Genomic DNA, 144,179 nt, shown 5'->3' on the forward strand with positions numbered 1-144,179 from the left:
ATTCCCGAGTCGCTCAGGGACAACTCCTCTCTCATTTCATAGAAGCGTCGCACACCCTCAGTGAGCTTCTTTTTGTCCGGCCACCCCAACGTGAGGTGTCTCCTCACTTCCATCTTTTCCTCATCCAGCTCGTAGGCAGCCTGCCACTCCTGTGCACTGATCGACATTTCGTGATCCTCCATGCTGGCCACCATCTCCTCTTTGTCCGGGGTCTCTCCCGGCGCTTCCTCCATCGCTGCTGCCCTGCTGAGGTAATCAGCTACCTTATTTTGCGTACCTGGAAGATATTCTACGTCGTAGGTGTAATCCAGCAACTTCAAGGTCATTTTAGCGATCCTCGGGGTCGCCGTTTCATGGCCCGATGACATCAACACTTTGATGAGTGGCTTGTGATCCGTTTGGAGCCTGAATCTCGTGCCCCATATGAACTGTCGAAACTTGTTCAAGGCCCACGTGACCGCCAGCATCTCTTTTTCAATTACGCTGTACCTTTGCTACGTCGGGGACAGCGCCCGGGACGCGAAACTGATCGTTTCTTTGGATCCATCCTCCCGTTCCTGCGCCAAGACAGCCCCCAAGCCCTTGTCGCTTGCATCCGTTGTCACAATGGTCTTGCCGGTGGGGACGTACCCTTGCAGTGGAATAGCATGGCTGATGCAGTCCTTTATTGTCTCGAATTCCGATTGAGCCTCCGTGTCCCATTCAAATTTAACATTGTTTCTGATTAGCTGTCTCATTCTGTATGTCCTCGTGGCAAAATGTCTGACAAACTTGCTGTAATACTCGGCCATTCCGAGGAATGACCGCACTTCCTCCTTGGTTGCTGGGGCTTTGGCGTCCTTTATTGCCTTCACATTTTGTTCCTTCGGCGAAATGCCATGTGTTCCTATTTCGTGCCCTAGGTAGGTCACTGAGCGAGACCCAATCCTACACTTGCTCCATTCCGCCGTCAAGCCTTTCCTTTGCAACACTCCCAGAACTCGATGCAGTTTTTTTATCGTGCTCTCCTTTGTCGGAGCCCATCACTAGGATGTCATCTTGAAAATACTGCACTCCCGAGATGTCCTTAAACAACCTGTGCATCAATTTCTGGAAGACGGCCGCAGCAGATGCTAGGCCAAAGGGCATCCTCCGGAACTGGTAGCACCCAAAGGGCGTTATGAAGGCCGTGTACTTCCTGCTCGACGGATGCAGTTCAATTTGGTAGTATGCTGATGTGAGGTCTATGGTGGAGAAGTGGGTGATGCCTTTTGTTCTCGCCAGCATCTCCTCGATCCTGGGGAGCGGGAATCTTTCCACAATGAGGTTTTTGTTGAGCTCTCTCAGGTCCACGCAGAGCCTGACCATGCCATTCGGTTTCTTAACTACCACCAAGGGTGATAGCCATTCCGCGCTGTCCACTGGCTCAATGATGCCTTGCTCCTCCAACTTCAGCAGCTCCTGGCGCACTGCCTCACTCGTGGATATGGGTATGTTCCGGACTTTATGCACGACCGGTACTGCCCCCTCCTTAAGGACCATTTTATGTACGAATTTGTCCAGTTTGCCTACCGTGCCCTCAAAGACCTTGGGGTATGCCGCCTTCCAGTCTTCCTCCTTCGAGAGGGGCCATTCATCTGTTAGCAGTATCTGCTCTTTCCCTCCAGGATTGAGTATAATGCCGAGATCGCCTGCATCTCTCCATCCCAGCACCGATGGGCCCTTCTCCGCCACGTACAGGGTGCACGTGGCCGACCGTCCTCTAAATTCAAACACGAAGTCCCGGCACCCCACCAGGGGGATGGAATTCTCCGTATACGAGATGGGTCTGATGTCCGGCGGCATTAGGTCGGGCCCCACCACTGGTGCGAAGTCCTCTTCCCATATCGATCTTTGCACGATGGTCCAGGGGGACCCCGAATCAACGGCCACATGTACCTTCACGCCCCCGATGAGCATGTCAGTGCGGGGCTTATCTCTTCGCTTCCCGGAAACATCCAGCACCTGATCCTCTATGCACAGAACCAGATCATCATCTTCCGGGCCTTCTTCCTCACTTGCGTTTGCAGTGGCCGCGTCGATACACTTTACGGTGGACTTCGTCCCTTTCTTCCGACACACCTTTTCGAAATGGCCCGTCAAACCACAGAACGAGCACCTGGCGCGGAACGCGGGGCAACGCCTGTCCTGGGCCGCGTGCGCTGCACTGCCGCATCTGTAGCACGCGAATTTGTTCCCCGGGCTGGAGCGAGCCATCTGTTTCCCAGACCCTCTTGTGTCCTTCCTCGGGTCGCCATGCGTGCTTTTGGGCTTGCTGGACTGTGGTGCCTCATCGATCTTGTTAATCATCTGTCTCGGCCCACTTTCCCTTTTTGCCGCGTCTGCACCTCGCTTCGACATTTCTGCCTTCTTGACCATCGCCACCACTTCTTTAAGGGATGTCTCATTCATCGCCCATAACTTGTCTTGAACTGCTCTGCTGGTGGTGTGCATCACGATTTGGTCTTTAATGTATTCATCCTGCAGATTCCCATACCGACACGTGATTGCTAGGCGTCGGAGTGCCGCCACATAGTCATCGATGGATTCTCCTGCCTCTTGTTTTCTCTGTTGGAAATTATAGCGGTCTATGGAGACACACACTGCTGGGCGGTAATGGCTGTCCAAGTCGTCCAATGCATTCACAAAGACATCCGTCTCTGTCGCACCCCTCTCCTTGGGCACCAGATTCTTAAACACCCTCACCCCTTCTGGGCCTAAGTTGTGGAGTAACAGTCTCTTTTTCCTTTCTGGCGTGTATTCCCCTTCACTTTCATCTCCGAGGGCCTCAATGTAGTTGAGAAAGTATTCTTTCCAGTCTTCCCATTTTAACTGGGGTTCTCCCGGTCTGGGTAGGAACGGGATGGGTGCCATCAGGGCTGACGCTTGGTTTGCCATTCTGATTTCGCCTCTATGTTCTCCCTCCTGGGCCCTTCGTTGGGTAGGCTCACCGGATGCTCCTGCGCTCTCTGCCGTGTCGCCTTGGCCCCTTGGACTACCTGGGGTATTGTCCCTCGCACCTTGCGCGGTCTGCTCACTCTTCCCCCCGTCCTCTAGCTTGGGGGTGTCTCCCTTGGTTGCCAGGATGCTGGCTGGGGGCTCCTGGAGTCTTGGGCCACACTAACCTGACTATTAAGGTTGGTGTTTGGGTCCGTACCGTGCTGCTGCGCTGCTGCCACGCCCTTTGCTCTTCCTTGTGATGTCCTGCCTTGCTGGCTCGTGCGTGTGGCTTGCGGGGGATGTTTGCTGTCGTCCACTGCGCCTGGTGGTGTTCGGATGCCAGCCTCGTCGCCACTGTAATGTTCCTTACTTCTCCCACAAGCACACGCTGAGGCAGAGTGGAGTAAGCAGTACTGGGTTTATTCAGTTATACAAAGTGTTACAGAGCTAAGGGCGCCGAGCGTCTAACTCTGTCCAGCTCCGGTCGCCAACTGCCGTTTTCCTCTGTTCGCGCCTTTCTCCTTAGGTCTCTGCGCATGCGCGCCTATCCGCTCCAGTCTATGGCGTGACGCGTCATCGCGTATACGCGCATAGACTAGAGCGCATACCACAGTCTCAAGTGTTTTTGCTTGTTCTCCACCTGCAACCTAGGTTCTTGCAGTAACGCTCAATCAACCTAAGTTCATCTGTCTACCAGCTGGCTTGTGTTCTTGTTGTTTTGCTGGGTTTGATCGGGGGTAGGCTGTCAGTGCAAGCAGTAATCCAGTTGTTGAAGTTCTTTATGCCTTCTGTTAGGTTGCTGGCTTGGATCGGCATGCCAAGAGCCTTCTCTGATTTGGTTGTCCAGCAGCAGCTGGCTAGTACTGATGTGGAAGGCCTTTTATCATCCAAGAATGTAATGCTGAAGGTGCAAGGTGGTGGTCAGTCCAGACATTGTTTTTTGACCGTGATGTTACAGAGGTTGGGCAAGAAAGGGTCTAGGATGTTTCAGGTGGTGTGTGTGGGTCCTGTGACATGCTGGGAGAGGAAGAGGTTCCCCAGAATATTGAGTAGGGCAGTCGAGTTGGGGTTGGTGTGTTCTTCTAAGTTAAAAGTTCTGGTTTCAGTGTGCAATAAAAGTACTGGAGTTTATGATGTTGGGTGAGATGAAGTCTGTGAGTTTGCAGGCAGCTTTTGTGGGGTTCTTGTGGTCTGTATGTTAGGGTTCCACACAGGGTGAAGCTGGCTGTGAGTTGTTGTTTGAAGGTGCGGTGCTCCATGTAGTTGGTTGCGGTGTCTGCAGAGGTGCTGAAGGTGTCTTTGAAAATAATGGCAACTGCTCCTCCAGGCTTGTGTTGCGGGTCTTGCCTGTCAATCTTGTAGCTTTTGGGAATAGTTGAGGTGATGTTTGGTGTGGAGGCTGAGTTCAGCCATGTTTCTGTGAAGAAGAGCAGGTCTGTAATTCAGTTGTGCAGCAGGTTCTAGATGTCCATGATGTGTTTGCTGAGTAATGGGGTGTTGAGGATCATGCATATGAGTGTAGAGCAGTGGGTGGGTAATGGTTGTTTGTTTGTTTGTTTGTTTTTTGCGTGAATGGGAATAGTGCTGGGGGTTTGGGAGTGGTGAGAGCTTGATGTGGCTGAGTGCAAGAGAATCAGCCGAAAGTGCAGGGGACGGCTCCTTCCGTGTTGTGTGTTATGGTGCAGCTGCTGGATGGAGGGTAGCCGTTTGGGACCATAGATCAAGGTACTAGCCGGGGTCCTGGAGTGGCTGGCCTGAATGGGCTTGTCTTTGGTGCGTCAGCAGCGTGTCTGCTGCGCATCTGTACTTCGGCCACCATTAAGTAGGAAGATGAGCGGGGGCATGGCTTGGGGGTTGGGGAGGTGATGAACAGGAGAACGGGAAACAGATGTTTTCTTTCTTTACACTTCCACGGTACTTGCAAAGCTCAAAGTTACCTACAAAGCAACGTATCATTCTATAGAACAAGACAAGAGGGATTTGATACATGATATACAAGTATTTCAGAAAGAACATTTTAGCCAGAGGTGTGTAGACAAAGTACCAGGGAAGTAGGAAGCACATAATCTGTCCTTGGAGGAATTCCGCATGCAGATCGGAAATGGTTCCACCTCACGAGATTCCTCACTACAGTTTCCATGATGTATGAGCACGAGACACAAGTTTTCGTTGTTCATAAACAACAACAAATAGGGTAGCCATTCACCCAATGTCGTTTTTGTGTGGCTTAATGGCATGGCTGGTTATGCCCCCAGGTGCTGCTTGAAGAAATGGTTCTAAAATACCTTTAAAAAATAAAGCAGGGGGGTAAATTACTACTCATGGGCGGGAACACAGGAAAGATATTTCACTGAATATCCGGAATGAAACTAAACAAGGACCTGAATCTATACGCTCCACACGAGGATATAATTGTTAATCATCTTTACATTGAGCATATGGCTAACTTTGCATATCTAAAACATCGCCAGTGCCACATATTTGATCGCATAATTTTGTGCAAAGCATTTTTATTTGGTATCTTGTCACTTAACCCTTCAAGGCAGTGACCTGGGACTGGGGAAGGTCAGGAAAGGTCTGCTCTTTCGTTCTCTGCAGTTTTCCCGAACCATGTTCAGGGCTGAAGGCGCGCGACTACAGCACCATCTGGCCTAACCTTCCTCTGATAATATAAGCCACTCATACCTCTGCCACTTATGTATTCATTGTTTTCTATGCAAATTTTGTTAATGAGAATTAGCAACATAATGGAGCCCATTCAGAGTTCTTGTTGGTGGAAAATGGGTTTGACTACCAATTTTCCATTACAGCTGTTTGATAATTACTGTGGTGCACTCCGCATGCTAATGCACCTCGCCTGTATGGTTTGCACTGATTTACAAAACAAAGATAGGCTCGGCAGACCTTGGTATTGGAGATGTATGAGTTTGCTTCATGGCAGCCTCATTTAGCTGCCGCTTTTTATTTTTATTTTATACACTCGTCATTAACTCCTTTAATGCGGGTATGTTTTTGACTGTTTACGTCGCTACAGCAGCTCAGTACTGTCTGTTGACAAATAATGTTAGAGCTGAGTGGAAAAACGCAAATGACCAATGTTTTTGATTGGATACTCAAGCATTTTTCAATCAGAAAGAGTGGCCTAGTATAAATTCAGGAATGCGTGCACCCAAATCAGGAGGACACACCTGCTCACTGAAAAGTGTTTTCTGACTTTGATTACGAATGCCCTGGGTAGTGCTTAATTTGAGTCGGTGATTTCCGGTGTTCAGCACCAGCATTTAATTGTCAACACGACACTTATGGCAGCCCACCACAAGGTTGCGATGCCTGTCTAAATCTGTGAGGAGCAAAACAGTTTGTTGTTTTAAATAATGCAATGTTCATTAAAAATGAGTAATACCTGCCACTCAAAGCTATAAGAATAACTTGGGTGGCAGGTATTAGTCATGTTTAATATATATTAAAAGTTTCAATTGTCGCAAATTGTAGGCGTGTGACGGTTAGTAGTTGTGTTGGTACTGTCATTGGCAGCACTGGTGGGGGCAAGGTGCAAGCTACAAAAACCTGATGAAAAGTGCCTGGCACTTATTTTTTTACAAATTAAGCACTGCCTGGATGGCATAATTACTGCACGTTAAAGTTTGATACCTCGGGGTTCCTAACTTATCGGCTATGAGAAATATCACCTAGTCCACGATGAGCACTTCAAAATGGGGCATTGCATGCAGATTTTAGCACTTTGTGGGCAACTGCCACGTTTAGGACCCTGACTTTGGACACAGGGCGTCCTAGCCCTAGAGAGGCCAGTTGGCCTAGGGACTGCCACAGGTGGTGGCTAATGTGATTTTTGCTCTATTGTGTTGTCCTGCACCGCTGAATGTGTTGTTGATGCATCATGTGCCTTGCTCCTTACACCGCTGAATGTGTTGTTGATACATCATGTGTTTTGTCCCCAGGTCTATACCCCTAAATGTATGTTGATATTTAGTTGGTTGTTCTTGCTAGTGCAGGTGGTGCTAGTAAGGTCCTGGTTCCCTGCGTGACCTGTTCCTAGGGTGGTTAGGATTGCGTAGGGGGTACTTACCTGATTACCAGTAGTTACTTGTTTTGCTACAGTGATTTTCTGTTATGTGCTAAGTGATATTCCAAGGGCTTGATACTGAGCTCGCCCCCTGACCAGAATCCCAGGACCAGTGGACTCTATTGTGCCTACCCTGACAAATTGCTGGGACTTGTCTGATCTCCCTTGGGCCCCTGGGGCCTCGCTGAAATGTGCCTCGCTCATTCCCCTCGGCAGCTCGTGCACGGAAGCCCGTCCAAGCCTCGAGCAGCACCGCTCTCCCCTGAGCCGCGCCGCTTCGCTGGGTCGCCTGCATCCTGCCTTCCCCTCCTCTTCTGAGCCGCACACATTGGTCGCCCCAGAGAAACGCTTGTACCTTGCCGGTGGCCCGCTCAAGCCTCGAGCCGCACCACTCTCCCCTGAGTCGTGCCGCTTCGCTGGGCCGCCCGCTCAAGTTTACTAAGGAGGTCACTCGCATTATCCCTGCAACCAGGTCGGGAGGTACTGTCCGTTAGGCTCTATGTTTAAGTTCTAGGCCTACAAGTATTGTATTCTAAGTTCTCAAAGTGCTGATTCCTGACAGTGGTCCAGGTGGCCCTGTCTTGTACATATCCCTTGTAAATTCTGCCCGTGCCCCTGGCACATTGTAAAGTGTGTGTTTTTATCTAATGTGTTTTGGTAATACAAATGCTATTTTTATATATAACCTTGTGTGGAGTTTCCTTTGTGGTGGGCCTTGGGTGTTGTTGCTGGGGTGCGTGCGCAAATACTTAACTCATATCGCCTCCAAGTTTAGCCTTGCTGCTCGCACCACGTTACCTAGAGGGCGAGTAGGGGTTATCTTGGCGTGTAACTCCCTTGCCCTGACTTAGGAGTGGTGGTCTCTGACCGACTTTGGCGAAAGCCCTGGCCAGCCAGGGATCCCATTTCTAACAGGAGGTACTTCAAGTACATACACACAGGATAATATGATGATGAGGTGTCTTACCTTGAAAGTGGCCAAAAAATACAAGAGCATGCAAGCAGTGTGAAAATGAAGGGCAAAGCAAATGGATGGAGTGTGCAGTAAACAAGGTGTGCTCTTTGTAGTTTCACAGATGATAGGTCTCCCAAGGGCCATGCACACATGATGTCTGGAGGACTTAAACATTAAAGTCCTGATTCTCCAATTTATGAAGGAAATGCTTAATACACAGGAGATTACACTTGTGGAATTTCCTCCACAGCAGCAATAGCATAGCAGAGGAAAGATCATTGATGCATTCTCCTCTTTATTAGCAATGTTGGAGACAGAAATCTACTAAGGAGGACAGGACAGGATTCTACTAAGGAGGTACTCTGTGCACGGAGATTCTGGGGATTCTCTGTCTCTGCAGTCCAGTATATTTCTGATCTTCCTGATTTTGATCCCCCACATGTTTACGACTCCTGACTGAGAACCTTTTTGGTGTGAGTATTCTAAAAAAAACGACCGTTAGGTCATTCAGAACTTGGCAGTAAGAATTTGGACACCTAGGGGCTGATTCCGATTTGGGAAAAAGCGCTCCGATTAGCTGTACGGAGCGTTTTCCCATACGAATCATACACCCACGGCGTCCCCGTATGAACGAGCAAGTACGATCCGAACCCAATGCGCTACTCCATACGACTCGTATCAAACATTGTACAACTCCAAAGTACATATGGATTGTATCCGGGTGACGCTGTACGCTACGTCCATACGTAATAGGCAGCCATTCTGAACCAGGAAGTACGATCCGTGTTGACGAAACTCCGTACGGCCCTTTTGCTACGAGTCCACGATGAGCACTTCAAAATGGGGCATTCCATGCAGATTTTAGCACTTTGTGGGCAACTGCCACGTTTAGGACCCTGACTTTGGACACAGGGCGTCCTAGCCCTAGAGAGGCCAGTTGGCCTAGGGACTGCCACAGGTGGTGGCTAATGTGATTTTTGCTCTATTGTGTTGTCCTGCACCGCTGAATGTGTTGTTGATGCATCATGTGCCTTGCTCCTTACACCGCTGAATGTGTTGTTGATACATCATGTGTTTTGTCCCCAGGTCTATACCCCTAAATGTATGTTGATATTTAGTTGGTTGTTCTTGCTAGTGCAGGTGGTGCTAGTAAGGTCCTGGTTCCCTGCGTGACCTGTTCCTAGGGTGGTTAGGATTGCGTAGGGGGTACTTACCTGATTACCAGTAGTTACTTGTTTTGCTACAGTGATTTTCTGTTATGTGCTAAGTGATATTCCAAGGGCTTGATACTGAGCTCGCCCCCTGACCAGAATCCCAGGACCAGTGGACTCTATTGTGCCTACCCTGACAAATTGCTGGGACTTGTCTGATCTCCCTTGGGCCCCTGGGGCCTCGCTGAAATGTGCCTCGCTCATTCCCCTCGGCAGCTCGTGCACGGCAGCCCGTCCAAGCCTCGAGCAGCACCGCTCTCCCCTGAGCCGCGCCGCTTCGCTGGGTCGCCTGCATCCTGCCTTCCCCTCCTCTTCTGAGCCGCACACATTGGTCGCCCCAGAGAAACGCTTGTACCTTGCCGGTGGCCCGCTCAAGCCTCGAGCCGCACCACTCTCCCCTGAGTCGTGCCGCTTCGCTGGGCCGCCCGCTCAAGTTTACTAAGGAGGTCACTCGCATTATCCCTGCAACCAGGTCGGGATGTACTGTCCGTTAGGCTCTATGTTTAAGTTCTAGGCCTACAAGTATTGTATTCTAAGTTCTCAAAGTGCTGATTCCTGACAGTGGTCCAGGTGGCCCTGTCTTGTACATATCCCTTGTAAATTCTGCCCGTGCCCCTGGCACATTGTAAAGTGTGTGTTTTTATCTAATGTGTTTTGGTAATACAAATGCTATTTTTATATATAACCTTGTGTGGAGTTTCCTTTGTGGTGGGCCTTGGGTGTTGTTGCTGGGGTGCGTGCGCAAATACTTAACTCATATCGCCTCCAAGTTTAGCCTTGCTGCTCGCACCACGTTACCTAGAGGGCGAGTAGGGGTTATCTTGGCGTGTAACTCCCTTGCCCTGACTTAGGAGTGGTGGTCTCTGACCGACTTTGGCGAAAGCCCTGGCCAGCCAGGGATCCCATTTCTAACAGGAGGTACTTCAAGTACATACACACAGGATAATATGATGATGAGGTGTCTTACCTTGAAAGTGGCCAAAAAATACAAGAGCATGCAAGCAGTGTGAAAATGAAGGGCAAAGCAAATGGATGGAGTGTGCAGTAAACAAGGTGTGCTCTTTGTAGTTTCACAGATGATAGGTCTCCCAAGGGCCATGCACACATGATGTCTGGAGGACTTAAACATTAAAGTCCTGATTCTCCAATTTATGAAGGAAATGCTTAATACACAGGAGATTACACTTGTGGAATTTCCTCCACAGCAGCAATAGCATAGCAGAGGAAAGATCATTGATGCATTCTCCTCTTTATTAGCAATGTTGGAGACAGAAATCTACTAAGGAGGACAGGACAGGATTCTACTAAGGAGGTACTCTGTGCACGGAGATTCTGGGGATTCTCTGTCTCTGCAGTCCAGTATATTTCTGATCTTCCTGATTTTGATCCCCCACATGTTTACGACTCCTGACTGAGAACCTTTTTGGTGTGAGTATTCTAAAAAAAACGACTGTTAGGTCATTCAGAACTTGGCAGTAAGAATTTGGACACCTAGGGGCTGATTCCGATTTGGGAAAAAGCGCTCCGATTAGCTGTACGGAGCGTTTTCCCATACGAATCATACACCCACCGCGTCCCCGTATGAACGAGCAAGTACGATCCGAACCCAATGCGCTACTCCATACGACTCGTATCAAACATTGTACAACTCCAAAGTACATATGGATTGTATCCGGGTGACGCTGTACGCTACGTCCGTACGTAATAGGCAGCCATTTCTGAACCAGGAAGTACGATCCGTGTTGACGAAACTCCGTACGGCCCTTTTGCTACGAGAGCTGTAAACAGCCGTAAAAACAGAGTCCAGTCCGAACTGCACCCCGGTACGCGACATACACGACATGAACCACCTCGAGCGTGTCATCCCAGCCCTGTACGCCTACGACCTCGTATATAGAAACCGACGACGGCGCAGACGGTGAGTACATCATATCACAACAATGGAAGTATACCTGTATGGTCTGCCACACGCTAGCGCATATCACCATTGCTACAGTGATACGTGCCGCACATACGCCATTAACGCCGGGGTATGGTGCACCACACGCTAGCGCATATCACCATTGAAATAGTGATACGTGATGCACCTACGCCATCAACGTGTGGGGGGGGCATGGTGCGCCACACGCTAGCGCATATCACTATTGCAATAGTGATACGTGCCGCACACACGTCTAAAATGTGGGGGTTCGGTGCGCCACACTCTAGCGCGCATCACTATTGCAATAGTGTTACGTGCCGCACACAAGTCTGAAATGTCGGGTACGGTGCGTCACATCTGAGTGGTGGGTGGCAAAAACCCCCAGCAGTGCCCAGACATGACAGGGGTGGGTGGATATGACTCCCAGCAGTGCCCAGAAATAGGAGATAGGTGTGCACAGGACTCCCAGCAGTGCCCAGACATAGGAGAGGGGTGTGTACAGGACTCCCAGCAGTGCCCAGATATAGGAGAGGGGTGTGCACAGGACCCCCAGCAGTGCCCTGACATGACAGGGGTGGGTGGATATGACTCCCAGCAGTGCCCAGACATAGGAGAGGGCTGTGTACAGGACTCCCAGCAGTGCCCAGACATAGGAGAGGGGTGTGCACAAGACTCCCAGCAGTGCCCAGACTTCGGAGCGGGGTGTGTACAGCACTCCCAGCAGTGGCCAGACATAGGAGGGGGGGTGCACAGGACCCCCAGCAGTGCCCAGACATGACAGGGGTGGGTGGATATGACTCCCAGCAGTGCCCAGACATAGGGGAGGGGTGTGTACAGGACTCCCAGCAGTGCCCAGACATAGGAGAGGGGTGTGCACAGGACTCCCAGCAGTGCCCAGACATAGGAAAAGGGTGTGTACAGGACTTCCAGCAGTGGCCCGACATAGGAAGGGTTATGCAGAGGACCCCCAGCAGAGCCCAGACATGACAGGGTGGTGGACATGACTCCCAGCAATGCCTGGACATAGGAGGGGCATGTGTACAGGACTCCCAGCAGTTCCCAGACATAGGAGGGGGTGTGCACAGGACCCCCAGCAGTGCCCAGACATGACTGGGGTGGGTGGATATGACTCCCAGCAGTGCCCAGACATAGGTGAGGGGTGTGCACAGGACTCCCAGCAGTGCCCAGACATAGGAGAGGGTTGTGTACAGGACTCCTCAGCAGTGCCCAGACATAGGAGAGGGGTGTGCACAGGACTCTCAGCAGTGCCCAGACATAGGAGGGGCATGTGTACAGGACTCCCAGCAGTTCCCAGACATAGGAGGGGGTGTGCACAGGACCCCCAGCAGTGCCCAGACATGACTGGGGTGGGTGGATATGACTCCCAGCAGTGCCCAGACATAGGTGAGGGGTGTGCACAGGACTCCCAGCAGTGCCCAGACATAGGAGAGGGGTGTGTACAGGACTCCTCAGCAGTGCCCAGACATAGGAGAGGGGTGTGCACAGGACTTCCAGCAGTGCCCAGACATAGGAGAGGGGTGTGTACAGGACTCCAGCAGTGGTCAGACATAGGAGAGGGGTGTGCACAGGACTCCCAGTAGTGCCAATACATGGGAGAGGGGTGTGGACAGGACTCCCAGCAGTGCCCTGACATAGGAGGGGGGTGTGCACAGGACCCTCAGCATTGACCAGACATGACAGGGGTGGGTGGATATGACTCCCAGCAGTGCCCGGACATAGAATAGGTGTGTGCACAGGACCCCCAGCAGTGTCCAGACATAGTAGAGGGGTGTGTACAGGACTCCCAGCAGTGCCCAGACATAGGAGAGGGGTGTGCACAGGACTCCCAGCAGTGCCCCGACATAAGAGAGGGGTGTGTACAGGATTCCCAGCAGTGCCCAGACATAGGAGAGGGGTGTGCACAGGACTCCCAGCAGTGCCCAGACATAGGAGAGGGGTGTGTACAGGACTCCCAGCAGTGCCCAGACATAGGAGAGGGGTGTGTACAGGACTCCCAACAGTGCCCAGAAATAGGAGAGGGGTGTGCACAGGACTCCCAGCAGTGCCCAGACATAGGAGAGGGGTGTGCACAGGACTCCCAGCAGTGGCCAGACATAGGAGAGGGGTGTGCACAGGACTCCCAGCAGTGCCCAGACATAGGAGAGGGGTGTGTACAGGACTCCCAGCAGTGCCCAGACATAGGAGAGGTGTGTGTACAGGACTCCCAGCAGTGGCCAGACATAGGAGAGGGGTGTGCACAGGACCCCTAGCAGTGCCAAGACATGACAGGGGTGGGTGGATATGACTCCCAGCAGTGCCCAGACATAGGAGGGGGTGTGTACAGGACTCCTAGCAGTGCCCAGACATAGGAGGGGTGTGTACAGGACTCCCAGCAGTGCCCAGGTATAGGAGAGGGGTGTGCACAGGACCCCCAGCAGTGCCCTGACATGACAGAGGTGGGTGGATATGACTCCCAGCAGTGCCCAGACATAGGAGAGGGGTGTGTACAGGACTCCCAGCAGTGCCCAGACATAGGAGAGGGGTGTGCACAAGACTCCCAGCAGTGCCCAGACTTCGGAGCGGGGTGTGTACAGGACTCCCAGCAGTGGCCAGACATAGGAAGGGGGGTGCACAGGACCCCCAGCAGTGCCCAGACATGACAGGGGTGGGTGGATATGACTCCCAGCAGTGCCCAGACATAGGGGAGGGGTGTGTACAGGACTCCCAGCAGTGCCCAGACATAGGAGAGGGGTGTGCACAGGACTCCAAGCAGTGCCCAGACATAGGAGAGGGGTGTGTACAGGACTTCCAGCAGTGGCCCGACATAGGAAGGGTTATGCACAGGACCCCCAGCAGTGCCCAGACATGACAGGGGGGTGGATATGACTCCCAGCAATGCCCAGACGTAGGAGGGGCATGTGTACAGGACTCCCAGCAGTTCCCAGACATAGTAGGGGGTGTGCACAGGACCCCCAGCAGTGCCCAGACATGACAGGGGTGGGTGGATATGACTCCCAGCAGTGCCCAGACATAGGTGAGGGGTGTGCACAGGACTCCCAGCAGTGCCCAGACATAGGAGAGGGGTGTGCACAGTACTCCCAGTAGTGCCAATACATGGGAGAGGGATGTGTACAGGACTCCTAGCAGTGCCCTGACATAGGAGGGGGGTGTGCACAGGACCCCCAGCAGTGACCAGACATGACAGGGGGTGGGTGGATATGACTCCCAGCAGTGCCCAGACATAGAATAGGGGTGTGCACAGGACTCCCAGCAGTGTCCAGACATAGTAGAGGGGTGTGTACAGGACTCCCAGCAGTGCCCAGACATAAGGAGAGGGGTGTGCACAAGACTCCCAGCAGTGCACCGACATAGGAGAGGGGTGTGTACAGGATTCCCAGCAGTGCCCAGACATAGGAGAGGGGTGTGCACAGGACTCCCAGCAGTGCCCAGACATAAGAGAGGGGTGTGTACAGGACACCCAGCAGTGCCCAGACATAGGAGAGGGGTGTGTACAGGACTCCCAACAGTGCCCAGAAATAGGAGAGGGGTGTGCACAGGACTCCCAGCAGTGCCCAGACATAGGAGAGGGGTGTGCACAGGACTCCCAGCAGTGGCCAGACATAGGAGAGGGGTGTGCACAGGACTCCCAGCAGTGCCCAGACATAGGAGAGGGGTGTGTACAGGACTCCCAGCAGTGCCCAGACATAGGAGAGGTGTGTGTACAGGACTCCCAGCAGTGGCCAGACATAGGAGAGGGGTGTGCACAGGACCCCCAGCAGTGCCCAGACATGACAGGGGTAGGTGGATATGACTCCCAACAGTGCCCAGACATAGGAGGGGGTGTGTACAGGACTCCCAGCAGTGCCCAGACATAGGAGAGGGGTGTGCACAAGACTCCCAGCAGTGCCCAGACTTCGGAGCGGGGTGTGTACAGGACTCCCAGCAGTGGCCAGACATAGGAAGGGGGGTGCACAGGACCCCCAGCAGTGCCCAGACATGACAGGGGTGGGTGGATATGACTCCCAGCAGTGCCCAGACATAGGGGAGGGGTGTGTACAGGACTCCCAGCAGTGCCCATACATAGGAGAGGGGTGTGCACAGGACTCCCAGCAGTGCCCAGACATAGGAGAGGGGTGTGTACAGGACTTCCAGCAGTGGCCCGACATAGGAAGGAATATGCACAGGACCCCCAGCAGTGCCCAGACATGACAGGGGGGTGGATATGACTCCCAGCAATGCCCAGACATAGGAGGGGCATGTGTACAGGACTCCCAGCAGTTCCCAGACATAGTAGGGGGTGTGCACAGGACCCCCAGCAGTGCCCAGACATGACAGGGGTGGGTGGATATGACTCCCAGCAGTGCCCAGACATAGGTGAGGGGTGTGCACAGGACTCCCAGCAGTGCCCAGACATAGGAGAGGGGTGTGTACAGGACTCCAGCAGTGGCCAGACATAGGAGAGGGGTGTGCACAAGACTCCCAGCAGTGCACCGACATAGGAGAGGGGTGTGTACAGGATTCCCAGCAGTGCCCAGACATAGGAGAGGGGTGTGCACAGGACTCCCAGCAGTGCCCTGACATAGGAGGGGGGTGTGCACAGGACCCCCAGCAGTGACCAGACATGACAGGGGTGGGTGGATATGACTCCCAGCAGTGCCCAGACATAGAATAGGGGTGTGCACAGGACTCCCAGCAGTGTCCAGACATAGTAGAGGGGTGTTTACAGGACTCCCAGCAGTGCCCAGACATAGGAGAGGGGTGTGCACAAGACTCCCAGCAGTGCACCGACATAGGAGAGGGGTGTGTACAGGATTCCCAGCAGTGCCCAGACATAGGAGAGGGGTGTGCACAGGACTCCCAGCAGTGCCCAGACATAAGAGAGGGGTGTGTACAGGACTCCCAGCAGTGCCCAGACATAGGTGAGGGGTGTGTACAGGACTCCCAACAGTGCCCAGAAATAGGAGAGGGGTGTGCACAGGACTCCCAGCAGTGCCCAGACATAGGAGAGGGGTGTGCACAGGACTCCCAGCAGTGGCCAGACATAGGAGAGGGGTGTGCACAGGACTCCCAGCAGTGCCCAGACATAGGAGAGGGGTGTGTAGAGGACTCCCAGCAGTGCCCAGACATAGGAGAGGTGTGTGTACAGGACTCCCAGCAGTGGCCAGACATAGGAGAGGGGTGTGCACAGGACCCCCAGCAGTGCCCAGACATGACAGGGGTGGGTGGATATGACTCCCAGCAGTGCCCAGACATAGGAGGGGTGTGTACAGGACTCCTAGCAGTGCCCAGACATAGAAGGGGGTGTGCACCGGACCCCAGCTATGGCCAGACATAGGAGGGGGGTGTGCAGGACCCCCAACAGTGCCAAGACATGACAGGGGTGGGTGAGTTTGACTCCCAGCAGTGCCCAGACATAGGAGGCGGGTGTGTACCGGGCTCCCAGCAGTGCCCAGACATAGGAGGGGGTGTGCACAGGACCCCCAGCAGTGCCCAGACATGACAGGGGTGGGTGTATATGACTCCCAGCAGTGCCCAGACATGACAGGGGTGGATGTATATGACTCCCAGCAGTGCCTAGGCATAGTAGGGGGGTGTGCACAGGACCCCAGCAGTGCCCAGTCATAGGGGTGTGCATGTCCAACATGCCTGTATGTGTATATCCCTAACTGGGAACACTCATAATAGTTGCATAGCAACACATCACACACAGCAGTGACCTACACCACATGTGGGTGTATTGTCAGATCCAACATGTATATCCACCCATCTAGTTCGCTGGCACACACCCCTCCATCATGACTCAATAGTGTGTAGTCATGTAACAGACCACCAAACAAATGAAGCACAAATGTAATAATAAAGTGTCATGTACATCCCGGACATGATGTGAATGTCCAGGTGGTGCAACATGTACTCCCTCATGGATGTAACAGGGTAGAAATCCCCTAGATACAAAGAAACAAAATCTATTTTGTGTGTCCAAAGATTAGAAATGTACAATCTGGATCATAAGGTCAAGGCTGATAACATTGTCAGGCATAGTCTGATAAAATATGATGGTCCGCCTGAAGGCATTACTACATACTACAAACCCAAGCACAGTGAGTAGCATGGATAGCACTGACCAATTATCTGAATTCATTTGTGAGCAGGCATGGCCATTGCTGAAGGGAAGGTACAAATCTATAGGGAATCAAGAGAAACGTCATCACTACAATTGTGTAACTGTCCGCAGTGAACATCACATGTGTCACTGAGGAAGGGACACTTTTTGGGACAATGTCTGCATGCAAACTGCAGACACACCAATCTAGATAGTTGTGGGATAGCACAAACATACCAAGGGTCCAGCTCATTACCATCAGGAAATAGACATATGTTACAATAACCAAATATGAACATCACAATAACGCGTAGGCACACAGCAGTCAAACCAATTTCCTGAAATACAAAAGTTTAGAATGAAAAATGAAAAGCTTTATTCAGCGCCACAATTAAAAAAACAAAAATAATGAGTCCAGGCTCACAGAAAGCCAATGGCCAGTCGAAATGAATGTCCCCAACAGTGGTGGCGTAGTGGATGTTGTCACACCCAAACTTGCCTGCACATGGAGATCAGATGTCTGTGGACAAATGGGGGCATCATCGGGGTAATTGTCCGGCACCGCAGGGACAGGAGAGGGAAGGGCAGGTGTAGTGGGTGCAGGTGGGGTGGATTCCTCCACAGTGTCCGGTGCAGCGCCAAAGGATGACAAATATTCAGCGCTGCACACTGCTGCCAGTTCTGACAAACTACCACCTGAACCCGGGGACACAATGGGGGTGGAGGTAGAGGGCTGTGAGTCAGGTGTCGTGTGCCTGTGGATGCATATGTGGTGTCTGTCCCCTCTCCCTGTGGGTGTGCCTACATCCCCTTGAGATTGGGTGCGTAGAGATTTGCGTTTCGACTGCTGTGTGGGTGTGCTTAGTGTGTCTGTTGTGGTGTCTGACCTGTGGCATCTGCTTGTAAGTTGGACAGGTATGGGAGAGGGATGGGTCTGAAGGAGTGGGGGGGCTGAAGCTGCAGGATGGACAGTGCTGCCATCAGTGAAGACTTTATGGCTGCCAAACTCCGACTTTGGCCAGACATGGCTGATGACATGCCCTCCATTTATGACAACAACTGTGTCATGATGTGTGTTCGTCCATGGAGGACAGTCAGCATTTATGTCTGACCAACTTGGATCTGCCGGAGCAGGTCCACAGACTCAGCACTGAGGGCAGCAGGGGAGACAGGGGCAGGGGCTGCGGTGCCGGGGACAAAGGAGACATGAGGGGTAGCACGGACCCTAGGGACCCTAACAACTGGGAGGGTGGAGATGTTTCCGGAGGAGGAGGGGACAGGCAAAGTTGTTGTAGATGGCATAGCTGCATATTCCCCCTCCTCCTGGGAGTCAGAATACAAGCCGTCCGCATGGTAAGAGGTGTCGTGCTCATGAAGTCCGGCCGCCTTTCTCCCCTCACCCTCTGTGCCACTGCCTCTCTCCGACTCCTCAAAGCTGGTGGCACTGTTGCTGGGTCCCTATGTCTGGTCCGTGCCTGTGTCTCCTCCAGATTGTGGTGATGATGCTGTTGGCAAGGAGAAAAAGACAAATATATCAGCCGCCTGTACACATCAGACATATCAGCAACAACTCTTTTGTGGACATTACTAATCATGGCATGCATCATGAGTCACATGCCACATAACTCTGCACATATATACGTCTAGTAATGTGCAATTGTAATAGACACAACGGTCATTGTATACAAAGGTACAAGTAACAGACAAGGCCACCACTTGTATGAGAGTCACAATGATGAGCCACTGCCTATCAACAGGATAGGTGTTGATCAATCACCGTTCAGTTGCCCACTCTGCCACCCAAGTCCAGACATGGTCATGTTCAAATCTGTTTGACCCTGTGCCACGTGGGAACAGTCTTGCCCGAACTGCCATGTGATGCCATCCCTGGACCTGAAACAAGTTCTCCATCACCTCTCACTGGCATCACAGCCGTCTACAGCCAGGCCTGTGTGAAACACAGATGTGTATATAAACAAGCATGGCTGATGATGGCTGTAATGCCAGAAAGTGGTTCCAGGAACCTTGTTCCCAGTCCAGGGAAGGCATGGCTTGACAATTATGGCTGGACTGTTACCATGAGGCACATGGACAGACAGATTTGCACATGACCATGTTTGAACTTGGGAGGCAGAGTGGGCAACAGAGAGGTGATGGATAAAACCCTCACCTGTTGACTGGGTGTGAGTATATGATTGTTACGGAGATTCCCTCCAACACCACACACTGTAGTGACACTCCTCACAGGGGCAACTATCACCATACCATACAGTTGCTAGCACAGAACACACACTGGCGGTCAATTGAAGTGTGACACATGTCCAAAATCCAGAAAAAGACAAAGCTAATGTGCCTACAATTGTGAATGTGAAAAACATTGATGCATTCTTGACACACCCGCAACCACATGGGAAATGTGAATACTGTAGTGTGCACACCAAGAAAAAACTGTGTTGCACCACCAATCCATACATGTACCAATAAACGATGTGGCACAATCATCTCTGGAAGCCAATAACATCGCCTGTAAATCCAACAATGACTTCAATGCCCAGCAGCACAGGCTAAGTGCATAGTTACAAGTTCACATCCGAAATAACATACACAGCACACCACTGACAAGCCCAAACAGGCTGGCCCATCACACCTCCCATGCACAACACCCCAATCACTCCGTAAATGTGAGTGATACAGCTCAAGTACTGAAAACTCATAATCTGGGTATCAATAACTGGGCAGCTATATCAAGTAAGCCAAGGTCACATTGTGTGGCTGCCCATCAATATTAGTTCCAAACAACCTGCAACATTTCTTGTGAATATGCACACACGCACTGCCCAGTATGAGTATGCACAAGCCACATTTTGTATACATGGACAGTGTGCACATGTAGCTAACACATGATAAGTACAAAGTATACCAGGGACAAAGGCCACTGAGGCAGACCTGTGCAGAACTCCATGTTGAGGCTCATGATCAGTGCCAAAATATCATGAAGGGCAAACACAGTGCACAGGTCGTGCAACAGGTAAGGTACCAACACGTGTCACCGACCTACCTCCAACATGATGATGTGATAAGCAATATGCATACTAATACATTGCACCCTAGCAGGACATGCGTAAAAAATTAAAGACCCAAAGCTGGGGTCATATGTGGAGGAGGGGAAGGGATGTAAAAGAGCATCTGTTGAATATGGGGCATTGAAATGACAATGCATAAAGTGCCTGTCTGACACCCTACCCCAACTGTGGGAGTGTTACCAGGCTTCGGAACACTGCAGGTAGCATGTGACACACATGACAACAAACAGACATGTACCTACCCCCTCCTTGCTGCTGTCCCTCCTGCAACTGCCTATGGAGGTCTGCGAAAACCACTTCCAGGACCCAGAACATGTGGGGAGTGAGGTGACGGGTGCCGCCATGCCGGCGTGTAGCTTCAAGCTTCAGCTGGACCCGGGCGATACCGCGGGTGCAGCACCGGATGTCCTGCCACCTCTTGCGGATGTTACGTATCCTCCGGCGAGGGCCCTCCTCACTCCTGACAGCCCTGGCTATGTCCAGCCAGATCTCCCCCTTCTCATAGGCAGAGACCTGTCAGGAAGATAAAGTGAAACAAAATCAGTACACCTGGTCCATGTCCCAAAGACACACACTTGCACCACATTGACGATGACAACAGGGAATAGGATGCTGACCGGACTTGCATCATTGTCCATGTGAATGTGGCCTGTGAACAACCACCAATGCACTACATGCCTTTGAAAGGCCACAGATGCCATAAGGGCTGCAAACCACTCACTGAGCATGGCACACACTGAAAAAGATATGCTACTTCAGGGTGTTGGACAGCACGTGACATGCTGTCACATATCCCACTACACCTAAGAACCCTCAGCACATGCACACCCTGGCACAGATCATTTGCTTGTCATTGTCAACAGTGTATACAACATCCCTTTGCACATGTCACACTTTAGGGAGATGTGACACAGGCCTCATGCTAACTGTCCAAGTCATGCACACGGCACTGCTTACTTTTCACATCAGATGGGTACAGCTGTGGCATACGTCATGCATCAGTGTTGCTAAACATCACATACACAATTAGCCAGCTGACAAGAACATTCACGCTCTTCAATGTCCATTCAGAAAGTGTGATTCACATTGCATTGAATGTCACAGTTAGCACTATGCAGGTGAACAGTAAACACCATTTCACCACATCATTCACTGCATAGGAGATACCACAATGTACACACCCGGCACTCACTCCAAACAACATTGCACCTCAGTTCCATAAATGCACAATGGCTGTAGTCTCACACACACAACAGGTGCACAGTCCAAGGTAGTGCAGCCATCATTCACCTGTTCCCCTTGTCTCCCATACAGCTTGCTGTAGTTTGGCAGGAGGGCATCCAGCAGGGCCTTGTTCTCACTGAATGCAGGAGCCCTCTCCATGCTCAGCAAAATCAGGGTCCAGGAAATGCAGAGACAGCAGCAGTGTTGTCAAATCCAATGTTGTGCAGGCAAGTGCCCTCTCACAGCCACATGCAGCCTTAAATCAGTGCTGCTGAGGGGCTGTCAGTCCAAGGAGTACAGTGTGACAGGCCTGATTACTTGGCATCCTATGTTTCATCCAATCCCATTACACATAAGGCCATGACATAAATTTGCATGGTCTAAAACCTGAGCTTGAGCACCACAACAAGTTTTGCAACATTTTATAGTTTAGCCCAACTGAATTTTCATGAACACCTGATGAACCCACTCAAATCTCTGTTTCCTTGACAACTAGCCTACATTCTGGGCATTCTACTCGTCTCCTAGATGTTCCCTATGTATTTTCTGGAATCCCCACACAAGTACGGTGCCTTTTCCGTCGCGAATGCTACTAATTCAATAGTGAAACATCCCCACAAACACACGCAATGGCTGGGTACGCTCCGCTCGCGTATGGCTACAATGCAATAGTGAAATGACCCGTACAAACGCACGTCCTATTGGGGTACGCTGTGGTCGGGTATGGCTACAAAGCAATAGTGAAACGACCCATACACACGCACGTACTATTGGGGTACGCTGTGCTCGCGTAAGGCTACAATGCTATAGTGAAACGACCCGTACACACGCACGTACTATTGGGGTACGCTTTGCTAGCGTATGGCTACAATGCTATAGTGAAACTACCCGTACACACGCACGTACTATTGGGGTACTGGGCGTTTCACACGCTCTAGTGAATGCATGTGTACAGTGCGTTCAACAAGCTCACGCATGGCACCATTACTATAGTGATAACAGGAAAACACTTGGCAGGGATGTGAGTGTGGGGTCATTATGAGGATGTCCATGTATGTGTTGGCATGGCATACTCACATGAGCAGGCCCTAGGTGTGGCGTACACTTATATAGCAGAGGGCATGTGATCTAGTGGCACAGCTGATGTGTGATGGGCTGTGGGGACATGACATTTGTGATGGTCCACTATGTGGTTCACATTACCTTGACACTTGTCACATGAGTAACATCATGAACATGTTGTCATTCACATGAACACTGGGATGTCACAATCTTCAGTACGGGCATCTGTCACATGATGCCAGGGACAGGGGCACTGTCTCAGTTGACCAATTGACACTGTGTGACAATGTTATGTGTGTGCCATGTAACAGATTGGACATGCTGTTTGTATCCGGTAAACGTAATCCTCTTTAGGTGCATCAATGATGGGTCTGTGTCGTGATTGCAAGTGACTCACATGTACGCACACCATGCCACAGGGGCATTTCTACAGCTCATGTGTGTGATGGCATCATAGAGCATTTGTCCTCAGACATACAGATCTGCATTCTGAGGATGGCTGTGGTGTAGTTTTGTAAGATGCATAACTTCACAGGAATGTTAAATATATAGCACATGTGACGTGGGTGTGTTCCTTGCAGTCAGCTGTCTGGATGTGTTGACTACCTTCTTATGCATGTCACGTGACGTGTGTCACTGACGTGATACATTGTTCTGCTAACTCAGACCTGCCCAGATGAACATTTGTGTGCATGTCATGTCCATTTCACAGACAACATGTGAATCAGTTTTGTTGTAGGATTGCCAACTAGCAGGCATAGTTGTCCATGATGTATAGCCCACAGCAGAATCATTTGTCATTTGATGTGTTGAAGCAGTGTTGAATGTGCTATGTACATTGTAATTGTTGTTTGCTGATAATTGTACACCTTTGTATCCAAACATTTCGTGCAGGGCACTCCCTTAGCCAAGGCCGTTGCCTGACTTGGATGCCATGAGGGAACGTGATTGCATTCGCTGCTGCAGATTCACTCGAGAGTTGATTCAGAAGTTGACGGACAGGCTGGAACCACATCTCCAACCGTGACACAGGTATCCAACTGCGCTGACACCCAAGGTAAAGGTGATGGCAGCCCTACATTTCTTTGCCATAGGTATGTTCCAATTCACCATAGCTGATGTGGGGGGGGATGTCCCAGTCCATTTTCACTAATAAAAGAGAGAGGGACCCCAGAACCAAAGGGATAGGGTTCCACAATTGACACAAGTCAAAATATAATTCCCTTTGGGCGAATTACCGTAGAAAAACAGATTCTTACAGACATACACATATAAACTCACCAATATCAAATTATAACAAGGAAGAAATATAAAAATTATTAAAAACGTAGTGAAAACACTTAAATTAAAAGTAGATCTGCACAGTTTATTAACATACACTATATTTTGTTAAAAATGGGAAACATATACAAGACGGAACACTATAAAAGAAATAAATCCAACATTCCTATAAAAAAGGAGGTACAGGTAGAGGACTAAATTCCAACAGAAATTCGGAATTTTCCTTAATTTATTTTTCCAGTATTACTCCTTGTGCATCGACGCGTTTCGGCGGTGTGTTGAATGATTGACCACCTTCATCAGGATAATTACAATAAATGTTTCCCAATGGTTCTAAAATTCAAACACACCCAATCTTAATTACATATAATAATATCTTTACTTTTTAAAAAAAAACATAATGTATACAGATTTCTGCATCCCTAAGACATACAATAGCATTGCTTCCATGTTACACTAGACAAACAATACATTCTATTACAACATAACAATAATTGCTATCTCCTATATATATATACAAACCAAATCATAGACAATACATTCACTGATTTTGGTCACATGAGTATATTCCTGCGTACTCACAATATCTCATAAGGTCTATACGGGTTGATCATCTGTTTTTAAGTACCCTACACAGTACTTCAGTCACTGAACATACAGCATTGAGTCCACATTGATACACTTCTTAAAGACTAAATAGCCAGATAGCACCATTTAAGTTTATTTTGGACAAGAGAGGCGGCTACTGAAATGAACATGATATATCACCTACCTCAATTATTATATATCATTTAATATAAGATCAGGGGTACTCTGCCTCCTTCTCAGTCTCACAAGATATTTGTCCAGCGAACTATCTCTTCAAAGTTAAAATAGTATTATCCTATATAGAGTAGATAAACAACTTATTTTAGTATCAACAAACACCGTTGTCTATGAAGGGTGGTATTTTTTATCACACTCAAATATTTTCTAAAGGCTTACGGGTTCTATTAAATAATAGCCCCATTAGATATCTATACTAGACTCATGACAAGCAGTTATAATGACAGTCCACGTATAAGCCTAGGAGTAGCAGGTATCCAAATATGTCTATATTGCACCTGCAACTTTTAAAATTAACAAACGTAGTACCCTGGTTTGTGTTTTGTGTTCTGTTTTGCACCTTTTTTACACATAGCACAGTTTTTAACTTTCACGTCCTCTGGTAGGGTGGGCCTTAGCGCGCCCATACCGCCGAGGTACACGCTACACGGTCCTGACGAATGCCCACGTAATTCTTACACTTAGTAAGGGCAGAAACATGTTGACCCCACTTTAAGTGGAAACTTCTATCATAATCTGTGGTAGTTTTTCCACACATATTCTCTTTTAACTATGTCTAAACTGACCAGTAAATAAATCATTTTGAGTGGTACAGCATTAGACATTTTTAACATCACTTTTCACATCACTGTCACAATATCCAGCTTCGCAGTAATGTGGCGTTGTAGCACACCAGGGAGGCACTCTGCTTCTCCTGGTGGGCCCGATGATGAAGCATGTCACCAACCAGGTTGGTGAGTGAGGGCTTCCCACAAAACCCTTGAAGGTTTCCAATGTGTCAACAAGAGGGTATCTTTCTACAATCCTTTTTCACAGTCTTTTAGTGGAGAAGTGTGGCTCAGGGGTTAGAGGCGGCAGACCCGGAAGCTGAGATCGGCCCTGGACCAGGGTTCAATTCCCCGCCTCGGCGGGTCTTGGGCTCAAAAATTCCACGGACTCGATAATTCTCGCTCCGGTGCCTTCTCGACTCACGGGTTCACACTCTGCGACTCTGGGCAATAGCTTGCTTAATCTCCACAACGGCCCCTCGCGGCGGGATGCCTGGCTTTCACCTTGTGGGTACCCTGCCGGGGTTATCTCACAGGGGAATACCAGGACGGGTTCCCTAAGCAAGCGCCGGGAAACCCTTTGTGGGTAGCTGTGCGCTATATAAGCTCATTTACATTACATTTACATTTGCCTCCGTGCCTTGACGTAGACACCTGTGCATATGGCATGATGATCTTAAGCTGTCATAAGGTGGGCAGTGAGTCACATATGGCATGATGATCTTAAGCTGTCATAAGGTGGGCAGTGAGTCACATAGGTCTTGTGATGGTGCTATGCCATTGGTGTTGTAGGTGGGAGTTGTGAGTTCAATCATGATGTTAATATGCTGTTTGCTGTTGTGTGCGTTGCTCTCTAGGCTGTCCTGTTGGAGGTCCAGATGAGTTGGTGGTGTCTGCATGTGGCGCTCTTGTGTGCGGTGTAGCTGTATGGTGTTTGGTTACGGAGCCAGCTCCTCTACAGCTTCCAACAGGTGCACTTGGAGGTCCTGAGGTCTTTAGTGAACCATGCGGCTATCTTGTTGTTGTGATAGGTGGAAGAGGCCTTGAGTGTGGCGAGGGTGTCAGCGCAGTTGTTGATCCACGGTTTGAGGTTGATGGTAGCAGAGTCGGGGTGGGTGTGGTTGGCGGGTGGACCCAGGGTGAGTGTGGTGGTCAGTTAGTCCACGGTGGCCTTGCACCATCAGCGGCGTGGCATGTACTGTGTGCGGGGTGGTGTGGTGGGTTTACTGAAGATGAAGTGGAGGCATCTGTGGTCTGTCCAGTGGTGTTTGGTGGTGTGGTTGAAGGAGACGAGTTGAGTTGCCAAGAAGATGGGGTCCTGTTTGTGTCCAGCGGTGTGGGCGTGTGTTGTCATGAGTAGTTTTAATCAGAGGTTGACAAGGTTGTCGATCATGGCAGTGGAGTTTGCGTTGTTGTTGTTCTCAAGCGGGAAGTTCATGTCCGCAAGGAGTATGTAATCCGTGTAACCTAGGGCGTGCGTGCTGATGAGGTCAGGGATGGAGTTGATGGATCGTTGTCTTGGTCCAGGTGGTCTGTCGATGAGTGTTCCTCTGAGGGTGTTGTTGGCGTCAGTGTGGATCTGTGCATGTGCTAGGCAGTGTGGAGTTTGTAGTTGGTGTTGGTAGTGACTCTGGGAGTGTTCATGTGGATGATGGTGATTCCTCCTCACACTCTGTTGGTGCGTTGTCTGCGGGAGATCTTATGGCCTTCTGGGAAGGCTATGGCGATGTCTGTTGACGAGGTGGTGTTCAGCCTGGTCGCCGTCAACGACACCAGCCAGACCAACTACAGCAAGAACCTCTACACAGGTACAAGTACCAGACTCCAGGAGAACTTGTGCAACTCCAGGTTGCATGCACACACCTCATTCTCAACATCCCCTGCTACTGCCATATGACCGTCCGCCTGAGATACCTACAATAGTCCCACAGTCAACTGAAGGTTCACCTTTATAATCCTCAGCCACACTCAGTAGGCACTCCACAGGCCCAGGCCAATACACTAATATGGACGTCTTCCATCGAACACCCCGTTGCCCGCAGTCCGTCCTGCCACCCTTGGCCTGGACACCATTCATGACATCGACAGTACAACTGCATGCGGCTGAGAGTTCTCATACCTCTGAAAACAGATCCTGGTACTCCCTCCGTGGACACCTACATATTACCCATGATCTGTACACCTCTAAGTGACTCTTCTGTACCTGTCTGTAATTGCAGTATCGCAAGCCAAACCCCCTTCTGCATTTTGTAACCATCACAGGTGAATATTGTGACCTATGTGTGTCCTCAACCGGACTCAGATACCAGTGTGTGGATGGCTGCAGTTTGTTCAATACTCTGGCATTTTTTCCTTGTCCGCACACATATGTTTTTGCATCTGGGTACAAAACGTCTCCACCACTGCGTATTATGTTATTTATATTTATTTTCTGATCTTGTGCGTGTAAAGTGAGTAGGTGCTGTACAAAAAGGAGGGAATCCAAAGTTCACAGCTGGAGATTTGATGCCTTACAGGTTGAGTCAACAGAGTCCAGGCCACAGTGCTTGGCATCATTGGGCACACTGCAACCAGCAAGTCCATGTGGGAGAGTCAGTAAGTCAATAAGGTGATGCTGTTGCACACGAAGGCAAGATGCCAGACCAGGTGACCTGGGAGTTGTGCATGGCCCGATGCCTCTCAATGTCTTGTCGTCAAGGCCTGCACGTGAGGGTCCCCCAAAGAAGGTGGGGCCATGAACCACCTTCCTTGGGGGACCCTCACGTGCAGGCCTTGACGATGTGTGGGATGCTCTGTCTGACAATTCTTCCTCCTCCTCCCTCCCTGTGCCTGTTGTTGGTCTTTGCCTAGATGTTTCTGGCCTTGTGACACAGGGAGGGTGCTGCATGTTGGCAGCAATCAGACGGAGTGATTGGTTAATTTCCCTATGCACCGTCAGGAGCTCATCCAGTCTTGCCTCCATCCATCCCTGGTGTTGTTCTTGACTGGCATGTAGCTGGGCCTGCTGATCTGTTATTTTGTTGAGGGCCTCCACTACCAGGCTGAACTCCCTGGTGTCCCGCCGGTATACATCCATGATGTCTCCGAGTTCTGACATACCGGGCCATGCAGCTGACTGGTCAGGTTCTAGCCTCCGCCTTGCACCGCTCCCACTACCCCTGGCCACACGAGCACGGCCTGCGTTTGTGGGCACATCAGGTCGACGGGACCCATGAGTGCTGGTAGTGGTGGTGTCATCTGCCACCTCGTGGGTGCCCGGCGAACCTTGTCCCTCGTTGTCAGACTGGCTCTGTTGTGGATTATTGTCAGGGCTCCGAGCTGTCTGCTGGGATGTGGCGGGAATGGGTGTGGTGGTTGGCACAGATGTCTCTGATCCAGCTGCTGCCTGGGTTTGGGATCCAGAGGGGCCAGGTTGGTTGGGGTCAACCACGGTGTGTTGAATGGCATCGCTGTCGGTGGGGTCAGGGTCCTGCTGAGCCTTGGACTGGGATCCAACTCCCCCCTGGTTGAGGGTAGTTTCCACATGTTCCCCTGTGGGTGTGAGAGACAAATACTGTAATGCACTATCATGCAACTTCCAATTTTGATATCCATTGTCGTTAGCACTGTTCCACCTGCTTTGGATTGTTGTAATTGTTCACTTGTGTTTGGGTATGTTGTGGGAGGAAATTGACATGTGCTAAGTGCTTCTTGACATGTTGGGTACTGTTTGCGATGACAGGCAGTGCCATTGCTGTGGCTTGTGTCGCCAGCACCACACAGATCCAGCTGTGATCTATGTGGCCCAATCTGCACAATGCTGCCTCAATCCTAATGCCTGGTTCAAGCATGCACAGGGTTGTAAAGTAGCATGTTTATGATGGAGACTGTGTGTTATTTTTCAGATTTAATTCAGCAACTTTAGAGAGGTGTTGCTGTGCCGTGACGACCACCCACTGCCAACCTCCCAGGACCAGTACACCTACTTCTGTCAGAGGGCACTTCTCAAAGATGCATTACCTTGTCGATACCCAGGTCCATGGTGCTACTTGAGTGCATCCACAGCGTTCCAAAGCTGTAGAATTAGCATTGTGTGAGTGACACAATGGACTTGTGATTCAGCACTGTGCTTTTTTTGCTTGGGAGCGTCATCATATCAGTATATTTTATGTTGTGTTACATGACGATTGTGACAGTGGTGCACTCCATTTCCTGTCCCCAGGGCCAGGGGCTCAGTTCCTATAAGGGGTGTGTGTCACACGCCATGCTAGTAGTTTGAGTGTGATTTGCAAGTGGGCGCCCCTCGTGGTGTGTCTGTCCCCCCATGAAGCATGCTGCCATGATAGTGGTTATGAGTTCCTGTGCAGGATATCTGACTTTGTCCTGGTGTTAGTGTTTTCACTGGTCACAGGAGGTCCTTGTGCTGCCTACACCAGGGCCCAGTGTCAGCTATCTTGTCAGTACTTTCACACTCCCTGCGCATTGAGCATGGTGCATGGGTGTGTACCTGGGCCATATGGGTTGAGTGCAGCCTCTTACCCTACACCTTGCACCCTCTCACCCTCCCCATTGCAGCCTTCTGGCACTCCCCTTGCACTCACCACCATACTGTTAGGCACTGCTGGGAGTCATGGCCACATCCCCCAAACCCCCCATACTGTTAGGCACTGCTGGGAGTCATGGCCACACCCCGCCACCCCCCATGCTGTTAGGCACTGCTGGGAGTCAAGGCAACACCACCGCCATGCTGTTAGGCACTGCTGGGAGTCATAGCCACACCCCCCATACTGTTGGGCACTGCTGGGAGTCAAGACCACACCACCTCCACACCACCCCCATGCTGTTAGGCACTGCTCGGAGTCACAGCCACACACCCCCACACCACCCCCATGATGCTAGGCACTGCTGGGAGTCATGGCCACACACCCCCACACGACCCCCATGCGGTTAGGTACTGCTGGGAGTCAAAGCCACACCACCCGAGGCTGTTAGGCACTGCTGGGAGTCATAGCCACACCCCCCCATACTGTTGGGCACTGCTGTGAGTCAAGGCCACACCACCTCCACACCACCCCTATGCTGTTAGGCACTGCTGGGAGTCATAGCCACACCCCCATACTGTTGGACACTGCTGGGAGTCAAGGCCACACCACCCCCACACCCCCCATACTTAAGGCACTGCTGGGAGTTAAGGCCACACCACCCCCACACCACCCCCATGATGTTAGGCACTGCTGGGAGTCATGGCCACACACCCCCTTACCACCCCCATGCTGTTAGACACTGCTGGGAGTCAAGGCCACACCATCCCCACACCACCCCCATGCTGTTAGGCACTGCTGGGAGTCAAAGCCACACCACCCCATGCTGTTAGGCACTGCTGGGAGTCAAGGCCACACCACCCCCATGCTGTTAGGCACTGCTGGGAGTCATAGCCACACCTCCCATACTGTTGGGCACTGCTGGGAGTCAAGGCCACACCACGCTCACACCACCCCCATGCTGTTAGGCACTGCTGGGAGTCATGGCCACACACCTCCACACCACTCCCATGCAGTTAGGCACTGCTGGGAGTCAAGGGCACACACCCCACACCACCCCCATAATGTTAGGCACTGCTGGGAGTCATGTCCACACACCCCCCACACCACCCCATGCTGTTAGGCACTGCTGGGAGTCAAGGCCACACACCCCCACACCACCCCCATACTGATAGGCACTGCTGGGAGTCATGGCCACCCCCCACACCACCCCCATGCTGTTAGGCACTGCTGGGAGTCATAGCCACACCCCCCCATACTGTTGGTCACTGCAGGGAGTCAAGGCCACACCACCCCCATGCTGTTGGGCACTGCTGGGAGTCCCCCCATGTTACATGTGTTGTTTGTGTACTCACCAAGCTCCACGGCTCCTTCGATTCCACGAACTCCCACCGGTGGTAGAAGGGCCATGAATTTCTCCTCCCAAGGAGGGTAGTGTGGAGGTCTGCGGGGACCACCACCTCCAGTGTAGTGTGCATTAGGCGTAGTCTTGGTCCATCGTCCGCAGATCGTACCGCCTGATGGGTGCACCAGCATTGACCTTATCGACGATCCTCTCCCACAGGTGTGTTTTTTCTGCAATGCTGGTCTGTCTGACCAATGCACCAAAAAGCTGTCGCTCAACTCTGATGACTTCATCTGTAAGGATCTCCATCTCCGGGTTAGTGAACTTTGGATTCTTTGGTGTGGCCATGGTGTGGGGTGTATATGATTGAGGAGGTGATGGTGTGTATGGATGAGGATGTGTGGGTCTGATTGTGAAGGGGTGGTGTGGGTGTGGATGAGATAGGGTGTATGTGTGAAGGTGTATGGGTGCAGTAGTTGGTGTGCTGTCATTGTCTTTGCGCAAATAGGTATATTGCAAAGGATGATGGGTTGTATGTGTGGGCCCTTTTATTGATCCATTTGTGGGTGTGGTTTATTTTGAATTTGTAGTGGATATGTTATATGGGGTGGGTGTGACTTGGGCCCTCTGTTTGCCTGTTTGTATGGGGCCAGGACATTGTTTTCCAATGGTGTGTACACAAGAGACATGTTTTGTGGTGATGTGCGACTCGTTTGCACCCTTCTTGTGCTGGTTTTGGGGTTCACGTGCGCTTTATAATTGTTAGGTGTGCGGTTCGTATTTGTTGGTACGGCTGGCTGTTACGGCCCGTTTTCGGGGTGGGGGTTCGTGTACGCTCGATTGAGGGGTGTGAGGTTCGTATTTGTTTCAGCGGCTGCCTAATACGGTCCATTTTCGGGGTAGGGGTTCGTGTACGCTTGATTGAGGTGTGTGCGGTTCGTATTTGTTGGTGCCGCTGACTGTTACGGTCCGTTTTCGGGGTGGAGGTTCGTGGACGCTTGATTGAGGGGTGTGCGGTTCGTATTTGTTGGTGCGGCTGGCTGTTATGGTCTGTTTTCGGGGTGGGGGTTCGTGTACGCTTGATTGAGGGGTGTGCGGTTCGTATTTGTTGGTGCGGCTCGCTCATACGCGATCTTTTCCGTACGAATCATTCTTCATGCGCGACTACGTTTGCCCGTACAAATCGCATGCTCGGTTCCCGGTCTGGATCGTACTTGTTTGGTCATACGGCATGTTTACAAATCGTACGGTTTGGCTTATGATGACATTTCGTACGGGTCTTCGATTGTGGTTCGTACGGGTCGCTGTTATTCGGATGTATTTTCGGGATTTGGATCGAACTACGCAATTGGAGAGGTCTTTTTAAATTCGTACGGAGACGGCTACGAATACGATTTGTACGACGTTTTTTTCTCCAGATTCAGAATCGACCCCCAAGTGATCGGTAAGAGTTGTTTTGATGCAACACTTACTGTTGGTTTTTGATGCCTGGAATTGGTAAGGTAATTTAGTAATGCTTACTGTGGCTTTGGATTTGTATGATTGGCCAATATTTGTATTTGGAAGTTGTAATATATAAATTGCAATTTATGTAGGCAGGTAATGAGGAGACTTTCCTCTGTTTTGAATTGATTTGAACGGCACACAGTACAAGAGTACCTTAAGTGCTACTTTGGTTATAATACTGCATATTCTGCACTATTTTTGGCATGCCTGTTTCAAGCACACATCGAAGAATGTGTTGCTTTTTGGGGGTACCATAGTGAGATGTGAATTAAATTAGCCGGCTCCCCTGAGGGAATACCTAAATAGGTTTGGGTATAAAAATCATATTTCTTCCTTGGTGACTCGGTACCCCAATGGAATTAAAATATGACAATAATACAAACAAGGATCCTTTTCTGCGCACTTTTATAAATAGAGTTATGCAGAGCGATTCTTTGGTGTTCTGACAGCCAAATATAGTGAATTGAGTGCATTTTGACTTCTTGGAAATAAAACAGTCTGTTTGGCTGTTTTTTGCAGTCTTTTCAAATACTATTGAGAAGCTCTTCTTGTAAATATGACTTACAACTAGTATTTACAAATGGTTTGGTTTAAGTATAGTCTGTGGGCTGTCCTTTGTTTCTGTCCCAAGTGTTGATCTGTGGGTTAAATGTGTGTTTAAATGTCTATGTGGTTTGTGGTTTCACATTCGTGGTACTTCTGTGAGTAAATAGCGATTGTGCTCTTTGTGAAATAATGGCTAGCCTTAAGTGTGCTGTATTATGTGTTCTGAGTGTATGCCCCCTTCTTTATATGTCTGGAATGAGCTCAATGTGTTTGTTTGTGTTTTCTTGCTGTCATCAGTCTGTTATGCAAAATGTCATTTAATTAATATTAAATAAAAATAATAAAAATCCAGAAATGAACCATATGATATGCTAAATAACTACATGTTACTATTAAATTGATAAGAGTAAGCAACTATGCACATGTACAAACTGGTAATGCTTAAAAGATAAAATTAGAATTCACATTGAATAGGAATAAAATAGGCCTAAAAAAACGAAATCGTGTGTTTTGCAATAAATAAACAATTATAAAATGTTACAACATTTTTCATAGATACATTGTGCTAGATATAAACAGGCAAACACATCACCTGAGTAAATTGGATGTTGCTGAACTAAACATATATTATAGAACATGCATTGAAATGCCTCAGTTTTAAATAGACTGTCCCCATGCTTACATTTTAACACTAAAAATAGCTTTCCAAAAGGCTGCGTTTTTACTGCCGCTGAGCAACAGCTGTTGTTTTCATTGGAGGCCACGGAGAGACAGGAATGTTGACTCAGCTAGGATTTTTTCAGTGCAAACATGGTGTAAAACCCTGCATTTCAGACTGCTGTTTTAAAAAGTTTAAAAAATCAGGTTCATTATTTTGGATAACAGGAAAACATTTAACCTCATAGCTGCTATGGAACGTCCAGCTCCAGTGCTGGACGTTCCATTGCGCAGGTGCAATCGAACGTTCAACGTCCGACGGCAGCACTCCCGAGGTGGTGGTGCCGTCGGCCGGTGAACGTGCGCAGCACCTAAAGGGTTAAAGTAGGGATTTCCTTTCTTAATGCCTTTTTACATAAGCACATTCTTGGTTCTGATGTTTAATAATGATTGTTCTTTTAAAAAGTGGCGCAAAAGTTTTCATGTTTCAAGTTAGGCTTCTGTGCTTAGGTTTATGAATGAATGTGTCTAAATATGATAGGCAAGAAATTAAGCTTGCTTTTTCCTATGTGGAATTATCAAAATGATTGGTTTTATAAAAATAAAAAAAGTATTATTATGGAAAAAAAAACATTATTAAAAAATAAGTGCTTCTAAATTGTTTTTTTTATATTTATAAAGCTTAATAATCATACTGTGACCTCCTAGCCTCAAAATAAAATTTAAGTTGTGTTGTACCGCATAATGAGGTAATTTGCATATGAAATATCACTCTGCGCAGGCGTAAAAATTCATTCTTTTAAGGGTATATATGATGTATTTTGATTTCTCATTCCTGGGATATCTAGAGAACACTCTGGGGATTCCTATTAAGCAAACAAATGATAGGATATTCATTTTTAAGTACCACAAATATCAAAGTCGAAATTGGGTAACATTCACTAATTTAAAAACAAATTCTGCCATTCTGAGCAGCTTTTAAACTGCCTTAGGCTTCAGTATATGCATACATTTAGGTATAATGCAAACAGCTGACTTCTATATTGTTAGAAAAGTATACTGCATACTGCTTACAGTTGAAAATAAATATAAAAAACCAACAGAAGTTATTCTTTTAACTCTAAACTGACAAACAGGGGGCTAAGTGATTTCCAGCTTTCTGTATCTAGGATGACTTTGAATTGGAACAGCTGCATGGGAGCCCTTTCACACAGAATAGGACAGCTGGGAAGGGTTAAATATCAGTTCTATATTTAGAAGCCTGGCAGGGCTCCCAGAGCAAGGTTTGCATTGCCATTTTGACCTCTGAAACGTTTTGAAAGACGACAGGGGAGAAACGGAGAAGTTTAACTTTTTTGGCAAAAGCAAGCACTTTATGCACTCATGTGATAGAAAACTATATCATGGTATATGTGCACGTTGATTAACAGAAAGCTTTTTCCATTTTTATACAGCACTAATGCTTTTAGTCTGAGGATTACTGTAAAAAAAGCTGAGGCAATGAAATTTAGTTTGACTTCATGTGCCCTCATGTTTCACTTGTGCATTTGCTAAAAGGATTGGGGTTTGGGGATTCATGTTTTTTTAGCCCTCTCAAAAGTGCTATGTACCTCCTATAACTTTGTTCATGCCCAGTTGCTACAAATAGGGGTTGATAGTGTTGACAGAAGTGAAACCTGTTTCACTTCTGTCAAAATGGGGGAAGGAGGCTATCTCCTCTCCAAATTAAGGCTAGGTAAAATGTATGTTGCTCTCTCTTTTTCCCAATTTCTTTTTAGCCTGTCTAAGCTGTCTGTGAAATAGCTATGAGACATTTAATTGGCTATTCAGTAATACTGTTTTAAACATTGTTAGCATTTATAAAATGAATACATATATATATTACGTTACTGCCCATCCTGGTTGATGAAATTATGACACGATGAGTAGTCTAGATTGTTGTTCCCTTATTTTGATCTTTAAGGGGAACTAGATGTGGGTAGTTTTTGTTCTAAACGTGTTAGGTGATAACACCATTATTGTATGGTATTCTCATGCTACATAGTTTTGCAAGGGCATTGCTAGTTTTTTATTAGCTAGTCTGTGTAAATAAACAGACAGTCCTTATTAGAGCTGCTGTTGCATAGTTTGGATCATGAAAAGTTGAAAGCAGGAAAGATGCCCATGTGATCCTTAGCAAAAATGTTTGATGGAAATATTGTTTTATAGATAAGAACTCCTGTTAAATTAGCAGTTTTAGATTTTTTCTGCTGCTCCTATAACATGAGCGCATGGTCCTAAACATACAATGTAGGTGCTTTTATTAAGAAGAATCATTTTAGAAGTGTGTGCAGTCCTGTACAAACAGTTTAAAATCTATACGTAAAAGTGTAGAACATTTCCTTTCTTCTTCAGTGTTTTCAGATTAGTACACAGGAATACACCAATATAAGGATTTAGGGTATGTCTGTGTTGCTTTTCTCTGTTCCTCACTCACAGTTTAGTAAATGAATACAGACTTCCTTGGCTGCTTGGGATTGGGAGATGTATTATTCTTGTCAGTTCACCAAAGTGTTCCTTTTATACTTGCCAATAGGTCCAGGCTGTTTTTTTTTTTACTCTCACATAGATAGATGGAAGTGGTTCTTGGGTGCCTTGCTAATATATGAGGTGTCCCAAAACTAGGAAGTATTCTGAGACTATCCTCTCTGTTGATAGACTGTTTCTGTGCCTTGTCTAAAGACCTTTTGTTCTGTCCACCAATAGATATTTGCTGCTTTACAACCATTACCAGAGGGGCCCGGATATCAGATTCAGCCTGGGGAGTCAGCGTCAGCACCAGTCCAGCTTGAAGCCAAAGTGAAGGTAACCAGCACAGGCATTGCTGGCAACTAGGACCTCAGTGAAGGCGGAAGCCCTGGGATAAAGTGTGTACCCCTGCCACTGTCTTGGGCGGAAGACGGGGTCACAAACCAGAAAGGAGAAATTGTGGAGGCTATGCTTGAGGTGACCCCTTGCGAAACAACGGTTGCTTCAGAGATCCTAGCATCAGGCCTCTGAATCCTGGTCCCAAAGTAAATGCAAGTCAAGAATGTTGGTGAAGAAGTGCCTGAGCACACTAGATGCAATGTGTGGCCCCAATGAATGAGCACTGCGCCAGCAGAGCAATAGAGGAGTTAGGGAAGGACTTGAGTTTAGGGTACAGGTGCTGTGTCTCTGGTGCCTGTTAGATTGAAGTGAAGGAAACTGGTGCACTGCCTAAGACACTCGACAGGATCGCTAAGAGCATTTGCCCTGGTGGGTGACTGCCCTATCCTGAAAGAAGAGACTTTTTCCTTGAAACTGGTCTGTGATTCTTGAGTTGCGAGTTGTGCAGCTCCACCGTGGAAACCACGAGAGCCTGCCTGTGAGGCTCAAATGGACACAGGGAGAAGACTCCCCTCTGGTTGGTTGTACAGCGGCTTCAATTTCCCCAAGGACGACTTCTTTTTGTCAATAATGTACCCCTTTGGATGTCCCGTTTTTGAGAAGGAGCAGCCCTTTGCAGCTCTTCGTCATAATTCTTATGACCCTGTGTGGTCCTCCTGGTCCCAAATATAATTGATGATCTAGCCCTCATAAAGGGAGCAATGGAAAAGTTTACTAAAAATGTTTTATTAGATATGTGCTGTTGGCAATTCTGAAAAGAAAATGGATGGTCACTGAAATGCATAGTAGCCCTGAAAATGTTTTTACTAGACGGTTTTAGGATTTGCTTAGGACTAGGAAAAATTATAATTCTGTTTGTGATAGTGGTCATTACTCTCTTCTGCAATCTGTATGTTGATGATGACCCAATGCTCCGTTCCCTTTGTATTCCTGCTTATACCTCATATATACCCGCCTAATGAAATGTCAAGAATGGAAAACCTAGCGATGAATTAGGATATTGATAAAATTATGAAAATTAATGTGCACATATTTTCTGTGTTCCTACTGGATCATAGGAATGTCTTTAGCTCATGCTAAAAGGACCATATGTGAAAGATTGCAGGGATTTGTTAGCATGAGCTGAAAGCCATTTTGTATTTTGGCAGCCATTTTAGGTAGCCAAGTGCTCGCCATGTGCTGTTTCCCTCTTCAGTGCCTTGCACATGCTCAGAGAGGCCTTTCTAGTAGAATGCACCTGCTCCTAGTATGGAACTGTCAGGCTATTTTTGCTGCTGTATGGAGAAGTAACTCTCCTCCCACTTTGTTGAGCAAGCAGATCTTGTATGCCCATATTAGTCATTTTACATGCTTACATGTGCCAGGACCTCCCCTTGGTCTTATGTTGACTATGTAACCCTAAGCATATATAAGGCCTCTGTTTTCTGTACTCCTTAGACTGCCTCATTCAGTTGCTAAGGCTTCTGTGTGACGTAGTCTCCCTCATTTGAGGTTATTAAAGATGTTACTTTTATATTACAGCTTCTGTGTTACTGACTCTGATTGTGCCCTGAGCTCTGCTAACCTGCCCAGGGCCAGTGCTCCGTTTAAAAGGTGTATGGAAATTAGCAGTAATTACAATTGGTATGACAACCTACTTGTAAGCCCCTTGTATATGGTAGGGCATGTAGTTTAGAGGCTCAGTCGAAAGGTGTGCTGGTGTGGTACCTGGGGTCATTCTAAAGCTAGCCTTGCATTTTAGGCTGTTTTTAAAATAAAACAATGTCCAAATTCAACTTTGGGATTAAAGGTACTTCCAAATTCTTAAACAACCACCTTATGTTTGCAGATACATCACCCCTAATGTCTGCCTAGGTGCCCCAAGGGTAGGGTCACATGTTAAAATAAGCAGGGACATTATAAAATATGTTTTATAAGCTCTGGTGACGAAAAGCTGCCAGTTTTCTATCTCCCTATTGGAGTACATTAACTTTGTAGGATAGCATGGAAAGTTGTCATTACAGAGGGTGGCACCCTCCACTACATTAGTCAGGGTACCCCCCTTTTCCCAGCCCAAAAACCTGGACAAATATGAGAGAGACGCCCAGTAACTCAGATCCCTGCTAGTAAATATTGAGAGAAGAGGGACTGCCCCGCTGAAACCTTGGTTTGCACCAACAGAGGACTCCACTCATGAGGACTGCTGCACACTCTAGTCTTCACAAAAGAGGACCAAGCCTTGCTTCAAAAGATTAAGGAGTGGCCTCCCTGAAAGCAACAGGTAGAAAAAAGCTTCAAGAAGTCACCTGCACCAACCCCAACAAGACAAGCCCAGCTGATCAGCTTCACCTGGAATGTAAAGGATTTGACCAGGTGCATTGTGGGAATTGTAGTCCCAAACCTCCAACAGGCAAATCAGAGTTTCTGGACCATATTTTTGAGTTTTGGACCCTCAAAGACCCAAAAGAAGCATCTGTAGAAGAAGGACTGACCTGCTGAACTCTTGGACTGAACAAGAGAGAACTGCACTCATAAGGACTGCACCTGCAGCACTCACAAGGCTTCACTACAAAATGACTTTGCCTATCTTAAAGGATAAGGAGTGGATTCCTCCCTGATCAGCAACAGGTAGACAAATGCTGTAAAGGCTACCTACAAAATCAACAACGAGGATAACTCCAGCTGACAAGCTTCACCTGGATTTTACTTGGATTGGCCAGGTGTAAGCATGAGTGGAAAATCCGTTCCGCTCGTGGATTTCGCTGATTTTCGGTAAATTCGCAATCCGCGAGATTCGCAAATTTCCCGCAAAATCCGCGAATGAAAATCCCCAAATGGAACGGATTGGGTCAAAAGTTCAAGCTGACTTCTGTAACTCTTTTAGAATGGCACCAGCAAGCTGCCAGAGCCATTCTAAATTAGTTACAAAAGTCAGCTTCAACAGGAAGCTCTAATAGATAATGTAAAGCAGGTGCTGCTCAAATTCAGTTACACAATAATTAATCACCCCAAACTTGGGGTGATTAATGATTGTGAAACTTAATTTGACCTTCAACTGGAGCACCTGCTTTACTTTATCTATCAGTGCTTCCTGTTGAAGCTATTTCTAGCTATTTTAGAATGGCGCTGGCAGCTTGCCGGTGCCATTCTAAGTGGGGCTGAGAGCAGAAGGGCACAAAAGTGGGACAGAGGGCCGAAGGGGACAGAAAATGAGTGGGGCAGAGGGCAGAAGGGCACAGAAACAAGTGGTACAGAGGGCAGATGGCATAAAAACAAGAGGGTGGCAGTGATTAGGCAGGCAAAACCCCCCCCCCCCGCGAAATTGCAAAGCGCCTCGTGAACACCCGCGAACATGCAAAGCGCCTCGCGAACACCCGCGAACACGCAAAAATTAAAAAATCCGCAAATTTGTGCGAATTCGCGAATTTTGCGGATTGCCAATTCGCAAATCCGCAAATTGCCAATTCGCAAAATTCGCCCATGCTTAGCCAGGTGCATTGTGGTAATTGGAGTCCTATTCCCCAAGAGGCAAATCAGAGCTTTTGAACCATTGGCTGATGCTATGGACCTCTTCCCTGCATCAAGAAACACTTTTGGAAGTACGTGTAAAAGTGTTACATCGTGGATGACCTGAACTCTTGACTTTGTCCCTGTCCAGCACAACCGTTTTGAACCCTACAAGTGCTTTTGCCTTTTAAGTGTTAGTTTTACTTTTAGTCTTTAAAAATTCATACATCTAGTTCCCTAGAGTGCACATTTGCCATTGGTATGTCATTTTTATCATAAGCATATTTACTATTGTCATACATTGGTGTTGGACTTCTATTGTGTGCTTTGTATTACTTATTTACTGTATTGGTGTTTTCAAATGCTTTACACACCTGTCTCCTAAGTTAAGCTGGCTGCCTGTGAGCCAAGCTACCAAGGGTTGAGCAAAGATCCATTTATTGAGACTTGACTGGGTTTATTTGGGATTATGGTGTCATTACTAGCTGTAGGTACCTACTTACACCAATTCAACACCATCACCTTCCCACACCGGTAAATTAGACACAGCAAGAACACAGTCCTAGTGGACAGTATTCAAGGAAGCTTCAACAGCTGCAAGGGGATCTTCTCAATTATCAAGGATTTCACATTGCCCTCATCCACTGTCAACAACATTGCTGCCTCCCAAGAACTCTGTGACAACCTATCCAATGTCTTTCACAGCAAAATCACAAACATGTACAGCAACTTTGCACATCAACCCAACCTCAGAGAACTCATAGCTAATTTACCCACCACCAAACAAGACGACCACCTGATCAAATGGACAACCCTGATCAGAAACAAGACAGCACAAATCATGAGGATCATCCACTCCGAGGCCCCAACAGACCCATGCCCTGACCACATTTACAACCTCAGAACATCACCAATACACACCACACTGGCACTCATCATCAACATTTCCATCACATCTGTCACTTTCCTGGATGAATGACAACTTGTGAATGAAAACTTGTACAAATCCACATCCTCCTTAAGAAGCCACAGCTGATCCAAAACAACTAACTTCCGACCCATCTCCCTGCTCCCCTATCCAGCCAAAGTTATTGAGAAGTCCATTATCAGCAATTCACAACCCACCATCTTGTAGACAACACACAATCGGTATTCAGAAAGAATTCTAAGGGTGAAGGTCTCCTCTCCAAAAGGGAGAGAAGGTGCGTGAAGTGCAGGTCAACCATCAGCAGCTGTCACCTGGTACCATTATAAAAATGGGGTAACCCAAAACGGTTGTTGGACCTGGGTGATCAATATTATTAGCAAAAACAATGGCCCAACCCGAGATAGATTGTTAGCTCAATGAATCATGTGCTCACAGTTGATCATTTCTCATGACTAGATGAGTGTTAGAATTAATCTCCTCTTGTCGATTTAATCAAAAATATTCGTTCAACTAAAAAGCAACCACCTGGAAAAAACTGATTTATTCAAAAAAGGAGTTTTTATAAATTACTCCAGCACAGCGAGAAAATCCATATATACATTTGTACATTATTCAAAAACAAACGGTAAAAGGAAGAGCAACGTGCTTCTAAAGGGGTGCCGGAAAAAAGAAAGAAAAAAGTGGTTTGGAGAGAAAGGGTGTAAGCCTCAACAGAAAAGTGACATAGGGTTTTGGTAAATTGAAAAAACAATGCTGCAAAAATTCAGCAAAATATGCAATAAGGCCACTGATTGCTTATTTCATTTTAAGCATTTATACAGTCTCAACTGGCATGTATAATGTTTGAAAAGACAGTGGTCCTATTTTTTGGAAAAGAGCGTCGACGTTTCGACCCGTCTTGGGGTACAGGGGTGACTGGGAACCTCGACCTGCGGGTCTTCCTCAGGATGTGTATGACACAACCTTCGTACCGTGGTTAAAAAGCTGTGAACCTATAATGAATTAAGGCAATGTTCAGGGGGTTGCATGGAGATGTGATTATAAAGAGAGGCACACTAACCTCAATTATTTTCTTACCCAAATATCTTTTTAATGGGATGATCACGGTCCTCCTACATCTGGATGGACGTAAAAAGTATTTGGCCACAGTCCCACTCACAGTAGGAAAATAGGACCACTGTCTTTTCAAACATTATACATGCCAGTTGAGACTGTATAAATGCTTAAAATGAAATAAGCAATCAGTGGCCTTATTGCATATTTTGCTGAATTTTTGCAGCATTGTTTTTTCAATTTACCAAAACCCTATGTCACTTTTCTGTTGAGGCTTACACCCTTTCTCTCCAAACCACTTTTTTCTTTCTTTTTTCCGGCACCCCTTTAGAAGCACGTTGCTCTTCCTTTTACCGTTTGTTTTTGAATAATGTACAAATGTATATATGGATTTTCTCGCTGTGCTGGAGTAATTTATAAAAACTCCTTTTTTGAATAAATCAGTTTTTTCCAGGTGGTTGCTTTTTAGTTGAACGAATATTTTTGATTAAATCGACAAGAGGAGATTAATTCTAACACTCATCTAGTCATGAGAAATGATCAACTGTGAGCACATGATTCATTGAGCTAACAATCTATCTCGGGTTGGGCCATTGTTTTTGCTAATAATAGTCACCTGGTACCAGGCATCAAGCTGCTCTGGAGAGAAGTGATACAAAAGGGGATTATGGACGGCTGAGGAGGATTATGAATCCGAAACCGGTCCCAGGATGCTTGTTTCCGGTCCAGGAAAGACATTGCTTGGCAGTTCGGGCTGGACTGTTCCCATGAGGCACAGGGTCAGACTGATTTGCATATGGCTATGTCTGAACTGGGGTGGCAGAGTGAGCTAAAGAATGGTGATGTATTAAACCCAGATTAGTTCACTGGGGGTGAGTGTTTGATTTGCTCAAACGCTCCGTCCATCATCCCCTTTTGTATCGCTCTGGAGAGAAGGCAGCAAGGGGGGAAGAGGGCTTTTCATAGACCATATGGCATGAAACCCCTGGATGACGCATTTTTGAACTATGCCAGGGGCCTGGGCAGGAAGGAGGGAGCAGGGGCAGAGAGGTGAGGTCTCGCTGTAGGATAGGTCCACCGAGCCCCCTGACAGCCCAGTCCAAATTCTTTTAAAAGTTCTTGCATGGAAAGAGGAGCCCTCTCTGGGGTGGGGTCTACTGAGAAAGACTGCTGCTGGAGCCTGGCGCCATGGGCAGTTGGAAGGAAAAAAACCCTGACTGTCCCAGGACCCTGGATTGCGCCAAAAGGGGAGTCCAGGACCAGTGAGCGGAAGCCTGGGTCTCTGTGCAAGGAGAAGAGAGGCCCAGAGGGAGAGCTAGGAGAAAGGCTGGCGCAGGGAGCAAGTAAAGACAGCTCCCTGCTGAGTTCACTCTCCTTGAGATCAGGAGGGTAAAGGAAAGTGCTCCCAGGGGCAGGGGCGCACCACCAGGAGCAAGACATGGCCAAAATGGTGCAGATTGGTCCCCTGGGGGCTGAGATATGCCCCCCAGAAGGTAGGCGACCTTTGGCCTCAGGCCTGACCAACAACGAAGCGCAGGGGCTCCGCAGCTGGTCCTAAATGTGCTCCTAGGGTGGCCAGGTCGTGGGGGCTACCACCACAAGAAGCAAAGTAATTTCTCTCCCCGCGAAGAGGCCCAAAAAGGGGTGCCAGGAACCCACCCTGGCCCCCTTGAATATGGGGACTGGTGAGCACCACCACGCTGCCCTGGGAAGAAGCAAAGTTGGGGAGTCCTGTCGCGCTCCCCAGGAAACTCGCCAAGCGGGGTACCAGGAGCCCACACTATCCCCCGACGAGAATGAAGGCAGAGGATCGCAGTTGCGCCCCCTACTCCGAACCCTGAAGAGAGCGGAAGTCGGGGAGGGCCATCGTGTTCCCCGTGAAGTATTGCTCGGGGGCCTGAGACCCCATCTCCGGGTCCCAAAGCGAAGGAGGAGCAGCACTGCCCCATGGCTGCTGGAAGGTGGGGGAAGTGCTCTTGCACTCCCCCGAGTTCCAGCCAGACTGGCAGGAGTCTCCGTGTCTGCCCGTAGGAGTGGGCAGACCAGAAGAGAGGTTCCAGCTCCCTTGGCAGCACTGGATGGTGCTGGCCAGTCAGAGAGCCGGCGAGGGCAGCTGGGATCGGGTTCCTCGAGCTGCCCTCCAACGACCTATGCATCTTCCTGCATCATTTGTTTGTATTTAATTTTAAGAAAGGAAGAAAAGCGTCACATAATGTTACAGTGAAGGTGTCATTATTGGATATTGTTTCATTTCTTGTTACATTGTTTATATACACCTTAGTACCCTCTTTAAGATACAAATATAAAGAAAAATATTTTTATATACATCGGTTTCTGTACTCTTTTCGTTTGTAAAATATTTGTCAAATATTTTTCTGTTGTAATGCTTAGTGCTTCATTTAAATCAAAAAGTCTCTGCAAATTTCAATAGTGATTGTCTATTGTTTAGCCTGGGCCAAAAACGCTGGGGCCTAAGATTTGTTCTTTATAAATATTCTATTTTTGGTCAAAAAATCCCTTGAAGGCAAACCCTTCCTTACCACATGTATGCTCGCTATGCAAACACCCTGACAATATCTTTGGCCTTCTATCTGATTAGTTTCTCGACCTGCTGTTCATAACAGAGACTTGGCTCAATGAGTTCTCCAATCCAGGTATTGAGCTGGCAATTCCTGAGGGATATAATATTTCTCGCGTCAACTGCATAACCGGTAGGGGTGGAGGTATAGCGGTGGTGTTCAGTGACAAGTGGATTTTCCACTGGGATGAGGCTTTGGTGATGGGAGTGGAGAAGCTCTGGAATTCTGCATCACCATCTCATCACATTTCTCGCTGGGCGGAACACTGGTCTATATACCCCCGGACCGGCTGGTACTTTTCTTAAGGCCTTGGAGGATGTTATCATCTCATACGCACTACACTTTAACCACTTTCTACTCCTTGGGGTTTTAACTGAGCCTCGTCCAGCTCACTCAATGGGTCAGCTCCCCCACGCTTTATGAAGGTCACATTCTTGACCCGATTTGTAACAATTTTCCCATTAATGTTAAAGAACCTCTCCTGGTACCCTGGACCGATTACTTTGTGATCCATTTTTTCTGGGCTATCAATAGCAACTATCTACCAGGCCTGCCATGTCAGGGTAGATCCTCCACCAACATTGATCCATTGGCCTTCAGTTTTGCCATGTCTGGGACACAGCCAGCCCTCTCTAAGGACCTGGAGGGAGCTCTTGATAACATCAACAGCTGAATCACGCAGGCGGTTGAGCCCCTGTCTTTAAAATCATTCAACCAGCATGCCAGGACCGTAGCCGGCCAATGCTTTGGAATAATAGAATCGCTAAAAAAGTTCTTCGATTTCCTTCCACTTGACGCCAGAAAAACAGTTACAGTAGCTCTCATAATTTCACGCTTGGATTACTGTAACGGTCTCCTTGCGGGGGCAAAAAAGGCTACTTTGAACAAGCTTCAAAGTGTTCTTCATACAGCCGCCCGACTGGTCCTAAAACTACCCCGAAAATCATCTATCTCTGCAGCCCTAAAATCCCTGCATTAGCTGCCCCTCCATAAAAGAATACTTTTTAAGATACTGATTGTCGCCTTTCGAGCTTTTAACAAATCAGGTCCAAAATACCTCACCAGACGCTTTCCCCACTATAACCCCAGTCGATCCCTCCGTTCTTCCCAGGACAACCTCATCTTCACTGCCAGGTACAACTTGAAGACCAAGGGTGGAAAAACCTTAAGCTGCCTTGCCACTAAAGCCTGGAACAACCTGCCCAAAAATCTAAGACAACAAACCCACGAAAAACCTTTCAGAAAACTCCTAAAGACCTGGATTTTTAACCTTTCCGACGACTACACTAAAGCAGCCATCTAATCTCATACCGTCACCATGACTGACCTACCAGGAATTTCAGCGCCAAGATGCTCCCTCCGGAGTGAACGCCGCGCTTTAGAAATACCCCCACAAATACCACAAATATCACAAAATCACTGCATAGGCGAACCAGGGACTCCCCTTCGAATCCATGGTTCTCCAGTGAGCTTAAAGTCCAGAAACAATAGTGCAAAACATTTGGAACGCTGTTGGAAAAGTGGTGCAAGGGGCTTGTAAATCTTCCCCTATGTGTCTATATCTCATGCTAAAAGCCTCTATTAATGCTCACCGCACTGCTCTTTCCAGGAACAACTCCAAGGAAATCTTTTCCATTGTGTCAAGCTTTTTAGCTCCCAGAGCAGAAACCATCACACTTCCCACTTTGGCTGCTTGGTGCAAAAACTTTCCAGTTTCTTTATTTATGAGATCTCCAGGTGAATTTCAACAGTGATATTCACTCTATGGTAGGGAACTGCTGCCATAAAGGGCAGACGGTTACCTCACAACCATCACCCTCTCGGAGGCTTTTTTACCTATTGCTCCACTAGACTCACTGATGGTCCTCAAGTCTCTGAAATCAGGTTATCTGACCGACCCCTGCACGGCAAGGTTGTTGTTCTCAGTCACAGAGACGGTCAACCCGGAGGTTAACAATCTTATCAATCTGTCTCTCCCGGAAGCAAAAGTTCCTTTAGCTTGGATACAGGCCAAACTCCTGCTCCTTCTGAAAAAACCCTCTTTGGATCCTTCAATTCCTGCTAGTCAAGTCAAATATCTTTATTCGATTGTTTGCATTTAACAATCATAAAAGTACAATCCAAAAATAAACATTTGACACAGATAAAATTTATAAAAAAAGGCATTTCCAGAAAGGGAAGGACACAAGCGGAATATCTAGTTAGTTAAAAAAAATATATATATATATAAATATACAATTAAGTAAAAAGATATAACTGTCAGTAGCATATATATTTAACCTTCCATACTTTTCCTAAACTTGATTGCTAATTTTAAAAAGCTACATACAAACATAGTGCAGTCACAATTAAGCATTTGAAGGTAATAAAGTGCAGGTCTAATTTGTGCAAAATTCAGCTGTTTAAGAAGAGGTTTTAAAAACAATTTACGGGGTACTATGTAATAAGAGCAAATGAATAAAAAGTGTGCCAGATCTTGCGGAGACTTACTGTTGCAGCCGCAAGCTGGCAACACTTGACCTCTATGGGCCCCACTTGGTACAGCTAGCAGTAGGTGAAACAAATCAAAGCGAAACCTTGTCAGCAAGAAGCGTTCATAATCAGACATGGGCCAAAATAAATAGGGTTCCATTTGTAAACAGGATTTTGTCAAGACATGCATCCTCACACTGTCTTTCTTAAGCTCTCTCTCCTCCCTAGCTAAGTACCTAGTTGACATAAAGGTGTTCTTCACATAGGTTACATCCTGTTTAGTTATTGACTCTGGAGCTAGGAAGAGGTCCAGCCGTCCCATTTCAAGAAGACAATTTCTAACATATTTTATCCAGGGGATCTTATACCTCCCATCCTACAATAATGCTTCATGTAAGATATTTTTGGTGAGGGGTATATCTGTGTTCAGCCAGCTATTTAGCCAGCACAGCAAGGGATTAGCATCTATTCTGTCGCTTAAATAGGGCATGCTTAATTCTTCATGAACGGAGAAATTTGCCGTTCCCCCTGGCACCCTTAGTACTTGTTTTAGAAAGTTATTTTCGGTAATCTCAAGGTCGCCTATGGGAGCAAAACCCCAGATTTCGCTCCCATAACATGCGACAGCAGTGCTTTTGGCTTGGTATAATTTCAGCAAAGCAGCCACTGGGCTATTTCCCATTTTCCTTGCGAAGTCTATTATTGCTGCATTTGCCCGCGCTACCTCTCCCTTCTTCTTTCGTACCGCAGGTGCCCATGTTAGTTTGTGGTCAAAGAGAACACCAAGGTACGAAAAGGTCTTAGTTGTCGGTATTTTTTCTCCGTTTACTGAAAAGGAATATGACTTTCTGGAGCCTAATCCTGTCTTCATAACAAAGGTTTGCAGGCCAATTGCGGTTCTTGAGATTAGGACGGCATCGTCCGCGTATAGCAGGACGGGCACGCCCTTCCTTCCTATATGTGGGTAGTCTGTACCTGTTTTTAATAGATGCTCCTCTAATTCATTAATGTAAAGGTTAAAAAGAAACGGAGCTAAAATACACCCCTGTCTGACCCCCCGATTTATCCTAAAATCCCTAGTTACTTTCATGTCTTGGGTGTAGCGGACATTTGCTCTTGTGTCTGAATGAAGGTCGGCCAGAAAATTAATCAAGTTTTGCTCGACCCCCATTTTTAACAGTACCTCCTAAAGCCTGCCTCTGTTAACGCAGTCAAAAGCGGACGATAAGTCCATAAATGCCATGTGGATGGTCCCTTTTCTGGCCATAGTATATTTGCCATTAATTAGGTACAGGTTCAGACACTGAGTTACCGTTGAGTGGCCTGGTCTGAACCCGTATTGAGTTGGCAACATTACATTATTGTTGTTTGCCCATTCTACCAACCTGTGTAAAATTATACTCCCCACCACCTTAGCAACTGAGTTAATCAAGGAAATAGGCCTATAACATACTGCACTGTTTCGATCGCCCTTCTTAAATAGGGGTACTATGGTAGAAGGCCCCCAAGACTTTGGGCAGCCAATTAATACTACTGCATTAATTACTGCAGTAAGGACAGGAGCCCATTGGTGGATGTTGGATTTGAATAAGTCCGGGGGGAGGCCGTCAGGGCCAGGTGCCTTATTGCAAGTTAAACCCCGAATCCCCTTCTCTACCTCCCCGGCTGTAAAGCACAAAGAAGCTTCCTCAGAAGTTTTAATGTCAAAATCCGCTTGTGGCTCATCACTTTTAAAAATTAAACTAAAATGGGAGACCCACTCTTCCTCGGGTATATTAGTGCCAAGCACTGAGTTACTTGGATCATCAAACAATAGTTTATTAATAATGTTCAAAAACTTTGAGCTGTTGCCCAGGGTTGTGGGGTCGAGCAGAGACTCCCAGGTGCGTGCTTTTACTTCTCTTTTCCGAGATGCCAGGGTTGCCTTATAATTAGCTCGCAAGATTTTGATGCAGGCAGAGTCTCTTGGTTTAGTCTTCAAAGCCTTTTTTAGGTTACGCCCGGACTTGGAACAAGCTTGATCAAACCATCTTGGGTGGCATTCAGACTGACCCTTCACTGGTATAGTTAACATTTGTCCAACTTTTTGAACCACAACAGAGAAGGCGGTTAAGGTCATTTCGGGCGATGTAGTTGGAGCAACACAGAGTCCAAGTTCTTGTCCGCAACTGATGTTAATTGAACTATACAGAGTGTCACTGTTCACCATTGACCATTTCAATTGGTGGTTTCCATTTATCAACTTTAGAGATCCACAGCCTTTACGCGTCTTCCGCTGTTCAAAAATACCTGCTCCTACTACAATGGAGATAGGATTGTGATCGCTGTGGATACTTGTTTGAATTTTAAAGTCAGAAGCTAGATTTGCAAGGTCAATGGAAAGCAAAATGTGGTCTATGTAGGAACCATGACCTGACCCTTTATAAGTAGGCACATAAAAAATGTGAGAATCCACCGTCATGGACATAGCAACAGTTAAGTTCATCTCGTCAATTAAGTTATTAACATGCGTGCCTCGCATTGAGTGATCAAAGTGAAAACCTGACCTGTTATTACATCCTAGGGAGCCAATGGGTGTAATTTCTGGGTTGCCACATGGATGCGCATTAAAGTCACCAGCAATTAGTATATTTCGGGGCAGACTCGCCGCTTTGGCTTTTAGAAAGTTGTGTAACTGAAGGATGTTGCACTCCCCTTGTGTAGATACTGCGTTATAAAAGTTGATCAGGGTAAGTGCCCTTTTTCCCCTTCTAAGCTCCAAAGCTTGAATATTTCTATTTTCAGGTTGTCTATTGGTGACCTGGCAGATAAGTGCAAGACTGATGTATGTTTCCAGACCCCCCTTTGATCTTCCACTGTTCGACGGGGCTGCTGGTAAAAAAAAGCTGTGAAAGCCCTCAATGTGGAATTTTTTTTCTTCTAGCCATGTTTCTTGAAAACACAGTACAGTGTAGTTCTTTATATATGCCACCCAGGTTGGATCCTTTACCTTAGCGGCCAGTCCAGCTATATTCCAAGAGAGAAATATTATAGCGGTAGGTGGTGCATAGCCTGGTCCTACTTCCTGTGCCATGTTTAAGGGCAAAGATGGAACTTGGTTACCTCGGTCTGATACTGTGTCTGCATGCGCTTCACCAATAGGGGGCGGGTGATTTACCTCGCTGAGGGCAGAATTATAGACTTGGATGGTAGGAAGTAATAAAATAAGCCCATTTTGTGACAGCGTGCTCTCAAGACGGTGTGCTAGAGGCTCTACTATGCAGGTTGTTTCTGTCTCTTGAGTGGGAACTGGTGCACTCTCTGGATGGATGCTTTTTATTATATTGGGTAGTGCTACCCTATGTAAAGAATCAGAATGGACAGGAAGGGATGAGAGTGCTGTTTGTCAGTCAATCTCATCCAGGTAGTCTTGAGTGTAGAAGGCATCAAATCTATTTGAGATGGGAACCCCGTATTGCATATTTATAATGGATATGAGTGATCTCATTGATGTGTATGGGGTAAAAACTCCCTTCTCTCATGAGATGTTGAGAGATAGTTTTTGGGCCTACTCTCCCATAGTGGTTCCTGCCTGTGGTGTGTGGGATCCGTTGTGATGACCTGGCTATGGTGCCATGGAGTTACCCTTGGTTGATAGTGAACTGCTGGCTCAAGCATCCCACCCTGACTGTGGATCATCTGTGGTGGTGCTATGTTTTGGCCAGGGAAATTTGAGGGGTAAAAATAGCTTAGATCCATCGTACGAATCAGACTATTTGTCAAGCCACCCTTCCAGCTACTAATGAAACTAGCCGCCCGACTATCCCCGAAGTTGACCACAATACAGTCACCCTCTGTCGATTTAAATCTGGTGCCCACCCAATCTACCCTTCTCACATAGGAAATGCGACCGTTTATATAATGGGGGGCACTCTGTTGCCCTCCGGATTCTTTTAACTAACACAGCCCCTCCTATTGTTTGTGCTGTTGCAAAATTTTTAAAATGGGCTTGGTTGATAAGACTTAGAAGACTGTCCATAACAATTTAATTCCTTTTTATCTAATTTATGCTGACATACCGTGTTTTTATTTTTTTATTCCATTTGTACAGTCTGACTTATTTCGACATGCTGTTTTTATCTTTTTGTACTGCTTTTATGATATGTGCATATCGAAATAAAGCATCAATCAATCAATCATAATGGGGAATCGGTCTGTGTGTGGTCAGCCAATGGCTCACCTTATTTTTCAATTCCACTTGGGTCTCTGACCTCTCCCCAACTAGTTTAGGTACACCAATCAAAACAATGGTGTATGGGCTACATTCTGGAGGGAGATTAATGTGAAGGGGTCTTTTAGTTGCCACAGGTTTTAACATTGTGTCCCCTACTGTGGGGGTTTTAGTGTGACGCAGGGGCTCTGTGTCAACATTGACTGGTTTGGCAGGGGAACCCACAGCGTCCCATTCGCTTTCATCATTTTCATCCACGGGCAAGATTGGAACACTGCTCGGGGTTGTGGCCACTGTATGTGAAGAATTAGCATCTACGTGTGGATTTATTACTGGTTTAGTAGGGACTGTGTCACCCTGGTGATTGAGCAAAGGTTGTTTGGTGGCAACATTTTGTATAACTTTCTTGGCCCTCGCGTTTTTGGTACTAATTGAGTTAAGGGTGCTGCTTGCTGGTACGAAAGTGGAAGTAGATTTTGGTGCTTTCAATATTTTTAGCAAAGTGGAAGATGCATCGTTTTGGGCCCTTTCAAATTTCCCTAATGCCTTCTCAATGTTAATAACTCTCTCGGTGATGGGCAACAAGAGAGTCCTAACTAGAGTTTCTATTTCACTCAGGAGGGATTTATTCGTTGTTGATAACTGGTCTGTCTGGCTTTTCTGGAGTATTACCGGGTTTGTGTACATAGCCTGCTTTTCGCTTAGAGGTGGATCTAGACCTTGACTGGATGTTGGTAAGGCCGGGATGGCTGTTTTTGTGGCAATTTTAGCCAGTCTAAAGTTTGACCAGATATCCTTAACTGAGTGTTTCTGTTTAGCTATTTGACGATGAATTTTCCTCATTAAGGGTTTTGTTTTGCATTTTTTCCCACTGCGCTGATTCACATTTGATGTAACATAACTTTTCCCAGGGGCAGATTGTGTTATAGGCGATAAAACCCCCGTGGGTACATCCCCTGGGACTAGAGAGGCTGTGGGCGGGAGACATATATTATCGCCATGATTGCTAGTCTGCATGGAACTGCTATCCCTGCTGTTACCTATAGAGGGTGTGAACAGATCTGATAGTGTGTTGTCTCTAGTGTGGGAGCTTGGGAGCTCCGTAAATGATAGCATTAATATGGACTCTTGGGAATTCAGTGTATTGTCCATGGTGTTAATATTATTTGTAGTGTGCAATGAGAGATCGGGAAAGCACAAATCTGGGGTTACCGAAAGGCGTCTCTCAGTGTCTTGTATGGCATCCGCCACTACGCCAATCGTTTTCTGGATCATGAGATCGATAGCAGTTAAAGATGGTAGTGGCGTGTTTGAGACATTTTAATTCTCATTTTAATTCATGCCAAAATCATCATCTTGTGCGACTTTAATTATTGGCCTACCGACCCTCAAGAAAGCCGACTGTCTGAGCAGTTTTCAGAAACTCTAACTAGTATGAACTGTCAGCAATTGATTTCAACTGCTACCCACTGCAAGGGCCATATACTTGATCAGGTCTGGACGGCTAACCTAGACATCTCGCCTCCACTGATCACCCCCTGTACTTGGTCCGACCACTATTTCATCTCCTTTTCTGTTGACCTTCCTAGCTTTCACCGCCCTCCGCTCCCTGCCAACATCACAGCTCGCAATTGGAAGAATGTCAATCTGACTGAACTTCATTCCCTCCTGGCAGCCTCAGTCCCACCAACTTCTGGATCAGTTTCCCACCAAGCCTCCACTCTCGTGCACTGGTTGATGGCAGCCCCCGACTCTGTAGCTCCCCTAAAAACCATAAAAGCGTTTGCCATACCCACGACGCCCAGCGATGGTTTACCGACCAGCTAAAACTCGACAAACTGGCCCTCCGCCAAGCTGAACGCCGCTGGCGCCATAAGTATGACCCCTTACTTAAGACAGAATTCACAACTCTACTCAATAAATCTAAATCTTCCATACTAGAGGCAAAAACATCGTACTTCTCCCACAAAATCTTGGAGTCGGCCTCAAAAGCCAAAGACATCTTCTCGATCGTCAATGAGCTTTCCCTCCCCGACCGCATCACCCTCCCCCCCATGCCCACCCAGGCCTTGTGCGACGAGATCAATGCTTTCTTCCAGGACAAAATCGCCACAATTAAAAACAATATCTCTCCACCCTCCCCTTCCCAATCATTCTCCCTCCCCTCTGAAAATTCCCAGCAATTCTATACTTTTCCCCCCATTTCCATCACTGAATTCCACAGTCTTCTTCACAAAGTCAGTTCCGGGTCTCCCAAGGACTGCTGCCCCCCACACATTCTTAAAGAAATCTTCCTGACCTGCCCTGATCCTGCCTTGGCTCTTCTCAATACCTCCTTAGCCACAGGAGTTGTCCCAGACTCCTTCAAGCAGGCCATGGTGTTACCCATTCTGAAAAAGCCCAACGCAGACCCACTTGTGCTGAGCAATTACAGACCCATCTCCCTTCTCCCTTTCTTGGGAAAGATCTTAGAAACCTATGTAACTAGGTGTCTGAGCACTTTCATGGAGATTTCTTCTTTCTTGGACCCCCAACAGGCTGGTTTCCGCCCCCTCCATTCCAAAGAGATGGTGATCGCGGCAGTCATGGACACTCTTAGAACAGGAGCTGATAACAACACTCCTCAAGCCCTTGTACTATTGACCTATCGGCGGCTTTTGACACGGTCGATCATACCATACTGATCGACCGTGTCACCAACGCCGGCATCCAGGGCGTTGCCCTCGACTGGGTTCGATCTTTTCTGCAAGGCCGTTCCCAGGCAGTCCACATCGCCACTTTTTCTGCTCCTTTTTCCCCCCTCTCTTGCGGTGTCCCCCAGGGTTCGGCTCTATCCCCTCTTCTTTTTAATTTATACATGCAACCACTCATGGTCTCTCTTCGTCACTCCCCTGCCACTATATATAATTATGCTGACGATCTGCAATTGATTTTTCCTTTGGACACCACACCTCACCTTCTTCTCGCACTAATTTCCAAACCACAATGTTATTCATCTCCGATTGGATGGCTCACAGCCAGCTCAAGTTGAACCCGTCTAAGACGGAACTTGTTCTGGTGGGTGGTCCTACCAACCCATGGGATGATAATTACTGGCCCCCTTCTCTTGGCATCCCCCCTCGCCCGGTCAGCTCTGTGAAAAGCCTGGGAGTGGTCATCTCTGAGGATCTATCCATGAAATCGCAGATCTCGGCTGTAACATCATCCTGCTTCTTTCAGCTGCGCAGGATCCGTAAGATCTGCCGATTTCTAACCAGAGAGGCACTCATACTAGTCATACTGGCTTTGGTCATCTCCAGGGTTGACTTCGCAAACATCCTATATGTGGGGATTCCTGCCTATCAGCTCCAAAGACTCCAGTTAATCCAGAACCAGGCCGCTCGCTTGGTGTTCCATCAACCCAAACACCAGCATGTCTCCCCCCTTTTGAGGAGCCTCCACTGGCTCCCAGTGGCCAAACGGTGTTCCTTCAAACTCGGATGCACCATATTCAAATCCCTTCATAACCGTGCACCTGTGTTCATCTCCTCCAAGTTAAAGCGATATCTCCCAGCTCGCAATCTCCGTTCCTCTGCTGACAATCTTCTATGCATTCCATCTAATCGCCGCAAAAAACACGGCGGACTGCGCTTTTCCTTTCTAGGCCCTGCTTTTTGGAACTCTCTCCCTTCCCCCTTCCATCACTGCCCCTCTTATGAGTTGTTCCGAAAAACTTTAAAAACTTATCTTTTCAAAGCGGCCTTTGAGTAATACCTTCTGCCCTGGTCCGATATGTCTGTTATGAGCGCCAAGAAACCGTTTCGGTGTACGTGCGCGGTATAAGCTTTTTTAACATAACATTCTAGTTGTAGATCTCTTGGTCACAGGGGTTTTCCTGGCTTTGGACATCCTTTTACTTGAAGTGATGTGTTGTTAGTACTAAATTACACTTTGATTTACAACTGTACTGTTTACTAGACAGAGTTCACCTTGGATGTTATATGCGGCAGAAAATGACAGGGGGGTGACCCGTCCCGTCCTCTTCGGTCCCCTGAGGGCCACAGAGGGCCAGCCCTTTGCCCGGGCTTGGCCCGGCGCGGCCCCGCGCGCTCCCACGACGCGGGAGATGAAGGTTGTTTTTAAGCGCTTCCTGGCGCGCTCCGCCTCAACGCGACTTCCGGTCGCGGAGGCCGCTGGGAGTTGTAGTTGCACACTCCCCCACACTGCGGCAGCACTGGTGGAGATAGGCTGCGGCGGGGGGAGGTGGCAGGCAGCGATGGAGCAGCGGCGAAGGCAGCAGTGCCGGCGGCTCAGCAAGGGCTCCCAGGCAGGTATGGCAACAGATTGTGTGGATATAGGAAGAAGAGTTTGATCAGGCACCCGCTCCTCAGCAGGTAAAGGCTGTTTTTAAGCGCCTCCTGGCGCGCTCCGCCTCAACGCGACTTCTGGTCGCGGCGGCCGCTGGGAGTTGTAGTCGCACACTCCCCCACACTGCAGCAGCACTGTTGGAGAGAGGCTGCGGCGGGGGGAGGTGGCAGGCAGCGATGGAGCAGCGGTGAAGGCAGCAGTGCCGGCGGCTCAGCAAGGGCTCCCAGGCAGGTATGGCAACAGATTGCGTGGACGCAGGAAGAAGAGTTTGATCAGGCACCCGCTCCTCAGCAGGTAAAGGCTGTTTTTGATCAGGCACCCAATTCCTGCTAGTTATCGCCCCATTTCTCTCCTTCCTGGCGTGGCGAAAGATTGTGAAAAAGTAGTCAATAAACAGCTTACCAGCTATGTCAAAAGGTTTGACCTTCTCCACCTGGCCCGATTGGGTTTCAGAGCCTCGTGAAGCACTGAGACGGCTCTCGTCGAAATCTCTGAAGCCATTCAGGAATGCCTGGATTCAGGCAGTAGGGTGGATCTGATTTTGTTGCACCTCTGCAGCATTCAATACTGTGCCCATTCCTTGCTGCTGGCCTGCCTCTCGGGCATTGGTATATTGAGGTTGGCTTGGAATTTGGCTCCCCGTTATGTTCTTCTCTGAGTGTGACCACCGGAGTGCATCAGGGATCTACGTTGAGCTCCCTTCACTTTAATATATATGTCACCCCCCTGATTCAGTTGGCTGAGGAGCTAGAATCAAAGACCATCACATATGCTGATGATACCCAGTTCCTTTTTACATGGAAAAAACAGTTTAGGGAATCGCTTTGGCTGGAAGGATTATCCAATAGCTGACTCCATGGGCAAACCCACTAAAAACTTATGGATTTGGTTAGACGAGAATCTTCTTTTCACTACTCAGATTAAGAAGCTAGCCGTGTAGTGCTTTGGCCCACTTAAATTCCTCAGAAAATGTCTTCCTGTCCTCCCTAGGGCAGCCAAGGAAATGGTTACCAGCACCTTAATCCTCTCACACATTGTCTGTGCCAATGCCCTGTACATTGGCCTGCCAGGTTACCTTTTGAAGAGTCTGCAGGTAGCCAGAACGCATCGACAAGGACTCTCCTTAATATTCCCATAAGAACTAGCGTAAGGCAACACTTGTGTGATCTCCACTGGTTACCTGTGGCAGAAAGAGTAAAGATCACACCCCTTGTATTGGCTCCTTCGGCCCTGTACAGACTTGGTCCAGTCTACCAAAGGAAACGTTTCAGGTTCTTGGTGCCTGCTAGACAGTTGCAATCAGTGGCGCAGCTTCTTGCTCTCGTACCACGCTTTCACCTCAAGAGAATTGGTGGACGTTCTCTTTTTTTCAAGGCAGCCTCGGGTTGAAACTCGCTTCCTTTGGACCTTTGTAGTAGCCAGGACTCTTAGCTCTTCATAAAAAGACTGACAACTTGTGTCTTCATCTAAGCGGTCCTCCTAGCTCCTCCCCACTAGGCTTGCGCCGGAACACTGCTTGAGAATCTGTGCGAGCTAAAAATGGCAATAACATAACATAACAAGAGGTCATTTACAAATAGAATTTTACATCTACAGTCGGACCGGAATCTCCGGTTTGGGCCAAACTCTCCGGCACGGGCCGGATGAAGTGTAATCAATAGGCCAGAATGCAATTTTTAGGAACGTGTGATAAATGGTGGAGAAAGTCATGAAAATCAGCTTGGGCGGGGAAAAGGGTGTGGCCCAAAAAAGATTTCTCCTTTGAATCATGATACATGCAGTCCACAATTTGCACTCCCCTCAGTGTTGACTGTAGTGTCTGAAATAAAATGTAGTATCCGGCCACACCTTTTTCACACACCCTTTTTCCCTGCCCAGACTTATTTTCAAGACCTCCTCTAACATTTATAACGCATTCCAAATGTTCCTTTCATCCTCTGGCGAATTGCTAGCAAATTGTTAACAAATTACAGTTGTGGCAATGCAGAACTTTTTTTTTCCAGCATGAGATTAAACTTTAATCCTTTTGCTGTGCTCTCCTTACATACCCTTTATGTACTGGATGTTATATCCTTTTTTTTCTATTTCTATTTGTTTTGGTGTCTCCCAGCAAAATGATCAATTCAACATCAAAATACATCTTCATCATAATTCAATTTCTGTGGCAAAAGTGCAAACAGTATTCTTCTAAAGTGGAAGAGTTCCAAGCATAGATTAACTCACATAAGAAAATGCATCATAGAAGAATCGTGTAAACTCAAAAATTAATCAATTAGTAAATAGTGCTAGATGTACAAACCCGTAATAGTACTTACCATATTAAAAAATAACTTTATAGGTGCAGGCTCGTAAAAGTGCATTCTAAAGTGCTGATGTCATTCCTTGATTAGGTTTAGGTGCACAACCATTAACGTGCACAATAAAGGAAAAAAAAGCATATTGTAAAGTGCCAAACAAAGATTATACTATATAAAAAAAATCTCCTATCACCTAAGAATTAGAACAAACATTGGTACATACGAGAAAAACATTATATTTATTGTAATTCATAGTATAATAAATAATAAAAATTAGCAACTCATTTATTAATAGTGACAAATTAGCTTTGCAATCAAAGATAGTGTTGTACAACAGATTAAAGTGCAATGCCTCAATTAGGAAACTCAGGGGCATATTTTCAATGCCCCTGCAGCACTTCTACACTGCTGGGGCATCACTTTTGTAATACTCCATAGGCGTAGTGCGCCGACCCATATTTTACAAGGCCTTGTAAAGTCATCCTGCTTGGCTTTTCATGTCCTTGTAAATATAGCCCCCTTTCATGCATTACTCTGCGTGAAAGGAGTGTTCCAAGGGTGTTGTTGTGTGTGTTCCCACACAACAAAAAGAAAAATACAAAACAGGGGATAGGAGGGTCCGTGGGAAAATTTAAAGACCTGCACAGATGCTTTCCTTGGAAAACCACAAAACAGACTGAATTATTTGTGGGTCTAGATAGTTACTTGGTGCCCTGAGGCTTCCTAAACACAAGTAAAAATGTACTAAATCTCACACAAGGAAGCCCTAATTATAGGACGGAGTCCCATCACTCACCAAGGTGACATGCTTCATCATCTGGGATCTCCTCCCAGCTGTAACTCCTAGTACAGTCGAGGGCTACAACCCCTCTGATTACAGCTGAGTGAAGCCCGGGGTACCGACGGAGAGAGCGGTGCCTCACGTCCTGAGCAGTAGCCAGGTGAGGTGAGATTTCTTACCCACACACAATAGGTTTGACATCTACACGCACTTAGAATAAAGAGGTTTGCTGTGTATGATTGTATCTGTTCGTTTCTGCAGTTACACCTGTGTTTTGTATTTTTATTTTTTCACATTATATGCAGGTAGCTTACCCTTTTAGGTCCAGAGGAATGCTAGACACTCTGTAGGTCATAATAGCAGAAACATGTAGACCGAACCTCTAACTTGATAGCTGCAGTTGTTTGTTTAAAACTGCGCTAGCACTGTTTTTAACCCTGACACCACGAGATACATATTACACTTCTTCACGTTTTTTCTTTGAGCACTGCACCCATCACCCAGTAATGAATTCCAGCTCTCCATCTGGTTGATTTTAGTATATCCCTATAACATTGAAAACATTCCTGAGCTCCTCCCTCACAGTGAGGGGGTTGTAGCCCTTGCTTGTACTAGGAGTCACAGCCGAGAGGAGATCTCAGATGATGAAATATGTCACCTTGGTGAGTGATGGGACTCCGACCTATCATTAGGGATCCTTGTGTTAGATTTAGTCAATTTTAACTTGTGTTTAGGACGCCTCGGGGCGCCAGTGTTCCCATGTAACACCCATGGAATCTGACTCATTCCCATTTACTATGATGCAAGGGTAGGGTGCCTGCGTTGGTTCTAGGCAGCCAATTGTGCACCAGAGCACTGGAAAGCACAGGGATGCATTGTATTGTTGTAAATATGATGCATCCCTGCACTTTCATAATGACACAACTCAGTGCTGCAAGATGGCTAGCAGCTCTGTGTCATTTTCTATTAAATATGCCCCACACTTCTCTCCAACTATGAATAACAAACTGCGCTCCCCCACATCCAACCAGTTTTCACTGCCCTTAAGCAATCTACACTAACTTCTAACATGTTTGATTCAATAAAAGAAGTAAAACAAAATTTCAGTCTTTAATAAACACCTCAGCGTGCTTCCAAACCTTCCTAAACCTTCTTCCCTTTTGCCCTAAGAGAAATCCACATATACCTCAAGACCCCATACCAAAATGCCTTTACGCTCTCACATTCCCAAATAATGTGAATCCAACTACCGGATTCCACATATCTGGGGCATTGCTCTCAGATATTTGAGTTCCATTTTCATAGCAATGGCGGGGGTATATTATACCATACCCTGATAGCAAAATTGCATCTTACGGAAAATAGGAACGAGTGGTGCTTTAGAACTGATACATGAGACCTCCATCCACAGCTCCCTGATAGGTCAACCTTATTCTCTTTTACTTATTTACTCTGAATTGCATGGAACTGTCATATAGCTAATTCTTTTCTATATACTGTGTTAAGTTAGCATAAGCTTATAATATGTTTAAACGCCATTTTACCTTTCTGCTTCATTTTGCACACAACACATAATTGTTGTTTTAGCTTTCAACCCAGAAGAGCTTCGTGATTTACTTGAGAAATAATATGTTATTGCTCTGATATCAGTTTTCCTCAGTACACTGTCTGCACAGTGAGTGCTGAAGGCTACAAGGATAACTCGACACGATGTTGTTGTGAGGTCTGATCTTCGCACCTCCATAGACATAACACACATGCTGCTCCCAAAATCTGGCTCTAGGCGGGTTTTATATTGTTGTGCTGAACACACACGTAACACACTTGATGGTGCTTCTCATGCAGAGAGCTGGTGGAAGATGATGTGATCCTCTGCCACTGAGATTTTGAGGTATGGGCCCGCCCTGCTAAAAACCAAATGAGACCTTCATAGATATAAAATACTATGCTAAATAGGGAGGGTGAGAATTAGGTGTTGTTAATTCCTATTCATTTCAGCATCTTAGTATGCTGTCACCATTTGCCTTTTATGGACTAATAACTATGCTGATAACTTTGTTGCTTATAATATGTTTGCTAGTATTGTACAAGATACTGCGTTTGAGAACCCTGCATTAGTAAATAAATATTTCAAATATGCATGTGTCCTCATTTTCTCCACGTTCTGGTTTGCAATGATTATATAACGAAAGAGTGTTCATGTGTTCCACGATACCTGAGGTAATCTAAGTTCATGTTCTGGTCTGTCTAAGCATTGGGAGTTTATTATGACCAATGAGACACTGTAGCTAGCTCGGTAAGGGGATTTTGGGTACTGAGGTGAGTTTTGGGCCATCCTAATTCACAGAGGTTCCAGGTTTCTATGCACAGTTCTGTAGGAGAACGGAATTCCCGCTACAGAACAAATCTTTGAAGTCACTGCTTGCAGAGCACAGCCAGCTGCTCCGGTAGCTTTGTTTTCTGGATTCCTAGCAGATTAAAATAGCGCTTGGACTAAATCCCTAGTTGGTTCAATTTGCAGAGGTTTATTTTCCTGCAGTACCGAAGAGATTTGAATATATGCCAACTTTTTTTGGACCCAAGCTGTAGGGAGGCTAGACTGTATCACCTCCCAAGATATCAATGCTCCACTTCTCAGCACATCACCAACTTTACCTAGTTGACACTTTTCCCATCTGGCCGCAACATTGACCAGTTCATATGGACATAAGCTTTTAATAGAGGTTTCGGCATGTATATTAGGAATTCGTAACCACCTAAAAATATGTTTATGTTTGACTTTAAAGGACAAAATGGAGCTATGTCTTATCTTTTTTGGATTCTTTTCCAGGGGGTGGATCGGGTCTAATTTGGTGTGGACTTCATCACAAATACCCCTAAAAAAAGAATTGTCAAAAATCCTGCATTAATCAAAATAGAGGCATGTATCACAAATTATTAAATGAGCAGTAAAATAATATATCTCTGGTTGTGAAGCAAAAACCTCATTCCTTGACTGGCAACCTCCATTTATTAACATTAATCCTTGGAATGCACTCATTACAATCATCTTATCATAAAATATAAGCTAAGAAAAACTTATTAAAAAGCACACAAGGAGTTGACTTAGAAAAGAAATTAACTATGGGCAGAATAAACATTTTCACTAGAGTAACTTTCCTGATTATAAAGATAGGTATCCTTCCCCACCTTTCCATCATACTCTAACAGGTACATGCATCATTGTTGCCGTTTGCAATTCCTTAATTGCGAAAATTAAGGAATCGCAATTAAGGAATCCCAAACGGCAATGCATCAAAAAATCGCAATTTCTTTAGCGATTCCTTATTTTTCCTTAATTGCGATTCACAATTTGCGAATCGCAATTAAGGAATACCTTCCCATTCATTCCTATGGGCCAAAAGGCCCATAGGAATGAATGGGAAGGCAATCTCAATTTGCGATTCGCAATTAGCTAATCGCAAATTGAGATTGCGATTTTAAGGGTGCAGGGGTGTCCAAAGGACACCCTGTTGCACCCCTGAAATCAATCTATGCACATATGTTGTGCACACACATATCCTAAGGGCATGTGTGTGCACAACATGACAGTTTAAAAAATGCACAAAATTGCATTTTTCAGATTTTTCGCAAATTACCATGAGGTCCAACCTCATGGTAATTTTTTACTCCTAATTGCGAATTCGCAATTTTTTTAAGTGTCATGCATTGCATTTAAGGAATCGGAAATTGCGATTCCTTAATTGCAATCACATTTTCCGAAATCGCAAAAAATTGCAATTTCTTGTAATTTTTTGTTGATGCATCCCAAATAGTGATTTAGGAATCGCAAACGGCCGAATTTTGCGATTCGCACCGTTTGCGATTCCTAAATCCTTTGATGCATGTACCTGTTAATCTTAGCCATTGGGGATGTGGGAGTAAACATTTCATATAAATCCACATATTTCTCAGAGACTTAAATGCCCAAATACCTAGCTGGCTTCCACCAATAAGGGATCTGCAGGGCTTGAGGTAGAATGATGTGATTCATACTAAAAAGAAGAATCTCTGCTCTCTAAGTATTTACCTGATAACAAGATATTCATCAAAAGTATCCAGCAGTCCTTGAAACTCCAGTTTCTAGGAAGCCAAGCATAACGTCAATACATCCACATATATCTTAAATTTAGAGCTTTTAGGATTTGCTGCAGATTGAATAGGTTCATTCCCCCCAGGGCAGTAAACTTTCTTAAGATCCCTTCTCAAACCCAGGAACAGTGAGCGGTTAACTTAGCTGTTTCCCATAATAATAAAAAATTGTATCTGTTCAATTTTGAGATCTGTGTCTTTCAAAATTACATCAGGTCCTGGATTCTCACATGCCTTGCTGCAGCCCTCCCAAAAAGCCATGTGCACACTTTCTTTAGTTGTGCATCTCTAGGCTCAGTCCTTGTGAGTATCTCCACCCTAGTAATAATTGTTTTGCACTTGTTCTAACCACAATCTTAGGCAATAAGGGCCAGATTCTGATGCGGTTAGGAAATCTTCCCGATCTAATCAGTTTGTAAATGGTTTCCGACCAACTTAGATCGCGAGATTCCGACCGACTGAGTATGATGAATCTGGATGCTTCCAGATACGATTTGGTAGGACTCCAATTAACTTCTATGTTCCTAACCGCATTGTAATCTGGCCCTCGGTCGGGAAGACACTTTGCCGATCCGATTCGGAATGAGCAAATGGCATTAGGAGGCCTTCCTAAGCGCATCGTAATCCTAACCTAGGTGGGAATTTCCTAACTGCATCAGAATCAGGCCCTTAGTGCTTTAAATTTACCAACATTTTCCAATGGTGTTTGTTAATGTTCATAACATGTGTACCATCCTGAACCATTCATTATGTGCAGGTTGGGAACAGGGGTGCCAGTACTTTAACCCTTTTGTCCAGTTGTTCTCTCTACCCAGTTACACACACAAAAACTACCTTATTCATGCACAACCATATTGACAAACATATACAGATATAATTTTTAAAGGGTGAAATGCAAAGTCATAAGAAAACCCCTCCAAATCCTGTTTGGTTTGAACTTTGCCCTCAGTGAATTCTAAAAACCTTACGCACTCTCAAAATAGTGAAGTTTTCCAACATTGTCCAGCCTTACAGGCATAATTTATCACTTTACCCACCCCAAAAGTAAATATAACAAATATACTGTGGTGCTCAGATGAGAAGAGCACTAAGACTCTCCAACATGCTGATAGTGCAATATCACTTACCTTGGAACTACATAGGAGCAGCCCTTTATGGGGCTGAGTGATGGGGGCTGGAAAACCTAAAAGACTTAACCCTAGCCAAAAATAAATTCATTAGGCCGATCCTGAACCTACCTGTAAGCACCGCCCTACTGTCCCTAAGACTTGATCTTGGCTTAAAACCCATAGACCATTTTGCTATTCTTAGGGCACTCTTGTTCTGGATTAGAATCTGGACCAGTAACACACAGGACTAACTGAAGTAGGTTCTGGAAGAACTGATTGTTTTGCACAAACAATCAGGCAGCATTAAATGGTTTAATACAATTAAGGAATGGTTCTGGTACTAGGGTTGGAGTGTATCTGGGAGGATCCAGGGTTCATAACAAAATCGATGGTTCCTCTCCTCAAAAAAAGGTTCTGGGAGTATATGGATTACCAAAGTGTAGAAGGTATTGCACATGGCACTTTAACCACTAGTTTTTTAAATTTTAAAGGAGGGTTTGGCTTTGAAACATTTATGGATGACATCGGACCACCAAAGGCAAAAGCATTGTATATTCAATTTAGATTGGGGGCCCTACCTCTAAATTCAAGAAGAAGCACATGGGGAGAATGCAGCTGTAACACCACTCTGCCCCACATGTCACACCCGATCAGAGACCCTCGATCATTTTCGCTTTTGATGTCCAACCTACGCCGACTACAGGAAAACCTGGATAACTCCAGTCTGTCGTCTACTATCGTTCACATGTCCCAGTGATGCACTACGTATTTGCAGATCTAACACCACAAGGTGGCTCGTGTTTGAAATATCAAGATTTTTGCTGTATGCCTGGTGGAGAAGGTCAGAACGTTTTAAAAGTATCCCTGAAAATACAACTGGATAATACATATCAATATAGTGCCTGGGAACGGAATTATGTATTTGATATATTATCTTTTGGTGCTGCTATAGTCTGTCTTTAATATGATTTTATGAAAAGCTGTTTTTTAAGTTTTTATCATTTTTATACCTATGAATTGTTTTAAGACTGCAAATGATCATATTTCTGATCGAATAAAGAATTTATACAGTGGTGTTCAGATGTAACAGTAGAATGTTATGTCTGAACATAGAATGAAGAGTTGATTGAATGTTGAGTGATTCTGCAATGCAGTGGCACAGTTGGTGAGTGCAGTTAGGCAGTCTAAGGTGTCTGGTGGATCCAAAGAAATAAAGTCACTTACTTCATCAGATATGGTGGTTGTAGGCTCCTCATTCACCACAGCTTTCATTGACATCGAGCGGAAGCAGAAGCTGCCAGGAATCCTGCACACTGTCAAGATACAGGAGTATCCACACATATAAAAAGCAAGTGTTTGCCCCGTTTCTGTGTGCCTAGCTCTCCGTGACTGTGAATATAAATGGGGGGGTGGGCTGTGGTTTATTGGTGTTGCAGTCGGAAGCAAATTCTACAACGTATTATTCCACAGTACCAATGTGACTCATTCAGTGCACATGCATGGTATTTGCTTAGCCGCAGCAATTCACAGTCTGGTGCGCATTGCTCTGTTGATCATGTGCCTTCCACTGACTTAATTTCTTGCTGACATTTTAGTTGCTGAGAAGCCGCACTGCATTCAATTTGAAGACTGGTCTGCATTGTTATTGGTGGCCATTTTACAAGAGACATCTTCACCTGGACAGTCTAGGACATCAGCCACATTAACCTGGACAATGGCTTACTCAGTAAAGCTGGATTATAATCGAGACATATTCAATATTATTACATGGCCTGTGTGTCTCTTATTGTCTGTTCCATCCAACTAGTTTTACCAGTGGAACATTGGGAAAATAAGAGACAAAAAAAATACTATGCACTTGCTTTGATTTTCAATGATCCACACACTTTACTTTGTGAGCCAAATGTTTCTACAGTAGTGCGAGTCACTCATACCCATACGTCACCAGTGATACACTCACTTTGGGGATATTCTGTGTCACCCATTACTCATACAGCACCAGCGATACACTCACTCTATGTCTTTGTCTATGTACTGTTTCTTCTAGCGCGCGTATATCACCCAGAGGTCTCATAGCGCTTTGCCGCGACTCAGGAATAGACAGAGAAGATGGATAAAGATGAGAGAAATGTAAAATAGCCAGGTCTTAAGGGACTTACGAAACTTTGTATGCTCAATCTCAGTTCGTAGGTGTATAGGCAGAGAGTTCCAAAGGGTAGGGGCCAATTTCGAAAACGATGTATTACCCTGCTTAACTGTTAGGACCTTAGGAACTATTAGTAAATGTTTGTTTGCAGAGCCGAGTGTCCTAGAAGGCTGAAACTTCTTTAATGGAGTTGCCAGATACTGAGGGCCCTGTCCATTTAGGGTTTTATGGACAAGACAGCAGATTTTGAAGTCTATTCGCTTCTTAATAGGCAGCCAATGGAGTGACCTCAAATTAAGAGCAGAGGGAGATCGCGCTGGAAGATTTAAAACCAGTCTGGCTGCAGTATTTTGCAGAACTCGGAGCTTATGAAGGAGTTCAGTGTTTATGGAAGCCAACAAGGCTTTGTCCACAACATATGTGCATTTCCAAAAAGAACAACTCCTGTTTTGTTGGCATTAAGCTGGAGGTTATTGGTTGAAATCCGGTTCTTTATGTCCAGCATGCATTGTCCAAATCTGCATTTGGTACTAGCAACATCCGAGCCAAGAGTAATTAATAGCTGTGCATCATCGGCATATGACAATGTGGCGAAACCTTGATCCTTGATAATTATAGCCAAGGGAGCTACATATAAATTAAAGAGCGTAGGGCTCAAGTTAGATCCCTGGGGGACACCTTTATTAATTGGTTTGGCTCCACTCTGTGGAACATAAACAGTAATTTTCGTTGTGATTTCAAAAATCGCTTAATCTACAATAGTGATACATTCAATTTGTGTTGTGTTATGGTGTAATGCTGATTCAGTATATCTTCAACACTGTGACACTTAAAGTGTAATTATTTAATTGGGTTTAAGAAGTATTTACATCAAGCATGCAGTCTGTTAATCCACTTCCACCTTTTCTTGATAGCCCAAGTGAACCATTGATGATTTGTAGTAACTGTGTTGATGCTTTCCAGACCTATTTGGGGGCAATTGGAGTTTCACGGTTCTGTGCAGAAAGAAAAAAACATTTACTCCATCGCTTCCTTGGGTTTGAGGGAGGTGCAATATTTAAACATCTCCCAGAAATTGAAGTCACAGAGATGGACCAAGGAGATGATTTCACTGAGCCTGTTAAGAAATTTAAAAAAGGTTTTATGTTCAACCTAGCATTGTCGTGTTGCATCAAAAATTTCTATGAGGAAACAATCCAGAGGCAAAAGTATGTATCTGTACGTATGTATGTGTCAGCACTTAGGAGGTTGATAGCAGATTGCAATATTGAGAACCTTACTCATTGACTTGTCCGTGATCAACCTATTTTCCCCAGCATGAACAAGGCTATCCAACAGAAACTACTATTTCTCAGCAATCCAACCCTGGATAAAATATTATTAATTGCATAAAACATTGAGACATCCCAGTTATCTGCCAAAGAGCGTGAAGGGAAGAAAAATGAGGTTGTGGGAAATATTTGCATGAGAAGTAAAGTGCCAATGAAGGAGACTATAACACATAAGGATAATCCACATTCTGGATCTGCTAAGGGCTTCTTTAAACAGTCAAAAGTCAATTTTAGGTGTGGAAATGTTTCATATTTCAAGTCTGGTAAAAATTGTCCTGCTATAAATGTTTTTTTAAAGAAATGTAGCAAGGTAGGGCACTTTCGAACGTATTCCAAAGTCAAAACAACTTGTCTTCCAGGGGAAACAATGTGGAAGCTAACTTAGGTAACGACAAGTGTGATGAACGGTTTGAAAACATACATGACTATCTACAGGAAATGGTGTTGGTTTGAGATAATGTATATACTGGTGATACAGCTTATTGGGTGGATCTTTTGCTGGTTTGATGTGGGTGACAGGACAGTTAGTTTGTTAGTTGACTCAGGGCTCAGAATAGCAATGATAACCCAGGAAATGGTCAATGAATTGAAACGGGACCGGGGGAAACATGGCGGCCGTCGGCTAGAGTGGTCCACATGCTCTGAGCAGCCTTCCGAGACCCTGCACGGCTGGTAACGGGGCTATGCTGTCGGATGTAGGGCGCAATCTTGCAGAGTACTTTGCAGAACACTTTGACTTTGGAGACATACGCGCTGTGATTTTCCATCCGTCTGAACCTCGACGGATTCTGCGGATGTGTTTGCCTGCTGTACCTCCCCTCCTCACCTACGCCTTTCTCCCATGCTGGAGGCGGGCAGCCGTGGAGCTTAGGCGCGGCCGCGCTGCCGCTGCTCGTGGGCTCCTCGGCAAAATTACTGGCGGTAGAAGAGGAGGAGGGACGAGAACGAAGGACACTGTACTGCCAGGATCTTTTCCTTCTCTGGCCGGTGAGACGTCGGTGCTGGCTGCGGGTGGGGAGGCGGCTGACTTTGATGACTCGGAGGACTCCTTCCCTCCCAGAAGTAAGGTGACTGGGATGGCCAGGGTCGGAACCAATGGGGGCGGCAAAAGTAAAGAACTGTTTGCAAGGGACACAAGGAGTAAAACTAGGAAGCGAGGCAAGGGGCGCAGATCAGAGGAAAAAAAACTACAGGTCCCAGGGTGCACCAGAGGGTTGGCTCAAATTGCAGGTCAGGAGTGCGAACTAAAGTTAAGTGAAGCCAAGGGTGCAGCTATAAAGGAAGAAAATAAAGGTAAAGGCACTAAGCAAAGAAAGACCAAAAATAAAAACCCGAAGATCTCTGGTGGTATAACACCATCTCTGCGTTCCTTTTTTAAAGTCTTGCCCCAAGTACTAGATATTTCACAAGGCATGGCAGTCTCCAGGGTAGATGTTTTGCAGCCAGACTTGTCTATCCCAACTCCTGTTTTGGTCTCCCCTTCTACCCTGTCTTCTGAACCGCTAGCGCCCTTAGTTCCTTTAGATGCCTCCATTCCCACAGCTAACTTTTCATCTGCTGCTTTACCTGATGTATCGTTTGGTCCACTAGCATTCTTAGAGACTTCCACTGTGGGGGATGCAACTACCTTACAAGATGAGCAGGCAGGCGGAAGGGGACAGGTGGCAACATCACTAGGAAATGAGACAATGGGGGATGGTGCAGAACGGAGTCAAGGTGGCCTGGGAGTAGGCAATACACTCGAGGCTCTGGCTAGATCTATAACTGCGATGAGGGAGGAGATCAACTGTGATTTCGCAGTCTCTAAGGCCAATCAGAATTATATAAGAGCTTCCTGTGAGGTGCTTGAACAAAAGGTGGACGGCCTGTGTGAACGGACTGAGGTATTGGAAAGTTCTGTGGGTCTTCTGACATCAAACTTAGAAACTGCCAGATCTAAAATACAAACATTGCAAAGAGACGGGGAGAGTATGAGGGAGCGGATCGAAGTATTGGAAAATTATTCCAGACGGAATAACATTCGACTCCTGAAGATCCCGGAAGGAAAGGAAGGCGCACATCTTAAAAACTTCATAACCAAACTATTAAAGGATTCCCTTAACTTCGAGGAAACGGTCGAAGACTTAGATAGGGATATCCAGCGAATACACCGGGATCCTTTTCGCCTGAATCCAGCAAGAAATAAACCTAGAAAGGTTTAAATAAACTTCCTGACATACTCACTCAAAGATAAGATCTTGAATCTCGCGCTGAAAGCCAGAACACTAAAGGGCCGAGACTTTTCTTCTGAGGTTCGTTCAGTTTTATCCAAAACTACTCTGGATAGACAGTGTGAGTTGGGGCTGCGCATGGACAAGTTTAGGTCATTAGGCGCCACAGTCCAGATAAGATTTCCGGCATTCTTGCGTATTATGTACAACAATAAAATGCACAACATCCGTTCCCCACTGGATGCTGATGAATTATTAGAGACCATCAGAGATCATGCCCAGGCCCAGAGTGCAAGATAACTCAGGTCCAGTTGGAATATCACAGCTAACATTAAGTGTAAGACCACCCAGTTTTTGTAATAATCGATTGAAAACTATGAAGCCTAATAGGGTACAAGGGATAAGTAAGGATTAGGATAAAAATAATAATCTAAAAAGAAAAAAAGGGTTGAAAAAAAAGAAGAGACGGTATAAAGGAATAAAATTATAAAAGAACAATGGAATAAATGAACAAATAGAAGGGGTATAAAAAAAGGGAAGAAAGGAAAAAAATAGAAAAACCCTATAAAATATAATCACAATGTGGTGTAGCAAACAATGAAACCCCCCCACCCCCCAAAAAAACAAAAAATATATATATAACATATAATAAATCAATTGAGGAAGAGAAAAAAGGAAAAGGAAAGAGGGGAAAAAAGAATTTCCTGCACTACATTACACTACATTACACTATAAGGGTATCCCTGGGATATAACCTAAGTTCTTTTCTTTTCTTTGCTTCCATTTCGGTAGGTAATGGTAGCTTTTCCTTCGGAAAATAGCAGCAGTGTGGGGTTGAGGTGAAAGGCTGTTGGCGGGCGTAAATCTGGCTAGACATCAGGCCAGAGTAAGTAGGGGTGGGTTTCCCAGAGGAGGGGGGTAGGGGTGGGAGATTAAAAATAGCAAAAATTCCTCATGAGTCTGCCTCTTTTTGTTTCTTAGCCTGTGCTTTCTTGATACTTGTTCAACACCAGTTTCCTAAAATGTTAAGACTAGGGGCCTCATTTATGAAAAGTGACGCATCGCTGCGTGAAAACAGCGATGCGTCACTTTTCACTGCGCACTCCTTGCGACACCAATGATGCGTCATATTTAATGTATGACGCATCATGTCGCAAGGACTTACAGATACGTCAGTATTTCTGACGCATCTGTAAGCGCAAAAGTGACGCATTGCTGGAGTGTGTCACAAAAGTGACGCAACTCCAGCAATGCGTCCTTTCACATGGGGAAAGCCCCATGTGAAAGGGCTTGCGTCAGTCTTACGCCTGCTCATAGATTTCACTGCGTCACTATTACGAGGCTTTTTGCCGGGGAACGCCCCCTTTGCATACATTATACCTGACGCAGGTATAATGTGGCGCAGGGGTTTAAAAAGTTACGCATCTACCTAGATGCGTCACTTTTTAAATATGGCGCAACAAGGCGCATTTTGTACACCGCTGGTGCGTCACAAAAAGTGACGCACCGCCAGCGCAAAAACTGACGCATGGCCTCATAAATAAGGGTCTAGGATTTTGCCAGTGGGGGATAACAAGTGTGAAGGAGCAATGGCTAGGCACGACACCATGACATCCGTTTATTATATGTCCTGGAACGTCAATGGTCTGCGCGTGAGAAGTAGACGGGATCGTATTTTACAGTACTAGAGAAACTCCCCCACGCAGATCATAGTCCTCCAGGAGTCACATCTTCTTAAAGCAGAGGCCACTGCTATACTTAAAAAACAGAGATGGATTGACAAATTCTGCTGCACAGACCATAATGCGAATATCAGTGGGGTAATATTTATCTTCAAAAAATCCGTAAAAGCCCAAATTCTGGATTACAAAGAAGACCACACAGGGAGATGGCTGATACCTAGAGTCTCGCTAGACGGTCAAATTCGTATCTTGGTGGGCTACCACGGCCCCAACTCAGATGACCCATCACATTTGGATGCCATTAGGAATCATCTGGTAACATTCCAGGATCCGGCGATCTGGATGGGGGATTTTATTATCGTGCTCAATCTCAGGCTAGACAAATCAGTAAATTCTAGAGCCTATAGCTTTGCTAACTCTAGGCAAACACTTATTGCAATTATGACCCAGCTTGGCTTGGCAGATTTGTGAAGAGAAAGAGCAGGTAACAAAATGGGGATGTCCTTCCGGAATAGCCGCTTCAAGCATAAATCTAGAATCGATTATGTCCTTTTTAGCTACTGCTTGAAGGACACTCTAACAGCGATAGATTATCTCCCCTCCCATCTGTCGGACCATTCTGCGCTAGTATTCACTTTGAGATCCGATAGCAAGATTAATTTTCCATCTTGGTCGTTTGACCGGACACTTTTGCTTGAGGACGAAGAAGTTAATTTTTTGGTAACAGAGTCCTCTTTATTTTTTTAATCAAATCTTGATTCCTCAGCCTTAGGTGTAGTCTGGGGTGCATATAAGGCTTTTTAAAGAGGTCTGATTACTAGTAGAGCCTCCTATCGGCGGAAAAAATACAGGGAAACGATAGCTAGCCTTGAGCAGGAAATGAAACTAATAGAGTTAAAAATTGGCTCGTCCTTAGGATCATTAGAGGAGCAGACAAAACTGACTGAGTTAAAATTACAATTGGAAAATATCCTACAAGAGAGGGTAAATAAAAGGTGGGAAGTGAGCAAGATCTCCCAATTCGAATTTGGAGAAGCCGCAGGGAGGGTACTGGAATGGTAAATAAAATCTGGCCAAGCCCTCAAATACATCAGAAAAAATTAGGGTAGACAGGGAGGCTACATCAAGATCCTCTAATTTAGAGATCGGCAATGCCTTTTTTGAATTTTTTGAGGCGACTTACAGGGAAGATCTTCCCAACGACCAGGTGGCAAGGGATAGATGGTTGGAAGGAATTATGCTCCCGACCCTCTCAATAGTACGGAGCATTAGCCTAGAGATGGAGATAACGGAGAACGAGGTGAGGAAAGCAATTGGCCAAATAAAAAAAGGAAAAGCGTCATGCCCAGATGGTCTTCCGGGAGAGATTTATAGATCATTGGAGGAAGCCATCGTCCCAGTGTTGACGGCTCTTTTCAATGGCATTCTAAGAGAAGGAGATTCACCACCAAAATCATGGAGTGAGGCCACAATTGTCCTTATCCCGAAACCAGGGAAACCTCTCTCAGAATGTGGGTCCTATCGACCAAAATCGTTGCTGAACAGTGACTATAAGATCTTCACAACCATCATTAATTGGCACCATAGTCCACCAAGACCAGAAAGGTTTTATTAAAGGGCGACAATTATCAGACCTTACACATGACTTGGTAGGGGCTCTAGACATCGCCTCGGCCTTTTCCCTTCCACTGGCCACCCTCACCTTAGACGCAACAAAGGCCTTTGATAGCGTTAATTGGCCCAATCTGAACAATGTATTAAAAAAGTTTAACTTTGGGAAGGGCTTCTGTAGAACTATTGTTCAGTTGTATGGAGCTCCTTCGGCTAGGCTGCTAATTAACGGGATCTTGACAGAAGCCTTTGACATCACTAGAGGTACGAGGCAGGGCTGCCTGCTTTCCCCCTCCTTTTTAACTTATACATCGAACCGTTTGCCCAGGTCTTGCGGGCGGAGGCTAATATTCCATCTTTCAAGTTTGGGGAATGGGAAAGACGGGTAGCATTATATGCTGATGACATCTTGGTTTTTACATCTGATCCAGTACTGTCATTTCCCATTGTCATCTAGCGGGCAGAGGAGTTTGGACGTATCTCGGGGTACAACATCAATTCAAGTAAAACTGAAATTACGGCATGGAACATACCTAATATACGGGTGGTTGTAAATATTCCAACCTCTGTGCGTTACCTCAGGATACCAGTCACTCAAGAAGTGGGTAAGATTAGTCAAACCAACTTGGATAGAATATTTAACGAGAGTAAAAGGCTTCTGAAATCCTGGACTCACCTGCCACTTTCTATAATGGGTAGGGTGAATCTGATAAAAATGTGTATCCTTCCTAAGTTCATGTTTATTTTTAATGCCATTCCCCTGGCGTTCGACGCCAAAATGATTCATAAGTGCCAGCGAGAAATCAACTCTTTTATCTGGAATTATAAATCTACCAGACTCGCTTGGAAAAAGTTGAGGAGGAGGAGAGAAAAGGGAGGTCTTGCCCTGCCTGACTTATTATACTATGCATGGGCTTTTCAGATGTCTCATTCTAGGATGCTTTTAAAAATACCATCTATCCTTCCCAGTGGGTTGATTTATAGAGCCATGTTAACTGGGGCAAATCTACCAGCGGATGGGTTTTTGTTTAAGTTTGGGAGCCAGAAATTCTTTAAAAAAATCAAACTTAAAATTTTACAGTCCTGGGCTAATGCCTGGTTAACCATCAGAAAAAGATTGGGGCTGTCTTACTATTCTAATTTCGCCCCAATATGGGACTCGCCGAGTTTACCATTATGCTTAAGAGACAGCCTGTCTTCCCCATTAGAGGACGCCGGGATTATAAGATAGGGTGAGCTATTGATGGAAGGATAGGTAATAGCCTGGGATGAGTTACATGACCACATTGGCCCGAGGCTCTCCAGATTTAAGTTCATCCAACTGGACAGTTGGGTGAGAACCCAGTGTCTTAAAGGTGTATAACTTGGGAAGGCCAGCAAATTGGAGCAGCAGCTAGTGGAAAGATCTAGGGGAGTAAAGGAGGAAGCCCTATGGTACTGGCAGCTGTTAGAGGAAATTGATGGGGAGTTTGCCCTCCCAGATGAGCTGTGGGGGGAGGTGACTGGCTTTCAGTGTGAGGAGGTATGGTTAAACTCTTTTGCTCTCCTCTACAAAATTGTGAAACCGTCATGGTTAAGACGAAACCATCTCTTCACAGTTCATCGTGCATATATCACACCGTTGAGACTATCTGAATTTCTCCCTGACAAAAAATGTAATAAATGCAACCTTACGGCAGCATCGGACATCCACATGCTCATGGAATGTCCTGACATCGGCCGGTTTTGGGAGGAAGTGAAGTCTACCTTAAACTCCATTCTAAATACATCACTGTCAATTACTTTGCCACTCATCATCTTCGAATTGGAAGACAGTATTCCTGGCAAGGCTAGGTCCCTCCTTTTCTACGCTATTTTGTTGGCCAGAAGGCAAATTTGTTTATATTGGGTAGAGAAAACTGCCCCATCACATTCTGGCTGGCTCACGTCCCTTTACGAAACATCGAAGGTTGACCTGACTAGATCATGCAGTAAACGTAATTTGGCTTTTTGGGACATGCTGACCAAGTGGAGATAGTATCCTGGGGTATTTTTTATTTATTTTCTTTTTTTTCTTTTTTCTTTTTCCCCGGGTCCTATGATTATGCCATCAACACTCCTTGGACCGGGTCAAGCCTCATTACGATATTGGTCCTGCAGGTTAAAATATACCTAGATGCAGTCAGCGCAATCCCCTCTCCCCCCTGGGATTTCTCTGCCCAAATTTTATAAATAAATAACATGTGTTTTTGTAAAGCGCACACAGGGCTTCTTGGCGCTGAATAACAGATGTTTATTTGTGGCCAGGTAGAAGTCTTTAACCTCCAAACTGTGCACCAGTCTCCTAAGAAGGGAGGTGTATTGAGTTAGCTGATTATTTTGAAGATTTTTAAGAACAGGAAAATTCTATGTGGCAGTCAAAAGGTTGAGTATCTTAGGATTGATCCGCCAAGGCCTTTTCAAATTTTTTTAGACCCAGTACCAAAGAACATGTGTCCAATATTGGAGAATTTTTTGCTTCAAATATTATGTCCAGATACCGTGACATATTTTTGGATAAACTGGGCACTATAAAAGGCTTCAAACACAAGATTAAGGTTAAAGAGGGGTCAATTTCAATAAAACACAAATTGCAGAGTGTTCTAATTTTCATAAGAGAATACCTAGAAAAAGAGCTTTTTAAGTTGTGTGATTGTGGAATAATTGAGCCTGTTGAGTCATTGTTGTGGTTATCAAACCTTGTTGTTGCCTTGAAGAAAAGTGGGGAATTGAAAGTTTCTGTGGACTTGCAAAGTCTCAACAAGTCCATTTGGGCCAATTTGCATCCCCTCCCGAAGATTAATTATCTTCTGGCTTTGTTGATACCCGCCGGACGTACGACGCCGCCACCCTCAACGCACTCAACACCGGCCGAATCCCGGGATGCTACCGAGCCACCCTGAGACGCACCCACAGACCCTTCAGCTGCCACTCCTGCAAGTTCATCTGCATCCGGACCTGCACTGCACCCGCACCAACCAAGCAGAACACCAGCAGCAACCACCTCAAGTGCATCCTGCTCAACACCCGCTCCGTCCACAGACACGCCATCGAACTCTGGAACCTCCTCGACACCACATCTCCAGACGTTGCCTTCCTCACGGAAACCTGGATGAACGCCTCCTTAGCGCCCGACATCGCCATCGCCATCCCGGACGGATACAAGATCACCCGGAGGGACCACGCCAACCAGACGGGAGGAGGCATCGCCATCATCCACAGGAACACCATCCGCATCACGACCAACACCGACGACACCCTGACAACCGCCGAACACCTGCACTTCCAGATCCACACCGACCCCAAGACCACCCTCAGAGGCACCCTCATCTACAGACCCCCGGGACCACGCACACAATTCAGCGAAGACATCGCCGACTTCATCAGCTAGCACGCCCTCCCCTCCGCTGACTACATCCTCCTAGGGGACCTCAACTTCCACCTGGAGAACAACAACGACCGCAACACAACCACCCTGCGGGACAACCTCGCCAACCTCGGTCTCAAGCAGCTGGTGACCACCCCCACCCACTACGCCGGGCACACACTCGACCCCGTCTTCTCATCCAGCAAGGACATCGGCTTCAGCCACGCCACCGGACTCACCTGGATGGACCACAGCTGCGTCCACTTCAGCTTCAGAAGAACCACGATCCACCACCACCAGCAACAGGTTGCACGAAGAAGCTGGAACAAGATCACAGCTGACCAACTCGCCACATCCCTGAGCCAGCACCCTCCCGCCATCTCAGCGAACCCCAGCCAGGCCGCCGACAACCTCACGAAGTGGATCAGCAACTGCGCTGACGACCTCGCCCCACTGAGGACCCCGCCCAACAGACCCGGCAGCAAGAAGGCCCCATGGTTCACCGACGAACTCAAGAGCTCCAAGAAGAACTGCCGAGCCCTCGAGAGAGCCTGGCGAAGAGACCCAACACCAGACAACATGACCACCCTCAAGCTCGCCACCCGCAATCACCATCAACTGATCCACGCCACCAAGAAAACAGAATTCAAGGAACGGCTGGACAACAATGCACACAACAGCAAGGAACTCTTCAACATCGTGAAAGAGCTCTCCAACCCCAATGCTGGAAACAATGACATCACCCCATCGCAAGACCTCTGCAACTCCCTCGCCTCCTACTTCCACAACAAGATCGCTGACATACACAACAGCTTCAGCACACAACCAACGCTCCCCACGTCCGCACCAACGCCCCCCACCACCACCCTAAGCACCTGGACCCCAATCAGCACCGAAGACACCATCCGCACGATGAACTCCATCCACTCCGGATCTCCTACTGACCCCTGCCCTCACCACATCTTCAACAAGGCCGACGCTATCATCGCACCCCACCTGCGGGACATCATCAACACCTCCTTTGACACCGCCACCTTCCCAGAGAGCTGGAAGCACGCCGAACTCAGCGCTCTATTGAAGAAACCAACAGCGGACCCCACCGAACTCAAAAACTACCGCCCAATCTCGCTCCTCCCGTTTCCAACCAAAGTCACCGAGAAGACCGTCAACAAGCAACGGGCCGCCCTTCTCGAGACGAATGGATCCCTCGACCTCTCACAGTCTGGCTTCCGGGCCAACCACAGCACCGAGACCGCCCTCATGGCAGCCACCGATGACATCCGAGCCCTGCTTGACAACGGAGAAACAGCGGCCCTCATCCTGCTAGACCTCTCCACGGCATTCGACACTGTCTGCCACCACACCCTAGTGAAGCGCCTCAGCAACGTCGGAATCCAGGAGAAGGCTCTGGAGTGGATCATCTCCTTCCTCGCTGGAGTACACAGAGAGTCCGCCTACCCCCGTTCAGATCAGAAGCCACCGAAGTCATCTGCGGCGTTCCTCAAGGCTCCTCACTCAGCCCCACCCTCTTCAATGTCTACATGAGCCCCCTTGCGGCCATCGCACGCCAACACAACCTCAACATCATCTTATACGCTGACGACACCCAGCTGATCCTCTCCCTTACCAACGACCCCGCCACCGCCAGAGCCAACCTACACGAAGGGATGAAAGACGTAGCCGAGTGGATGATGACCAGCCGCCTGAAACTGAACTCAGACAAGACAGAAGTCCTCATCCTGGGCTCCTCGCCCTCTGTCTGGGACGACTCCTGGTGGGCCCCCGCCCTGGGCACCGCACCCAAACCGACAGACCACGCACGCAACCTGGGCTTCATCCTGAACTCCTCCCTCTCCATGACCAGACAAGTCAACGCTGTCTCCTCGTCTTGTTTCAACATCCTGCACATGCTACGTAAGATCTTCCGGTGGATCCCCACCGAGACCAGGAAGACGGTCACCCAGGTCCTCGTCACCAGCCGCCTGGACTACAGCAATGCCCTCTACGCTGGAACAACCACCAAGCTCCCGAAGAGACTCCAGTGAATCCAGAACGCCTCAGCGAGACTCATCCTCGACATCCCCAGACACAGCCACATCTACTGACACCTGAGAGACCTGCACTGGCTCCCGGTCAACAAGAGAATCACCTTCCGGCTCCTCACCCACGCACACAAAGCCCTACACAACCAAGGCCCGAGTTAACTCAACAGCCGCCTCAACTTCTATGCTCCCAAACGCCAGCTCCGATCGAGCAGCCATGCGCTCGCCGCCGTCCCCCGCATCCGAAGAGCCACAACAAGAGGAAGGTCCTTCTCTTACCTGGCCGCCAAGATCTGGAACTCCCTCCCGACCCACCTCCGCCTGACCCAAGACCACTTCGCCTTCAGGAAGCAGCTCAAGACCTGGCTGTTCGAGCAGTAGCGGATCCCCCCTCCCAAAGTGCCTTGAGACCCTCCGGGTGAGTAGTGCGCTATACAAATGCGATGATTGATTGATTGATTGTTGAAGGGTGCAACATGGTTTTCCAAGCTTTACTTAGCATCCGCCTATCATTAGGTGGTTTTAGAACCAGAGTTTAGACACTTCACAGCTTTCGTGTCACCTATTGGAACATTTCAGTACCGTAGGATGCCGTTCTCATTAGCTTCCTTGGCATCCGTGTTACAGTTACTCAATGATGTTAAGGGGGTGGTCACCTTCCAGGAAGTTGTGTTGATGTTTGCAGCAACTAGGGAAGAACATGAGACTAATCTAAATCAGGTATTTTCTATCCTTCAAGAGAAAGGTGTTGTACTGAAAAAAGAGAAATGGGAAATAGGGAAAGCAAGGGTTGAGTATCTTAGGCACATTGTCTCAGGGGATAGTATTGAACCAAGAACATGCTTGGTTAATGCCATCATGGATGCACAACCACTGGCCAATACAACTGAGCTGGAGTCATTTTTGGGTATGTGTGAATTTTACTCTTATTTCATCCCTGATTATGCAGCTCATATAAAACCCTTGGCTGTTCTCGTGAAGAAGAATGCATCTTTCAAATGGAATTCCATGTGCCAGGATTTATTTGAATTGGTTAAAATAACAGTTCACAAGTTCAAGTATTTTGAGGCTATTCTGCCCTGAGCTTAAGTGTTATGTTATGGTTGATACATGCTATTGAGGACTGGGCGCAGCACTTACCCAAATTGATGGGAAGGTACAGAATACTGTTTGTTATGCGTCAAGAGTTCTGAGAGAGTTCAAAAGGAACTCTTTGCATTTTGGAAGGCAATACAAACATTCAAACCTTATATTTGGGGAATAAAGGCTTTGGTTTGTAAAAGACATAAACCTCTTGTTTCCATCTTGTCTGGCGATAACATCAAAGAGCAAACCCCTAGATTAAGCACCAAAAGTATACAGTATCAGTTTGAAATATCACATATACAAGGTGCCAAAAATGTTTGAGCTGTTTTCCTGTCTAGATTTGCTTCCACCGAAGATGGTCTGTGTGAAGGGGATTAAGGGGTGGATGAAAATTGTTTGATTGCAACAATATATTTAGAAGAGCTGTGCGGTGCCCAAGGAGGAATAGAAAACAGAAATGGATTTAAATGAAGTGACAAAACTGGTTATATCTTATGTGAGCAGGATTTGCCCTGCAGAGAATTCACTACAGATTTCATGTTAGGCATATTAGAAGATTAGTGATGAACTTACTGTTGAAGACAGTCATCTAATGAGGGGTGACAAGTTAGTAGCTCCAGAGGGGGTCAGGCATAAGTTGATACTGATGGCCAATGAGGGACTGAGGTTGATTGTGTTGTGTGGGAATGTGCCTTGTGTGCTCATGCTGAGAAGAACATTGTTGTGTGGAAGCCACCCATGCAGCCAATAGAGTGCCCTTCTAGAGCTTCGAAGAAGGTTGCCATAGATTAGGTTGGTCCATTTTATTGCCTGCCCTTTCAGCTATGGTATGCCTTGGTGGTAACTGACCTTTTTTTCTCAGTGACCAGAAGCCAAGTTTATGACAGAACCCAATGTGAAGATGGTCATAAAATTCCTAAAGGAAGCTTCTTAGAGAAGGTTTCCCCAAATTCTGGACTTCAGACAACAGAGTGCAATTCGTGAATGGAGAGGTGGATGCCTTTCTCAAAATGGTTGACATTAAGCACCTTAGAACTTCACTTTACTTCCCCAAACTAATGGTCAGGAGGAGCGAATGAATAAGGGGTTGTCCCAATGTACTCAACGAGTGATTGCTAACAAGTGTGTTGTTATGAATGTGGTTGGTTCCTTGCTGTGGTTTTATCACACAAGCCCTTATTCTACTACACAGGATTGGCCTTTTGAGCTATTGATAGGGAGGAAGCAAGAGACCAAAGTTTTTCCCAACTGGATGAGCAAGTGGGTGAAGTTTTGTGCTCAACTGGATGAACAGGATGCTAGGGTCAAGAAAAATGCTGGCAATGCAATGCTTAGATCAAACAAAAGAAAAATGTTGATGAACACAACCATGTACGTAAAGTGAAAGTAGATGTGGGAGACTTAGTTTGCATCACAAAATGTGTGCATGTCAGAAAAGTTTGGAAGAAGAATAGTGATCCGGTCATTGTGGATATCATGTGTGGAAACTTGATCAGGGTCAAGGGTTCTAATTGGTGGAATTTGGGAAGGGTTGTCAATTGTAGTTTTACTTCTCACCAAGAGGAAAGCTTTGATATTGATGAGAGATGTGAAAAATTGGGAGTGTCAGATGAAGCATCAATATCCATTAGAAGATCTGTTCCAGAAACCCGTCCTAGTCCTACAGTCCGCAGAAGCAGCCGCACCAAATGTCTTCCACTTAGGTTCACAAACTAGGAACAAATGCTAATCCCTTGGCCCATGGTCTCATCCCACATTTACTTGTGAAAGGGCAGGCCCTTTACAGGTTAATGAAGTTTCTGCATCCATCCAATCTGGTCTTGCTGCAAGGGGAAGACAAACACCTTCCCATACCCTGGCCATTATTTCTGATCTGAAAGTATTTTCAACACCACATTAAGGTCAAGTACTAGAAGCCTGCTGTCCTTAGAATAATGCTAATCTGAATACTGGAATTTCAGACTGGAAAAAGGTAGCTTTTTAAACATTACTTTTCTAATCATTTATTAATTATCTGACCTCACTATTAAATTGGATGCAAATAAATATTAAAAATAGTATTTGAATGTGTATTGTACCCATTTCCTGTCAAAGTTTACGGCATAAGGTTTATAGGGCCAGATGTACGTGGACTTCCGTTTGTGATTTCTGAACAGAACATTTTGGCAATTTGCTATTAGGAAATCACAAACAGCTATATACAACAGTGTGTGTGACACTGTTGGTGATTCCCAATTAGTCGCAAGGGACCTGCCTCTTTAATATTCATGAAGCAGTTCGCAATTTGCAACCCATTGGGAATGGTAAGTACTCACAGGGATTGTGACCTACTGGGGTCAGCAGATCACCAAGTCGATGACTGCTTTTTAAATGAGGTACAAAAGGGGGTGGTAATGGACGGAGCATCTGAACCAATCAAACACTCACACCCAGTCAAAAGATCTGGGTTTAATCCATCACCATGCTTTAGCCCACTCTGCCACCCCAGTTCAGACATAACTATATGCAAATCAGTCTGGCCCTGAAGTAGTGTGGCTCACTGGTTAGAGGAGGCAGACCCGAGGGCAGAGGACGGCCTGGGACCAGGGTTCGATTCCCGGCGCTGCAGGTTTCTGGACCAGGGTCAGCGGACTCGATAATTCTCTCGCCTCGGTGCCCACTCTGATCAGCGATCACACTCGGCAACTCTGGGCATTAGCTTGCTTCATCTTTACTAACGGCCCCACCAGACCGCCGGGGATGCCTGGTCTCACCCTGGAGATACCCATTAAGGGACCATCTCTCAGGGAAGCCAGGAAGGGTTTCGCAGCGGTCGAAGCGCCTTGGGACCCTACGGGTAAGTAGTGCGCTATATAAATGCCTATACATTTACATGGGAACAGTCCAGCCCGAACTGCCAAGCCATACCTTTCCTGGACCGGAAACAAGCTTCCGAGGACCGGTTTCTGGCATTCCAGCCGTCTTCAGCCCGGCTTGCGTGAATCCAGTGGCAAAGTGAGCAAGGGCCTCACGTCTGAGCATACCCTGCCACACTTATGGCGGCCAAAAGCGGTACAAAAGGGGGTGGTAATGGACGGAGCATCTGAACCAATCATACACTCACACCCAGTCAACAGATCTGGGTTTAATTCTTTTTTATTTTGAAATGCAGCCCATTTTCTCTAAAGGAAAACAGGATGCATTTTAAAAAGTAAATGAAAAGTTTCCTTTTCATTTTTAAGAGTAGGAAGTGGTCCATGGGACCAAAGCCTACTCCTAAAAAATATTGGCACCCACATTCGCAAAGGGGCATGGGCCCCTTTCTTTGTTTGTGAATGGGTTACCACCTCCTTCACGGAGTCTGCAAATTATGACTGGGCACACCCCTTCCTAATAGCGACTCGCAAACCCAATTCTCAATTCGGTAATCAGGCCGTTTGTGAGCAGAAGAAAGCTTTGTACATCTGGCCCATAATCTGTACGTTGACATTTTCTAGGATTCAGGTACAGCTCTGCCAGTGAAAATAGCTTTTAGGAGCTAGTCACTGGAGGAACATGCCTGCTTACATTTCACACATTCTAATTTTAAATGCCAGGCACCCTAGCCTGTGGGCAAAAAGGTGTACTTAGGGGTGATTTAACAATATTTTAAAAGTAGCGTTTCCACTCGTCAAAATGAATATTATAACAGATTTGACAGCAGTTGGGCAGCCTAAACATAGCTTCAGGCCTACCATGAGTATGGCTATACATGGTAGGCCTGATGCTATATTTTACAGGCCCAAACTGTGTCTGGCCCAATAGGTGCTGCAGTCCACAGGTAGCATTTGACTTGCATGCCCTGGGTGCATTATCTAAACCTTTTGCTAGGGATTTATAGGTTCAATTTGGCAGTCCGGGATAAGCCATTTTTAAAGGGATAACACAGACACGTTTCTCATATTTGGCAGGGGGGAAAAGTACCCACTGTTAAAAAATTGCTAAGGCAGACTTTCAACAAAGACCTAAAAATTAAAAAGAAAACACAGTATGGCTCCTTCAAAGCAAGCATTGTTGCAGTGGAAGGATACGTGTCAACCAGTCAGAACGCTGTGAGACAAAAATGCACTTGGGTGTGCCAAACACAAGAATAGGGAGGATATTCAAACAATTAGGAGGAGACAATTGAAACTGACAATGAAACCATGAGCAAGAACTGACCCAAAACCCACTGCGTGTATATATGAAACTAACGGCCGACCAACAGACTGTAGCAGCGACCCAAAAAAAAGTGCTTTTGCTCATTCCACTGCCCTTCCCAAAATTGTATGATGTATGAAAGTGAACACATACATCCAGGTGAATAGAAGGTCTCAGTAACTACTATTACACTACTTTAGTGGCGGCTCCTCCGCTATGGCAGTGGAGTGTCGCCCCCTAAGTAGCAGCAAACGAAAGGAAAAATAAAATCATAATAACTAATGTTATTAATATTTTATTTTACACTCCTGCTGTGGCAGCTTTGCATGAGGGGGCGGGGCTGTAGAGAAAGGGGAGGAGTGGTAGAACACGTCTAAGTGTGCAATGACTGTTTGGCCGGCCCTCTCAAGTCGCTATAAATAGTCATGCATATAGGCTACATTACAGCCTGTGTGGAGAATATGTCGACCCCTCCAGCCCCTGGCTGAGTGCCATGTCACAGTCCTCAGACCCTCACAATGCTGCATTGCAGCATTGTGAGTGGTCAGGGGAGCCTAGCTGCGCTTCCTGTTCGTGGATTTGGTCGCAGGAGAGCAGGAGCAGAGGTGTGGGACACAGTGGCAAGATACGTTTTAATTATTTTTTTCATTGTGATCCACGCCCATCCCATACTCCCGCCGCATGCACCCGCCCGCCATGCCGGCCGCCACTGCACTACTGTACATGATTAGGCCGCTAGTATTTGAGTAACTTGAGGCAACTAATTTCAACATCACGAATATTCAGTTCTAAATGATGGGGAGTATTTTCTGAGCCTCTAGTGTCGACTAAATGCAACAGAAAATATATTCCAATTAGTCAAATACAACATTTACCTGCTTGAAACAACTCCTTCTGGAATTCTTCCCCTCCATCCCTTATTCTAACACATTATGCCTTTGTCTAATTTGATCAAGAAGCATGCAGGACTCACGACAGTGCAGCAGTTAAACGCTGGAAAAAAGCTTGATGCAGCACTAAAAAGAATTGATACAAGTACACAGGGCTGTGAAGAGCTGCAGCGTCTGAGGTTGACAGATACGAGGAACATAAAGAATTTCGCCCGTGCTCCTTCTTCTATATATTTTAAAGCCACAATGTAATTTGATGTTCAAGGCAAGGCCAAGCACATGAATTATGTGTATTACTTGCTATATTGGAATTCTGCAGGTATATGGCAGGCTTGAGCTAGCACAGCAGAGTAGGGGACCACATAAGGGCATAGAAAATAAAAAGCAATACAGTGTACTGAGATGTGATTCATCGTGTATGATGCTGTATTTAGTGCATTTCCTGTTTAAAAGTTACAACTTTTTGAGTTCACAGCTTTTTGTCTTAGACCGTCGTAGCGATATATCATTTTTGTAGCTATGATTAAATTGTATTCTTCGTAAAAGAAGACCGGCTTGATGAAGCAAAGTAGACAGTTCAGAAAACAGTTATTTCTGAACAAGCATACACTTGCCATGATACAGTGTAAGGCTGAGTGGTAACAAACAGATTTCAGACAAATTGACAAATTGAAAGAGATTATGTTTTATCTGTGCTCTGTCCACTTTCATATCAAGAACACTATTTCACTATTTTTGGGGTTTGAACAAACCACAGGAACATGGAACACAAAGAACAACTCATTTCATCATCCTCGGTAGGAGAAAGGAGCTGTACCACAATGTCACAAATGAAGGTATAGCAGCAGCTGCAACATACATGAAGAGAACGGAATATGTTACTTTCACTCTTCCAGTGCAGTCTCCAAATGAAGATATGCTCTTTTTTTCAGAGAAAGTTTAGTGTCTCAACTATTTTTTACCCACTGCTCAGTCATTTTCTATGGGTCCTACAGGAGGAGAAAGGAGCATGTGTCGCTACATACATGATGCAGTCATAGAACTTCGCAAAGATTATGTCTTGAGATAGGGGTTTTAGTGCTTTCACAATACTATCATTACAGAAATACAGAAATAGCAATCAAAGAGGACATTTGAGTTAGAGCTACCAGTTTTCTGATACATATATATTTGTTAATTCCCTGAAAATAAAAGGTTAAAGAAAAGTTATGGGGGCATATCAGCAAGGGCTTTAAAAGCCAGAAAAGCAGAGATAGAACCATCGCCCTATCAGCAAGAGGGTGCTAACATGCATATTTGTGTGTTAGCACCCTTTTGCACTAAGGCTACCTTTGCATCTCTATTGAGATGCGAAGTGGGCATTCCTGACATACATTACATGTCAGGACATCAGTATTGCGGTTTCGTGCTATCAGCAAGGATGCCCTAGCATTTTAGCAGACATTAGTTTTTGGAGAAAACTGCTGTTTTCTCCAAAAGTCCAGTAAGCTATGATCCCAGGGAAAGTGATATCTCAGTTACAGGAGGATCCCTTCACACAGTGGACCCTCTCAGAGGGGTCTCTGAGACTCCAAGGCCTACATACTGAATCCTACCCCAAAAAGGGGAGAGCGAGTGCTTTGGCAAGGGGTGCCATACATACCTCAGCTGTGAGTGGCTCCCTTGGCGCTGTGGACTCTCTCAGCGGGTTCGCTGAGACTCTAGAGTATAAATATTAGCTCTTTCCCCAACAAGGGGAGAAGGAGTGCTTAGTCAAAGAGGACAAAGGACAGGGGGCAGACTAGCAAGCAAGATGAGAGATTCAGGGGAGAGGGGATATGAGCTAGGAGCTAGGGAGTTAGGGAGGTAGACAAAGAGAGAAAGAGTACTAAATGGGAACAAATTTAATTATCGAGTTATTATATAGCACTGGTTAGACCCGAAGGAATTAGAGCGCCTTACATGAGGAACAATAATGTTGCAATTTGCATCAGTTAAAAGTTACATAAGTATCAAGAAAAGCATTTAAAGAACATAGGGGACAATGTGAATGGAGCAAGTAAGGGTATTGGGGTAGGGGAAAGGGGTAGGAGGCAGATAGGACGTAGAGACGAGGTGAAAATCTGCCCAAGGTCCGGCGGTGTAGGTGACGGCAGGGGGGGAGTCCACAACCCATCCCCTCTTAGCTATATGGTAGCTCCACCGGGCATCAGCCAAATCGGTAGGTCTCCACAGTCTGGGGTAAGTTCCGCAGGTTCCAAGTCCTGATGTGTAGGCAGGTTAGGGGATAGGTTCAAGGTCTGGTCAATGTTCGATTGTTGTCCCAGGGAAGTAAAACAACGTGTAGGGGGCCAATATGGAAACCATCTTGGGGTCAGGCTGGGGACTGTACTGTACACTGGTACACTGGTGGCCATCCTAAGGTCAGGCATCTGGCAGTTAAAGTCAATATCCATGACAGCGGCCGCCAGAGAATAACAAATCCACGTGCACACACCACCACACGCACAGACATGCACAAGCACACATAAATGTGAGCAAACACTCTCATCTGCGCACTGACGCACACACACAAGCACATAGATAGAAAACATCCAAGACCACAAGCACACATAACATCCCATGCTCTAATACAAAAACACCCAAATACATGCACACGCAAACAACGTCACGGGCACAGGCATTTACTGGCACACACAAATGCGCTCACACTCTCATACAAGCAGACACGCACACACTAGCGCACATACAGAAACACAGGCACACATACAAAGCACCATGGTCAATTTTGGGAGGCACTTTACTACAGTGGGGGAACAGAAATGTGCAATTTCTCTATCCTTAGGTCATATCAAAAATCTTTTATAAGGACCCTGCATATAATTACATGAGTCCCCACCCCTGGGACACCTAGAGGAGACCCAGGGGGTAACTAATATGTGGGAATAATGTAGTTTATCACTTTTCAAATGCCCCTACCACCAAAGTCGAGTTTGTAGTCAATTTACTTTTAAAAACAGTGTTGCAACGCAGTGCACACATGCAAGTACATAAAGGGCTGCTGACCTCTAAACTGCCATGCCCTCTCATATACAGTAGACTAATAGGTAGTTTTGATCCCCCTGCCCTATTTTCTACTAGGCACCTACAGGGTAGGTCATGCCAATTGTAAGTGTACCCTAATACATAGCGTACCCTAATACATGCGCAAGAAAGTGCCTCTTTTGCATGATTAGTGCCCATTTTTTGCATGGTTATTATGTGGTTTTGATTGTAGTGAACAGTATTCCTGCCAGGGCCCCTCTGCCAGTGTTTCTTCCCTAAAAATAAATTCCCAATTGATACTTCTACCCCTTGTATGTCCCTGATCAATGGTACCCTGAGTACCTGGGGCTTGGGAGCTAAAGAGGGTCCCCTGGCACCCCCCTCACTGGGACCATGCCACAGCCTTTGCAGCTTGCATGCCCCTGGGAGGGAGAAAATGATGTTGTCGACATGGCAACCTGCCTGGGTGCCATGACAGCCAACACTGCCTGAAGGCATAGGTAAATCCCTCTTCTACCAGGCCTCAGGCAGGGTGAACGATACCTCAGGTGAGGGCATATCTGCGTGAGCAAATATGTCCCTACAATATTGGGGTCCATTCCTTAATACTGTAAGTGCCAGTGAAGCCCTAGAGAGCACATGGGCTGGAAACTTGACAACTCGAGTTCCAAGGCACCATGATGGCTTCACTGAACACAGGAGTGTTTGGTAACAAACTACTCCTCTCAATAAATCCACACTGATGCCAGTGTGGAATTTACTTGACCATGTACCCAGAGGTGTGGTGTGGTCTCTGACCGGCTGTAGTCAGTCACCCACCACCAGACATGTTTTTGAACCCCTGGGTAGAGAGCACCTGCTCCCTGGTACCAGAAACGATGCACATCCCCCTGATGGGCCAGTGCTTGAAGAGGGAAGCTTCAAAGGGCTGCCACCTTTGTAAAGTGACCCCCAGCATCTGTTGATAGCTGCAGATGGCAGCCCCTGTTTTACATCCCACTTTGGGTGGATAAACTGACAGGAAATCTTAAGAGGAGTAGGAGGTGTGTCCATCTTTGCCAACTCTACCCCTAAGGAGGGGGAGGTGAGTTAAAGCACATCTTTCAGTCCCCGCCAACTTGCCGATGGGGGGACCCCTTCAATCCGGGTTAGGTCTATGCCCCCCTCCCACAGGAGGGTGGCATAACAGAGGGTGTAGCCACCCCAGGTAAGGTGCCCATTGGCCCTACCTGCTACACCACTAAAACGCTTCTTAAATTTAGTTTGAAGGTGGCTCCCCCAGACCGAGAAAGCAGATTCAATGGACCAAAGAAGAAGATAAAAGACGGCCACTGAAGGACCAGGAGCTGATCTGTTGCAGATAAAACGGGGCACAAACCCTGCCACCTGCACCCGATCTGACCACTGGATCTGCTGTTCTTCCAGTAACCCTGCAAGGTCTCTAAGAAACTCCAGTGACCTTTCCACTTTCACCAAAGTGCCAAGAACCTTCATTTGGACAAGAGGCTCTAGTCCCTGGAGTCCGCAGGTATCAGAACTGCCGCAGTGAGGACCGATACTTATGTTGACGCAAATCACTGTTACAAAAGAACCCAACGACCGCAGGGGTAGAGGTCCGGCACGCAACTCTACCCTGCCAGAAGAACGTATCCCAGCCAGATGCCCTCCACGACCTCGAGGGATCCTCTCTGCCCAACAAACCCAGTTCCCAGCTCTGTGCCAGTGGCCCTTTTGGCCTCCTCCAGTGCCTTCTGCACTGCCTGCCAGACTGCAAGCGCTCTGTGATGGTCTGGCAATGTTAGGGCTAATCCATCTGTTCCACAGCAGCAGTGTGACCTCAAAGGTAGCAGTGGTGGCAGTCCACTGAATACCATCCCACTTTCTTGCTTTCCGCAGACAACAATGGTAAATATTATTGCCGGTATTGACTGCCTTGGTGTAGATACTGAATCCCTTAACATCTGGGTGCTCCTAGTCCCCCCCAACAGGCCATGCACCCAGCGTTGGTCTGAGACACGCTAAGACCAAACTGGAATTATGAGAAATTTCTTTCAAGGTAATATCGCCCTCAAGCGAATCAAAATTAATATGGGAAGAAGTAGGAGAAGTAAGTTCATGAAAGTAAGAGGAAATATCAGATATGAGAGGTTGTGATTCAGGAGTGTAAAGCTGTTTGTAGAAAGCGACAAATTCTTGTAGGATATCATCATCTTTAAAGAGAGAATCACCATTGGAGTTAGTTATAGATGTGATCCGAGTTCCATCCGGGCGAGTCTTTAAATAGGAAGCTAGCAGTTTCCCCATTTTGTTCTGACCTCCGTAGTATCGTGCGCTACTTTTCAAGAGGTAAGAAGCTGCAGCATCAGTGGATAATTTGTTAAAAGCGATTTTGGCAGAGAGGAGGTCTTTTACGGACAATTCAGTAAATGAACAGAAATAAGCAGATTCTTGTTGTTTAATTTTCGTAAGGAGCTGAGCAGATTGCTTTTCGAATTACCTCTTTCTTTTGAGAAACATAGTTGAGTGTGAAACCTCTCGCAGTTGCTTTGAAAGAATCCCATATCATAGTAGGAGAAGAGTCAGAAATTGTATTAGTGCTAAAAAAGTCTGTAGCAAAAGAACTGAATTGGCTGGAGAATTGAGGATCTGCAAGAAGGGAATTATTAAAACGCCACCTACCCGAGGGTGGTGTAAAGGGGAGTATATCAAAGTCAACATACACCGGGGTGTGATCGGAGATTAAAATGGAACCAATTTCTGAGTGAATAATATGTTGTGTAAGGGATCTACTGAAAAAGAGATAGTCAAAACGGGATTGCGTTTTGTGTGGAGGGGAAAAATAACTATATTCTTGAAGATCTGGATGACAAAGTCTCCAAACATCAATTAGGGATTTACGACGAACGGTGGAGGTAAATTGAGAATGCATTTTAGAAAATAAATATTTAACTGAGGAGTGTCTATCTAGAATAGGATCAAGAACTTGGTTGCAATCACCCCCAAAAATAATATAATCATCATCATCAAATGTACGTAATTTGTCTGAAACAAGTAACCAAAAATTGTTATCAACAGAAACTGGAGCATAAACATTAAACACAACCAGAGGGACATTATCTATTGACAATTTAACAATGACCCAACGACCATTTGAATCAATTTCTTGGTAAACAGTGGAAACATTAAACTTTTTGTGACACAAAATCACACCTACATTCTTTTTGCCTAGCTGGAGAAGAAAATACATTGCCTACCCAGGATCTTTTCAGTTTAGAAGCTTCGGAGTCAGATAAATGGGTTTCCTGTAACATGGCAATGTCAGTATTCAGCCTAGCTAAGTGAGATAACTCTAATTGTCTTTTAATAGGGTTATTTAAACCTTTAACATTCCATGTAGTTACCCTGAAATTTTCTGTAGTGAAATAATATTAACAAGCGATAAGCATACATTGCATGAACAATTTGAAGAGATAAAGTACACATCTTATAGAGGAAAATACAATGAAGTATAAAAATACAATAGAGAGGGTATAGGTAAATAATAAGATAGAAAAAAGAAAATAAGATAGAAAAGAAGGAATTAGAGGAAGAAAAGGATGGCAAAGAAAAGGGAGGAAAGGAAAAGCAAGTGCGACAGATAAAGAGAACATGATAGATCAATAATGGAAAAAAAGAGAGAGGAATGAAAATTTACATAAATTGTAGATCATATAAAGGGTGGGAGGCCATACGGATGAATGACGTTACCCAAACTCACGAAGGAAGAACGGGAAGGGGAACAGGACCAACGAACCGCTGATAAACATATGGAGAAGGAGCAGGACTGGACAAACAACATGTTGAGAAGAAAAAACGAAGTTAAGTGCATAATATAAAAACAAGGAACTAAGAAATAGAACCTGTAAATAGAAGGATGAATGAGATTAAAAAGAGAAAGATTTAAGAAACGTAAAGACAAGAGATAAAGAACCATAACCTTATTAATATCAGACTATGAGAGACATAATGAAGAATGTCATAAACAAGGTGAAACACATGCAGATAGCAAAAAGGTAACAAAAAAACAAAACAGGTTATTTAGAAATAGATACGGATGAAGAATCCATGGAATCAGACCGGAAGGAATAGAGAAAACTCTTGAGTTTCAGCGGATCTTCATAAGTGGTAGTCCTATTGTTAATAGTGACTTTAAATAGACATGGGCGGAGGAGATCATATCTTGCACCAATTGAACGTAACTGAGGTCTCATTGTCAAGAATTCTATTTGTCGGTCTGCTGTTGATTTAGCGTAATCCTGAACAAAAAACAGTGTATTCCCTAACCAAGTAATTTTGTTCAATGCTCTGGCTGAAGCTAAAACTTTTAAAAGGTCAGTATATTCAAGAAAATATAGTATCATTCCTCTGGGTTTACTCATTGAGGTGGAAGAGGCATGGTGCAACAAGGAACCCAATTGATGTGCTCTCTGGATGTTTAAAGAGGTGCTCTCTGGAAGTTTGAGAAGCTTAGGTAAGAAAAACTTGAAGAAGAAGATTGAATCCGATCTCTCTGTCCCCTTCCCCAAGCCATAGATACGAAGATTGTTACGTCGATTCCTGTTTTCTAAATTCTCAACCTGTTTATGTAGGCTAGATACTTGGGAACATAGGGCCCGATTCACAAAACTAACTTAAGACAAAATCCTAAACTTACTACCATTTTCGTATTCACAAAAGGCACTTACTCATTTTGGTATTCACAGAAGTTAGGAGTCCTAACTTTAGGACTCCTAAATACCTTCTGTGAATACCGAAAGTCTTACAATTAGGATTTTTCTCAGTTTAGTAGTAGTAAAGTTAGGACTCCTAACTTTAGGACTCCTAAATGCCTTCAGTGAATACCGAAAGTCTTAAAATTAGGATTTTTCTCAGTTTAGTAGTGGTAAAGTTGAGAAAAATCCTAACTTTAAGACTTTCGGTATTCACAGAAGGCATTTAGGTGTCCTAAAGTTAGTACTCCTAACTTCTGTGAATACCGAAATGAGTAAGTGCCTTCTGTGAATACCAAAATGAGTAAGTGCCTTTTGGGAATACCAAAATGGTAGTAAGTTCAGTATTTTGTCTTAAGTTAGTTCTGTGAATCGGGCCCATAAGGAATCAACCTTAGAAGCAGAGGAATTTAAGGATTGAACACTTTGTTCCAGCGTAGTGACACAACTTTTCACATTTAACCATTTGTTAGAGAGTTCTTGGAGATCAAAGTAGTTTCCTGGAGAGTGGTAGTAGTTTCTTCAACAAATGGGGGCAAGGCATTGGAGGAGAAGGCGGGTCTTTCTTTAGTCATTTGGTTGAAGCTTTATTGCCAAGAGTAGTCGGAGTAATCGCTTTTGAAGAAGCATTTTTTGGTGAGGAGGTGTTTGAATCATCCATATCTAAACACTGATATCGCGAACTAGTGTGAAGCAAGAATTTGCGTGAAGTAGATTTGGAATGAAGCTCCTCTTTAAGTTATTTGCCCATATGTAAGGTACAAGAAAGAGTAATGAGCTAACACTGTACCTTGAACTACAAAGAAAGGGCATAAAATAAAAATATAACACAAAAGAATAATATATAGAAATGCGTTAAATCCACATAAAGCGTATATCAATGCATGTAAAGAAGAGCATAAATATGAACATAAGTTATCATTAGATAATGAGCATCAGGTAAAATATCATTCAGCTTGTAACTGACATAAGTAGTTAGGTTAGGCATACATGGACGATCATCCTTGAAGAAGAAGGTACTGCAAATAGTATCAGGTCTGCCTCCCCAACAAGTAGTATCCTGAAAAGCGAGTAAAAATTAATATGACAATAGTGCTGACAGCATTAAGGTGTACAGGATGAAAACATTAAGAGCCTCACCAGGAGCATTGTGCTTGTTTGAATCAACTCATGGAATCTCACTCAGCCAGTAAAGTTGTAGACGACGGTTGACATCTAGGCATGATAAGCATCAAATGATAAGGAAGTGTTCCTGTCAGCGTGATGGTAGGCTCATGAGGGAAATCATATAAAGCACACAGTTCTGTGGAGAAGCGCTAATACAACACCATCCAACATCAGTTGACACTGCCCATAAAGCGCATCTGTGCAGGAAACTATAACTATATTCCCAGGCACCAAAGACAGTGGGAACGCGGCACACAGAAGAAGAAATTCTGTTAGAGAGACTAACTGAAAGCGTTCCGAAACTCGCAATTCAAAATGGCGGCCGGGAGTCGGGTGCACTGAAAAATCCCTTAAAAACCGAGCAGTAAAGTCCTGAAATTATAATAAAGGAGAGTCCAGTGTCATATCATGATGAGTAGACGAAGCAAGGGGGCACAGTGAGCGTTATTAAGTAGAATTGCACAAAGAGAGCCGTTCCGTGACTGACTGCACTAAATGGCTTCTGGGCGAATCACGGAGCCGCAGCAGGAGAAACCAGAGAAAAGGCAGTCTACCTTTGGCGCACAAAGTCAGCAGGTCGTCTCAAAATGATTCCTGCATGTTCGTAGGCGCAGTCCTCCGATTTGGGCTCAAGTCATGAGGTATGACGGCACCGTTGATCCGTCTCCGCTCCCGCTGTCCCTGGAGAGCTACAGATATGCCGCCATCCTCGTCGGGCCACGCCTCTCAACAACCAGGCCTCTTAGGACATTCGGAAGACCAGTTCTAAAACAGATCAAGTGCCTACTGTCCTGATACGTGACTAACACCGTCAATGCTGAGTTATTGTTTGGCGGTTTTGCAACTACAAGCATCGGGAAAAATGATGTCACGGTTTAGGACTTGAAAAAAAAGGAAGGAAAGTAATAGGGATATTTTTCGCACTTTCTGAATCAACAAATATAAATGAATTATTGCCTGTGAATACTAATAATGTAGGTAATAATAACATCTTGATTTACAATGCCTATAAATGACATCAGAGTCAAATAAAACAAGATGTAAATGGTATTGGTATTCTATATTGTATTTGTTTAGTATGTAAAACCCCACATATTCCCTATATTTTCTCTCTCTATTGGGTACAAGGCAGTATGCTTTATCACTGTTATTTCTAGAAGTCGCATGTGTTTTTTGCTTTTGCTGGAGAAGAGCAGTATGTTTTATTGACATCTTGCCTACAAGCTCTGCCTGTTTTAGACGTAATATTTTTTGCAGATAATGTTATGTTAGTTACAGAAAAGGAAAAAAATAAACATAATTAGTAGAGCAGGCTCCTATTGTTTTACTTTGTTGCGTGTTTATCTAGGTTCCTGATCGATACTGTGACCTTATGCCCCTATTCGGCTATAAATCCATTTATTCCCTATATTGGCATAACCGTTCAAGTGCGATTTTCTGAAAAGTCATCTCTGGCCTCACACGAACAGAGCCACATTCCAGCATAGTTCCCTCTGCCACTTCCTTTGTGACCAATTAGTGCAATGACAGAGCAGCAGTCACTATCTGATATTCCTAGATAACACTCCGAGTTCTTCAACAAGATAAAAACTTAGCAAACCTGGAAATCCCCGCTTGCTATGTTTTGATTAGTAATGGAACTCTAATGAGCAACTGATAACTATCACTTCCGAGTGACATCTTTAATTGACGTCTTATGTCCAGCAAACTTGCGTCAAACCCAGCACCTGTCAGGTATAAATATTACCAACGTTGCCTTAAGCAATGTGAGCTGTGAGCTGCAAGCTACTGTTGCTGATGCTGGCTGCTTGCATGACCCTGTGTTGGTAAATCTAGCACTCTGTCGCTGCAGCCTGCTATCCTGTGGTGGTGAAGCTGCTGATACCATTATCGCCGCTAAAGCGCGAGCTATGGTGCAGTACGCTTAAGGAGCTGAACAGACGTCCCTCTGCAAAGACATCCAGCAGATTCCAGCTGCCCGCGGACGCTGTCACCCCTCCTTCCTCGACGCGCTGAAGAGCAGCCGCTGCCTTTCTCGTGCAGAGAAATCCAGTCCCGGCGCTTCCGGTTTACCCTCGCGGGTGACTGGGATATCGAGAGAGACCCCTGAAGGAGATACCAATCCTCCATCATTCTATTCAGAGGTATGGTGTTGACTAAACCCTTAGACGAGAATTCTTGAAACAAACCTTGGCAAAACCAACTTAACTTAAAGCTACTTACTTACTCCCCCTTTCACGTGTTAGGCTTAGGTCAGGCACACTGGGGTAGGCTTAGTTAGAAGCACCAGTTGAGTATGTTAGCCTAATGTATATATGACTGTATATATGTTTTATTACTTTTAAACCATTGTATGGCTAAGAAACCATATCAATGCTTTTACAGTTCTATTTCGCAATACTTATCTTACTGTACGTACTTTTTATAATAACAATTATTGCAATTGTGGCAATACATTTCTCTTGTACGAGAAGAAAGACTGTTCAATAAATGTTAACCCTTTATTGATACACGCCCGTCTCTCTATTCTCTACATCTCGTGAAAGTAAACTGCACTAGACTGACTGAGTGAATTACATGTCTATTGTTTCACACGACCCTAGAGATCGACTCTTGATCTGAGGAGCAAAGTTGTCATGTTGCACGGTTGTTGGAAAACTGAATCCCTTCTTGTCTGTGCCAAGGAAGCTGATCACTTCCTATGCAGAGAAGAAAGTTTCCAGTGACCTCTGAGCTAGTTGATAACACAACCCAATTAAGTTTAGCATAGTCAGTGGAGGCCTGGAATATAAGCAGTTCCACGTCGATACTACTGTTTATGTTATTCCAATGCGCAGGGCCTAGTGGGAAACTAGGAACTACACTACATGGCGCCCAAACGTTTGGTAAGGCGATAAACTAACGCAAGACTTGTAGAGTAACTCAGTCGTGCATATTTCACACCCCTTTCTCCCGTAAATACTCCAATAGACGTCTGGAGTGGGTGAAAGGTTAAAATCCGCCCGACCTTAGTAGGAAGAGATTCCTATGTAAAGCTCTGGTTTATTCAACGTTGAAGGATACAGTGTTCCAAAATATTGTGCACCTAATCTTTGTCTCCTTGGAGACCTACTCTGCAAAACCTGCATTTATACAATGTCAGTAGAAAATAACGGAACCACTGGGGGCGCAGCAGATGTGACTCAGCAAGGTCCCGAATACACAGACCCGGATGCAATAATCATCCCGGCACAGTTAAGAAAATCTATAACTTCAAAACTTATAGAGAATGGACTGACACCTCAGGGTGGTACAGTAATTTTCGTGATAGAGGCTCACAAGTATCGGCAGACAGAGGTGTTCTATTCATGGATAAACTTTCCAGCGGTAAACGCTAGAACAAAAGAGTTTCACTATTACAAAATAGAGAAACCTCCGGAAGAGTACGCTCCTTTCGAGGAGATTGAAATTCCACTTAAATTTCAAGAGCACCTGCTCTGGTTTAATGGCGCCCTAAAACATAATGATCACATAACCAGGCTCGGTCCACTAGGTAGACCAGGAGCCACGTGGTCGGTTCTAGCCAGCTACACACCACATCCTGACATTGCAAAAATGTCTAGATAAGAGCTGTTAGTACAGCTGAACACATTAATAAAAATACATAGGCAATTAGTCCAATATGTAATGCGGACTGCAACAGTCCAACCAGCTGTTAATGTACCACAGCTGACCCCTCATCAGGGGAACACAAATAAAATTACACCACAGAACATACAGTCATGTCTTGGTAAAACACCCGTAAAACGGGAACAAATTCCTTTCTAGTTAGCACAGAAAATCACTCAAATAGAGGCAGTATTTCCTGATACTACCCCTATTGAGAAACACAGAATCTTGACCATCTGCCTTCCTATGGGAATCGCACCACACGTGGATGACTGCGACACTTGGGGTACAGTCTTTGCTTCCATTTACACAAAAACACACGGTGTTCCGTCTATGGCGGTAATACCAGAAGTGCTAAAACAGATTCAAAATGAATTCGGTCCAGAGCCCGCTTTAAATCTAGGTATGAAATTACTGAAAGACTTCAAGCAGGTCACGGCTATATTATTAGCCAACATTAGAGGAGAAGCAGCATCTGTGGCGATTCGCCAGAAGTTGAGGGAAACAGATATAAAAGATCCTGTTGAACTTGCCAAAATCATAGAAAACTGCTATGAATAATTAGGTAGAGACAGCTTGGGTGGGAAACCAGTAAAGCCCCAACTGCTCGAAAATCCTGAAAAATTATTTATTAAAAATAATTTAAACACTCCTAAAAAGAGCTGGGATGGGAATAAACAAACCACTCCCAAGGAAAAAGTTTTCCAGTCCAGAGGAAGGTCTCCTCGACGGAGGGAAAGAACTCCGACTCGAGAACGCCAGTCTCCCCAACGGGAGCCCTCTGAGAAAAGATATAACCTTAGAAATAGGGATAATCTAAAAAAACCTGATAGACATCAAAGTATTGATACACGTCCCTCTCGATCTCTTCCACAGAATTCGGAAAGAAGAGGACGGTCAGACCCAGGAGAGCACACCAAGTCCAAAGACAAGGAACCTGCTCAAAATAAGAAATCTCAATTTCAGAAAAAGAAGGTAGCCAGTATTAGAGTAATCAACCATGCCGAGAATACTGAGGACACAGTTGAAAAACGGGGAGTGGGCATTGACAATGTTGGACAGTACAGCAGAAATCAGTATAGCGCGCAAGATCTTGATGAGTCATCTGGAGACAGTGGACACGAATGAATACATTCAGGTTGAAACTGCCGACGCCAGACTTAGCGAGCCCCATAAAATATACGAAATTACATTGCGTATAGAGGGTGATAAGACTAGGAAAATTAAGGGTCTATTTTGGGATAAGTTCTCAAAAGGCTATGATATTCTGTTAGCTGAAAAAGATTGGCCCCCAGAGTTTGTCAGGGAGTGCCCTCGTGGCGAAGAAGTGATTATGCCTGCCTTCTCGAATCACATTCGGATTCACAAAAAATATACATATGCAAGGAAATGGGCAGTGGCCCAGGCACCTGCATTGTATAAAAATCATGTAGGATGGGATGAGGACTCAACTCCTCACAAAATCCAATTAAAAAGTGAACCAACTGCCCAACGGCAGTATCCCATAAAGCAAGAAGCTAAAAAACAGGTCAGGGAGATCTTAGATCAACTTGAGTACCAGGGGGTGATTGAAACATGCACCTCTCAAATGAACAATCCTTTGTTTCCTGTCTCCAAGCCAGACAATTCATATCGTTGGACTACAGACATCTTAATACATGTTGCAAAACTTTTGCAGTACAAAACTCGCATAGTGCAGCCCTAATGAATAATATAATTAGGAAAAAATATAAAACGACATTAGACATTTCTAATGGTTTCTTTTGTCAAAACATTGCACCAGAAAGCAGATATTTGACCGCTTTCTCCGCATTTGGGTCACAGAAAAAATTCTGTCGACTCCCACAGGGGTTCAAGAACAGCCCAGGACTATTCTCAGCTAGGGTAACAGAGTTACTACAAATCTATGATGATGAAGCATTATCTTACGTAGATGATATTTATCTCACAGACGACGACTTGGATACTCACTTGAAAAGAGTGAACACCATTATACTTGGGTTCGCAGCAGAGGGTTACAAATTCAACTTTAAAAAGTCCCGAATTGCCCATCTGACAGTACTGTTTTTAGGGTACGAATTATCAAGTGAAGGGAAAAGCCTAGCGGACAACTTCTTAGAGAAGTGCGCTGTACTCCAAGCTCCAAAAACGCTGAAGAATTTACAATCCATTCTAGTTTTTCTGAATTTCGGAAGAACTTACATTATAAATTACGCAGAGAGGGTTAAACCACTCTACGAACTAATTAAACCTGATTTTAAACAAATCAATTGGACTCAAAAACACACAGAAATTTTGAGATCACTGCAAACAGACATGTTAGCAAAAACAAAATTAGATACACGTGACAATACACGCGATCTTGTAATCCGAGTCATCCCAGGAAGATGCGGATTCACGTACCTAACCTCTAATGAGGGAGAAAAGGTACCAATTTCAATTAAATCTCACTTGTACACACAAGCAGAAAAAACATTCAGTCCCACAGAAAGAACTGTGAACGCAGTGCAAATCGCATTAGCAAATGAACGAGAACTAGCACACGGCAAACAGATTAATATCCTCACAGCGGAATCCGCCTTCGAGGCGCTATTCAGCCCAGTAAACCTGCCTACAGTGTCACTGGATCCGAAATGGATACAGTGCATAGATTCTCTAGGAGCGGAAGACGTGAAATACTATTTCGCCCCGCAATACAAAGAACTGAATGATTTAGAATATGAAGAAGAATATCCTCTGCCAATCGAAATTCTGCCTCTCCCACTATATGCCTGTATAATCTATACAGACAGCTTTGTACAGCATTTCAACGTAGAGAGAAAATCCTACGATGCAGCATGTGCGATCATTAAAGGTCGTTGGCTGTGCGGTAAATTCAGACCGAAAGTAACAAAAACTGAATCTGTAAGAAACTGTTCGGTTCAAAGAACTGAGATCAGATCTTTAAAGATGGCGCTCGAAAATGCAGAATGCGAATCCCCGACACTTATAGTGTGCGATTCTCATTTTTGCGTCAACTCTTACAACAATAAACTGCAGAGTTGGATCGAAAACGATTACAAAGATGAGACAGGTGCCACAGTAAAGCATAAATTGCTCTGGAACGAGGTAGCTCTTTTAAGTAAAGGACTACAAAAGACTCACGTGATTCACGCACAGAGTCTTCAACGTGATGGCGTTCACGTTGCAGGGAATTCATTGGCTAATACAGCCAAAGCGGAAGCAACTAAACCGGCTTCCGTAGCCACAAAAAAGCGTACAGATAAGTATATAGACGGGGAAACCATGCTGGCAGTAAAAACGACCGTAAAAGGCGACTGTGCAGCATTACCCGTAAACTATCCACTCAATTATGCATACATAATCGATGCAAACTCCGTTCCTTTTGCTCGAATCCCTGGAGTGGGGGACAGAGTAATTCCAAACAGGAGCAGGAGGGGCTTCCTCTTACGGGAAGCACACATGGGGTTGGGTCTGAAACACCAAACAATCAAAGCCTCTCTGAAAGAATTACAATCAGAGTACTGGTGGCCAGGAATGAGTATAGATATTCAATATTTTGCTCAAAATTGTGAAGACTGCAATAGAGATCGCAGTAATGAACAGGCCAGTGTAGTTTCAGGATCCCTTCTAGACAGCATAAGGCGATCTATCTGCGCAATCAAAGAATAGAAGCGCGCCCCAGTGTACACCATTAAGACGAAAAGCACTTAAAAAAATGAGGCCTCCAGCGCTCGGCTGACGCTAGAACGGTTATAAAAGATTTGCGAGTCAATATCGGCACATACGCAATTACCACGTTCCATTCTGACCAGGGTCCTGCTTTTGGCTCTCGAGCCTATAAGGAGGCCATGGCCAGCATGGGAATTGGGTTGCGGTATTCTTGTCCGTCGCACCCCGAAGAGAATAGTGTGGTATAAAGAAAAAACCGTGACATAAAGCAATCTATAACAGCAAAGGTATTAGGTTCAGGCGCTGGGTGGGTCAAACATTTAATAAGTGTCCAGACTAGTCTTAACAACATGCCAAGAAATTCTCTAAAAGGTTTCAGCCCATACGAACTATTGTTCGGAATTAGAATGCGAGTTCAGGACCTCGATAGTCAGATGTCAGTGGTACAAGAAAAAACAACAGACTTTGACATCAAAGATCGTTTGGCTGTTTTACAGGAACTGAATGAAACAAGTAAATCATTAAGCAACATAAAGTAAAAGCAACAGCCAAGTACCACTGACGAGGCACCACCAGCAACAGCCCCAGCAAGGCCTGTCTGGATTCCAAAGATTGGGGATCTAGTCAGAGAAAAGATCGCGGTTAAGAAGGAATTTGGGCCTTCTTACAGAAAAGCAGTACCTGTCTTAGCAGTCACCGGAACAAGATCAGTCGTGCTACCGCCCCTTGCTGGTAAAAAAGGAGAACAGAGTCGTGTCTATCGATCTGGTAAAACCACAAGCATGTGGCCTATAATCAACAGTAGGCCCAGTGGACTCCCAAGAAACAACAGAATACCCAAACTTGCAACAATCCAAGAGGTTCAAACTGAAAGACTCATCACATTCGATCAGCCTGCAGTGCACAATGAAGGACTATGCAATAATGCCATGGAACTCGTGCCTCTTGAAACACAGATTGAAACAGTTCATCAAGAAACAACACCAGTCTACAATGATGTGGCATCAGAAAGTGCTACCGATAGACAGATTGAAAGAACAATCCCATCAATTGACAGAACTGCCTCTGGTTATTTCATCAACTTCGACAACTTCTCTGAAGATTTAAATGACCCCGAAGTGATGCCAGAAACAAAAAAGTCTTTTAAAGAAAAAGCAATGGAACTCTTTCATCAACTAAAGGAAATCTACCTTATTTCCCCTTGGCTAGAGTTCTGGTTCGGTCTAGGTGTATTTTTCCTCTTGCTTTGGCTCATCATGGTACTGTGTTTGGGAAAATTCATTGAGGGAAAATATATTAAAATGGACACAGCAAGTCAGAACATCAACCTAGTCCTGAAACCACACAGATCATCCCACATGAAGAAAAGAGAACTGTCAACAGTAAATGTCACAGCAATTCCAATACCTGGTGGGGTAGTATGGGAGAAAACAGACTATGAGATCTATGGTCCAGTCGAAATCCTGAAGTATCCTCATCAACTAAAGGTTTCCTTAAGTGACTTTGTGACACCAAGTACATTCTCTGATGATTGGGACTTTAACAGTATTAGTGACATGATGTCTGATTTAGTAATGTCAGCTAGATTCACAGATCATGATTATTTACAAGGTTCATCTAGTTATGAGCAGTTATTCTGTTACACCCACTATGGGGATCATTACTTGCATAAATCTGCACAGCCTAGAAATGTTTTTATGTATAATCAATGGGAACATTGTTCTACACCACCTAAAAGCAGTTCTACAGCATTTTTTGAGAAATTCAAATACTTCTCAGGGTTTAACACAAGTAATGCAGAAACGTTTTATTACAAACTGTTAGATAAAACAGGAATGAAAACAATGCTGACAAATTCTAAATTGATATATTCAGAAGCATTTTATGACAAAATGATGACATTTGGTTTTGATTATTGGAAAAATAATATTGAAACGAAAACAATTTGGGGTACAAAAGATTGGCAGGTGCAAGGCATTGAAGCATTATTTAGAACCTGCATGATACCTGAACAAATGTTATTTTTAAATGACACAATACACCAAACATCTTGTCTTGGCCTAGCTAAGAACAAAGACCTTAAAAACACCGTCTATACCAAAGCCAATACCTGAGAATACAACAACAGATATTGAGTTAGACGTGTCACAAATTTTACATTTCAACAGAACACATCCTGATTGGGAAAAGTGGTTAATCTGGCCTACAGACACAAATAGCTGTCAAGATAGATTCCTGAACAAAACACAGGGTTTAAAAATGACCAGATTAGACTCTAGATACTCCCAGAGACAACATCCAGGGATTATAACAACATACAGTGTAGGGAAGCTCTGCCTGGAATGGCTAAAAACATCCACACTGGCTGAAATTAAGCAACACTTGTCTTTATTAAAAGATGGTGCTGATTTGCGCGATTTCATTCTTGGACCACGCAAACAGCGTCAAAAGCGTTTCATAGCGACCAGCATCTATGCTGCTTACAACGAGGCTTGGAAAGTAAAGCAAATTGAAACTGCTGAAAAAATACGAGAAATTGATCGTATTAATTTGGAGAAATCACTTTCTGTGGTAGACAATGGGTTAACGACTCTGTCTTCCAGAATATATTCGTTGGACAATATTGTATCCTCTGCCTTTGATGTGATAGACAGAGATTTGCTAATGTTACAACATGGCCAATCTCAATTACGCTCTATTATAGAATTAGGCTGGACGCTGCAAAATCTTCGTTCAGGCTATGTGCCTTGGCGTTTAATCAACACAACGTCATTATTTTCCAGTTTTAACCTTACTGATAAACAGATCAGTTTGGCACAGAAAGGAGCAGACTATACAATCCTGAGCATCGAAAAACTCGAGAGATTACCATTGACAATGTCAGAGAGTCCTGTCATTGAATGGATAATACACGGAATTATCACAATTCCGATAACAACTTTCCGATTTAAAAAATGCCTTGAGTACATACCTGCTTGCCAGTTTGAACAATTGGGTAAAGGATATGTAAAATCCGAATGGAAATTACCATACACTCATTCTTGCTATAGTGACAGTGACAAAAATGTATTTCTTAGTGGTGAGAACTGTAAACACTCACTAAGCGGTATACTTTTGTGTCAGGGTATTAATTTACACGGAGCATGTGATGGAAATTCAAACAACCTTTCATGCCACCAGCTAGTCACACCTGCAACTCAGATAGAGCCCTTCTTTATGCAACTCGCAAACGGGAGTTACATTCTTAGAACGGATCACAGATGTTGTGGCCTGACGCCAGGGAAAAGTTATCTAGTACAAGTTACGTCCATGGTCAAATGTTGTATGCAAGCATTGTTCCCGAGTGGGCCTCCAGACATAGTGACTCCCCTCTGGCCTCGTCTGAATCTCTATTCTATACGAATTGATACATTAAGCAAAATGAAATCTGTACTTTTACAGACAACAGTGCCTATAACGTCATCTAAAGAGACGTATGATCTTCTAGTCGCAAGGACGGCTACTGAGGTTCATGACCTTTTATCAACAAATTGCCCTGTGCATTTCGTAGAAATGTTCAGCCAACTCCTTAACATGTCTAGTGCATCAAGCATCCCAGGCATATTTAAGACAGTCTTTACGGGACTGCTAACACCCTTCCAGGCAATTTTGGGAATCTTTCCTAATTTTGTGCACTCCATTTTTGGCGGCATACCATTATTTTTGGGACTCGTCGCAGGGATTCTATTTTTGACCCTCCTGCTACGTTATGGCAAGCCTCGGCTCAGACATAGCTCCCATGGGAATGGAAGAGACAATCCTAGCAATGCGCTACCGGGACAGGATAACTAACGTCCTTGGATTGGCCAGGCTGAGAGATCTAAACATGACCTGGTTCCTTTCATTCAGACCGATATGGCAAAATTGCATTTTACCTGTGCTACGGTGTATGCTTTGCGGCGATGAATGCGTGTTGGACATCTGTCTTTCACTTCCATCAGCAGTACCAATGGACGTCGATACTTTGCTCAGTCCAATAACGGCTCACGCATTGTGTTGTCCCCAGCGGCTACCAATCCTGATGACGGCATTCGTGGAGACTCCTGTACTACAGCCAAGTGGTAACAGTGGAGCGAGTGACAAAAGCAACATCATCCAGGTACAACGTTCTGTGAGCATTGCTGGTCCTGCCTTCGATGACAGCAATCATTCTCACACCTGCCAAGTTACAGCGCTATCTAATTTGGTTGAACTATCACCTGATTTTGTAGACCAATTCTTTGAGAGCCTGTCTGATACGATGTTCTCACCCATAGAGAAACAATAACTTTTAGAAGCTTTCCGACACACAGTGTTCCCATGAACTCTGAATTCGGCCTTCAGTTTTGATCAACAAAAACTGCCAAGAGCTTTGGAAACCTATTTTCTTTGAATTGGACAATTTTTTGTAATATTGACCCTTTTTGGCACGAACAATTCTTTGCTTAATGTAAAAACTATTCTTAGAGAACAGAAGCTTCACACTTCTATTTCTAAACACATCTAGAGACATAACAACATAACACCAGCCTCTAGCACACATGTTATTACAATGCATTTTTATGTGATGATTTATCTCGCATTTCTTCTGTCAGAGATACTTCATGTGTAATTCCTTTTGCATAATCGTTCATTGATTTCATATGCAATCATTTTTTGAATGATTACTATGCTTTAAAAAACGTACAGTACCTAAATTCCATGTATTACAAGTACGCCTATTTCGAATGCATTTATGTATTTTGGGGTGGGCAATGTTACACATGCATCTAATTGCTTAGTTTTAGTAATTTTGATGGACATTAACCCGTGGAGTGGGTGTTGCGTGTTTATCTAGGTTCCTGATCGATACTGTGACCTTATGCCCCTATTCGGCTATAAATCCATTTATTCCCTATATTGGCATAACCGTTCAAGTGCGATTTTCTGAAAAGTCATCTCTGGCCTCACACGAACAGAGCCACATTCCAGCATAGTTCCCTCTGCCACTTCCTTTGCGACCAATTAGTGCAATGACAGAGCAGCAGTCACTATCTGATATTCCTAGATAACACTCCGAGTTCTTCAACAAGATAAAAACTTAGCAAACCTGGAAATCCCCGCTTGCTATGTTTTGATTAGTAATGGAACTCTAATGAGCAACTGATAACTATCACTTCCTAGTGACATCTTTAATTGACGTCTTATGTCCAGCAAACTTGCGTCAAACCCGGCACCTGTCAGGTATAAATATTACCAACGTTGCCTTAAGCAATGCGAGCTGTGGGCTGCAAGCTACTGTTGCTTATGCTGGCTGCCTGCATGACCCTGTGTTGGTAAATCTAGCACTCTGTCGCTGCAGCCTGCTATCCTGTGGTGGTGAAGCTGCTGATACCATTATCGCCGCTAAAGCGCGAGCTATGGTGCAGTACGCTTAAGGAGCTGAACAGACGTCCCTCTGCAAAGACATCCAGCAGATTCCAGCTGCCCGCGGACGCTGTCACCCCTCCTTCCTCGACGCGCTGAAGAGCAGCCGCTGCCTTTCTCGTGCAGAGAAATCCAGTCCCGGCGCTTCCGGTTTACCCTCGCGGGTGACTGGGATATCGAGAGAGACCCCTGAAGGAGATACCAATCCTCCATCATTCTATTCAGAGGTATGGTGTTGACTAAACCCTTAGACGAGAATTCTTGAAACAAACCTTGGCAAAACCAACTTAACTTAAAGCTACTTACTTACTCCCCCTTTCACGTGTTAGGCTTAGGTCAGGCACACTGGGGTAGGCTTAGTTAGAAGCACCAGTTGAGTATGTTAGCCTAATGTATATATGACTGTATATATGTTTTATTACTTTTAAACCATTGTATGGCTAAGAAACCATATCAATGCTTTTACAGTTCTATTTCGCAATACTTATCTTACTGTACGTACTTTTTATAATAACAATTATTGCAATTGTGGCAATACATTTCTCTTGTACGAGAAGAAAGACTGTTCAATAAATGTTAACCCTTTATTGATACACGCCCGTCTCTCTATTCTCTACATCTCGTGAAAGTAAACTGCAGAAGAAGTTACAAACTACTTCGAAAATTGTGTAGTCATTCCAATGGATGGAGATTAATATATTCAACTACATCACTGTTGTTTTTGTCAAAGTTTTTTTTATTAATAGTTTGTAGAATGAAAAAATAGGAAACATGCGACAATCCCGCACAACTTCCCACGCAGGGGGCTAATATGAAATCAGGCAAGAGCGATGGTGAGAGACAAAGATAAGCACAGAGACCTGGATCGAGGGAGGCCACAGCTGCTGGAAAGCAAATAAACTGTAGTCCCAGCCAAGGAGGCGGAATCAGTACTTTATTGGAGCCATTAACTGAAGTGGGTGTTGCCGCGGAGCCAATTATTATTGGGACAGGCCTATCCTCTCACCGAGTTAACCATCTCTCCGCTGTCGCTCTGTAGCATGTGTCACAAGAACTAGACAATAAAAAAAAAACCCTACCTACCCCTAAACCCACCCTCCTCCCCAGTGGTGGTAGCTAGATCATGTACACAAATACATCCTAGTGGATTCATTCATACTTGGAATAAGTGAAGGGCTCGTATCGTGGGCGGGCATACCGCAGATGGCAGGCCCATGGAGAGAAAGCGAACCAGAGGTCCCCATCGGAATGCGACATTTTTTAAATCGCTCCGGAAGATATCAGCCATGCGCTCCATACTTAGCAACTTCCACAGCCTCGCATGGCATAGGGAAATCGCTGGGGCTTCTTTTTTCTTCCAGGCCGCTGCCAGGGTCAATTTGGCCGCTCCCATGCACAGCCAGAGTATCTTTTTGTCAGCCTTAGTTTGGTGCTCAAGTTCTGGGTCTTGAAGGCCCAACAGCACATGGGCTAACGAGTCTGAGACCGGGTATCCCAGAATCCCCTTTATATGGGACATAATCTCTTCCCAGTAGGGACGATGACAGGGCAGTCCCACCAGATGTGGGGGAAGTCTCCCAGTAGGCCGCAGCCCCTCCAGCATCTATCCGAAGTATTCAGGAATATGTTTCGTGACTTTGCCGGATGTAAATACCAGTCCATGATCGTTTTAAGATGGGCCTCTCTAAGTTCCATCGAATGAAAGTGTTTCGCTACGTCGTGCCACAGACGGGACCATTCTTAGTCCGAGATTTTGCGACTCAGGTGCTCTTCCCAGAGGCCCATGTAATGTGGTCTAGGAGAAATAGTGGTAGAGAGAAGGATACCGTAGATTAAAGATATGACCCCGCATGGTAGAGGACTTAGAAAGGAAGGCTTCAAAGGGGGTAAGTGGCCTGGTGGCCGCATCTCTAACCGAGGGCGACAGAGCCCAGTGGAGCAACTGGGTGTGATGAAATCGTTCTGACCGTTGGACCGCATAGTCACACATACAGTTGTCAAAAGTGAGTGGGGCGAAGCCATGAAACAGATGCGTAAGAGCGTGGCAGCCCCCGAATCTCTAGGCGTCAAAGGGACCTTCTCGTGCAGCCGGGGGAAAGGCTGGATTAAAGTGTATAGACGTAAAGGGGGATGGGAATGTTGTTCAATGCTCATCACCAGAGACTGAGTCCCAGACTTTCAGGGTGGTGGCAGTGGGCAGGCCCGGACTGGCCGTAGCGCGCACCGGTAAATCCCCTGGTGCTCCGCAAGGGTGGGGGCCGGTTTTGGGCCTCTGGGGGCCGTTTTTGTTCAGGGCCGTTTTTGCAGTATTGCTGCAAAATCGTCCCTGTAACAAAAACGGCAGAAAACCGGCCCTGGCAAAGAGCTCGGGGGTACCTTCAACCCCCCGCAGGGGTGGGTGGAGGGGGGAGCCGAGCACTTTGCCAGGGCCGGTTTTCGTTCCCAGTCCGGCCCTGGCAGTGGGCATATTAATGTATGCGTTTCTGGGTCTATCTCCCTTGGGCTTCCACACCAGGTCCCAAACCGTTCTCCCCGCCACACTCCTGTCCATATGTAGCCAATGTTTCGTCTGGGACCACTCCACCAGGACTCGCAGTTGCGCCGCCTTATAGTAGAGGTGCATGTGGGGGAGACCTACCCCTCCCTCCCTCCTCGGGCGCCGGAGGATGGCAAATGAGAATCGTGCACGACCACCCTGCCAGATGAAACGGAGCATCAGAGATTTAATGCAATGGAAAAAGTCTCCTTCAAGAGCAATAGGTAATGCTTGGAAGAGATATAGAAGCTTAGGGAGCAGGGACATCTTGAGTGCCTGAATACGCCCGAGCCAGGATATAAACATAGGCTTCCATCTGGCCAGCTCGCTCTGAATCTTCACCAGGAGGGGGGGGGAAATTGGCGGAATAGAGCTTCCCTACAGTGGGGGTCAAGTGGACCCCCAAATACAATATGGAGGAAAGGGACCAAGGTAGAGGCGAAAGCGGACGGAGGCGGTCTACCTCAGCTGACGGGAACATGAGGTTAAGAATGTAGGACTTGCCGTAGTTGTTCTTAAAGCCTGCCACCCTTTCAAAGCCCGACAGGGCGTCTTGGACGTGGGGGAGAGAGTGTGCAGGGTCTGAGAGAGAGAGCAGGACGTCATCCGCAAGGAGGGAGATCTTATGTTGCTCACCTGTGAAGGGCTCTCCCCAAATGTCTGGATTCTCCCTCACGGTCAGCGCCAAAGGTTCTATACTCAAGGCAAAAAGTAGGGGGGAAAGAGGGCAACCCTGCCTAGTGCCCCGTGAGTGTGGAAAGAACGCCGACAAATGACCATTAACTGTGACCCTAGAAAGGGGGGCTGCTATAGTTCGCCTTCAACATGGACAGGAATTTAGCCGTAAAGCCAAGTGCCTCTAAGGTTTGGAATAAGAAGCACCAGTCGACTCGGTCGAAGGCCTTTTCGGCATCAAGGCCCACCAGGACCGCCGGAATCTTGAACTTGTTTGCCTTCTCAATGAGGTGGATCACTCTCCTAGTGTTATCATGAGTTTGGCGCCCTTTAATGAAGCCAGATTGGTCCGGGTGGATGAGGGCCGGCATCAGGTCCTGCAGCCTATTCGCGATAATGGAGGAATACAACTTGGCGTCTACATTAAGCAGGGCTATAGGTCTGTACGATGCGCATCGGGAAGGGTCCTTACCAGGTTTAGGGATAACTGATACCACTGCTTCCGCCATGGAGCCCGATTTTACTCCCTTCTCCCCCATGGTATTAAACAGTTGCACCAAGAAGTCACTCACCTCCGAGTTCCATTCTGCGGAAACTTGGGGGAGCAGGTGCGTCCCCAGGTAAGCCTTTTGTTCCTCGCGGTCAAGAGTGTCCGCCGATTATAGTGCAGCGTAGAACCACCGAAGAGGCCAGCTTTGGCTTTGTCCTGGTGTATCAAAGTGCCCGTTGGATCTCGAATACCTCCTATATATTCCTTCTCCCTCTTGTCCCTGAGTTGGCGGGCCAAGTGTTTCCCCACCTTATTTCGCTGGGAATAGGAGAGGTGCCTCAGTTTCAGTAAGGTGAATTCCGCTCTGTTATTGTAATGAGATCTGAGTTTGCCCCTAACCGCCGTCAGTGGTTGTAATGTTTTTCTCGAGGGGTTTTGTTTATGTGCCAGTTCAAGCTCAGAGAGTTCCTTCTCCAGGACCTCCCTCTCCACCCGTATTAGCTTATTAAGGGCAGAGTTGAGAGCTAAGCAGCTGCCCCGTATGGTTGCCGTAAAGGTGTCCCATAGATTGAAAATTGAGGTGTCACCCTCGAGATTGAGTTCAAAGAAGTCGCGTATGGCCTTATGCAGTTCCTTGCAGGATGATTCGTCCCGGGTCAATGAAGATGGGAAATACCATTTGCGTTGGACGTTCGCACCCGGCGCCGAACGTAGGCAAATCGCAAGTAAACTATGATCTGAGACAGATAAGGGGAATATTTTGCCCTCACAGAGGTCCCCTCTCAGAGACTGACTTAAAAAAAAAGTGATCAAGTCGAGAGTAAGAGTGATGGACATGAGAGAAGAAGGTATAATCCCTATAGTGGGGATGCAGGGCTCGCCACCCGTCTATAAGCTCTAGGCCCTCTATGGTGCGTTGTGTGTCCTCGGAAAAGAGACCTGCATCAGATCTATGGTGATGAGAGCTATCTAGTTCCTTATCCCACACTAAGTTGAAATCCCCCATAACAACGAGGGCACCCTCAACAAAGTCCTCCACCTCTCGCAGCAGACCCTGAAGGAACCTGTTTTGACCCATGTTGGGCGGTATATAGGACCAAGAACGTGCACGCCCTGCCAAGGAGCCCGCCCTTGACCATCAGCCATCGGCCCTCCTTATCACTACGCACCCCCATAGGTTGGAAGTGGAGGGTCGAGCAAAATAAAAGGGCCACTCCTCTATGTTTAGTGGAGGCCAAGGATCTATGAATAAGGGGGAACTGCTTGTGTTTGAGCGGGTTTCGTCTTTCCGAGCCAGATGGGTTTCCTGAAGACCCACCACATCTAAATGGTGGTCTAGCACATATTTCCACACTTTCTGGCATTTCTGGGGGGAGTTCAGTCCCTTCACATTCCACGTTCCCAATAAGCATGGGCATAAAATCCGTTCCGCTCGCGAAATTTGCGGATTTTCGGTAAATTCGCAATCCGCGAACTCTCGCGAATTTGCCAAAAATCCGCAAATTTGGACATTACGGAATTTTTTTGCTTGGTGATACAATATTGCGGCGCGCGACGTTCACTTACCGCCATTCAGCGTTTGCAGAGTTGTTTTGTCGATATTTAGCGTGTGCTGCGGCATTTTGGATCTTGATGCGGGATCCCGCAGGAGTTTGGCGACCGCGATTACGTCATCGCGGCTTGCCACCTTGCACAGCGAGAGTTTGTCAACGCGAGTACGCCGTGATCACGTATCGCGAAAACGTAGATGCAGCGGGCAGCAACAATCTCGCACTCGCGAAATTGCAAAATTTGCAATTCTGCACAAGATATCCACCAGCAAGCAGCATAAACCTTCTGAAAATGATGATTTTTATCAGAATATTTTTTTTGCAAGGAGTCCATTTTGGGAGGGGGGTGGGAGGAAGGAAGTGCCCCACAGTCTCCAACTTCCAACTTCCTGTCCAGCAGGCTCCTCCCAGTGCTTTCTTCATGTGCTGGTCACTTTCATTCGGATCTTGACCTGGAAGGATTACTTTTTGTGGATGCTGCTGGATATTTGGATTTGAGGCCTTTTTGACTTTCTTTGGATCACTTTTGGATTAGAAATTTCACAAGTAAGTTTGTTTGGGGCATTACAGTTGCTGCAACTACAATTTTGGAATTTTCGATTTTTGGGCTGTTGTTGGGGCCTTTTGCCCAGGGGTAGTGAGTGGTGCATGGACTGAGTCTTTCTGTGGGGTGTCTTGAATTTAAACATCATTGAGGGCATGGATGGTATGGGATTGTGGTGATTTGTATGTGTTTTTCGACTTTTTGGGGGTGTAGTTGGGACTGGCCATGTGGGTGGGGGCCATTTTGAGTGCTGGTACAGGCAGGCCCTGGCCATGTGCTGGGGGGCAAGGGGCCATTTTGAAGGCAGGCAGTGTTCTCAGGCCTGCACCCATTTTGCCTAGCTTTCATCCTTTATGCCCAGGGGTAGTGAGTGGTGCATGGGCCTAGTCTTTCTGTGGGGTGTCTTGAATTTAAACATCATTGAGGGCATGGATGGCATGGGATTGTGGTGATTTTGATGTGTTTTTTGACTTTTTGGGGTGTATAACTGATGTTCCTCTATCTTCCATTGCTTTTAGGTGCACAAGATAACCACCTGCGGTGTGTGTGCAGCATAACGTCGCGCAACGTCACGTGTGGCCACAGACAAGACAACTCTGCAACTCGTGCAACTGCGGCCTGCTGTTCTGACATCTGAAGAAGATGGCCCCAAAAAAAGTTCCCCGTAGCTCCTCTAGCAAGAAAGTTGCCAGTAAGGAGCAGAAGAAGCAAGTTACCAAGGAGACTGGTGTGCCGCTCGCCACATTTTCTGGGAATAAAAAAAGAAAGTACGCCTGCAGCAGCAGCGGGATCTGCTGGGGACCAAGCTGGGAGCAGCACCCCCGCTCTATTGGGCTCAGTGCCACCACCACCACGCCAACTTAAGTCCAAGCCCTTGAGTGCTGCAGAGGCACTTAGTCTAGTTGTTCAATCACCATCGACCAGTGATGTTGGCTCATCGCAAGAAAGTAGCAGCAATGTCCCTCAATCAACACAGGTTGTTGTAACTCATCTGACGAGTGTTCCATACCACAGCCGCAACAACAACCACATGTGCAAGTACAAGCCGAAGTACATGTGGAAGGAGAGGCAGCGCAAGGAGATGCGCATGTAGAGGTGCATGGAGGGGCACAAGTGCCCACAATAGTTGTTCCTCCCGAAGTAGGGACACATCAGGAAATCGACATTCAAGGCGAGGTATCATTTGAGGAAGCCACTCCTCCTGATCATTCATTGTCTTCCACATCCCTAGCAAGGAAAAGATCAAGGATGGTGTCTACAACTTCTTGAAGCCCCCTTCCTTCTGATGATATGGATCCAACTTGGGAACCACCACTGCCGTCTGAGAGTGAGGCACACCATGATCTGACAAAGGTAGCTAAGCATAAAAGGAAGATCCCCGAAAGACTCATAGTTATGGGGTGTGATGATGACGCTGAAGAAGTGGCGTATACTACTCCTGCTGATGAAGACTCTCACGACGACGACGCAGTCATCATAGACGCCACTCCAGCTGCAGCGGGCATGCAGCAAATAGACATTTTGACCCTAGCCCGAAAAGCTGCTGAGCGTGATGTTGTCGACTTGGAGGCAATGGGACCACCATCATTGGAGTTAACTAGTACACCACCACCTACCGCTTCCATATTTTTTTCTCGCCAGAAGGGACCTCCATCCACCTCGACCTCAATTAGTGGTGGTGCAAGTGCACAACGTAATAAAGTTCGGCAACACACATCCTCCACTTCATCTGGCTTTAGCAGCATGACCAGTATCGCCTCCTCCGCCCCCCACAGACATTTGAAGTCCGCAGTTTGGGACTTCTTTAGTGTTTGCAAAACAAGGGAAAACATAGCCATTTGTAGCATTTGTAAGCTTGCAGTTAGTCGTGGTAAGCTTGGTACCAACTATGGTACCGGAGGCCAGAGAGGTCATCTTGAGAGACAGGACACTGTCCAATGCCATGTGCACCTAAAGGAGATCAAGGAAGCCCAAATTGGAAGTCAACAAACTGTATCCGTTGATGTTTCATCTGATGATGACGAGGAGGAAGAAGCGTCAAACATTTCTTCACTTACACCCAGTACCCCTGTCAGCAGCACACCCCCTGTGAGCCACACTAAGAGTGTGGGAGAGAGTGAGACACCAATGCGAAAACGTTCATCATCACCGAGCGTAACTGGGTCGAAAAAGTCATGTTCTTCATCCCGTAAAATCATTTCCAGCCCACCATTAGAAGCATGTTGTTTTCAGAAGCGCCATTTCAACGCAACCACCCAATGACGCGTCTGTATAACACTAAGCTGGCTAAAATGCTAGCTCTGGACCTTCTTGTGGAAGGGGTTGGTTTTCTTGAATTAGTGGCAACGCTCAGCCCTAAATGGAAGGTTCCTAGCCGGTTCTATTTTGCCAGAGTTGCGGTTCCAGCACTACATGCAGATGTGCTGGAGTTGATTGGGGCAGCTTTGCAGAAGAGTGCTGTTCACACTATACATCTGACAACAGACATGTGGATCAGTGGCGCAGGCACTGATTACATGTGCATCACTGCACACTGGGTCTCTTTTTCAGGAGTTACAGCAAAGCTAAGGGCAGATGTTGACCCGGACGACGTTTTTAAAGCTGCTTGGAAACATGCAACACTAGCCATGTTTGGCATGGAGTCAAGTCATACAGGAGAAAACATTTTGCAGGAGTTTAACACAAAGGACTTTTAATGGTTGTCCCCAAAAAAACGCAAGATTGGTTATGTTTCCACGGATAATGGGGCCAATGTAGTTAAGGCCATGGATAAGGATAACTAATTCAGAGTGCCGTGTTTGGCGCACTGTATAAACCTGGTTGTTAAAAAATTCTTGAGTGAAGAAAGTCCAGTGTGCGAGTTAATGACCACCTGCCGAAGAATGTGCACACATTTCAGCAATTCTTTTAAGGCCCAGGAGCATCTGAGGGGCCTGCTACATGAACGTCGACTGCCAGTGAGAGCACTCATCCAGGAGGTTGCAACAAGTTGGAACTCAGTCTTCTACATGCTTGATCGTCTGTATGAGCAGTTTACGGTAGTCGATCAGTATTTCTTTACACTGGGTACAGCTATGCAGGACCTGAGGTTACATGTGGAGCAATGGAAGCTAGTTAAAAGCCTGACAGTCATGCTTCGTCCTTTTGAGGTTTTCACGCGAAGTCAGCAGGGAGGACTGTAATTTGGGAAAACCTATCCCATTGTTGCGCATGCTAGAGCACCAACTGAAGGCGGTGCCTTCTACGTTTCAAAAAGATGAAGAAAAGCAAGAAGCTTTTGATTTGGCGGAGAAATTATTACAGTGCCTACTTTGCGATGAAAGTCTTCAAAAGATCCACACAGAACAGCATTACATTTGTGCTACTATTCTGGATCCACGCTACAAAAAGGCACTGGCAGGCAGAGCATTCCTTCCTTTTGGTGACGCAGAAGTTTTAAAGTACAAACATTGGCTAGCTGTGTCAGCCATGTGGTTTGAAAGAGAATGGCAGGAAATTGAAGGAAAAGGCAGTACATCAACATCAGCAGGCCATCCGGAGTCAGCCGTTAAAGACACCAGCAACCGGACCATCTGCTCCAGACACAACAGTAACATTGTGTGAAGAAGAGGATTGGCTAACTCAGCTTGGGTTTGCTTCTCAAAAGGTCCCAGCAAAAAGTAAGCAAAGTGGAGGAACCGTGGAGAACCTTGAGTCGATGGTGCAGGACTATCTAAATGACTCAACAGAGGTCTATGTTCATGATGACCCATTGGCGTATTGGCATGGGAAAAAAGAATTGTGGCCAGAGATCTCCAACCTGGCTATAAACTACTTGTCTTGCCCACTCGCAAGCGTGTCTTCTGAACGTGTTTTCAGTGCTGCTGGTGGCATTGTATCTTGCAAAAGACCCGCCTCTCGCCCAAAAATGTGGAGAGGTTAACAATGATCAAGATGAATCAGCACTTCATACCACCAGATTACAAAGTACGAGAATACACGCCGGAAGAAGATGAGAAGGACACCAACTTAGATGAGGGAATTTCTTCTCTGTTAGGTGACCTACTCCCACCTGAATTCGCCGAGTATGAGGACGAACTCTTCTTCCCTGACACCGAGCCCTGAAAATGAGCCAATGAATCAATAACTTCCTTTTTCGTCCTTATTCACTTTTATTCCTGTGTGTATGTCTTTCTTTGTTTTGCAAAGTCAATATAAATTCAAACTTTAATCACCTAATCACAAAAACAAGCCTTTCAGCAGAACTGTCTTCACTTGTTGCTTATTGATTTGAAGGTGCCGCAGTCTGCATTCCTCAGGTTCACAAGTTCACAAGAACATGCTCCTCTATCCTCCTCCTCCAGACTCCTATTTCCCTCAAAGCAGAGTGCTGGATTATGCCCAATGAAGTAAGACTCTGCACTTGTGGGGGTGTTCTACTTCTTTGCGGGTGAGTTGACGGCTCTGGGGCCATTGCTGAGAAGGTCTAATGCAGATAAAAGTGGTTTGGCGAAAATCAGACTTGAAAAAGTTTTTGCCTTTTTGCTCACTATCATGTTTTCGGGGGCCTGTTTAGGGGGCTTCCTGGTGTTTGCGGGTGGGTTTCGGGGTCTGGGTGCACTGCTGGCACAGTCTAATATTGATTGCATTTGTTTTCAAGGACATCCATGGTGGAAAAGTGGAGTCATGACCTAGCTGCACAGCGCGTTTGGACAGAAGGCCGAAAAATATTGTAAGTATGAGATTTTCCACTTTTTCCGTTTGTGGGTGTTGTGCTTTTTTGCGGGTGGGTTGGCGGGTCTTGGGGCATTGCTGGGAAGGTCTAATACCCGATAAAAGTGGTTTGGACAAAATCAGGCTCACTATCATGTTTTCTGGGGCCTGCTTGGGGGGCTTCCTGGTGTTTGTTGGTGGGTTTTGGGGTCTGGGAGCACTGCTTGGTATGGATACTTTTGATTGCAAGAGGTTTGAAGAAAATCCATGGTGGCAAAGGGGAGTTGGGACTAGCTGCAGAGCGCGCGCAAAGTGATTTTGGAAATTGGCCTGAAAATGACTAAGTCCCCATTTTTGTACTTTTGCTTTTTGGCTGTTTGGGGGTCTTCTACTTGTTTTTGCCTGGTTTGACGGCTCTGGGGCCATTGCTGGGAAGGTCTAATACCGGATAAAAGTGGTTTGGACAAAATCCATGAGGAAAAAGTTTTTGCTTTTTCTGACATTTCGCTCAATTTAGTGTTTCGGGGCCTGCACTGCTGGGTATTGATACTTTTGATTGCAAGAGGTTTGAAGAAAATCCATGGTGGCTAAGGGGAGTTAGGGCCTAGCTGCAGAGCGCGCGTGGAGTGATTCTGGAAATTTGCCGGAAAATGTCTAAGTGCCCATTTTTGAAGTTTTGCTTTTTGGCTGTTTAGGGGTCTTCTATTAGTTTCTGCCTGGGTTGACGGCTCCGGGGCCATTGCTGGGAAGGTCTAATACCGGATAAAAGTGGTTTGGCGAAAATCAGACTTGAAAAAGTTTTTGCCTTTTTGCTCGCTATCATGTTTTCGGGGGCCTGTTTGGGGGGCTTACTGGTATTTGTGGGTGGGTTTCGGGGTCTGGGAGCAGTGCTGGATATGGATACTTTTGATTGCAAGTGGTTTGAAGAAAATCCATGGTGGCAAAGGGGAGTTAGGGCCTAGCTGCAGAGCGCGCGCGGAATGATTTTGGAAATTGGCCTGAAAATGACTAAGTCCCCATTTTTGTACTTTTGCTTTTTGGCTGTTTGGGGGTCTTCTACTTGTTTTTGCCTGGGTTGACGGCTCTGGGGCCATTGCTGGGAAGGTCTAATACCGGATAAAAGTGGTTTGGACAAAATCCATGAGGAAAAAGTTTTTGCTTTTTCTGACATTTCGCTCAATTTAGTGTTTCGGGGCCTGCACTGCTGGGTATTGATACTTTTGATTGCAAGAGGTTTGAAGAAAATCCATGGTGGCTAAGGGGAGTTAGGGCCTAGCTGCAGAGCACGCGTGGAGTGATTCTGGAAATTTGCCGGAAAATGTCTAAGTGCCCATTTTTGAAGTTTTGCTTTTTGGCTGTTTAGGGGTCTTCTATTAGTTTCTGCCTGGGTTGACGGCTCCGGGGCCATTGCTGGGAAGGTCTAATACCGGATAAAAGTGGTTTGGCGAAAATCAGACTTGAAAAAGTTTTTGCCTTTTTGCTCGCTATCATGTTTTCGGGGGCCTGTTTGGGGGGCTTACTGGTGTTTGTGGGTGGGTTTCGGGGTCTGGGAGCAGTGCTGGATATGGATACTTTTGATTGCAAGTGGTTTGAAGAAAATCCATGGTGGCAAAGGGGAGTTAGGGCCTAGCTGCAGAGCGCGCGCGGAATGATTTTGGAAATTGGCCTGAAAATGACTAAGTCCCCATGTTTGTACTTTTGCTTTTTGGCTGTTTGGGGGTCTTTTACTTGTTTTTGCCTGGGTTGACGGCTCTGGGGCCATTGCTGGGAAGGTCTAATACCGGATAAAAGTGGTTTGGACAAAATCCATGAGGAAAACGTTTTTGCTTTTTCTGTCATTTCGCTCAATTTAGCGTTTTCGTGGGGCCTGTTTGGGGGCTTCCTGGTGTTTGTGGGTGGGTTTTGGGGTCAGGGAGCACTGCTGGGTATGGATACTTTTTATTGCAAGAGGTTTGAAGAATATCCATGGTGGCAAAGGGGAGTTAGGGCCTAGCTGCAGAGCGCGCGCAGAGTGATTCTGAAAATTTGCCTGAAAATGTCTAAGTGCACATTTTTTAAGTTTTGCTTTTTGGCTGTTTGGGGGTCTTCTTTTAGTTTCTGCTGGGTTGACGGCTCTGGGGCTATTGCTGGGAAGGTCTAATACCGGATAAAAGTTGTTTGGCGAAAATCTGACTTGAAAAAGTTTTTGCCCGCTATCATGTTTTCGGGGGCCTGTTTGGGGGGCTTACTGGTGTTTGTGGGTGGGTTTCGGGGTCTGGGAGCACTGCTGGGTATGGATACTTTAGATTGCAAGTGGTTTGAAGAAAATCCATGGTGGCAAAGGGGAGTTAGGGCCTAGCTGCAGAGCGCGCGCAGAGTGATTTTGGAAATTGGCCTGAAAATGACTAAGTCCCCATTTTTGTACTTTTGCTTTTTGGCTGTTTGGGGGTCTTCTACTTTTTTTCGCCTGGGTTGACGGCTCTGGGGCCTTTGCTGGGAAGGTCTAATACCGGATAAAAGTGGTTTGGACAAAATCCATGAGGAAAACGTTTTTGCTTTTTCTGACATTTCGCTCAATTTAGCGTTTTTGGGGGCCTGTTTGGGGGGCTTCCTGGTGTTTGTGGGTGGGTTTCGGGGTCTGGAAGCACTGCTGGGTATGGATACTTTTGATTGCGAGAAGTTTGAAGAAAATCCATGATAGCAAAGGGGAGTTAGGGCCTAGCTGCAGAGTGCGCGCGAAGTGATTCTGGAAATTTGCCTGAAACTTTCTAAGTGCCCATTTTTGAAGTTTTGCTTTTTGGCTGTTTGGGGGTCTTCTACTACTTTCCGCCTGGGTTGACGGCTCTGGGGCCATTGCTGGGGAGGTCTAATACCGGATAAAAGTAGTTTGGCGAAAATCAGACTTGAAAAAGTTTATGCCTTTTTGCTCGCTATCATGTTTTTGGGGGCCTGTTTGGGGGACTTCCTGGTGTTTGTGGGTGGATTTCGGGATCTGGGAGCATGGCTGGGTATGGATACTTTTGATTGCAAGTCGTTTGACGAAAATCCATGGTGGCAAAGGGGAGTTAGGGCCTAGCTGCAGAGCGCGCGCGGAGTGATTTTGGAAATTGGCCTGAAAATGACTGAGTCCCCATTTTTGTACTTTTGCTTTTTGGCTGTTTGGGGGACTTTTACTTGTTTTTGCCTGGGTTGACGGCTCTGGGGCCATTTCTGGGAAGGTCTAATACCGGATAAAAGTGGTTTGGACAAAATCCATGAGGAAAACGTTTTTTCTTTTTCTGTCATTTCGCTCAATTTAGCGTTTTCGTGGGGCCTGTTTGGGGGCTTCCTGGTGTTTGTGGGTGGGTTTCGGGGTCTGTAAGCACTGCTGGGTATGGATACTTTTGATTGCAAGAGGTTTGAAGAAAATCCATGGTGGCTAAGGGGAGTTAGGGCCTAGCTGCAGAGCACGCGTGGAGTGATTCTGGAAATTTGCCGGAAAATGTCTAACTTCCCATTTTTGAAGTTTTGCTTTTTGGCTGTTTAGGGGTCTTCTATTAGTTTCTGCCTGGGTTGACGGCTCCGGGGGCCATTGCTGGGAAGGTCTAATACCGGATAAAAGTGGTTTGGCGAAAATCAGACTTGAAAAAGTTTTTGCCTTTTTGCTCGCTATCATGTTCTCGGGGGCCTGTTTGGGGGGCTTACTGGTATTTGTGGGTGGGTTTCGGGGTCTGGGAGCACTGCTGGGTATGGATACTTTTGATTGCAAGTGGTTTGAAGAAAATCCATGGTGGCAAAGGGGAGTTAGGGCCTAGCTGCAGAGCGCGCGCGGAATGATTTTGGAAATTGGCCTGAAAATGACTAAGTCCCCATGTTTGTACTTTTGCTTTTTGGCTGTTTGGGGGTCTTTTACTTGTTTTTGCCTGGGTTTACGGCTCTGGGGCCATTGCTGGGAAGGTCTAATACCGGATAAAAGTGGTTTGGACAAAATCCATGAGGAAAACGTTTTTGCTTTTTCTGTCATTTCGCTCAATTTAGCGTTTTCGTGGGGCCTGTTTGGGGGCTTCCTGGTGTTTGTGGGTGGGTTTTGGGGTCTGGGAGCACTGCTGGGTATGGATACTTTTTATTGCAAGAGGTTTGAAGAATATCCATGGTGGCAAAGGGGAGTTAGGGCCTAGCTGCAGAGCGCGCGCAGAGTGATTCTGGAAATTTGCCTGAAAATGTCTAAGTGCCCATTTTTTAAGTTTTGCTTTTTGGCTGTTTGGGGGTCTTCTTTTAGTTTCTGCTGGGGTGACGGCTCTGGGGCTATTGCTGGGAAGGTCTAATACCGGATAAAAGTTGTTTGGCGAAAATCAGACTTGAAAAAGTCTTTGCCCGCTATCATGTTTTCGGGGGCCTGTTTGGGGGGCTTACTGGTGTTTGTGGGTGGGTTTCGGGGTCTGGGAGCACTGCTGGGTATGGATACTTTAGATTGCAAGTGGTTTGAAGAAAATCCATGGTGGCAAAGGGGAGTTAGGGCCTAGCTGCAGAGCGCATGCAGAGTGATTTTGGAAATTGGCCTGAAAATGACTAAGTCCCCATTTTTGTACTTTTGCTTTTTGGCTGTTTGGGGGTCTTCTACTTTTTTTCGCCTGGGTTGACGGCTCTGGGGCCTTTGCTGGGAAGGTCTAATACCGGATAAAAGTGGTTTGGACAAAATCCATGAGGAAAACGTTTTTGCTTTTTCTAACATTTCGCTCAATTTAGCGTTTTTGGGGGCCTGTTTGGGGGGCTTCCTGGTGTTTGTGGGTGGGTTTCGGGATCTGGGAGCACTGCTGGGTATGGATACTTTTGATTGCAAGAGGTTTGAAGAAAATCCATGATAGCAAAGGGGAGTTAGGGCCTAGCTGCAGAGCGCGCGCAAAGTGATTCTGGAAATTTGCCTGAAACTTTCTAAGTGCCCATTTTTGAAGTTTTGCTTTTTGGCTGTTTAGGGGTCTTCTATTAGTTTCTGCTTGGGTTGACGGCTCCGGGGCCATTGCTGGGAAGGTCTAATACCGGATAAAAGTGGTTTGGCGAAAATCAGACTTGAAAAAGTTTTTGCCTTTTTGCTCGCTATCATGTTTTCGGGGGCCTGTTTGGGGGGCTTACTGGTATTTGTGGGTGGGTTTCGGGGTCTGGGAGCAGTGCTGGATATGGATACTTTTGATTGCAAGTGGTTTGAAGAAAATCCATGGTGGCAAAGGGGAGTTAGGGCCTAGCTGCAGAGCGCGCGCGGAATGATTTTGGAAATTGGCCTGAAAATGACTAAGTCCCCATTTTTGTACTTTTGCTTTTTGGCTGTTTGGGGGTCTTCTACTTGTTTTTGCCTGGGTTGACGGCTCTGGGGCCATTGCTGGGAAGGTCTAATACCGGATAAAAGTGGTTTGGACAAAATCCATGAGGAAAAAGTTTTTGCTTTTTCTGACATTTCGCTCAATTTAGTGTTTCGGGGCCTGCACTGCTGGGTATTGATACTTTTGATTGCAAGAGGTTTGAAGAAAATCCATGGTGGCTAAGGGGAGTTAGGGCCTAGCTGCAGAGCGCGCGTGGAGTGATTCTGGAAATTTGCCGGAAAATGTCTAAGTGCCCATTTTTGAAGTTTTGCTTTTTGGCTGTTTAGGGGTCTTCTATTAGTTTCTGCCTGGGTTGACGGCTCCGGGGCCATTGCTGGGAAGGTCTAATACCGGATAAAAGTGGTTTGGCGAAAATCAGACTTGAAAAAGTTTTTGCCTTTTTGCTCGCTATCATGTTTTCGGGGGCCTGTTTGGGGGGCTTACTGGTGTTTGTGGGTGGGTTTCGGGGTCTGGGAGCAGTGCTGGATATGGATACTTTTGATTGCAAGTGGTTTGAAGAAAATCCATGGTGGCAAAGGGGAGTTAGGGCCTAGCTGCAGAGCGCGCGCGGAATGATTTTGGAAATTGGCCTGAAAATGACTAAGTCCCCATGTTTGTACTTTTGCTTTTTGGCTGTTTGGGGGTCTTTTACTTGTTTTTGCCTGGGTTGACGGCTCTGGGGCCATTGCTGGGAAGGTCTAATACCGGATAAAAGTGGTTTGGACAAAATCCATGAGGAAAACGTTTTTGCTTTTTCTGTCATTTCGCTCAATTTAGCGTTTTCGTGGGGCCTGTTTGGGGGCTTCCTGGTGTTTGTGGGTGGGTTTTGGGGTCAGGGAGCACTGCTGGGTATGGATACTTTTTATTGCAAGAGGTTTGAAGAATATCCATGGTGGCAAAGGGGAGTTAGGGCCTAGCTGCAGAGCGCGCGCAGAGTGATTCTGGAAATTTGCCTGAAAATGTCTAAGTGCACATTTTGTAAGTTTTGCTTTTTGGCTGTTTGGGGGTCTTCTTTTAGTTTCTGCTGGGTTGACGGCTCTGGGGCTATTGCTGGGAAGGTCTAATACCGGATAAAAGTTGTTTGGCGAAAATCTGACTTGAAAAAGTTTTTGCCCGCTATCATGTTTTCGGGGGCCTGTTTGGGGGGCTTACTGGTGTTTGTGGGTGGGTTTCGGGGTCTGGGAGCACTGCTGGGTATGGATACTTTAGATTGCAAGTGGTTTGAAGAAAATCCATGGTGGCAAAGGGGAGTTAGGGCCTAGCTGCAGAGCGCGCGCAGAGTGATTTTGGAAATTGGCCTGAAAATGACTAAGTCCCCATTTTTGTACTTTTGCTTTTTGGCTGTTTGGGGGTCTTCTACTTTTTTTCGCCTGGGTTGACGGCTCTGGGGCCTTTGCTGGGAAGGTCTAATACCGGATAAAAGTGGTTTGGACAAAATCCATGAGGAAAACGTTTTTGCTTTTTCTGACATTTCGCTCAATTTAGCGTTTTTGGGGGCCTGTTTGGGGGGCTTCCTGGTGTTTGTGGGTGGGTTTCGGGGTCTGGGAGCACTGCTGGGTATGGATACTTTTGATTGCAAGAAGTTTGAAGAAAATCCATGATAGCAAAGGGGAGTTAGGGCCTAGCTGCAGAGCGCGCGCGAAGTGATTCTGGAAATTTGCCTGAAACTTTCTAAGTGCCCATTTTTGAAGTTTTGCTTTTTGGCTGTTTGGGGGTCTTCTACTACTTTCCGCCTGGGTTGACGGCTCTGGGGCCATTGCTGGGGAGGTCTAATACCGGATAAAAGTAGTTTGGCGAAAATCAGACTTGAAAAAGTTTATGCCTTTTTGCTCGCTATCATGTTTTTGGGGGCCTGTTTGGGGGACTTCCTGGTGTTTGTGGGTGGATTTCGGGATCTGGGAGCATGGCTGGGTATGGATACTTTTGATTGCAAGTCGTTTGACGAAAATCCATGGTGGCAAAGGGGAGTTAGGGCCTAGCTGCAGAGCGCGCGCGGAGTGATTTTGGAAATTGGCCTGAAAATGACTGAGTCCCCATTTTTGTACTTTTGCTTTTTGGCTGTTTGGGGGACTTTTACTTGTTTTTGCCTGGGTTGACGGCTCTGGGGCCATTTCTGGGAAGGTCTAATACCGGATAAAAGTGGTTTGGACAAAATCCATGAGGAAAACGTTTTTTCTTTTTCTGTCATTTCGCTCAATTTTGCGTTTTCGTGGGGCCTGTTTGGGGGCTTCCTGGTGTTTGTGGGTGGGTTTCGGGGTCTGTAAGCACTGCTGGGTATGGATACTTTTGATTGCAAGAGGTTTGAAGAAAATCCATGGTGGCTAAGGGGAGTTAGGGCCTAGCTGCAGAGCACGCGTGGAGTGATTCTGGAAATTTGCCGGAAAATGTCTAACTTCCCATTTTTGAAGTTTTGCTTTTTGGCTGTTTAGGGGTCTTCTATTAGTTTCTGCCTGGGTTGACGGCTCCGGGGCCATTGCTGGGAAGGTCTAATACCGGATAAAAGTGGTTTGGCGAAAATCAGACTTGAAAAAGTTTTTGCCTTTTTGCTCGCTATCATGTTCTCGGGGGCCTGTTTGGGGGGCTTACTGGTATTTGTGGGTGGGTTTCGGGGTCTGGGAGCACTGCTGGGTATGGATACTTTTGATTGCAAGTGGTTTGAAGAAAATCCATGGTGGCAAAGGGGAGTTAGGGCCTAGCTGCAGAGCGCGCGCGGAATGATTTTGGAAATTGGCCTGAAAATGACTAAGTCCCCATGTTTGTACTTTTGCTTTTTGGCTGTTTGGGGGTCTTTTACTTGTTTTTGCCTGGGTTTACGGCTCTGGGGCCATTGCTGGGAAGGTCTAATACCGGATAAAAGTGGTTTGGACAAAATCCATGAGGAAAACGTTTTTGCTTTTTCTGTCATTTCGCTCAATTTAGCGTTTTCGTGGGGCCTGTTTGGGGGCTTCCTGGTGTTTGTGGGTGGGTTTTGGGGTCTGGGAGCACTGCTGGGTATGGATACTTTTTATTGCAAGAGGTTTGAAGAATATCCATGGTGGCAAAGGGGAGTTAGGGCCTAGCTGCAGAGCGCGCGCAGAGTGATTCTGGAAATTTGCCTGAAAATGTCTAAGTGCCCATTTTTTAAGTTTTGCTTTTTGGCTGTTTGGGGGTCTTCTTTTAGTTTCTGCTGGGGTGACGGCTCTGGGGCTATTGCTGGGAAGGTCTAATACCGGATAAAAGTTGTTTGGCGAAAATCAGACTTGAAAAAGTCTTTGCCCACTATCATGTTTTCGGGGGCCTGTTTGGGGGGCTTACTGGTGTTTGTGGGTGGGTTTCGGGGTCTGGGAGCACTGCTGTGTATGGATACTTTAGATTGCAAGTGGTTTGAAGAAAATCCATGGTGGCAAAGGGGAGTTAGGGCCTAGCTGCAGAGCGCATGCAGAGTGATTTTGGAAATTGGCCTGAAAATGACTAAGTCCCCATTTTTGTACTTTTGCTTTTTGGCTGTTTGGGGGTCTTCTACTTTTTTTCGCCTGGGTTGACGGCTCTGGGGCCTTTGCTGGGAAGGTCTAATACCGGATAAAAGTGGTTTGGACAAAATCCATGAGGAAAACGTTTTTGCTTTTTCTAACATTTCGCTCAATTTAGCGTTTTTGGGGGCCTGTTTGGGGGGCTTCCTGGTGTTTGTGGGTGGGTTTCGGGATCTGGGAGCACTGCTGGGTATGGATACTTTTGATTGCAAGAGGTTTGAAGAAAATCCATGATAGCAAAGGGGAGTTAGGGCCTAGCTGCAGAGCGCGCGCGAAGTGATTCTGGAAATTTGCCTGAAACTTTCTAAGTGCCCATTTTTGAAGTTTTGCTTTTTGGCTGTTTAGGGGTCTTCTATTAGTTTCTGCCTGGGTTGACGGCTCCGGGGCCATTGCTGGGAAGGTCTAATACCGGATAAAAGTGGTTTGGCGAAAATCAGACTTGAAAAAGTTTTTGCCTTTTTGCTCGCTATCATGTTTTCGGGGGCCTGTTTGGGGGGCTTACTGGTATTTGTGGGTGGGTTTCGGGGTCTGGGAGCAGTGCTGGATATGGATACTTTTGATTGCAAGTGGTTTGAAGAAAATCCATGGTGGCAAAGGGGATTAGGGCCTAGCTGCAGAGCGCGCGCGGAATGATTTTGGAAATTGGCCTGAAAATGACTAAGTCCCCATTTTTGTACTTTTGCTTTTTGGCTGTTTGGGGGTCTTCTACTTGTTTTTGCCTGGGTTGACGGCTCTGGGGCCATTGCTGGGAAGGTCTAATACCGGATAAAAGTGGTTTGGACAAAATCCATGAGGAAAAAGTTTTTGCTTTTTCTGACATTTCGCTCAATTTAGTGTTTCGGGGCCTGCACTGCTGGGTATTGATACTTTTGATTGCAAGAGGTTTGAAGAAAATCCATGGTGGCTAAGGGGAGTTAGGGCCTAGCTGCAGAGCGCGCGTGGAGTGATTCTGGAAATTTGCCGGAAAATGTCTAAGTGCCCATTTTTGAAGTTTTGCTTTTTGGCTGTTTAGGGGTCTTCTATTAGTTTCTGCCTGGGTTGACGGCTCCGGGGCCATTGCTGGGAAGGTCTAATACCGGATAAAAGTGGTTTGGCGAAAATCAGACTTGAAAAAGTTTTTGCCTTTTTGCTCGCTATCATGTTTTCGGGGGCCTGTTTGGGGGGCTTACTGGTGTTTGTGGGTGGGTTTCGGGGTCTGGGAGCAGTGCTGGATATGGATACTTTTGATTGCAAGTGGTTTGAAGAAAATCCATGGTGGCAAAGGGGAGTTAGGGCCTAGCTGCAGAGCGCGCGCGGAATGATTTTGGAAATTGGCCTGAAAATGACTAAGTCCCCATGTTTGTACTTTTGCTTTTTGGCTGTTTGGGGGTCTTTTACTTGTTTTTGCCTGGGTTGACGGCTCTGGGGCCATTGCTGGGAAGGTCTAATACCGGATAAAAGTGGTTTGGACAAAATCCATGAGGAAAACGTTTTTGCTTTTTCTGTCATTTCGCTCAATTTAGCGTTTTCGTGGGGCCTGTTTGGGGGCTTCCTGGTGTTTGTGGGTGGGTTTTGGGGTCAGGGAGCACTGCTGGGTATGGATACTTTTTATTGCAAGAGGTTTGAAGAATATCCATGGTGGCAAAGGGGAGTTAGGGCCTAGCTGCAGAGCGCGCGCAGAGTGATTCTGGAAATTTGCCTGAAACTTTCTAAGTGCCCATTTTTGAAGTTTTGCTTTTTGGCTGTTTGGGGGTCTTCTTTTAGTTTCTGCTGGGTTGACGGCTCTGGGGCTATTGCTGGGAAGGTCTAATACCGGATAAAAGTTGTTTGGCGAAAATCTGACTTGAAAAAGTTTTTGCCCGCTATCATGTTTTCGGGGGCCTGTTTGGGGGGCTTACTGGTGTTTGTGGGTGGGTTTCGGGGTCTGGGAGCACTGCTGGGTATGGATACTTTAGATTGCAAGTGGTTTGAAGAAAATCCATGGTGGCAAAGGGGAGTTAGGGCCTAGCTGCAGAGCGCGCGCAGAGTGATTTTGGAAATTGGCCTGAAAATGACTAAGTCCCCATTTTTGTACTTTTGCTTTTTGGCTGTTTGGGGGTCTTCTACTTTTTTTCGCCTGGGTTGACGGCTCTGGGGCCTTTGCTGGGAAGGTCTAATACCGGATAAAAGTGGTTTGGACAAAATCCATGAGGAAAACGTTTTTGCTTTTTCTGACATTTCGCTCAATTTAGCGTTTTTGGGGGCCTGTTTGGGGGGCTTCCTGGTGTTTGTGGGTGGGTTTCGGGGTCTGGGAGCACTGCTGGGTATGGATACTTTTGATTGCAAGAAGTTTGAAGAAAATCCATGATAGCAAAGGGGAGTTAGGGCCTAGCTGCAGAGCGCGCGGGTAGTGATTCTGGAAATTTGCCTGAAACTTTCTAAGTGCCCATTTTTGAAGTTTTGCTTTTTGGCTGTTTGGGGGTCTTCTACTACTTTCCGCCTGGGTTGATGGCTCTGGGGCCATTGCTGGGGAGGTCTAATACCGGATAAAAGTAGTTTGGCGAAAATCAGACTTGAAAAAGTTTATGCCTTTTTGCTCGCTATCATGTTTTTGGGGGCCTGTTTGGGGGACTTCCTGGTGTTTGTGGGTGGATTTCGGGATCTGGGAGCATGGCTGGGTATGGATACTTTTGATTGCAAGTCGTTTGACGAAAATCCATGGTGGCAAAGGGGAGTTAGGGCCTAGCTGCAGAGCGCGCGCGGAGTGATTTTGGAAATTGGCCTGAAAATGACTGAGTCCCCATTTTTGTACTTTTGCTTTTTGGCTGTTTGGGGGACTTTTACTTGTTTTTGCCTGGGTTGACGGCTCTGGGGCCATTTCTGGGAAGGTCTAATACCGGATAAAAGTGGTTTGGACAAAATCCATGAGGAAAACGTTTTTTCTTTTTCTGTCATTTCGCTCAATTTCGCGTTTTCGTGGGGCCTGTTTGGGGGCTTCCTGGTGTTTGTGGGTGGGTTTCGGGGTCTGTAAGCACTGCTGGGTATGGATACTTTTGATTGCAAGAGGTTTGAAGAAAATCCATGGTGGCTAAGGGGAGTTAGGGCCTAGCTGCAGAGCACGCGTGGAGTGATTCTGGAAATTTGCCGGAAAATGTCTAACTTCCCATTTTTGAAGTTTTGCTTTTTGGCTGTTTAGGGGTCTTCTATTAGTTTCTGCCTGGGTTGACGGCTCCGGGGCCATTGCTGGGAAGGTCTAATACCGGATAAAAGTGGTTTGGCGAAAATCAGACTTGAAAAAGTTTTTGCCTTTTTGCTCGCTATCATGTTCTCGGGGGCCTGTTTGGGGGGCTTACTGGTATTTGTGGGTGGGTTTCGGGGTCTGGGAGCACTGCTGGGTATGGATACTTTTGATTGCAAGTGGTTTGAAGAAAATCCATGGTGGCAAAGGGGAGTTAGGGCCTAGCTGCAGAGCGCGCGCGGAATGATTTTGGAAATTGGCCTGAAAATGACTAAGTCCCCATGTTTGTACTTTTGCTTTTTGGCTGTTTGGGGGTCTTTTACTTGTTTTTGCCTGGGTTTACGGCTCTGGGGCCATTGCTGGGAAGGTCTAATACCGGATAAAAGTGGTTTGGACAAAATCCATGAGGAAAACGTTTTTGCTTTTTCTGTCATTTCGCTCAATTTAGCGTTTTCGTGGGGCCTGTTTGGGGGCTTCCTGGTGTTTGTGGGTGGGTTTTGGGGTCTGGGAGCACTGCTGGGTATGGATACTTTTTATTGCAAGAGGTTTGAAGAATATCCATGGTGGCAAAGGGGAGTTAGGGCCTAGCTGCAGAGCGCGCGCAGAGTGATTCTGGAAATTTGCCTGAAAATGTCTAAGTGCCCATTTTTTAAGTTTTGCTTTTTGGCTGTTTGGGGGTCTTCTTTTAGTTTCTGCTGGGTTGACGGCTCTGGGGCTATTGCTGGGAAGGTCTAATACCGGATAAAAGTTGTTTGGCGAAAATCAGACTTGAAAAAGTCTTTGCCCGCTATCATGTTTTCGGGGGCCTGTTTGGGGGGCTTACTGGTGTTTGTGGGTGGGTTTCGGGGTCTGGGAGCACTGCTGGGTATGGATACTTTAGATTGCAAGTGGTTTGAAGAAAATCCATGGTGGCAAAGGGGAGTTAGGGCCTAGCTGCAGAGCGCATGCAGAGTGATTTTGGAAATTGGCCCGAAAATGACTAAGTCCCCATTTTTGTACTTTTGCTTTTTGGCTGTTTGGGGGTCTTCTACTTTTTTTCGCCTGGGTTGACGGCTCTGGGGCCTTTGCTGGGAAGGTCTAATACCGGATAAAAGTGGTTTGGACAAAATCCATGAGGAAAACGTTTTTGCTTTTTCTAACATTTCGCTCAATTTAGCGTTTTTGGGGGCCTGTTTGGGGGGCTTCCTGGTGTTTGTGGGTGGGTTTCGGGATCTGGGAGCACTGCTGGGTATGGATACTTTTGATTGCAAGAGGTTTGAAGAAAATCCATGATAGCAAAGGGGAGTTAGGGCCTAGCTGCAGAGCGCGCGCGAAGTGATTCTGGAAATTTGCCTGAAACTTTCTAAGTGCCCATTTTTGAAGTTTTGCTTTTTGGCTGTTTGGGGGTCTTCTACTACTTTCCGCCTGGGTTGACGGCTCTGGGGCCATTGCTGGGGAGGTCTAATACCGGATAAAAGTAGTTTGGCGAAAATCAGACTTGAAAAAGTTTATGCCTTTTTGCTCTCTATCATGTTTTTGGGGGCCTGTTTGGGGGACTTCCTGGTGTTTGTGGGTGGATTTCGGGATCTGGGAGCATGGCTGGGTATGGATACTTTTGATTGCAAGTCGTTTGAAGAAAATCCATGGTGGCAAAGGGGAGTTAGGGCATAGCTGCAGAGCGCGCGCGGAGTGATTTTGGAAAATGGCCTGAAAATGACTGAGTCCCCATTTTTGTACTTCTGCTTTTTGGCTGTTTGGGGGTCTTTTACTTGTTTTTGCCTGGGTTGACGGCTCTGGGGCCATTGCTGGGAAGGTCTAATACCGGATAAAGTGGTTTGGACAAAATCCATGAGGAAAACGTTTTTGCTTTTTCTGTCATTTCGCTCAATTTAGCGTTTTCGTGGGGCCTGTTTGGGGGCTTCCTGGTGTTTGTGGGTGGGTTTTGGGGTCAGGGAGCACTGCTGGGTATGGATACTTTTTATTGCAAGAGGTTTGAAGAATATCCATGGTGGCAAAGGGGAGTTAGGGCCTAGCTGCAGAGCGCGCGCAGAGTGATTCTGGAAATTTGCCTGAAAATGTCTAAGTGCCCATTTTTTAAGTTTTGCTTTTTGGCTGTTTGGGGGTCTTCTTTTAGTTTCTGCTGGGTTGACGGCTCTGGGGCTATTGCTGGGAAGGTCTAATACCGGATAAAAGTTGTTTGGCGAAAATCAGACTTGAAAAAGTTTTTGCCCGCTATCATGTTTTCGGGGGCCTGTTTGGGGGGCTTACTGGTATTTGTGGGTGGGTTTCGGGGTCTGGGAGCACTGCTGGGTATGGATACTTTAGATTGCAAGTGGTTTGAAGAAAATCCATGGTGGCAAAGGGGAGTTAGGGCCTAGCTGCAGAGCGCGCGCAGAGTGATTTTGGAAATTGGCCTGAAAATGACTAAGTCCCCATTTTTGTACTTTTGCTTTTTGGCTGTTTGGGGGTCTTCTACTTTTTTTCGCCTGGGTTGACGGCTCTGGGGCCTTTGCTGGGAAGGTCTAATACCGGATAAAAGTGGTTTGGACAAAATCCATGAGGAAAACGTTTTTGCTTTTTCTGACATTTCGCTCAATTTATTCGTTTTTGGGGGCCTGTTTGGGGGGCTTCCTGGTGTTTGTGGGTGGTTTTCGGGGTCTGGGAGCACTGCCGGGTATGGATACTTTTGATTGCAAGAGGTTTGAAAAAAATCCATGACAGCAAAGGGGAGTTAGGGCCTAGCTGCAGAGCGCGCGCAAAGTGATTCTGGAAATTTGCCTGAAACTTTCTAAGTGCCCATTTTTGAAGTTTTGCGTTTTGGCTGTTTGGGGGTCTTCTACTACTTTCCGCCTGGGTTGACGGCTCTGGGGCCATTGCTGGGGAGGTCTAATACCGGATAAAAGTAGTTTGGCGAAAATCAGACTTGAAAAAGTTTATGCCTTTTTGCTCGCTATCATGTTTTTAGGGGCCTGTTTGGGGGACTTCCTGGTGTTTGTGGGTGGATTTCGGGATCTGGGAGCATGGCTGGGTATGGATACTTTTGATTGCAAGTCGTTTGAAGAAAATCCATGGTGGCAAAGGGGAGTTAGGGCATAGCTGCAGAGCGCGCGCGGAGTGATTTTGGAAATTGGCCTGAAAATGACTGAGTCCCCATTTTTGTACTTTTGCTTTTTGGCTGTTTGGGGGTCTTTTACTTGTTTTTGCCTGGGTTGACGGCTCTGGGGCCATTGCTGGGAAGGTCTAATACCGGATAAAAGTGGTTTGGACAAAATCCATGAGGAAAACGTTTTTGCTTTTTCTGTCATTTCGCTCAATTTAGCGTTTTCGTGGGGCCTGTTTGGGGGCTTCCTGGTGTTTGTGGGTGGGTTTTGGGGTCTGGGAGCACTGCTGGGTATGGATACTTTTTATTGCAAGAGGTTTGAAGAATATCCATGGTGGCAAAGGGGAGTTAGGGCCTAGCTGCAGAGCGCGCGCAGAGTGATTCTGGAAATTTGCCTGAAAATGTCTAAGTGCCCATTTTTTAAGTTTTGCTTTTTGGCTGTTTTGGGGTCTTCTTTTAGTTTCTGCTGGGTTGACGGCTCTGGGGCTATTGCTGGGAAGGTCTAATACCGGATAAAAGTTCTTCGGCGAAAATCAGACTTGAAAAAGTTTTTGCCCGCTATCATGTTTTCGGGGGCCTGTTTGGGGGCTTACTGGTGTTTGTGGGTGGGTTTCGGGGTCTGGGAGCACTGCTGGGTATGGATACTTTAGATTGCAAGTGGTTTGAAGAAAATCTATGGTGGCAAAGGGGAGTTAGGGACTAGCTGCAGTGCGCGCGCAGAGTGATTTTGGAAATTGGCCTGAAAATGACTAAGTCCCCATTTTTGTACTTTTGCTTTTTGGCTGTTTGGGGGTCTTCTACTTTTTTTCGCCTGGGTTGACGGCTCTGGGGCCTTTGCTGGGAAGGTCTAATACCGGATAAAAGTGGTTTGGACAAAATCCATGAGGAAAAAGTTTTAGCTTTTTCTGACATTTTGCTCAATTTAGCGTTTTTGGGGGGCTTCCTGGTGTTTGTGGGTGGGTTTTTGGGTCTGGGAGCACTGCTGGGTATGGATACTTTTTATTGCAAGAGGTTTGAAGAAAATCCATGATGGCAAAGGGGAGTTAGGGCCTAGCTGCAGAGCGCGCACAAAGTGATTCTGGAAATTTGCCTGAAACTTTCTAAGTGCCCATTTTTGAAGTTTTGCGTTTTGGCTGTTTGGGGGTCTTCTACTACTTTCCGCCTGGGTTGACGGCTCTGGGGCCATTGCTGGGGAGGTCTAATACCGGATAAAAGTAGTTTGGCGAAAATCAGACTTGAAAAAGTTTATGCCTTTTTGCTCGCTATCATGTTTTTGGGGGCCTGTTTGGGGGGCTTCCTGGTGTTTGTGGGTGGATTTCGGGGTCTGGGAGCATGGCTGGGTATGGATACTTTTGATTGCAAGTCGTTTGAAGAAAATCCATGGTGGCAAAGGGGAGTTAGGGCCTAGCTGCAGAGCGCGCGCTGAGTGATTTTGGAAATTGGCCTGAAAATTACTAAGTCCCCATTTTTGTACTTTTGCTATATGGCTGTTTGGGGGTCTTCTACTTGTTTTTGCCTGGGTTGACGGCTCTGGGGCCATTGCTGGGAAGGTCTAATACCGGATAAAAGTGGTTTGGACAAAATCGGAGGCAAATTTTTATTTGCCTTTTTGCTGACTTTCTCGTCTTTGAGGTGCTCTTTGGGGGGGTTCCGGATGTTTGTGGGTGGGTTTTGGGGTCTGGGAGCACTGCTGGCACAGTATAATTTTGACTGCATTTGTTTTTCAGGAAATCCATGGTGGAAAACGGGAGTTATGGCCTAGCTGCACAGCGCGTTTGGACAGAATTGAAAGAAGGCCGAAAAATATTGTAAGTATGAGATTTTCCATTTTTGCTTTTTGGCTGTGTTTGTGGGTGTTGTGCTTTTTTGCAGGTGGGTTGGCGGGTCTTGGGGCATTGCTGGGAAGGTCTAATACCGGATAAAAGTGGTTTTGACAAAATCCATGCTAAAAAGCCTTTTGGCATTTTTTGTAACTTAGGGTTCGTTAGGGTTAGCACTAGCAGCAGTATTCCATGTGTTTGGGGGTGTTCTAGATTTTTGCTACTGGGTTCTGGGGTCTTACAGCACTCGTGGGAATGTGTAATCTTAGTTGCAAGTGGTTTGAAGAAAATCCATGGTCGGAAAGGGGGGATTTGGCCTAGTTAAAGAAAGCGTTTGCCACTATTCTTAACTTAGGGCTCGTTAGGGTTAGCACTACAGTATTGTATTGCATGTGTTTGGGCGGGGGTTATAGATTTTTACGACTGGGTGGGGTCTTGGGAAACTTGTTGTAATGTCTAATTTTGATTGCAAGTGGTTTGAACATAATCCATGGTGGAAAAGGGGGGTTTTGGGCATACTTTCTGAGTGCGTTTTGACACAATTTGAAATTAGGCCTCTGTGAGGTAGCAGCAGTATTCTGCACGTTTTTGGGAGGGTAATGTGGGGTGTTCTAGATTTTGGGGATTGTCATCTCTGAAAGTGACAGTATAATTTTTGCACTACACAGCGTGCCTTACATATTTTTTTCTCTGGGCTTCAGGATCAGGCTCTCGGGTGGCTACATTCTTATCTGTCTAACAGATCGCAGAAGGTGGCACTGGGGGCGTGTTCCTCAAAGTCCAGGAGCCTGAGATGTGGCGTTCCGCAGGGGTCGGCACTAAGCCCTTTACTATTCAACATTTTTCTGGCCCCGCTCTTCACATTAATTGCCAACTGGGGGGTCACTGCAATATCTTATGCAGACGACACCCAGTTGGTTTCCCCCTACTCAGAAGTGTCAGAGGCAGCCTTTGCCAGCTTTAAGGGCTGTCTCGGCGACGTGGCAACCTGGATGAACACAAATAAAATCCGTAAAATGCTTGTTTCCTGTCCAGGGAAGACATGGCTTGGCAGTTTGGGCTGGACTGTTCCCATGAGGCACAGGGTCAGACTGATTTGCATATGGCCATGTCTGAACTGGGGTGGCTGAGAGAGCTAAAGAATGGTGATGGATTAAACCCAGATCAGTTGACTGGGGGTGAGTGTTTGATTTGCTCAAACACTCCGTCCATCATCCCCTTTTGTTTCGCTTTGTCTGAGGTACAGCAGCACCAGCCTTTGCTTCATTTTACTACCAAGTCCATTGACATTCCACGTTAAAAGTTTTAAAGCCATACTTTGTGAAATTCCATGGGACAGTATCCTCGTCCCCCCTCTCTGGTACTTATAGATGTTCCTATCCGGTCATGCGAGAAATGTCATCTGCCTGGTGGCTCAGGCCAATTGAAGTGCCCATTTCTACTGTGCATTTCGTTTGTGTGGACCCATATCGTAGATGTCCAAGCCTAAACAACATAACAAAAAGGTAACCTTGCCCAATGTGGCTTTCTATCTCCCACAACTTATGACTCCCCCACTCTGCTACTGTGCTGGAAAGGTCTAGAACCGCCCACCCCCTCAAATTGCAGAGAGCCTGTTGCGCCTTTCTAAACTGGGCCATGCTGGGGTTAGCTAGCGCCGACTACAACAGTGCTACATCATGCCCATTTATCACTTGCTTGTCCATTTCTGTACATCTAGGTGGCATTTGTCATCTATTACTGCCCTCTGTCCGGGGGTCCCCACTCCCTCTCTTGAACCACCGCACTGGTCTCACTTAGACAGCAGTAGTCCTCAGTGCCTGGAGTCCTCAAGGTTCAATTCAGTCACCATTGGTGGAATGTCTGTGACCTCTCCTACATTTCTCCGCTCCCTTTTGAGCTGTTCTGTCATCTCCATCTGGCCTCCCATAGTTCTGTTGTTCTCTCACCTTAGGAGCCTTTGGTGTCACACGTCTCCATCACTCCAACCACTCCCAGGCTTCTTCCGGAGTGAGGAAGAGCCAGGATTTCCCTTCTTCCAATTTTTTTCAACTTAGCCAGATACAACATCATATACTTAATGTTTTTTTACGCAGTTTTGTTTTAACTGCCACATATTTGCTCCTCATCTTTAGGACCTGTAGGGTAAAGTCCCGAAAGAAGCGTATCGTCGCATTTTCATATTGCAAATCTCCATGTAGTCATGCCGCTTGGAGTATCAAGTCCCGATCTCTGTAATTTAGGAGCCTTGAAATCATTGTTTGTGGTGGTGCACCTGGTTTTGGTTTTGGAATGGGTGCCTTGTGCGCACGTTCCACTGTGAAGTGAGTAGATAATCTTTTGGGGCACAGCTGATTTAATATGAGGTTCTCCAGGAAGAGGTCCACACTCTGGCCCTCCATTCCCTCTGGAACGCCCACTGCTCCTATGTTGTTGCATCTTGCTCATCCCTCCTGATCTATGGATCTACGAGCTTTGTTGCTATCACACTGGACTTGCTCCTCGAATTGTTCTGTCGTGGTCTGCAACTGCGCTATATTACCTTACGCTGTTGTTACAATGTTAGTAGTTTTCCAAAAATCTGCTCTCCTAAGATTCACTTCAATGGTGACTGTGTCAAGCTTTGATTCTATTGTGCCTCTCAGGTCTGCTATTGCCACCATTATGGATGTTAGCGAGGGCTCTTCCAGTTCCATTTCTTCCGTCTGCCCCACCAGGGCCGCAGCCTGTGTTTTCGCACTTGCGTAATTGTCCATCTTATTAGTTTGTGTGGCTGGGGTGACCTTCGGTTTCACCATCCTGTATTGTTCAGCTGTCCGGGGGGGCAGCCTCTTTGTTTCCTTGCTGTACTTCTTCAGATTTCCCTGACTCTTCTGGATTGTAACCTTGTTGTGTTGTAAGAGCTATCTCGCTCTCACCTAGTCGCTTCCTCTGCTGTAAAGTGCCCTGCTTCAAGTGTGGGCTACCTTTCGACTCTCAGCTGCTTCTACTCCTGGAGATTCGGTCTCTCTCAGGCGCCAAGATGTATGCTCCTCCTTCAGTTTGATGCCCTAATTCCTGCGTTTTGCCGGTCTGTTCCAGTAGGCCCGACTCAGGAGTCCTGCTCCCCTTCCTATCTCAACTGCAGGCACCTGCCTTCTCAACTATGTCTTTACGTCCAGGGGGTCGCTTCTCTTCCTGGAATGATCAGTTTAGGAGCAGCCGCTTCCATTCTGATTGACTGCTCAGTGGCCGGTCATCGGGCCAGAGTCTATATTGTTGGGCCTCATTCTCTTCCCCCTGCATGTACCCATCAGCTGAAGTATCTTTTCCCTGTTTAGGGCCCGATGGTTGCTTATCTGCCTGCAATAAACAGACTGGGAGCAGGCCATCTTTGCTCCTATTTACGGCTCTCCAGCCGGTCAGCAAGCCCAGGTCAATGTTACTGTGCCCCCGTCAATTCTAACCGTAGGTACCTACTTGCTGGGAGATGTCTCCCCCTATGGTTTGGGTCTGAGGATTGTATCTCCACCTGCAATTGTCCACCTGGGAGCCTGCTGCCTCCAATCTTATGTGCGGCTCTCCGACAGGCCTCCCGCTGCTGTGCACATTCGCGAATCCCCGCTGCTTGCTTCGTGTCCTTCAGCTTACCTGCACATTGCCAGGCCCGAGGCCCCCTGGCTGCCAATGCACTCTTCTCTGGCCCCATTCAAGGCCTGGGTTGCGTCCTCAGCCACCGGTCTTTGAGTATTTCTTTCCCGCCTCTGCCTTCAGTTATAAGCGGGCCGCTTGCACCCGGCCAACCTAGCGGCGTATTGCGCTCCTCTTTCGCCTTCCTTTCCACGCCACCGTTTATGCAACAGGGGGTGTTTCTGGGGTGGTGATCCGGGTTTCACCTTTGACGTAGGTCTAGATTTTTGTACAGATTACAGGCCATGGATTTGGGCTTTTTAGGAGCTTCAGTCAAGCGTGGACATTTTTGGTGGCTCCTAGCCATGCCCCGCCTACCTTGGTTTCTAACCATAAGAGTGCCTGTGAACCAGTTCTTTCTCTTGCAGTTAACATACATATTATCAGAATGTCCGTGCAGCCTTTGTGCTTCAGAATGTGCTTATTAAGCTCATATTTGGTAGCTATTAATAGTGCTATGGGCGCCTAAAGACAATTCAGTTTCTAGTGTATACTTCAGGAGGGTATTCATGAATATTACTTTTTTAATTCTTCAATATTTGTGCATTATTTTTTATTTATTAGGTTGCACATTCTTGAGAAGGGTATCTATCAATTTATTTATAGAACTTAATAAAATGTAGTATTACAGGCCTGCAAAGTGCTGCTAAGTGAAGCACGTCAGTACAGTGTACTATACCCAGTCACAAAATATCTCCGCATTTAAAAAAAATATGTATTGTGAGCGAAGCATTGGGAAATGACTTAATAGCCAGTGGGTTTATCTCCGTAGGCCGAAAGAGGTTAATGTCTCTGCAGACTTTGAACTGTAATAGGATCTTTGACAAAGAAAAATGTGTGTTTAGAAGATTGCTTGATTAATGCAGCGAGTGAAAATTGAAAACATATATTTTCAAAAGAAGTTGGCATTGATCATTGATGCATTGCAAGCCCTGGTGTAATGTTGTGTGATCGATGAATCCCTGACTTTTTTTTAGAAGAAATGCATTATCTTTCTGATGCCCTTATACCTCTGAGGAATGCACAGTATTTGGCACCTAAACTATCTAAGCAGAGTCAAAAGTAAGTTATATATTTGCTCCCTTAGCACTATCATGATAGTTTGCCACTATCATGATAGCTTTCAACGTACTTATTTTTCACTTGCAGTCAACTAGTTAATATCATTAGGTAAAAATATGTAAAACAGTAATAACAATAAAATAAAGGGGCTAGGTGGTGTAGAGAAAAAAACGGTTCTCTTTGCTAAGTCTTGCATCTTTAACAATCACCAACAATGAGTTTAATTGAGGGTATTCTTTAAGGGTGGTGTTGACTCACCTTAAGCAATAAACACAATCCTTGCTAGGACCTCCACTCACTGGTAGCTAAGACACAGAGCAGACATAACTTAGACGCAATGTGTAAAGTATTCATGCAGTACCAAAACAGTAATTTAGAAAAATAGAGTACATTTTAATAAATAAAATGACACGAAAACTACAAAAATCTAACAAGGGGAAGATTACATTAATGTTAAAGTTTTAAATAAAAGCAGCGCCACTGAGAGTTAGGCTCCAACCATGGGAACTGGTCATGGTATCTGGTACCTAGGCTCGAATTTTGAGGTCAACAGCAATGAAGCGCAGGTCAGCTGCAGAGACAAGATTTAACCCAGTCCCATAGGTTCAGATAGCTATCAGTTAGAGTTGGCTTAATGGCTAGGGTGGCCGACTTCGAATCTGGGGAACTGGTTTCGAGTCTCGACAATGGCGCTGAACATCCTGTGATTCTGGGCAAATCACTTATATGGCTGAGATACCCGCCACCCCCTCTCAACACAATCCCCAAGGATGGGACACCGGAAACGGTTCTGAACTTTTGGAAGACGGGAGGGAGTGACCCTCCCGGCCGTATTTATTAAAATATGAAACAAAATTAAAACATTAAAATAACAGTTTCATATTAATGTACAATTTCATTTCCACATTGCGATGTTTGGCTAACCTTAACATATTCTCTAATACAAAGGTTCTCCTAGCCGAACTAACATCCTACAAAACATTTTAACTTGAAATTGTACATCCTAACGTTTAAGGGCCAACGGCAAGGTCGTAACCGGTGTCAAGATCCCTAAACCAGACATATCCCCCTCACTTGTGAGGGGCGACCGCACAGAGGTGTACCTCAAGTGCCTTTACCAATTTCCCTTGACTTGACGGGGGCCCCAATAAACTCGACGCCATTTAAAGGTCGTCCGAGGACTCGTGTGAGGTATCTAGAAGGTAGCGTAGACCCCCTCCCAAACCCCACACAACTTACCACATCTGCCGTCGCAGATGTCCTGGCCCCGGGAAATTCCCCAGGAGGGGGCTGTAGCCCCTCCTACCCAGGAAGGGGCCATGACCGCCTTTCCTTTTCTTTCGGCGGCCCATCCTTAGAAGGGACCGCCTCCCCGTTGAGGGGCCAATGGCCACCTCCCTTGAGCGCTCCCATCCGTAATGGGTGACGCCCACCCATAGGGATCTTCCAATTACTGCTCACCGATCATGACCTTACCGCCCGACCAAAATAAATACGACAATTCTAACTAAATTACTAAATGACTAAATTACTAAAAGACAGTAACAATTACCACTTATTAAAAGGCATGATTACTGATCAACACTAGTGCATCATTACTTTATTTGCAAAACATACTACAATTTGACCATTCTTTATTGCATATTCAAAGTTATCACGACAATCATCACAACCTGCAAAAAATTAGCGTTACCACATCAAACTTTATTCAAAACCACTTGCTGTCCTCAGGGGCTGGTGGGTGGGTCAAAATTGGCTCTTCGTTCCGTCTCGAGCTCACGTGCAGCGAGGGGTGCAGCTTTAGAGCACAGGAACAAGAGGATGCTTTCTTGGCTTGTTGCTCCTTTTATCCGTCTTCAGGGCGGGCGTAAACCCGCCCCTGCCTGCCCCAAAGGGCGTGGCCGGCCGCGTCAGTGTCTAGGCCAGCCCACTCCAGGGCGGGAAAAGAGCACGCCCCGGCTACGCCACTTCGGGCATACCAGCCGAGACTCGCCTCCCGCCCAAGATGGCTTCCCGGGGGGATCGTGGTACTCCGCCATACGTTCGGGGGGACCGAATGGTCGCCCCTTTCCATATGGCTGAGATACCCGCCACCCCCTCTCAACACAATCCCCAAGGATGGGACACCGGAAACGGTTCTGAACTTTTGGAAGACGGGAGGGAGTGACCCTCCCGGCCGTATTTATTAAAATATGAAACAAAATTAAAACATTAAAATAACAGTTTCATATTAATGTACAATTTCATTTCCACATTGCGATGTTTGGCTAACCTTAACATATTCTCTAATACAAAGGTTCTCCTAGCCGAACTAACATCCTACAAAACATTTTAACTTGAAATTGTACATCCTAACGTTTAAGGGCCAACGGCAAGGTCGTAACCGGTGTCAAGATCCCTAAACCAGACATATCCCCCTCACTTGTGAGGGGCGACCGCACAGAGGTGTACCTCAAGTGCCTTTACCAATTTCCCTTGACTTGACGGGGGCCCCAATAAACTCGACGCCATTTAAAGGTCGTCCGAGGACTCGTGTGAGGTATCTAGAAGGTAGCGTAGACCCCCTCCCAAACCCCACACAACTTACCACATCTGCCGTCGCAGATGTCCTGGCCCCGGGAAATTCCCCAGGAGGGGGCTGTAGCCCCTCCTACCCAGGAAGGGGCCTTGACCGCCTTTCCTTTTCTTTCGGCGGCCCATCCTTAGAAGGGACCGCCTCCCCGTTGAGGGGCCAATGGCCACCTCCCTTGAGCGCTCCCATCCGTAATGGGTGACGCCCACCCATAGGGATCTTCCAATTACTGCTCACCGATCATGACCTTACCGCCCGACCAAAATAAATACGACAATTCTAACTAAATTACTAAATGACTAAATTACTAAAAGACAGTAACAATTACCACTTATTAAAAGGCATGATTACTGATCAACACTAGTGCATCATTACTTTATTTGCAAAACATACTACAATTTGACCATTCTTTATTGCATATTCAAAGTTATCACGACAATCATCACAACCTGCAAAAAATTAGCGTTACCACATCAAACTTTATTCAAAACCACTTTCTGTCCTCAGGGGCTGGTGGGTGGGTCAAAATTGGCTCTTCGTTCCGTCTCGAGCTCACGTGCAGCGAGGGGTGCAGCTTTAGAGCACAGGAACAAGAGGATGCTTTCTTGGCTTGTTGCTCCTTTTATCCGTCTTCAGGGCGGGCGTAAACCCGCCCCTGCCTGCCCCAAAGGGCGTGGCCGGCCACGTCAGTGTCTAGGCCAGCCCACTCCAGGGCGGGAAAAGAGCGCGCCCCGGCTACGCCACTTCGGGCATACCAGCCGAGACTCGCCTCCCGCCCAAGATGGCTTCCCGGGGGGATCGTGGTACTCCGCCATACGTTCGGGGGGACCGAATGGTCGCCCCTTTCCATATGGCTGAGATACCCGCCACCCCCTCTCAACACAATCCCCAAGGATGGGACACCGGAAACGGTTCTGAACTTTTGGAAGACGGGAGGGAGTGACCCTCCCGGCCGTATTTATTAAAATATGAAACAAAATTAAAACATTAAAATAACAGTTTCATATTAATGTACAATTTCATTTCCACATTGCGATGTTTGGCTAACCTTAACATATTCTCTAATACAAAGGTTCTCCTAGCCGAACTAACATCCTACAAAACATTTTAACTTGAAATTGTACATCCTAACGTTTAAGGGCCAACGGCAAGGTCGTAACCGGTGTCAAGGTCCCTAAACCAGACATATCCCCCTCACTTGTGAGGGGCGACCGCACAGAGGTGTACCTCAAGTGCCTTTACCAATTTCCCTTGACTTGACGGGGGCCCCAATAAACTCGACGCCATTTAAAGGTCGTCCGAGGACTCGTGTGAGGTATCTAGAAGGTAGCGTAGACCCCCTCCCAAACCCCACACAACTTACCACATCTGCCGTCGCAGATGTCCTGGCCCCGGGAAATTCCCCAGGAGGGGGCTGTAGCCCCTCCTACCCAGGAAGGGGCCTTGACCGCCTTTCCTTTTCTTTCGGCGGCCCATCCTTAGAAGGGACCGCCTCCCCGTTGAGGGGCCAATGGCCACCTCCCTTGAGCGCTCCCATCCGTAATGGGTGACGCCCACCCATAGGGATCTTCCAATTACTGCTCACCGATCATGACCTTACCGCCACAGGCCGGATAGTTGACCGGCTATCCGGACCCCCCACAACACTCCTGCCTAAAGGTCATGTAATAAAGTTTTTAACCAAGCTATCAGGTCTCCTATGAGTAACTCGTTCCCCATCCAAGACAAATGAACACCATCCCCCAAATACATACTGTCCCCTTTAATACAACCATGCGAAATAGAATGCAGTGTACTTGAACGGAACAGTCTACTCACTTTATTATTAATTTTCCTTACTGAATGATTCAGAGCAGAGACCGAAAGAGCCCCCCGCCACACTTTCCGTGGGATCATATGGGACCATGCAATTGTGCACCCTGGAACTCTTCTCGCTAACCAACTTACCGTGGAAAGCATCGCCTCAAGAAGAAGTCGTCTACCAGTGGTCACCAAATCATTGCCCCCAAGATGTACTATGACTACAGACGGCGGTGACCTTGTCCGCCCTAACAAACCCTCGAAAAATGAACGAAACTGGTCAATACAGAGCCCGCCCTTTCCATAGAAGGACACACTGTACCCGTATTCCCCAGCCACGTGAATCATGTCACCTGCTTTGAATACGTCCGCGGCACGCCTCACGTATGAGTGGCCCACGACCCACACCTCCTTTTTCGCAGCCGGTGATGTCTGACCGCTGGCCCGGTGTTGGGTCGACTGCACAGTCCGCCCCGCCTCGTAGGCTTGCGCAACTGAAACCAAACAAAAACAAGAAGCGTGAGTACATCATTACAGCTTCATAACATGTGCAACCGCACATACCTTTTATAACAATTCGAGGACCAACGCCCCACACGTTTTACTTGATCGACATTCAGACCCCTGGCTGTAGCCTCGGTAGCAGCCCCTATCCGAAAGGAATGGGTCCCAAACTCGCCGGGGTTCATGCCCGCGGCAGAAATCGACATCGCAAGCACCCGCTGAAACTGAAACCTCGTCAGTGGGGTGGCGTCAGCGTGTCTCAACAAGGTCCCCCCCATGATGCCACCCTTTGCGCTAAATATTCCTCAACGCAACCCACCGGGCACATGGACGACCCGGGAATCCTTTGTATCATTATGCAGTCCCCCATCGAACCCTGATCGGTCTTGGACTTGACAAATGAGACAGTCATTGTCTCCCCCCTGACCTGAACGTGCTCTCGGCACAGTCCCCCCATGGTATCCTGCTTGTTCCTTGCCACTAGTTCGCTTACCCGCATAGCCCCATGGAATGCTAGCACAAAAGCGGCTCGGAATAACACTGCTTCATACTGGGATGAACACGTTGCAGGAAGTACAGATAACAACAAGGCCAACCTATCCAGACCTATCGGGCGCCTTTCATCTACTCTGCGACCCTCAAGGCGTTGCCACCCATGTAGAGCTTTTTGCACAACGAAAGACGCAGTCGGGTCCTGGATCCCATGAGCCCTTGCCATAAAGGAAATGGCGGCCCGATGCCTCTGGGCCGTAGCCACTGATTTGCCTGCCTGATGTAAGGTCAGCAGAAAATCCACCACTAGTTCTTCCTGGCCCC

Source organism: Lissotriton vulgaris, chromosome 3_1 (genome assembly GCF_964263255.1).
Source record: "Lissotriton vulgaris chromosome 3_1, aLisVul1.2, whole genome shotgun sequence".
Classification (NCBI taxonomy): domain Eukaryota; kingdom Metazoa; phylum Chordata; class Amphibia; order Caudata; family Salamandridae; genus Lissotriton; species Lissotriton vulgaris.